This window comes from Cheilinus undulatus, linkage group 21, assembly GCF_018320785.1.
Source record: "Cheilinus undulatus linkage group 21, ASM1832078v1, whole genome shotgun sequence".
Classification (NCBI taxonomy): domain Eukaryota; kingdom Metazoa; phylum Chordata; class Actinopteri; order Labriformes; family Labridae; genus Cheilinus; species Cheilinus undulatus.
Window position 1 is genome coordinate 2,172,438 of NC_054885.1, and position 138,814 is coordinate 2,311,251.

The following is a 138,814-nucleotide window of genomic DNA, read 5'->3' on the forward strand; positions in this document are numbered from 1 at the left end:
CCCTTTACCTACGGAGCCAGCGCCGGTGAAGTGTTTTATATGTCTGGAGTATTATTACCATAACTCTGTCAAAGTTCATGCGATTTGAAAAATTCCAAAGTTGTTGGAAAGCTGAGAATTGTGGGCATGTGCACATATATGGTTCATTACAGTACATGCAACCATATAACGTGGGCATTCATAACAATACACCAGAAGTTTGGAGAGACAGCTACATGGATTCTCAACACTGTAACTCCTCAAAAGTTTGCTCAATTTAAAAAATTCCAACAATGACAGAGAGCTGAGAATCTGTACTTTCAGGCAATATATGATGTGTGGTATATATATCATGGTAATGTCGAACAGCACCGCGAAGCGGCAGCTTTGGCAGAAGACGAGTGAGAAAGGAGAGTGAAGAAAGAGAGTAAAAGGAGAGCGAGTGAGAGTGGTGTTTTGTTTTCAAAAAATAGTGTTAGATAGTGGCATTGCGTGTCCGTGTTTAATTACACACATTTATAATGTCGGGAAGACCATCAAGAACGGTAAAACAGCCGCTACGGTTCATAGAGGAGGACAGCGATTTGGAGGAAGCATCTTCTGAACTGAGGTATGTGAAGAGCATATACAGTTTTCTTTTGCACACCCAGAGTCCTGGACTCCAAAAATGACTGCTGATTGTTCTAAACATGTATAGGTTCACATTTCAAATGTCAAATCAAAACTTCATGAGCAATAACAACATTTCTTCTCATAAAAGCCATGAAAAAAAATCTGATTTTGTGTTTTTCTTCTTTTAAACTGCTGACAATTCCATATAATGTGCAATAATCATTAACCAGATGTTGAAAAGTCAAGTCCAAGTACTCCTGGGAAAAGGGACCAAAGCTCTCAGACTGAGGGCATTTCCTGACTATTTTACCGCCATAATAACAAAATATGTCCAAATCAACATTTTAAGCCTCAGTAGGTAAAGGGTTAACCCTTTATAGCAATTTTTAAATCATTTTACTATTTTAACAAAGGGGATTTGCATTTTTAAGAAGGCTATTTACTCCATGATTACATGAATGATTAAAAAAGACTGTTTCTTTGATTAGAGTGGTTATTTTTCAGATAAATATGAAATATGGATATCACTGCTTAACTTTACAATGGACCATGGTTTTGCTGACCTCCATAGGCCCCTCCCATTTGTCCTCCTTTATGGGCGGCCTTGTCTGCACATGACTATTCCAAATGGTGCATGGCTGTGTTCAACCAGCTTCAGGTACAGAGGGGGTCCCTGGTCTCTGGCACCTTTATTTTGGGGGTAGCGAAAAAGCTGAAAAAGTGGAGAACCTCTGCTCTAACAGAACGTTTGCTCCTTTTACCCCCAGCCTGGAGCGTCTTTTGGCTAAAACAGTCAGGAAAACATTAAAAAGAGAGCCAGATTTACCTGTATTTAGCAGATATGTGTGTCCACATTAGTAGAATATTTCACAGGGAAGATAATCACTTTAAAGTTAAAAATATGAGGCTTTTTTGAGGGCTTCAAACTGAGATGCAGCTAACTTTAGCTCAGCTTGTTTTCGTACAGATTTCTGCAAGCTAAAATCCTATTTTAATTAGCTAAAACCAGAATTATTAACCAAAGATTTGATCATCCTTGCACCGAGATCTTCATGCAGCCTTAGTCCTAGCAGATGTTTTTCTGTTCGCCTTCATGCAGCATGTTTCTGTCCTACCTGTCCAGCTGGATGTGCATGGCCTTCTTGGTGAAACTGCCCAGTTGGTCCTCCTTCTCTCCAAGACCACAACGCAGCGCTGCTTCTCCTGGAGGAACAGAGACCACGACCGTGATGTACACTCAGTTTTGAGGTGATATTTTTAAGATGTAGCAGAAACACTGACAATGATTATTGTCATTTAATGCTGTAGGTGTTTTTAAAGATCTGACCTTCTCTCAGCAGCTCGTCGGCCTGGCCCACGCCCTGCTCGATGAGACTCTGGCAGTCGTCCAGCGGTTTGACGCTGTCCGCTTCGATGGCGTCCACCTCCGCCAGCAGGGAGTTCAGCCGCTCTGTCAGCAGCCTCGTTGTCGCCGCCTGCAGCTCCGTGAAGTGCCTCCGGAGGGCCTCGCGGGCCTGACCTGAGCTTCCCCGGACCTAAAGAGAGTATAAAGGCATGATTTTAGAAACCAGACTCAGTGAGAGTTTAAGCAAAGCATCATTCTAAGTTTCTGATGCGTTTCAGTTTTTAACAGCAGGTAAAATAAACCAGTTAAACTTTGAGCCTGGTTCTCTCATTAATGCAGACTGATATTTCCTCATGTGAATACAGTTTTAGTTTTTCAACGTGCTCCATAAATAAAAGACTCTGCTCTCAGTTTCATGTTGTACATTCCTTCTAATGCATACCACCAGACAGCCGTCAAAGACTGGACTGTTTAGCTGCTTCTCCCTCAGGCAAAATATTATTCAGTTTGTAGAGAAGCTGCACAGAATCGTCTTTCTTCTTCGTTTATGTGCATTCTTCCATCTGCTGCTCGTGCTGTTTTTACTGAACATGTTAGTTCTAGGGATGCCCAATATTATTATCACAATATCAGCATCGGCATTATAGACACTGGCAGAAATAAATATCAACAATGATTAATATCTACCAGTGTGTAAATATATCAGCCTTTGCTGACTGTAAATACCAGCCTATATTTGATGTGAATATCAACCTATAACTGCTGTGAGATTCGGTCCATTCAAACTGTCAACATCAGCCAAAATTGGCTGTAAATACTGGGCTGTACCAAAGCTTAACAATGGCCTATAGTGGCTGTAAATATAGTCTTTATCAAATGTATATAACTGCTTAAATCAGTTGTACATACTGGCCCATATCAGCTATAAATATTGCCTATACCAATGTAAATTCTGGCCTATTTCTGCTATAGCTATCAGCCTGTATCTACTGTAAATACCGGCCCAAATCTGCTGTAAATATTGGTATATAATTAGGGATGCACCGAAAATTCGGCCACTGAAAATTTTCGGCCGAAAATGGCCCGAAAGTGCATTTTCGGTTTTCGGCCGAAAGACTTTTATCACCGAAACAACAAGGCCGATACACAACGTTGTGATGACGCAAGCAAAAACCGCGGCCAGCACGCGCTTGGATCAGTGGTTCTCAGATAAGGTTACGTATACGTGAAGACACTCCAGGGGGTAGATTTTAAACTACATGCTGACTATTTAAGACAAATAGCGCCTTTCTTTGCACGTCAGGAGCTACACGAGTATATTACATTCTAGAAACACATTCGTGCTGCGAACGTCTGCGGTGTGTTTTCTCTGTCCTCTGATAAACAGTGATATTTATTGAAGCAGAAGACAAAAATGGGTTTGTCCCTCTCTGTCCTTCACTCCGTGCGTAATGTGGCACTTTTACGCACAGCCAGGACGTCAGTGCCGTTTTGTTTCACGGTTTCATTCACTGTGCCAGCCAAGTTTGGACGAGGAGGGACTGACTTTTCATTCATTCCAAGTCAAATATGATCAATAAGAGTAATAAGGGCACAGCTGAGGCTCGCGGTGAGAGGAGTTAACTCTCTCCACAGCACACAGACTGGCTCACCTGTTTTTGTTCCAGACTGGTCAGAGGAACCATTTAGCTGGTTGATCTGGAGCTTTTATAAGTCGTATGTCTGAGGTCAGAGGAGACTGTGTTGGTAAATATTTCACTAAAGTCCTGTTAGTTTAGAAACAGCTCCAGCTGTGTGAGTTTCACTCCAACGAGTGCACATGGTGGTGGTGGTGCCAATTTTTAAGGCAGACAGAGGAACAAAAACGTCCTCCTCTCCAACACCACCTGATGTTTGATATTGCCTCATATCCCTCTGTATCAGTTCTTGTGTTTTTGCCTCGGTTTTTAGCCTGGCAGAGAGGGAGACGGACAGCAGGCAGCCCCACATGTCCACATGAGCGCAAATGCGCTACTTAAATATCCGCAGCAGTGTCGCGCTGCGAAATGATGTTGCAGGTGTGGAAGCTTGCTTTGACTCGCTACAGGTTCTAAATGTAAATATTTTGTGTAAATAAATTGCATGAAAAAATTGAACATAGAGTGTAAGGACCTTAAGTTTATAAACTGGAGTTAATATTTTGTAGGCTCTTAAATAAAAAAAATAAAACAAAAACCCGAGTCTCCCCCATGGCAGAATGGTTTGATCCACACTGGCGCATACCTGTCAATCACTGTATTCACAATAACTCCCTTCATAAAACTGTTTATAATCTATTTTTTGTGAAGAAATGCTGATCTATAACTAAGTTTCTGATTTCATTTTGAGAAGAGAGAAGTCTTTTTATAATTTATTATTTACCGGTCTTTACTTCTTTCTAGCTGCAGAGACCGCTGCAGCCTAGCAGAGTTTTGCGTACTTCTGGGTTTAAAGCCTTTCCAGGCTTTTCTAACACAAATACGTGCCCCTGGCCTGTCCACAATCCCCTCAAATACCAGAAAAATCCATTCCCTCTCCCCCTCTCTTTCTCCACCTTTCAGAAAATGTGTGCTGAAACAAGCTGTTCTCAGATTTAGCTCCTGGTGACCTCACCAGGAGCGTGAGCACGTTCTGCCCTCCTGTACTGATCCTCCCAGCTACCAGGTGATATGCTGGATAGCTCAGTGGGTTATCCTGGTCTATGGTCTAGGAGGTTGATGGTTCAAATCCCATTAAAGTTCTAACCTTTGGATAAAAGTGTCTGTTGTACCAGGAGTACTGCATCCATTTCCTGAAAGGGGCGGAGTCAGACAGCTAATTACCATTTAAAGCCACAGACACAGAAACGGCTCGTTCTGAGAAGGGCTGAAATAGAGGGGGTTTTAAACGTACAAAAATCCTATACTGGAGTGTTTTTTCAGCAGCAAACTTCACAGGCATGTTTTGGGGACCTCTGAGACCAATTTAAGCTTGTCTTAAAAGGGTATAATTTGTCTCCTGTAATGTCTTTCTTTTTGCCCAAAAGCTTTGCGCTGTTTAGGGGGTACTTGGCTGAAAAAAGGTTGAGAGCCACTGATTTAATGTAGACATGAGTGCAGTCAAGTTAAACATTTTATTTTATATTTTATTTTATTTCATATTGTGTATTGTTGGAATGAAGTGCTCAATAAATATTTACATAATTCTGTAATTGATTTATTCTTTGAAGCATTAATATTAATTTTTGCAATTGCAATTGATTTTAGTGAGGTTAGTACATAGTCATAGCCATAAATGCAATGGTACTAATAATTGGCATCATAATTTCTTTCGGTGTTTCGGTTTTCAGTTTTTCGGCCTTGGTTTCCTTATTTTCGGTTTTCGGTTTCGGCCAAGAATTTTCATTCTGGTGCATCCCTATATATAATGGTGACAAATATCAGCCTCTATCTTCTGTAAATATCAACCTTTGTTGGCTGAAATTTATTGGTGTATACCTGCTGTTAACACTGGCCGATATTGGTTGTTAACATCAACCTATTTTAGCTGCAAATATTGGTCTATATCTACTGAAAAACTGGTCTATGTTGGCTGTAAATATCAGCCTTAATTGGCTGTTAGTATCAGCTTATATCTGTTCTAAATATCAGCATATATTGTCCGTAAGTATCAATGTATTTTGGCTGTAAATAGGTGTCTATTTGGCTGTAAAAATTGCAATTATCAGTCTTTACTGGATGTAGGTATAGGTCTATATATCAGACGAATATTGTCCTATTTCTGCTATAAATATCGACCTTTATTAGCATTTAATATAACCCCTACATGAGCTGTAAATGTAGGTTTACATTACTGGCAAATATTGTCCTAATTCTGCAGTTAATATCAGCTGTATGTATGAAAACGTCTGTGGAGTTTGAGGCAGTATCATTAGACCTACATCAGCTGAAGACTCTTCCTTTTTTCGCCCTCATTTTTTAATTTTAAAGTATTTTAAGGTCTGAACTACATCAACGAGTCAGTCTCGGCTTAAAATAATTTATGAATATATCTGCATATCAGATATCAGCAAAAATCCAATATTGTGCATCCTGGTTAGTTCAGTTTCTGCACTGACAGAAGTCTTTCTCATTCTTTTATTATCATCTTTTTTAACCTAACATAATTTGTTTGCCCTTTTTAATCTTCTAAATTTTTATTAATGCTTTATTGTAATGTGAGCTCTTGTTAAATCCCCTACTTTAAATGACTGTACTACTACCACTGCTTCAACACAGACTGGCAGTAGAGTAAGGACGCTGCTTGTTGTTCATCAGTGGTAGAGGTCATGTTTCAGTTCCTCTTTTATACACAAACTCACTCTGGAGCATTTCACAACGAGTCCACGGAAGGACAGATAGAGAGATATCAGGAAACGGAAGGCTGATTGACAACTGCTGCTCTGATAAAACAAAGACAGAATGACTGTGGATAAAAACTCTGCTGGCTCTGGTGAATGTGTGGAGCAGAAACAGGACGCTTTCCACCGTGTCGCATCACTTCCTGACGACTATCAGTGCGACACAGACGATCGATATTTCTGTGTTTGTAAGATAATAGTCGGACTAAAAATATGCACAGGCATCACTCAACGATTGTCAAACAGGGGAGGAGCTGATGTAAAATCAGGCCAATGTTTGGATAATGACTCTTCCAAAGATGAGATGCTGCAGTGATAATATTGTCTGAGTTTTCAAACACGCACACAGCACTATCTCCTCTCTCCTGCGTGTGTTTCTGTGTACGTGTGTGTGCATTTCCTGTATTCCTTCAGTCTGGTGCTGAGCGAGCCCGGCTGTGGGAAAGAAGGGGGTTATGGGAAAGAAACCAAACCACAAGCTTGATGCAGAGAGATAACGTGATGGAACATCTGGGAGAAGGCAGACACACAAACTCAGAATGACTTTTGGTTTGTTTTAAACAAACTTAATTTAAAAGGGTTTAGGTAAATATAAATCACAGTGGGAAAAGGAGTCAGCCGAAGATCTGGAGATTTAAATAAATGAGAACTACAGCCTGCTGGTTACATAGCTATGTAGCTATGCATAGCTATATGCAAGGTATAGGTCAACACAAAGGAGGAGTAACAGTGCAGAGAGAAAAGGTGCACCTCTCTTCTCTCCAGGGAGCAAATCTGAAAGCTCAGCTGCTGTGACTCACTAATGCTAAAGCACACCCCTACCACCGTAGCGTACGCCATCAGCAGGATGTCCATCCCGTAAATGGATTTTATACGCTGCAAAAGCATTAACAAGCACAGGGATGAGATGCTGCTGGTAGCAGGAATACACGCACTTAAGTTCTGCCTTCCTTACTGGACGTCTGCCTCGAGAGTCATGCCGGTGTGTCTGTGACAGCAGCAGTGTTGCCCGTAGCCTGAACATGTTTTCATGCAGGGTCTTCACAGTAGGAAATAGGGCTGAACGATTTGCAAAAATAATCAAAGTGCAATATGTTCCCCCAATATTGCGATTGCAATTTAATATTCAAATATTCTTAGGTCAATCTTAAGTATTTTTCCACAAATTCAAGCAGTAAATAATTCCATAAATGAGGACATGTGCATTGAAAACTAATAAATTATTTCAGAAGCAATTAATCCATGGCAGCATGAATCTGAATATGGGGCTGCAACAAGTTTTAAGCTATAAACGAGGAGGCTGGGGTGGAGGAGGTGAAGCTTTAGTCTATAAATGAGGAGGCTGGGATGGAGGAGTTGACGCCTGGGTCTATAAAGGAGGAGGCTGGGATGGAGGAGGTGACGCCTGGGTCTATAAAGGAGTAGGCTGGGATGGAGGAGGTGATGCCTGGGTCTATAAAGGAGGAGGCTGGGATGGAGGAGGTGACACTTTAGTCTATAAAGAAGGAGGCTGGGGTGGAGGAGGTGAAGCTTTAGTCTCTAAAGGAGGAGACTGGGGTGGAGGAGGTGAAGCTTTAGTCTATAAAGGAGGAGGCTGGGGTGGAGGAGGTGAAGCTTTAGTCTATAAAGGAGGAGGCTGGGGTGGAGGAGGTGAAGCTTTAGTCTATAAAGGAGGAGGCTAGGGTGGAGGAGGTGAAGCTTTAGTCTATAAAGAAGGAGGCTGGGGTGGAGGAGGTGAAGCTTTAGTCTCTAAAGGAGGAGGCTTGGGTTGAGGAGGTGAAGCTTTAGTCTATAAAGGAGGAGGCTGGGGTGGAGGAGGTGAAGCTTTAGTCTATAAAGGATGAGGCTGAGGTGGAGGAGATGGAGCTGGCTATAAGCTGATCTCAGCTGGGGTATGACTCTTGTTAAGCAACACTAGGCTTCATCAGTTTTAGATGGAATGGGCTAACTATTTTTACTCGTATTGCAGATGTGATGTCATTTCTGTTGTTTAAGGACATTCTCGTTTTGTCATTCATTTTAGTGAAAAAAACATACATAAAACAAAAAAAATGAGGATTTTTGTAAACCATTATAAAAAATGACATTTGAATGTTTGCATGATGTGCATTAAATCACTGCTGCAAAAAATGATTTATATAAACAGTGTTTCGACACATTTTAAGTTAAGTAAATATTGCAACTTCTTCAACTTTCCTGCATGTCTCTCTCCCGCTCCCTCATCCCTGTTCTAGATTATATCTACTGTCCTTTTGTTTTGTATTAAACAAAACAGGACGTGCTTTAAAGTGACTAACACTGCACATCCTGCAATGTGACTGTTGCACAAACGCACACTGCAATCCAGCAATCAGAAAAAGATACACGGGGCAGCCTTAGCCCTCAGTCCTAAAAGTTAAATATTACATACAGCCATGTCCATATGTTTTAGGCATGTAGGATTCATCACTGGGCCTGATGTGGAAAGACGGGGAAGGGCAGCCAAGGTCAAGCTCAACAGCATCTTTTTGTCTGGGCCTTTTTACCCCTGGTAACGCACCCAGAGACTCCCGGCAGATTTCGGGCCCTTGGGACCTCCACAGCAAAACCAGGGGCAACACTACTACCCACCTGGACAGTTCCCCATACGTGCTGCGTGCTTACTAGCCACATCCACCTCTTACTCTGCCCTAAGGATGTGAAATTTGTCATTTCTTTACCAGATCATTTTCCCATGCTCCTGGTAATATGCAAGGATATCCAGAGCGCAGATGGGGTTGTGTTGATCCTCTTGATAGTGCCCTAAGGCGGGCTTACTTGCCACATTTACAGTCTCAATTATGAGCGTAAAAGTTCTCCACAGTACTGAATCCTAACAAAATCTTCAGAGCAGGCTGGTTTGTGGCTCCTTTCCTGCTTGTCAGTCCTTACTCTCTTTCTCCACAGTTTCTCACTCTATCCATGGTCTTATTTCAATAAAGGCACAAAAAAGGTCAAAAATAAATCCTTGAAGACACTTTGAAATGATACCTTCACTTTGCCCTATCATATTATCCTCTGCTTTGCTGCTCTGAGCATGTTTGTTGGATGGTGTTCTCTATCCAGCCAAACTAATCAGCTATATTTATTCACCCAAAAGAGAGTCTAAAGTAAATGCTGATTTTGGTCTGCCCCCTCCTGTCTCTTCCTTCATTTTGAACTCTTTCTGTCTGTTGATATTAGCCACAGGAAATAGCAGCATTGTTTACTGTGAGCAGCTGGAAGGGTAAAACTCGACAGCAGGAGGAAGGAAGAGATAGCAGACAGAGAGGGAATATCAACTCCTGGGATTCTGTTGGGTCAGGGGGCAATGCACTTCATACTGCCCAGGTTGGTTATATAAAGATCGTGTGTGAGTGTGTGAAAAGAAGAGAAGGAAAGGTCAGGGAGGAACCTGAGCAGCCAAATCCATCCTTTAAGGTGGATTATGCTCCTATATGTGTGTTAAAGGTGTGGATGGAAGGTGGTACCTGTTTGCGCGCCTGGTTGAGGCCATGAAGGCGCTGCTGGAGTTCACTGCGGTAGTTCTGGGCTGCCTCGATGCTTTCCTTCGCCTCCTGCAGCAACAAGTCCACCTCCACAGACATCCTCCTGCCTCCTGATGCACACAAGAGCAGAGACGTTTCACATAAATCACATAAAAGACACGCACAAGATCTGCAGCAAAATGAAACAGAAAACACAATCTTTACAATTCTTTTTCTCTGATTTTCAGTCATAAATCTTCATTTACTCACAGTGGTTTTAATTGGATGAAAACATAATGAGGTTTGACTATAAGCCCTTCTTGGGTTAGTAGTTCCAACTCAGTATTGGCCGAAATCAGCTGTGAATAATGGCTTGTACAGACTTTAAAAAGGCCTATATCTGCAGTAAATATGGGCCTATGTCAATTAAGTATTGGCCGAAACCAGCTATTAATATGGGTCTATATCGAATGCAAATATTGACCATTATCAACTAAATATGGGCCAAAATCAGCTTTAAATACCAGCCAATGATGACTGTAAATACTGGCCTATATCTGCTTTAAATAAAGGCCTTTATTGGCTGTAAATGTGTCTATATCAGATGCAAATATGAACCTACATCAACCAAATATGGGCCAAAATCAGCTTTAAATACCAGCCAATGATGACTGTAAATACTGGCCTATATCTGCTTTAAATAAAGGCCTTTATTGGCTGTAAATGTGTCTATATCAGATGCAAATATGAACCTACATCAACCAAATATGGGCCAAAATCAGCTTTAAATACCAGCCAATAATGACTGTAAATACTGGCCTATATCTGCTTTGAACAAAGGCCTTTATTGGCTGTAAATATGTGTCTATATCAGATGCAAATATGAACCTACATCAACCAAATATGGGCCAAAATCAGCTTTAAATACCAGCCAATAATGACTGTAAATACTGGCCTATATCTGCTTTGAATAAAGGCCTTTATTGGCTGTAAATATGTGTCTATATCAGATGCAAATATGAACCTACATCAACCAAATATGGGCCAAAATCAGCTTTAAATACCAGCCTGCATCGACTATAAATATTGGCCTTTATCGGCTTAAAATATTGGCCTGTTTGCACAATCAGAAGCCCTGGTAACCCAGTACTGGGCATTTTTAATGATAGAAACTGCAGCCACACTCTTGCACAGTGTCTAAATAAACGCAACCATGGAAAAGTGGTGGAACTGTTATGGAGTAAGAGTAATCCTCATCAAGTTTCTGTTCTGATACCAGCCATAAAATAATGGAGATTTTATTGGTTATTTCTGATATACAACGCAGTATATTCCTTTCATTGACAATCCACACGACACCTTTACCCAGGAATACATGGCCTTAGTGAACCTGAACAGGCCTGGGACACGCCCTCAGGTAAACTAGGTCAATGACTCCCAGGTGACCCCCTGAGCATTAGCATGCTAATGCCCACAGAGGTTATATTTCTATCCCTGGACTCTCTCAGAACTGAAGAAGCCATTTAAGGTGAAGAAACATAAAAACATCCTGATTCACACACCAAGGACAGAATATGGCATTTCAAAATAACACTATCAAAAATGGTTGTGTAAGAAAATGCATCTCAGTAAGGATGCCCTGCAAAATTTATGAAAGAACCAATGCATTATGGGAAATCACAAAGCATATAACCACAGCTAACACCTTTTGAAACCAACAGATACAAATGCATGCAGAGTGTTTGCTCCTGCAGAGGATGTGGCGACAACAAAACCACTTCCTATAAGCCGACATCTAGACAGCAGGGCCGTTAAAGTACTGAATGACTATCACGTTAGACTCGACAGATACAGACCTTAAAATACAGAACGGCTCTTAACTGAAATAAGAGCATGTTTAAAGCATTGCTGACTCAGAATACCCTCAGTGAAGGCCTTTTTCTAACAGCAGGTTATCAGTTTAGTAACATCCTGCAGAGGTCAACCACGCTGCTGCTGCTGCACTGATGCATCAGGTTATTTTGAGTTTCATAAAAGTAAAAATAACTGATAGAGAAGAACAAAATAGCACCAACATGCAGAGTTTATCTGCCACGTGAGACATGTTTAGGAACATCTGCATCAATATAAATCAAAGACAGGACTAACCCAAGTTAGAAAGACTAAATAAATTTCACTGACTTTAACTGAAAAAGCTAGCATCTCTACTCCATATCTCTTAGTTTTTAACAGTATGAAATAATTACAAGTTTCAGGACTTGTTAATACTTAAAGTCAATAAAAATGAGGCTGTAACACCACACTTTAGACTGTATTAACATCATTAAACTCCAGGGGTGCTGGGTGGGTCACAGAAACTTGGAAGGAAAGGAGGTAAATGACATTACAGCTAAATATTATTAAGGCAGAAATAATGAAAGTTTGCTAAGATAATAAGATTATTCACTGTCAATAAAGACAGAAAAAATAATCTAATAAGAAGTGTGTTTATTATTTAGAACCGTCATTGTTGCGTGCAAGGACTTAATGACTTTTTGCAAAGATTATCAACTAAAACACTCACAACTATGTTTAATTTCTCCATGCGGCTCCTTGGGGCAACTTGGCCTGTCGTTGGTAAAAGTAGGGGGTGTGGTGAGGAATAAAGGGTTTGGAACCACTGCACTAAGCGGTACCCCAGTTTCAAAACACTCTGTTAGAGCAGTGGTTCTCAACCTTGGGGTCGGGACCCCATTGGGGGACACTGAGAGGGGGTCTCCAGATGCCTTAAAAAAAAACTAAGAATATTTTTTAAAATTACACTGTTGCCACTTTACACCAATTTGATCAATTTTTACCCCTTTTTCAACACTATTGAACATCAATGTTGCAAATTTTAACACATTTTTGCCACTTAAAACCCATTAATGTAAATCTTATACCCTTTCCACCACTTTTTTCTGCCTGTTTTTGTTACTTCTAAACCAATTCTTGTCACTTTCTGCCTATTGTTGCCTCATTATTGTCACTATTATCCACTTTTTACACCCCTTTTTGCCCATTTTAACCACAGTTAACCTATTTTTGCCAGTTTACATCAATTTTTCATACCAGTCCACCTACTTTCCCTCAGTTTTTTGCACTTTAAAGCCATTTCAGCCACATGTTAATCCACATTTACCACTTTTTGTACCCATTCTTGCCAATTTAATCCATTTTTGGCCTCTTTTATCTAATTTTTGCCATTTTTGACCCATTTATGTTATTTAAAAATTCAATCTCTACAATTTTTCCACCATTTTTTTTGTTATTTTTTACTAATTTAAGCAACATCTTTTACCCATTTTAAATATGTTTTAAACAAAAGTTATTTTATTTTTAGCTTTAACTTCTTTGTTCTTCTTTTAAAGAAGAAATGTCGACAAGTTCTGATAAAACTGGCGCTTTAGCAGCATCCACACTGAGCTCTTCCAGCATAACTGCACCAGCCTTTTGTTGCTGCTTGCTTACGTCACGACTCCACCGTGCCTGAAAGTACTGCCCCTCATCGCTGATTGGTCCTGTCACTTTCGAACCGGGCCCAAACGGTTCAGATGGGAGCTTTACAAGATGGATTCACCAGTGAGAAACAAGGAAATGGGCGTATTCATCTGCTTTGCAAGGTTAAGAGCATGCAGGATTTGCAGGAAAGGCTCGATTCAGATTGGGTGCTGTGTGAAAGCTGCACCATGGTTTTGCTATCTGCTGTCATATTAAAGTGAAAGCATAAGGCTCCAAAAGAAATCTTTTTAACATGGGAAAGAATGTGGTTTACATTGGTTTACAAATGTTCAGATCAGGATGAAAGAGTAACATTTCTCCTAACTAAACCTATTTTTTCACTATTGATCTGTATCATGTTAGAAAAGCCTTCCCTTGAGATGACATAGCTTAAATCTTCAGCTGGGGAAGTCTTCAAACAATTACAGTACAAGGTTACAGGATTCAGTGATGATCTGGACTAAAGGTTTGCAGGTGAATCAAACTCCTTTACTTCATATCAGTCGATCAAAGCTTCGCCCTGAGCTCCCTCAGAGCTGAAAGTTCAGAAATGGCACAACCTGGTCGCTCTCTGTGGTCGGCCACGCTTCCTTTACAGCGTCTAAAGAGGAAGTCAGCGACAAGCCTTATGCTCCTGACACTTACAGTCTGCACAGTAAAATCATCATGGGGCCAACGAGGCATCTGATATCATTTCCCTGCTACTATCTAAGCCTTAGAAATTAAACCAGACTGATCAGCTGGAGGTCACAGGGCTCGTGGTCTGTGTCCTGTTTAATGTGTTTATTTTTGAGGGGTTGCATGTGCATGTGCAGGCTTCTGCAAAGATTCAGGATAGGTGAAACCTGTGCCATGGTACAGCATCGATATGCAGAAGTATAAGTTAGGTTAAACTGGTGACCACAGGTACTGAAAGCATGCGCTGGAGTAAAAACAACAACTGAATAAGATTGTAGAGTGTAATGTGGAAAAACTGCACTTAACTTTCCTCCACTGTAAACCCAATCCATAGTTGAACTTTAAATGTATTTATGCAGTCATTAATGTAAATGAAAAGCAGAGTTATGCAGGCATGCATTCACTCTGACATAAACAACATGCAGACATGTCTCCTCCTCCTTTCTTTCTGCTAACAAACAGCAGACACTGACACCCACCCTCACCACACATCCTCCTTTCTATCCTCTAAAGAAGAGCGCTGGCCCTCTCTTCATCGCTCTAACCCTGAGCCTTATAATCCCTCTTTCTCCCTCCAAAATAAAAACGCTACTAAAGGCTCAAAGTGGATGGCGGGCACTCCGCCAGACAAGCTGGTTTTTCATAGCAGGGTGAATCTCTGACGAGGAGTGTGGGCTAGGAGCTAAATAGCTGTTTTTATCTTTATTTGTATGTTTTTATGCTAAAATGTGTAGCCAAGCGTGGATTTATTTAGCAGCAGGGTTTTTGAAAGTATTTAGGTCAACTCGCATGGAGGGATGTCCCACTGTCCTGCTTTCTTTCACAAGTCCGTGACAATGTTAGAAAATATGCTCCTCATGAAAAATGCACAGGCGGGTCTGCAGGATTTAACATGTTTACAATCTCTGAACAACAGCTGATTATAGAGAGCTCAACAAAAGTCAGATCTCCAAGCTGGGTGGTGGTATACCATAGCTATCTGGATATCCTTTAATATTTATTTCATTTTAACCATCAACTTTTTTTTTTTTTTTTTTTTTTAACGATTGAGTTCAGTGTGAAAAAAATCAGAGATTACGTTTTTCAGCTCTTAAAACAGTCGATATTTACTGCTAATAAAGGCTGATATTTACAGCCGATGTAGGCCAATATATACAGTACTGTAAAATCTGTATATTTATCAGGGTTGAACCATTCATGAAAATAATCAAATTGCGATTTTTTTCTCCCAATTGCAATTGCAATTTAATATGCGATTTTTAGGTCCTTCATCTTAAATATTTTTCAATAAATACAAGCAAAAAAAAATATATTATAACCTACATCATGTTATATAGAATATGCTAGTGTAAATAAATTTAAAACAAATAACTAATTGCAATTTTTTTGGCTGATATTGCAAATTTGATATCAATTGCTATATTGAAGGATGATCATTTCTAATGTCATCTCGTTTTAAATACGTAAAACAGGAATTTTTAATCATAAAAAAATAGAATTTTTGCATGATGTGTATCAAATATCTGCTGCAAAAAAGTACGAAACTGGTATTTTGACACATTTCAAGTTAAAGAAATATTGCAACTTTTGCAGTTTGTAAATTGCAGCAGACCATATTGCGATTTAATCTAATTTGCGATTAACTGCCCAGCCCTAATATACAAATGTATTAGACCACCTGTCATATCTGTCTCAGAGACCATCCAGCATCATGAAGTGCTTTAATGCGGACTCTTTCATTTTCAGTCAGATCTCCACGTTTTACTATTTTGAACAGGAATGAGGAATTTCAAACTGAATTCACCCAAATTTGAGCCGGCTCACTGGGCTTCTCTGAGAAGTCAGAAATGAATCAAGCATAACATTCAACCACTAAAACTCATTTTTCTGTTCAGGAATGACAGTAAATAACTATAATTTGACATATTAATCATGAAATAATAATGTGCTTTAAAAAAAAAGCAAAAAATTCATGGATAACAATAATAATTATATTTTAGCATTAAAAATATCGTTTGGGTTAAAGAGCTTCTACATATTGGTGTATTAACCATTGCAGAAACATAAAAAATGATTCTGGTAATTATCAATGCTGTTAATTTAGAGCAGTTGTGGCATAAACCTTACTTTGGTTAGGATTAGGGTGGTCTAAAACATTTGTTAAGCTCTGTATATTGACTGTAAATTTTGTCCATATATACTAGTAAATTAGTGGAGTTTTAGGCTGAACCAACAGACCTATGTCAGGTGAGGTCTTTTTCTTTTTTATCCTCATTCTCCAAACTTTAAAGTGTTTTTTAAAGGCTAAAGTTTGTTTCCTTGGTCATCCTTAAACCTTAAAGTGTACAAAAGGACTACATTTTTTTTTTTTCCGAAAAGCATATTTAAATATCGGTATTGGTATCATATCAGTTAAAATGAGTCTGTAAATATCGGCAAAAATCCAATATTGTGTATCCCTATAACTCCATGAACTTTCCTGAAAAACTTTCAAGCAACTTCCCCAAAATGTCTCATAAAATTCACAAAAAATTCCCCCAAAATTCCATGGAAAATTGTGGAAAACAAATTCCCCACAATGTACAAATAAATTCCTTAAATCCCCATGAAATCACAGAAAATTTTCAAATGACACCGCCACCCTCCCTGTCAAACTTTCCAAAATATAAAGACATATTCCCAAAAAATTCAAGAAAATTCACGAAAATTTCAGAGCAAATTGTCCAGACATTCCAAGCAAGTTACTGAAAATTTTATGGAAATTCTGGAAAATTATCTCTAAAATTTTTGTGTTATAATGTCCTTGTATGTGCACTCAGGGTCTCAGGAGGATTTAAGATAAGATAAGGACATTTCTGTACTATTTAAAACCACTCATCAATAAAATAATGGAGATTTGATCATTTTTGAAACTCAACATGATATGTTGCCTTTTTTTAGGCATTTATTCAGTATGTTGGAGTTTTTCCACCATTGCTGACAGCTAAACAGGGTTAAACTCTTACATTCTTGCAGGTGTCATCTTTCCACAACTGTCCCCATCAGGAGGAGTTTGACGAAGCTGCAGACATCTCCTTCAGGCATGCAGCACATGTTCTGACTAACTTCAGAGTTATGAGAGGCACTCAAGTGCAAATGCAGATTGTCATTATTATTAGAGCAGACAAGAAGAGACAGCAGGAGACATAAAGACATGTCTCAACTCGCTCAAGACAACTTCCGTATTTTTGTGTTATTTTCATCATCTTGAACCGCCGCCCACCATCACTGGGGCTGATCCTTGAATATGTCAAATAAACAGTTAATTCATTCATGATGTGGGATTCATCATATTACAGAGAAAGGGTGTCCAAAAATGGAGAATGAGTGTATATAATCCTGATAATCCACGTTAATTTGGGAAATGTTGAAATATAGCCAGATCCTGTTCGCAAATCTCCTATTTTTAGATTTGTCTCACTCCCAGTCAATCAAGATATAACATATCTGTAAAATTCAATGTTTTCCTCCGTGTTTAACATGTTAGTGAAAATTCGGCTTTGACTCTTTTTAAACAGAAACATTTGTATCCACGAAATTTTAACTTTTTTCGCCGGTTCCCACATCCCTACAGCCAGACTCCGTTGGCATAACATGTATTTCTCAATTTGCGTCCAATTCATCGAATCCACGCATCGCATTTTGCTACAAATAAAAGTTTTCCTACATGATTAATAAGTTTATGATAATTCGGCTTTGAAATCAATCAAATTAACGCATTTACTTCGGGGAAAAGTCTACTTTAATAGCTGATCCCCGTATCCCTAACAGCCTTCTCCGGCTGATGACAATAACAGACGAACTGGCTAAAAGTCGCCAGAATCAGCTGAAGACAACACTGAAGTAAGGCAGCTTGGAAGTTGGTGGATTACTCTACAATACTGATGAGTTTTTATTGTTTAAGGCACCATCTGCCAGTGATATAAGACGATTTAACCCCATTTTAACCCTCTGTAGTTACCTTCATTACCATTAACACCGGGGGAAAGTTGGGGCTAGCCTGTGGTCAAAAGACAATGAGACTCGGTTCATGCTTGAAAGCGCAAACACAACACCCTATTTACAAACTGAGACAGAAAACAACAGTTAAAACACCTACTTTAAATGTCTAATTTCATCTCTTTAAAAACAGTTTCCCGCCGTACCTGTTTCAGTCTCTTCTTGTGGCCATTTCTTCCCGAAAGTCGTGAATCAGCTCACCGCCACACCACCAACAGATATGCCGAAGTTTTGCTCAAGTCCAAAAATGACACTTCCGAGACTTTGAGGGCAACAGCCAATCAGAGACGAGAGAAGTTTGAGCGACGAATAGATTAGCCAATTGGATCAAGACATTCAGTGTTCTACCCTCCCTATTCAACTGGCTCCTCGGATCAAAGCAAAACTGCTGAAATAAATTGATTTTCGTCCAAATACAACAAAATTAATGTTGAATTATAGTTTCATACCGCTAAAATAATAATAGAAACTGAACTTAGTAAATATGTCACATGAATTGTTATTATAATTAATAACCCATTTAATTTGCCGCCCCCCCGTTTGTGAAACTTCGCCAATTACCATAAAAACATTATGCAAATTGCCTGATATCCCTGAATTTCGTCTGCAGTTACCTTAATCTTTATCAATCAGTTACTTCGATTTGAAATTCACAAAGAAATCTGTCCTTTTAGATTAAAGAAAGACATTGAGGCAGAGGTTTGTCGCGATCTTATATGGAGATTTGTCGCCCTCTATTGGCTGAAGTGGATACCGCATGTTTGAAAAGTTTGAAAATTGCTAAAGAAACCCCAAAATACGATTTATAGGGGGACATATCGTTTTGACAATAACAGAGGTGCTTTTCCTCCTTTTTAAATCATCTTAGGTAATGTTTCGACCCACAATGCATTCATGCCTGTAGTGATTTATTCTTATTTATAACATTTTCTGTTGATGCAAGTTTTATTGAAAATAAATGATCTTACAATTCTAAATTAACCTGCTTCCATCAAAGTTGTCCTCTGGTGGCCTTGTGAATCCAGATCATGGACGAAAAGCTTAGATAGGAGTTTTCTTTTGTAACTCAGTGTACTAAAGGGAAACTTCCTGAACCATTGCTGCAAAATTGCACGCCTTCTTTGGCGTTATATTGCCAGGGCAAGCCTCAAAGGAGGCTGTAAGTTTAGAATTATTCTGCAACTTCAACAAAACCAGTAAAAATGTTCACTTTGTGTGTTTATTCAGGGCAGTGGTTCTCAACCTTTTCAGAGTGACCCCCAAAATAAAGGTGCCAGAGACCGGGGACCCCCACTGGACCTGAAGGTGGTTGAACTGCCAGGAACATTCAAGAACAGTCGTGTGCAGACAAGGCCGTCCATAAGGAGTTATAAAGGGGGAGGTCTCTGGGACCCAGTCAAACTGGGGGCCCATGGAGGTCAGGAAAACCATGGTCCACTGTGACATTAAGCTGTGAAAACCATATTTTATATTTGACCTGAATAATAACCACTCTTATCAACAAACAAATATCTTTATTTTTTTCATTTAGTCTTCTTTTGATGAAAAACTTTTGTTAAAAACATCATTTAAATGGGTTAAAATTGCTAAAATTGGTTAATAATGGCTAAAAATGGTAACAAGGTGGTGAAATTGGATTTTAAAAGAATATAAATGGACAAAATTTGAAGAAAGTGAAAAAAAGACCAAAAAAAAAAAAAAGAAAATCCAATCCAATTCCCTAAATCTGTGGTTCTCAACCTTGGGGTCGGGACCCCCCTTGGGGGTCGTGAGACACTGAGAGGGGGTCGCCAGATGCCTTAAAAAAATAAGAATTTTTTAAATTATCCTGTTGCCACTTTACACCAATTTTACCAAATGTTAACCCTTTTTCATCACTTTTTAACACCAAATTTGCCAATTTTAGCACATTTTTGCCACTTAAAAGCCTTTTTTGTCCATTTTTAACCCTTTCCATCACTATTTCTGCCTGTTTTTGTCACTTCTAAACCAAATTTTTGCCACTTTCTGCCTGTTGTTGCCTCTGTTCACCCATTATTGCCTCTATCAACCGATTTTTCCATCCTTTTGCCCATTTTAACCACAGTTAACCCATTTTAGCCCATTTGTATCAATTTTTCATCCCGTTCCACCTAATTTCCACCATTTTTGCACTCTATAGCCATTTCAGCCACTTTTAAATAGCCTTTTATCACTTTTTTTGCTCGTTTTTTGCCACTTTACCCATTTTTTTTCACTTTTATCAAATTTTGTCCATTTATATTCTTTCAAAATCCAATTTCACCACCTTGTTACCATTTTTAGCCATTATTAACCAATTTTAGCTATTTTTAACCCATTTGAATGATGTTTTTAACAAAAGTTTTTCATCTAAAGAAGGCTAAATGAATAAATAAAGATATTTGTTTGTTGATAAGAGTGGTTATTATTCAGGTCAAATATAAAATATGGTTTTCACAGCTTAATGTCACAGTGGACCATGGTTTTGCTGACCTCCATGGGCCCTAGTTCAGCTGGGTCCCAGAAACCTCCCCCTTTATAACTCCTTATGGACGGCCTTGTCTGCACACGACTGTTCTTGAATGTTCCTGGCTGTTCAACCACCTTCAGGTCCAGTGGGGGTCCCCGGTCTCTGGCACCTTTATTTGGGGGTCGCGGGCTGAAAAGGTTGAGAACCACTGACTTACAGGACATTTTAAGGTGTGACACCTGTGTCATGTTCCTTATGGGTCAAAAACTGGTTCTGCTGTAAGAAAAGAGGTTTACATCTTTAAAAAGTCTATATTGTACCACAGCATTAATAATTAAAGTTATTTTTTTTAAACTGTGAGTGTGATTACTATTAAGGGTAAAATAAATTACAGTTATCACAGCTTTGCTTTCTAATGGATCATGACTTTGCTGACCTGCACAGGCCCCCATTTGGCACAGCCCCAGAAAGCTCCGCCCCCTTTCCCCCTATAAGCAGCCTTGCAGTTTTTACTAAAGTCTCAGCCATTCTTCCTTGGTACATAGTAAATCCTTCCTTTCACCTTAAAGGGAATTAGAGGACAAAAATCTGCAGAAGAGAGAATTTCTGAAACTGCCCCAGCATCTCTGAATGCTGGAAACCTGTTGGCTCCTCCCTGTGATGAACATCATCATTCTGACCGGAGGAAACGTTGATTCTTGTATATAACCATGTTACAGATTCTCTTTTTGGTAAACAATCACTCTGGATTAAGATCTAACATTTTACACCATCAGGCCAGTCTGGATGGCACAGCTAGGCGCGCAGTGGCTGATCTCACGGTGCGTGGACCGGCTGAACTCTCCTCGTGCCACAGCTCTGCACACCAAACTACAACTGTTGATATCCGTGACGCAGTGAGACGTACGTGGCTCTACGTCTGGTGCAGCCTGCACGCACAATCCCTCAGATTATCGCCTGACCCGCAGGATTTGTTCTAGAGGCACCTGATTCACCGGCAGCGACGAGCCGAGTCAGAGCAGGAGGAATGATCTAGAATCATTTCCATTTTCTCCCGGAGTGATTTCACGACTTACTTACTGTTTGGATGCACTTTACGCACGCAGCTCTCCAAGACGGACACTTCAGAGGAGCCCTGTACGGGGGACCAAAGCGGTGCCATGGCAGCTTTTACGCACAGCGCAGAGACGTCGATGCGGCTGTTTGAGGAAGTTTCCGGTGGAGTTAACATTTCTCATTGATCACTGTAGCTCTGATCATGTGTGAGCTGCTGCTGCTGGTGTTAGAAACGTCTAATCCCTGCCTGTTTAACGCTGACAGATGGATTGCTTGCTGCCGACCAGCCCTGGGCCTAGTCCTGCTCATTTAACCGCTATGCTCACGTCTTGATTACTGAACTGAGGCCATTTAGGGCAGCCAAGCATCACAGCATAGACCCCATCCTCCTGTGGTGCCAACATGAGGAGAGCTGTGCTGAAGGAAGCAGCCAAACGCTTCCCCTGGTTGGCCAACGTGACTCTGTACGGCTGCCTGTTCGCCGGCGGTGACCTTGTGCATCAGCTCATGGCTCAGAAGGAGCGCATGGACTGGAGGCACACTCGTAACGTCGCCATTGTGGCAATCAGTTTCCATGGCAACTTTAATTACTTCTGGCTGAGGGCTCTGGAGAGGCGTTTCCCCGGGAAGTCTGCAGGGATGGTTTTTAGAAAACTTCTGCTGGACCAGAGCTTCGCCTCGCCTTTGGCCACCAGTGTCTTCTACACAGGTAAGTGGATCCACATCCATCACGAAGACCCAGACCATCCAGGGTCTGCTTGATGAAATTCTGTACGGAGGTCAAAAACCATCCAGAGAAAATAATCTGATGCAAAGACATCTGATTGGCTGAAGCAGTTCTAACATTTATGTCAGCAAACCCTCAGGCTGAAATCTGGAGTATTTAGTCTTGTTCACACTTTCAGGACATGGGTACGGTGGCCCAGAAGGGTCTGCTGCAAAAACATTTCAATAAATGTAAAAACTTTTAATAGAAACACAAATACAATTTCTGGTTTCAGAAAAAAAATTTGCGTGTTGTATTTTTTTATGTTTCATTAAATATTTTCGCAGTTGCCCTTCGGGGCTGCTGTATGTATGGCAATAACAAAATCCCCAGAAAAAAAACAGTTTTAATAATCTCTTAAACATTTCATAAAAGCAAAAAAAAAAAAAAAACAACAACAACTTTTTAGTGTTTCACAAAATATTTTTGTGTTGTAAGACATGTTTTTTCTTTGCACAAAATGTTTTTGCGTTTAATGGCATGCTTTTGTGCTCATGAAAAAAAAGAAGTTTTTGCATCTCAAAAATGTTTCAAAAAAAGTGTGTGGAGTTGGATTTTTTTTTTTTTTACAATTGTTTAACATTTCACTAAAAAATACTTTGTGTTTTATAGAATGCTTTCTGGTTGTGCAAGAAGTTTTGTACTTCAGGAAATGTTCTTTCACAGTATGTTCTTGCATTGCCTGAAACCTTCTCATGTTTCCCACATGTTTTTTTTTTGTTTGTTTGTTTTCAGAAATTATTTTGTGTTTTATTAATTTTATGTACGTTTTTTCTCGTTGCAGAACTTTTTTTGTTAAACCAAAAAAATTCACATCACAGTATTTTTATTATTATTATTATTATTTTTTTTTTTTTATATTTTTTACATTTTAGAATTCTGCGAAATATTTTATCTGAATTTTTCTTCTGTTTCACTAAAAGTCGACTCATTTTGTGGCATGTTTTTTTGCTCTGAAATTTTTTTTTGCAGTTGACCTTCAGGGCCACCGTACATATGGTTACCAGATAGGGCTGGGCAATTAATCCCAAATAAAATTAATTTGTTAATTTAATAATTTTTTTTACAGCAGAGATGTTATGCATTAAATGTCATGCAGTCATCCACAGGCAGTTTTTTTATAATATTCTACAATAATCCTACTTTTTTGTACATTTTTCTTATTAAATATAAGAATGACATAAAAATTATAACTCCCTTCAATACATCAGTTTCTGTCCAGTTTGCAATACGAGTCAAAATCATCATAATTGGGTATTTTTTAAAATTATTCAGCTCCAGTTTTATCCAATATTGTGTTGGTTATGTTATAGAATGATTTATTGCTTGTGTTTGTTGGTAAAAAAAACACAATATAAGGAACTTAAACTTAACTTAACTTAATATAAGGAACTACATGAAAATGTCCGGCTCAAAGTTAAGATTTCTCATGAAGGTTGTTTGTTAATCAGTCACACCGTCGTTAGTTTTACTTCCTGTGTGAAGCCTGTATGAAGTATGAAGTCTGCATTAATTCCTCTGTCCTGCAGGGATGAGCTTCCTGGAGGGGAAGGAGGACGTGTTAGAGGACTGGAGGGAGAAGTTCTTCAACACCTGGAAGGTGAGTAGGGACGGAAGGAAGGAAGGAAGAGGGACTTGGAAGCAATGGAAAGTCACCTTCACTCACGGCGCTCACAAACAGATTAACCCAGTTTGTCGGGGCAGGGCACCGAGCCCAGGGTGATGTGGGGTAATTCAATCGAGTCACTTTCAGGACATGCAAGAGCTGACAGCGTGCCAAATGTAAATCTCTGTGGCATGCTAACATTTGAAAATAGTTATTTTCCATTATGCATGACTCCAAATGAAGCTGATGACACAAACCTTTATTTCAACCGTGATTCAGTCATCATAGTGCTCCTAAAACTTTCTACGGTGGCTGACAAGTGCAAATGAAAGCTGACAGCCAAAATATGTAACATGCAATCGTCCAGAACAAACATCACAACCTTAATATGCTGCAAATGGAACTAATAGGCTACAGAAAGGTGCAGAGTGCCCCCTACAGGCAGGACAGAGGACATCTGAATTAGATTTGCAGCGTTACTCTCACTAAGTTCAGCTTTTTGCAGCATGTTTATTTTTTTCAGCCCATGTCAGTTACATTCGCACATGCTTTTTAATTTGCAGCGTTTCTGAATTTACAGTTGCCAAAATATATTAATGCTAAAAATGTTTAAAGATTAGACATAAATGTTTAAAGCGTTGTTTAAATTTTTTTTTTTTTTTTTTCAATTTCAATCCTTTTTGTGGGTGGGGTTCCACCGAATGAATAATTTCTTCTTGGGGAGGCTCACTCTCACACACTTTGAAAACTACTGATCTAAAATAAGGGTTAAGGTTGTCAGAAGTGCTGCAAAAATGACCAAATAAAGTGGTGAAAAGGGTTACAGAGCAGCAAAAATGGGTGAAAAGTGGCGAAATGGGTTGTGGAGTGGCACAAAGGGACGAGAATTGGCAGAAAAAGGTGTGACAAGGGGTTAAAATGTGGCAAAAAATGGTAAAAGAGGCAAACAAGGGGCAAAAGGTACCAAAAATTAGTTACTAATGACAAAAATATTGCAAAAAAGTATGAAAAGGTTAAAAAGTGTAAAAAAAAAAATAGAAGAAAAGAGGCAAAAATTGATGAGTGGCACAAAGGGGATTAAACTTGCAGGAAAAGTGGTTCAAAAGGGGCTAAAATCTTGCAAAAGTTGGCAAAAAGTTTTTTAAGAAGGGTTAAAAGTGTCAAAAATGGATTAGTATTGGTGCTAAATGACAACTGAGGAGGGCCCGCTCTCTTGGATCTTCAGGGGTCCAGATCTGTTGTCAGGCCCGTGTCATTGTGCTGTTTTATAGATAACAGGGATCTCACTGGTAATGCCTAAAAATGTCCTGCATTTGGAAAGAAAATACAAATATTATAACAGCAATATTTCAATCAGACCTAAAGATTTATTTAGTTTTTGTGTATTTGAAAGTCCAGCCTCTGTGCAGATGTACTTGATGACCGCTGTTTTAGGGGCTTTTATGATTGAATATTGTCGTTTTTTTATATAATGCTATTTCATAGTATAATTATCCTTCCTCATATAATATGGGAGGGTTCCTGCATGTCTTTGTGTCTCATCACATCCTTTTCTCTCTTTCAGACTGGACTCATGTACTGGCCGTTCATGCAGGTAAACACAAGAACTCTTTACTGTTGAATGCACATTTATATCTGGCTTTAATTTTGGTTTGTAGATCAAAAAAGCAAGAAATCAGTGAGATGTTTCAGGCCTTATGTTTGTATCAAAGCAGTATTTGGTAGGAGTTCAGTCTGGTGCACTCTGACGCCCACCAAAGGTCTCTGAGTGAAACTGCACTGTCATAATAATAATAATAATAATAACTTTATTTGTATAGCACCTTTAAAAACAGAGGTTTGAGGTCATAATCACACACAGTGATGTTTCCTTCTGATCCAGCTTGGCGTTGGATTTACAGCCTACTTATGGAACTCTTATTAACATGCAAAAGTCCGCCCTGTTACCACCGCTCTTAGCCAAACATCAGACAACACTGAGACAGGCTAACTGGCTTCTTCATAGCAGACTGTAGGTGTTTGAGCTAAGCCTGAGATACACAGTGCTGAAAGCAGGTGACCAGAGCACTCTGTGGAAATGGGACTGATGCCATTCTCCCTGTTTAAAGTCGCTCTACCTTTAGACCAACTTTCAAAAGACTGTTTGAAAGTGGGGAAACTTATATATTGCTGCCTTAAATGCTTTATTCTTTTTTATTTTTGCATCAAGTAAGCCAAATGTAAGAACATGAAGTGAACCTCTGGACTCAAACCAAATAAAAGAGAACTATTTCAGTAGAAATCTGTTCTTAATTGGACTAAAGTGTTTGTTAATTCGATGTTCTGTTTGTTTCCACAGTTTCTGAACTTTGTCCTGATGCCGCTCTACATGCGGACGGCCTTCATGGGCTGCTGCGCCTTCCTCTGGGCCACCTTCCTCTGCTTCTCTCGGCAGGATGGCGACGGCACTGCCGGCGTGGCTCTGGCCTTCGTCATGGACCCTCGTAAGACCCTGGAGGAGATGCGTGCCGCCCGCTTAGCCCGTAAAAGGCAGAGGCAGAGCCTAAAGGAAAAATAGAAGCAGAAGAAGGAGGATTTCTCTGCTGATTTTCAGGCCTTGAGCAGCTGCTGCAGTAAAACCGGGTATACACTTAAACTTGAATTCACCTCAGAGAGTCAAAGGGTTAAAGAGAATCATACTGGTTTAAAAGATGAAATACATGCACACAAAAACAGCTGACTGTACTGGGGACTGAAGGCTGCAGGAGGAAGTATGTGTGAAAATGTTTTCTTTCATAACAAAGTCATTAAAAAGGCACAAAGATGTCAAACTTCTTAAAAGTGATTCAACTCTCACAGCACTGTGGAGTCAAATAGATCCTAAATTAGAGGAAGGTGGTAGTAAAACAGACACATAGCTTAGCATAGGATGCAAGTTTAGCATGATTGCATAATGTTATGATGCATTGTGCATCATGTTTGCAGTGATGGGAACGAATCTTACCTCCAGACTGTGAAGGGGTCCACTGAAATCAGACTGAACCTGTGGACTTCTGATTCATCTCAAAGTTCTCCCTTCACGCTGATGAGATCCTGAGATCAGATTTGAGGGCTCCGTATTTCTGATTTCTACCTGATGTGCCTTCTCTCTGAGATGAGACCGTCCTAACCCGGCGATGACGGCCACAAATAATCACCACAAAGAGATCTGAGTGTGTTTTAAATGTGTGTATAGTTTTAAATGGGTTCTCTGCTTTTATAAGGGGATGCACCAGGCTGATAACACAACGTTCACGTCTTATAACCTCCTGAGACCCCAGCCTTTGTTTGGAGACCATTTTAATTTTCTCCCAGAATCACATAAGTTAGAATATCAGTCTTGTCATTGAACAGGAATTTCTTGGAAATTTCCTTTTCCAAAACCCTGAAAAATTCCATAATTAAAAAAAAATTCTTTGAAAATACTAAGACATATTTTTAAAGTACCCAAATATTTCTTTAGATAGTACTCACATCTTTCAGTGAAAATTCCTCATAATGCCTGAAAATTCCAATTCACAGTTTCCCCAAAAATTCCATGCAAATTCCTCAAAATTTTAAGCAAATTCCCCAAATGTTAAACTAAATTCCCCTTTCAATTTCTTTGCAAATTCTAGACATTTTCAAGAAACATTCTCCAAAATTCCATGAAACTGATGGAAATTACCCAACCCCCCCTAAAGTTTTCTAAGAAAAATGCTTAAAAATTCAACGGACAATCCCGAACCCCAAATTCCCAATCCCACTTCCCCAAAAAATTGGTAATAATTTCCCCATATTCCTATGAAGATGCATTAAAAAATTTTAAATAAATTTAAAGCCATGAAACCCTCCAAAATATCCAAGCATGTATTTTAATTTACATAAAATACTTTGATAACTTCCAAGAAAATTCCCTAAAATATCCAAACAGCAAATCCCAGCAATTCAAGCAAATACCTGAAACTTGATCTGACATTTTGAACAATTATGACATCAGTTCTAATACCAAAAAAAGATTCATGATGTAGGAAAGCCAAAATGTAATGTCCTCATATGTGGATGCTGGGTCTCAGGAGGTTAAAGTTGAAATCTAAAAGCTCATTGATTTTTTAAATGGTCATAGATGTCACTCAGTTTGTGTTTGCAAAGTGATGTCCAAGGTAAATTATTCCCATGAATTTGGTACCAGAGAGAATAAACGATGGATCCTTAATGTCAGCAAATCCCATGAAAGGGCTGAAGTCAAAAGGTGTAAAAAAGAAAGGAGGGGGGGGTTAAAAGGATGAAAAATAATCTTTTTATTCCATCAAATACCAGCGGAAACATCTGGAAGCACCAGCTCAAAGTAAAAGTTACTCCAGCAGACAATAATCCATTTATTTGGGATTAAATCAACAGTGGATTAATCGATGCGTGCACATGCGTGTGCATGGTAGTCCACTGATGTTTTTGTGTCATTTATTCTTTCTGTGAAACTTTTCAGAGCTGCATGGTCAGGATTTACCTTTAAAAAGTCTCAGTGGTAATAATCCTCCCAAAATAAACTTTACAAAGGACATGTCACCCAGTGCACCTCAAACATATCCAAAAAACGAGATTAAGTCAGCACCGGCCGATGATGCTCACTCCTTTCCTGGTCCATCATTTCTTGAGGAACGCTCCAACAGAGAAGCCGACTCTGAAACAGGTGGCTGGCTGCTCCGTTTGAAGGCCCGTTATCTTTTCTATCTGGAATTTTCGCCCAACTTCTGGAGGGCGTCCAGTCCTCTTGGGTCCTGCATTTGCAATCTTTAACGTTGTCCCAGCGCTGTGTGGTAGTCTGCTGGTGTCCAAGACCAGGACGGTGGTTGCAGATTTCCCCCCAAAACTTCAGAGGTTTGACTTTGAATGTTCAAATTTCAAAGAAACACTCGACTTCTACCTCAGATCGATGTGCACCATTCATTAAAAAAGCCAGAGGCCATGGTCCTCTGCTGGAAAAGGGTAGGAAGTTACCCCCGGATGGGGAGAGTGTCTCTGCCACAAGTGAAGGAGTTCAGGTACCTCGGGTTCTTGTTCATGAGTGAGGATAGAAGGCACCGCAAGATCAACAGCCTCCGCACCATCACGGTGAAGAGGGAGCTGAGCTGGAAGAAAAAACTCTCAATTCACCGGTTGCTCTTCGTCCCAACCCTCACCAGTTGTCATGAACTCTGGGTAATGACCAAACAAACTGAGACAGAATCTCTCGTCAGCGGGCTCCTTCCTGCTTGAAACAGTTAAAAATGTGCTGCACATACAAATGTTTGCTCTTTATTCCCTCTGTTACATCCACTAACAATGATTTCAGATGTAAAGGTCTTAATGAGAGTCATGATATGATGACCGCTTCTTTTCAGGGGATTTGTTGATCATGAGGAAAAATCAGAGTTGTGCTTTCATTGATCCTCTTCACCTTGAATCACCTTTAAAAATTCTACAAATACCAGAAATCCTGACCTTAGAACATTTATCAGTGCATCCCTCTCGTGTTGTCTCCTAGTTTGACCCGTGAAGCTTCAGTATTTCCAATCCTGTCCTCGTACTTGAATAAAAACATAGGATGCCATCAGCCCAGAAACCTTATCACATCACTAACCCGTTAGTTTCTAGATTTAATATGTGTAATATTAAAGGAGAGACAGTCTGATTTCATCAACATTTAAAAACATCACACACTGTTATACCAGGAATAAAGGGCTGAGGCTGCAGCCTGACTCATTTCAAACATGTTTGGACGCTGGTATAGGTGTGTTTTCATGAATAAAATTCTGTTTTTCCATGTTTAAAATGAGAATAAAATCCTGAAGAGTGTTCAGCTCTGTTCTGGGCTTTGTGTGAAAGTCTGTAGTGTGATGTTTTGTTGGCTGGTTCATGATTAAAGTGAGAGGATTTGTCATCCTGGTGCATTTATGTGTATTAGAAATTCCCCTCTCCCTGCGCTGCTGCTGCATGTTTTTTGCATGATAAACATTTTTCTCCTTTTTAATCCAGTCTGCTAACCAGATCCAACCATAATGCAATCATATTTCTCCAAAACACCGTAATATCCCTTTAACTGAACTTCCTCTGAGGTCCAGAGCCACTTTTACTGAAGTCTCCCAGAAACCCGTCGGTCTGACGACGCGGCGGCAGAGAGGATTGGAGGTTATAGCGGCGTTATGTCCCAGTGATGGTGCGTGTGGATTAACCAGGATCAGATAGGGCCGGTTAATCCTCTGAAAGGACGGACCTCTGACCTCAGCTGCAGGAAGTGGAATTCCCCAATCAGAGGCGAGGATGCTGTCAGGTGTCGTATGAGACATATGGTTGGTATGAATCCCTCAATAACATTTAAGGAGATGAGAACATCACAGTATCTCTGCATACTCAGGTCTGATAAATGATGATGATAAAACAATCCTGAGTCCCTCTATAGTCCTTCCAGCTTTATTTTCAGACATCATTTATCTCGAAGGCAGTGATCATCAACTGGCGGCCTGGGGGCCATATCAGGCCCCCCAAAGCTTCCTGTCCGGCCCCTGAAAGATCCTTAAATTCAGAAAAGGAGGAAAAGAAGATGTTGTGGTTTGAAGAGTATCCTTTGGCTTTAAATGTCTGCAGCTGTTAAATCCATCCCACAAACAGTTAATATTGAAATAGTTTGAGAACGACTCAACATTAGATCTGTTTTTACTGAAATGTACCTTTTAGTCATACTTATTATATATTTTTAAAAAAGGGGAAAGGTTGGCAACAGTGTTACAAAAATAATGGGTGATAAATGGTAAAATGGGTTGTGGGACAAAAACTGGTGAAAAAAGTGATGAAAACAGGAAAAAAGTAATAAAAAATGGGTTAGAAGTGTCAAAAATAGTGCAAAAAAAAATAATGAAAAGGGGTCAAAAAGTGGCAAAAATGGATACAAGAAGGTAAAACATACGGGCAAAGGGGTTAAGGGGGTTTAAAATCTTGCAAAATTGGGGAAAGAAGAAAAAAGTGGCAAAAAGTATTAAAAATGTTTTAAAGTGGCAAAAATAGTGCAAATAATTAATGACAAGGGTATAAACAATGGAGAAAGTGACAAAAATGGATAAAAGAGCAGCAGAAAGGGGATAAAACATGCAGAAAAAAGTGGTTTAAAATGAGCTAAAGAATGAAAAAATGAGCTAAAGAGGCAAAATGTATCAAAAATGTCCAAAAGTGGCAAAAACAGCATAAATAACCCGTCAATGATACAAAATGGTTGAAAAGTGGCGAACACTGATTTAAAAGTCACATTAATTGTTGAAAAAATGTAATGAAAATGGGTTAAAAAGTGGCAAAAATGGATAAGAGTGGGTAAAACGTGCAGGAAAAGTGGTTTAAGAGGGGTTAAAATCTTGCAAGAATTGGTAAAAGAGGAAAAAAGGGCAAAAGGTATAAAAAATGGGTTAAAAGTTTCATAAATGGTGGATAGATAGGGATAGATCTCACTGGTAATGACTAAAAATGTACGTTTTGAAAGAAAATCCAAACACTACAACAATAATATTTCAATCAGACCAAAATATTTCTTTAATATTTGTGTATTTGAAAGTCCGCCCCCCCGTGTCTCTGTGGAGAAGGAATCTGGCCCTCGTGCAGATGTTGTTGATGACCCCTGATCTAAGGAGTTTCCTTCAATTCCATATGAATCTGTAGTCAGTGCTTTTACTGTGTGTTTGTGTGTTACTGTGTGTTTGTGTGTTACTGTGTGTTTGTGTGTTACTGTGTGTTTGTGTGTTACTGTGTGTTTGTGTGTTACTGTATGTTTGTGTGTTACTGTGTGTTTGTGTGTTACTGTGTGTTTGTGTGTTACTGTGTGTTTGTGTGTTACTGTATGTTTGTGTGTTACTGTATTTGTGTGTTACTGTATGTTTGTGTGTTACTGTATTTGTGTGTTAGTGTATGTCACCGTGTCTGTATGTGTGTTCACTGTATGTTGTTACTGTGTGTGTACTGTATTTGTGTGTGTACTGTTGTGTGTATGTGTGTCACGTGTATGTTGTGTGTTACTGTATGTTTGTGTCACCGTGTTGTGTGTCACTGTTTGTGTGTGTACTGTGTGTGTTACTGTGTGTATTACTGCATTTGTGTTACTGTATTTGTGTGTTACTGCATTTGTGTGTTACCGTATGTGTGTGTTACTGTATTTGTGTGTATGTGCTTACTGTATTTGTGTGTTACTGTATGTTTGTGTGTTACTGTATGTTTGTGTGTTACTGTATGTTTGTGTGTTACTGTATGTTTGTGTTACCGCATATGTGTGTCACCGTGTGTATGTTTGTGTGTTACTGTATGTTTGTGTGTTACTGTATTTGTGTGTTACTGTATGTTTGTGTGTTACTGTATTTGTGTGTTACTGTATGTTTGTGTGTTACTGTATGTTTGTGTGTTACTGTATTTGTGTGTTACTGTATGTTTGTGTGTTACTGTATTTGTGTGTTACTGTATGTTTGTGTGTTACTGTATTTGTGTGTTACTGTATGTTTGTGTGTTACTGTATGTTTGTGTGTTACTGTATTTGTGTGTTACTGTATGTTTGTGTGTTACTGTATGTTTGTGTGTTACTGTATGTTTGTGTGTTGCTATATGTTTGTGTGTTACTGTATGTTTGTGTGTTACTGTATGTTTGTGTGTTACTGTATTTGTGTGTTACTGTATGTTTGTGTGTTGCTGTATGTTTGTGTGTTACTGTATGTTTGTGTGTTACTGTATGTTTGTGTGTTACTGTATTTGTGTGTTACTGTATGTTTGTGTGTTACTGTATTTGTGTGTTACTGTATGTTTGTGTGTTACTGTATTTGTGTGTTACTGTATGTTTGTGTGTTACTGTATGTTTGTGTATTACTGCATTTGTGTCACCGTATGTCTGTGTTTGTGTGTTACTGTATGTTTGTGTGTTACTGTATGTTTGTGTGTTACTGTATGTTTGTGTGTTACTGTGTGTTTGTGTGTTACTGTATGTTTGTGTGTTACTGTATGTTTGTGTGTTACTGTATGTTTGTGTGTTACTGTATGTTTGTGTGTTACTGTATGTTTGTGTGTTACTGTATGTTTGTGTGTTACTGTATGTTTGTGTGTTACTGTATGTTTGTGTGTTACTGTATGTTTGTGTGTTACTGTATTTGTGTGTTTACTGTATTTGTGTGTTTACTGTATTTGTGTGTTTACTGTATTTGTGTGTTTACTGTATTTGTGTGTTTACTGTATTTGTGTGTTACTGTATGTTTGAAAAAATGTGATGGAAAGGGTTAAAAATGGACAAAAATGGGTTTTAAGTGGTAAAAATGTGCTTAAATTTGGCTAAACTGGTGTTAAAGAGTGAGAAGACAAGGATTCACGCTTGGTCGAAGTAGCACCAGTGTAATTTAAAAAATATTCTTAGTTTTTTTAAGGCATCTGGTAGGGCTGGGCAATTAATCGAAATTTAGATTAAGTAGCAATACGGCCAACTGCAATTTTCACAGTGCAGAAAGTGCACTATTTCTTCAATCTGAAATGTGTGACAAAATAGCAGCAGAGATGTTATACTCTTTTTTCTAAATAGCCTACAATAAAAATGATATTTTTCTTGTTTTTGTAGATGTTTTTCTTCATCAAAATGATATAAACTTAAATACTATCATTTCCTTTAACACAAAAATTCATAACAAGTTTGCAATTTGAGTGAAAATAATAAGAGTTAAATATTTTTAAAATTGTTCAGCCCTTGTTGTATCTATTTAACACTTTTCTGGTTAAAGTATAGAATGATTTTGGTTGGTTGAAAATGCAGAATATGAGGAACTAAAAAAAGAAAGTGCATATCAAATCACAATCGCAATATTGGAAAAAAATTATCGCAATTAGATTATTTTCTCAGATCGTTCGGCCCTAGCATCTGGTGACCTCCTCTCAGTGTCTCGCAACCTAAAAGGGGGTCCCGACCCTAAGGTTGAGAACCACTGCCTTAATAATAGGGCTTGAATAGACCACAGTCAGGGTTTTGACCATTAGGCAGAGAGGAGTGTCCAAGGAGCCTCAGAATAAAGTCACTGATGATCAAACGTGGTGTGTCTAGATTTATTTTCAATGACTGACATGTGTGCGTTAAATGTAAATAAGGTGACAGGAGCATAAAAAAACATCAAAATAGGGTCTGGGAATGTAAAAACGCCCTTGTGGAGGACCCCCTGGCCCCAGGCAAGGTCCAAGCCCTTCAAAAAGCCCCAAAATGTCTTCACACCAACCTCCTGTAGTCAGCTAGGTCCTTATAGTCGTACTGAAACCATGAAAGGGGAGGTTCAGCTCAGGTACGGGAGGATATGCTGGTTGATCCTGTTCCTCTCTGGCCTCCTGATGGACATCATCCAGGGTTTCTCAGGCCCATGCCCCATCTCAGCCCCCCCCAGCGTCTGGTCCAGTTCAGCAGATCCTAGGCACCAAGGATGTGGTGAACTGGATCCGAGTAAGTGGGCCAGGTGTCCCATATTAGGCAGCCGACCCTTCCTATCCCTGCTCTCCTGAGCGCTTCAGCATTAGACACAGTCCTTCCAACGATACCCAACAAGAGAAGTCACAAAGGAGTCCAGTCGGCCCCAGAAGGGTCTAGTAAGACCCGGGGGACCGAGGTGGAAAGACTCTGACTCTTGTCTGTAAACTAAGATACTGTGAGTGCCCCACCACCTCACCCAGCAAACCCACCACCCCATGAGTCTGCGGTCGATCTCAGCAGATCGATGATTAAGCTGCCAAGGTAGGTTGGCAGTCAGAGACACAGATCTGATGAAATCACCCGAGGCTTCTCTGAATACCTGGATCTGGATCTTTGTTTTGGTCCAGGAGACGTGCTCAGCCTCTTCACTCAGCAAGCTGAGAGAGAGGACATCTACAGTCTCTGCAGGGATCGCAGCGTCCTCAGCAAAGTCCAGCTCAGTGATCTACTCCAGTGGTTCTCAACGTTGGGGTCAGGACCCCCATGAGGGTCACGAAACACTGAGAGGGGGTCGCAAGATGACCTAAAAAACTAAGAACATTTTTTAAATTACTCTGTTGCCATTTTACACCAATTTTACAAAGTTTCGACCCGTTTTTATCACATTTTCCCACCAATTTTAACACATTTTTGCCACTTAAAACCCATTTTTCCCATTTCAAACCCTTTCAACAATGTTTCTGCCTGTTTTTGCCACGTCTAAACCAAGTCTTACCACTGTACACCTATTGTTGCCTCTACTAACCACGTTTTACCACATTTAACACCCATTTCAACCACATTTCACTATTTGATGTGCTCATTTTTACCAGTTAAACCCATTTCTGCCAACGTTTGCCCATTTTTCTACCTTAGTTATCATGTTTTGCCAGTTTATATATCAATTTTTCATCCCATTTCAACAAATTTTTCACCCATTTTTGCCAATTTAAAGTCAATTCAGCCACTTTTTTATTCCCCTTACCACTATCTATGCCTGTTTCTGCCACTTCAACCAATTTTTGCCACTTTTTGCTTATTTTTTTGCCAATTTTATTAAATTTTTGCCACTATAACCAATTTCTGCGACTGTTAAAATCCAATTTCACCACCTTGTCCACCATTTTTGACATTATTAACCTATTCTAGCCATTTTTAACCCATTTTATTTCTGTTTTTAACAAAAGTGATTCAAACCCATTCTTAAGAAGGCTATCTACCACACAAATGAATAAAACTGTACTTGCTTCTTTGGTAGGAGTGGTAATTTTTCAGGTTAAAGCCCTCCCCTATACCCCCCTTAAGGGCGGCCTTGTCATGACTGTTCTAGATCGTGCATGTCTGTTCAACCACCTTCAGGTACAGTGGGGGTCTCCAGTCTCTTGCACCTTTATTTTTGGGGTCCTGGGCTGAAAAGGTTGAGAACCGCTGCTCTACTCCACAGTTTACTGCCCTTGTTATCTGCTCCATTATCCAGTCCACACAACCTTAACCCAGAACCAGCTGCAGGACTCAGAGATGGAGTCTGGAGTCTCTCCTCTGAGAGCTGATGAAGGACTGTGACTATTCTGGGGTTTAGAGGTACCACTTGGTTAGTCACATGGTTCTCTGGCTTTGAAGAGAAATATTTTACCTTCTTGTTCTGACTGATTTTAGCTAAACAGTGGAAAAGGCATCATGATGGTGTTTGTCTGGGGCAGGGGTGTCAAACTCAATCACAGCAGGGGCCAGATTCTGGATTTAGGTCTAAGCCGAGGGCCTAACAGAGTCACCATTTAACCATAACTGTCAAACTCATTTTCACCAGTAATAAGATATTAAAAAAAAGCAAAATCATTTGGAAATTCAAAAATGAAAATGATAAGTTTAAAGGCTCAAATCTGAGATAAAAATCCCAATTTATTAGTTCAAAAGATCAGAACACAATATATATTATTATTTAACGATATTAAAAATAGAATAATAATGTTTAAAGAGCAAATATACAAGGAGAAAGTTAAAATCATAGGATTGAAAGGTCAAAATATGACTTAAAATTTTAAATTGTGAGTCTGATAATTCAAAATATGGGATTAAAAAAGAAACATTAGTAGTTGAAAATGTCAAAATATGAGCTAGAATTCAAAATGATGACCTAAAAAGTAAAAAAAATAACGTAATTTAAAATTTTGGAGTGTTAAAGGTCAAATATGATTTCAAAAAGTAAAAATTATTAACTTGAAATGTCAAAATATGGGGAAAAAAATAAACTCATATGTTTAAAAGTCAAAATATGGGCTTAAAAAGCCAAAGTAAGGAGTTGAAAAGGTCCAAATATGACTTAAAGTTTGAAATCGGGAAGCTAAAAGATAAAAACGTGGCATATAAAATCCAAATTATGAGTTAAAAAGGTCAAAGTATGAAATGAAAAGTCAAAATCATAAGTTTGAGTTGTAATCTTGGGATGCAAAATTGAAAATATGAAATAAAACACAATTATTTTTCCCCCCACATTCTTGACTTTTAATAAAATATCTCTTACTCTTTACTTTTTCAGATTTTTACAGCTTAACAAGGATATTTCAAATAATCAAGTTGAAGTTTAAATTTTTATGCTGGAGGAAATCTGCAGACCTCATACTGGTGGGCCAGTAATAATACAAATATGACAAGATCTTGTGGGCCGGATATAATCATTCCACGGGCCGGATTTGGGCCCCGGGCCTTGAGTTTGACACCTGTGGTCCGGGGCCTCTGAATGACTCAAACTGTCCTGTCTGTACAGTCGGGAGCTTTGTTGTGACTGACAGATTGCGATCATGGACACAAGTGGTCTAAACGGGATTCCTCTGCAGGGTGTCTGGGCTCAGCCTTCGTCAGGGTCAGGAGGTCAGACATCCGGAGGGAGCCATGGCATCACAAACATTTGGGGTTACTTTGGGCGATCGGGATGCCTCCTGGTCGCCTCCCTGCGGAGGTCTTCCAGGCAAGTCCAGGTAGAAAGAGACTTGTGTGCTCCATATCACTGAGGGGGTTAAATTAATCCCGTCTGGGAATGAGAGCCTCAAAATCCCAGGAAGGGGCTGGAAAAGGCTTCTGGGGAGAGGGGCTTGTGGGGCAACCTGGTAAATCTTCTGACTCCATGACCTATGACCCAGCCGCAGATTAGTGGAAGAAAATGGATGGATGCTTGGCCAAGTTTAGTATTTCCTTTCATTAATATTTATCTTTGACTTGTTTTATATCTTGTAAATATTTTAATCATAATTTCAATCACAGAACTGCACTGTAACTTCTACAGTTTTCCTGTTGCTGTCTTACTGTACTTCTGCTGACATTTGAACTGCTTTTTCTTATTTTTTTCTGTTCTTTTTTATTTTATCGACTTTTCATGAAATTCTTAAATGTCTTTTTATAATGTCTTTCTTTTCATATTGTTTATATATTATTTAATTGATTAGATATTAAAAACTGCCATTTTTAACATCAAATGTGTTGGCTCTCTATTTTCAAAGCCCAATCCATGAATTCTTCTACCACGTCTAGACTTTAGACTCAATTAAATGTGTTGTTTTAATTTATAGATAAACTTTGAGTCACGGATATAAAGCCAAATGTTGAATTGTTTAATTTAAGTGTAAAAAGTTAATGGATAAAAGCAGCAGCGACCTCTGGTAATCCTTCAAAACGTCTCGTCCAGGCAGATTCCCCCTTTTCAGGATCCTATCTCTGCTGTGATTGGACAATGACGCTAGTCCCACCCAAAACAATTTGATTGACGGACAAGTGACAAATAGCAAAAGGCGATGACGCTGTCATCTAACTTGCGATTGGTCCATTGTCCGGGACAATATGAATGGCAACATGTATTGTTCGACTTCTTCCCAAGACAGTCGCAACTTTGTGGGTCTCTACTCCGGGCTTCTTCCCTCATTCCTTACTTCTTTGTTTCAGTTTTTATTTAACTGATAGACCGTAGTCGGTGGTGGTTCTGCCACGTAATCTGGATTTAACGATAACTTGGACAGCGCTTCGTCGAAGGAAGCTAACTGTTGATCGTAAGTTAGCGGCGATATGTGTATCTCAGCTGGGATTTAAATGGTTAACGCTAAACTCCGTTAGCTCCACTGGCTAACTTATTTGCATTTTCAGGCTTTCTCTTCGTTTTCTGTTGCTCTCGTTTTCTGATTTTACTTGTTTTGAGTTTGTCTTAGTCTCTTGAAACGTTTCAAAGCAGGTGTTACTTGTAATAGACCACATTAAGCTCGTAATTAACCGTTATCTATTGGGTGACGTTTGCATTAGGTTCCCTTTTTTACGTGGTGTTATGGTTTAATAAGTGACCGTGTTGAATGGTGACTTTGGGTCGTAATCGTCGTAATTACAACCGATAGTTAAGGCAGATAATAACCTAAATAAATCAGCTTTGTTTATTTTTCATTGAAGACGTAACCGGTGATCATTTCTGACTTAAACGTTAAAAAATGAAGCGGTATAGAGTCTATGACAGTCGCCTGTTAACACGGTCACTTTTGAAATCGTAACACCAGACTCCGGCGAAATTCCAAAATAAGCTGCTTGTTTATTTAAGGAGTGGCTTTACTGTATTTTAATTTAATGCTTCTAACTTCGCACATCTTTAATTTTCACTAATATAACTTGGTTTATTTTTGCTAACACTTAGTTCTTAAATTTACAATATTTAATGCCATCTTTTCTTCTTAAGAGGGTTCACCTCCGCATTAGTGAGGACTAACGACCTTTATTTCCCAGAACAGTTTAAACACTCATTCTTAATCATAAATGTCGTTTGATGTAACAAAAATATGACTGGACTAAGATAAAGATAGTAATCAAGCATTTTTATAATGCTCATCATTACAGAAGCCCTTGGAAAACTTGCATGAATTCGTCTTATTTTACTCCATTCCTGAAAACATTTACATTTGGTTGGTTTTTAGAGATTTTGGGAATTTATAACACTGTTAAATGGATTAAATCACAGGTGTCAAACTCAAGTCCCGGGGGCCAAATCTGGCCTGTGAAGCAGTTTAATCCGGCCGCAAGATGATTTCATATTTCAATGTTGAATGCTACATCTTATAAAAACAATGTTGTCTAGTTTTAATTTTATAGTGCTCAGGGTGAGTATTGAGGGGAAATAAGAGTTTTATGAACATGTTATTCCCTAATAATGGTCATCATTTACACCCTGGTTGTTGGTGATGCCCATTTTAAGAAACTTTGATTATCTGAAACCTTTTCTTACATTATTTCTCCATCAATGCAGAATTAGCTTTAAAATCCAAATGCATCTTACTAATAATGCCTCAAGATTAAAATGCAGAAACTGTCCTATTTTTCATTGAAAGTCCTACTAACAAAAACTCTATTTTTTGACTGACCAGTGTTGGGGTGCCACGGGACAAAGCAGTGCTTCATCTGGGCAATACTGGGCTCGAGATGGGGGATCCAGAGCCTCCAGAGTTCGGGTCCATTGAGGAAGAGCTGGAGTACTGGAGGGAGCAGGCTGCCAGACACCAGCAGAGGTGTGTTTTACTCTTAAAATTCCATCTTACTGATCAGAAATGTTCTTTGCTCTGCAGCTTTTCTCCTTATAGGATGTTATATTAATTATGTTAATGGTGTGAGGTTTATTCAGAGTGTTAAGATGCAACCTCCATTATGGAAAGCTTGATTTTATGGGTGAATTCCAAAGATTTAGAAAAACTTAAGATGTTCAGCTTTAGTTTCAATCAAAACCTTATAAGTGAGAACACCGGCACAGCTACATCAGCTACATCATGTATTTTTTTAAGTAATAATAACTGAAATTGCCCAACATTTTGCACCCCTGGCTTGTATATTTGTCACCCTGGTATTTAAATAATTATTTATTTTCATATTTATACAACCATTCTGTCTCTTCCCCACAAACACACTGAATTTTATTCATTTTTTTAAATTCACTTTTATTTTTATTATTTTTTAGTCTTACTGTTTTATCTAATTAATTGGATTTATTTCATTATACATTGATTATTTGTGAAATAATTTAATATCTAAATTGATATTATGTGTAAATATTTAATGCATTGTTATTTTTTAACTGCTTTGGCAGTGACTGATCGGTTCATGCCAATTAATCAAATTAAAAATTTGAAATTGATATTGTTTGGATTTTACCAGAGTCATATTAAAACTTTAAAATAATGGATCATGACTACCACAGTGTACATTCAATCAGTCCATAGCGTGTATTTACTCTCAGCATTAAGGTAAAACATTTCTTCCTGAGTCTACTAGCAGCACTGTTGTTTTCTCAAAGGATGATTCAGGAATTTCTGCAACTTTCAGCTTGCCTTATTATTGGACAGTCACTTGTGGAGGCATGCTGTAGTGTTTATAAAATGCCTCACTGACCTTCTTGTAGTTCTCTGCACTGAGCTTCTGACTGAAGAATGCTCCTTTAGCCCTGAAATAAGTTGGAAAAATTGTTCCTCACAACCTTTTGGGTTCAAAGACTGGCTGTCATAAAGCAACTAAACAAGGCAGTGGAATAATCTGATGACGCAGAGGCCAAAAGCTTTGATATTTGATGTGGCAAAATGAGAGAATAAAAATTTGATCTGTGAGGAAATTATATTTGTATGAGAAAAATGTTGAGATGTCAGACTTGACTTGAATTAAAAGCTGATGCAAAGAGCCGAGTCTTAAATACTGAGCGTTAAAAATCATGGGTTCATGATATTTATGCTCTTAATTTGGTAGAAAACCTCCCCATCTCAGGAAACAGGACCATCCCAGCGCTACACTGATTCAGCATGATCAGAAAATCTGAAGGCTCCTTCTTTATTGCTGTTGTGTAACCCTGCGTTTTGGTTGGATGCGGTAAAACCTTGTGCCAATAAAAAGACTACTTTCTGTACTTTTGGAGATGAGTAATAATCGAGGAAATAAACGATGGTGTTTTGCTGCTCTCCAGTTCAGCTGATCATCTGTAGACACTCCTGCAGGATAAATAAAGAGAACCTCCATGTGTTTTCCTTTCAAACATGTTTTGTGATGTTTGGACTTTTGTGTTTAATTCCAAAGATCCAGAGCTTCCTCTGGTTCGGTGGGAAATGCTCAGGTTTTGTTGTTTGTCCAAACAGGTCTGGTTTAAGAAAATCAGGCATACTTCTCTTTTTGTTTTTCTTCAAACGTGTGTGTGATTACAGGAAATTAACACCAATGAATGGGATAATATTTAGAATAGTCCTAAGTGATTGCATCCAAAGGCGACAAACATAGGGGTCACATTCTGTGTTTCTGTGTGTGCAGTGCGGAGGAAGCCCAGGAGGAGCTGCAGGAGTTTCAGCAGATGAGTCGGGATTACGAGGTGGAGCTGGAGACGGAGCTGAAACAGTGTGAAGCAAGAAACCGCGAGCTTATCGCCGCGAACAACCGCCTCCGCATGGAGCTGGAAAACTACAAGGTACAGATGCCATTATCTGTTAGCGGATACAAGCAGTCATGTTAAATTTCCTGCATAGGGTTGGTCGATACGGAACGGAAATCATCTCTTGATATATTTTATCTGAGTGGCGACACACACAGGGTTGAATGTCAAATATCCCACTGGCCCTTTTATTAATATCAGCTGTACAAAGTCAGCATACGTACTAGAGCTTTATATTAATAATTTCCCTGAGATATGAGTGTGAACGCACATGGTTCATATTATTGCTGGTAGCTTTGCAGGCATATGACACCACTTTTTAAGCACTTTCCTCCCTCATTAAATCATAATCATGCTTTTAAAGAAAACAGGAGTATACTGTTGAGTAAATAAACCTTTTGATTGCTGGATTAACTGAAAACACTCCTCAGGCCTTGTTTATACAACAACGTTTTGCCTCGTTTTCCATTTTTGTTTCCCAGAAGTTCCACGTTTACACGGCAACGTTTTGAAAACAATCTCCATCTACACGAGAATGCAGGAAACAGAAAAACGCCTTAATAAGGGGATTTACTGCACAATAAAACTGTCTCTACAACAAGGACACTGTTTTTTACGTGTTTTTAAGAATATGTAACAATTTTATCACACATGTGCATGAGAGTAATTCATCACTAAATCCTCCTCCTCATCACCATCGTAGCGCGGCAGTGAAATTTTACGGCACATACAAACACAAAAATGCATTGCAAGACCAGTCTTATTATAACGAAATCCTGTTAAGACTGTTTGATTTTCCAGGGACAAATTTTTCTCCTAAAGCCTTTGTTTTCTTGTGGATTGTTTCTGAAAGTGCAGCACTTCCTGCTTTTAGCACAGCAAAAGAATGATAGCCTTTTCAGAACAATATTTTTACTTCCCCTTTTTCAATTTTATCTGCTTCTTGGAAGTGATTAACTATCTTTTTTAACCTTAACACGGAGGCTTTAATCCTGTCTCCTCCGTCAGGTGCGCACTGATATGTAGCCGGTGGAGGAGGAGACAGGGGAGTCTACGGGCTGAAGTCAGTTATTAAAAACTTAAAGAAAAAAAGATAAAGTCTAAATCATTTCAAAGAAGCAGATATACAGGAAAATAGAAATATTCTGAAAAAAGGCTCCAGCTGAGCTCATGTGCAGCGCCAAGCTTTATGAGAAAAACCACGAGAAGTTAAAGGCTGTAGGAGCTGAATTTGTCCGTGAGGGATTAATTATTCTCAGCATATATCTATGTTATAACAAGACTGATCTAGAAAAGCATTTTTTGTGTTAATATGAGCTGTGAAGTTTCTCTGCCTCACTACGATGGTGACGGTGATTGTCATGATGATCGATAAAAAAGGTAAAAGTAATCATTTCCAAAATGAATAGCGTGACTTTATCTAAAGAAACTGGCACTGATAGCCCTCTAACCGAGAATAATGTGTCCCCTTTTCTAAATCCAGCTGTCTGTGACATGACAAGCAGTAAACTACAACGGATGGCTCAGCTTGAGCTGCCAGGCTGGGTGCAGAGCGCTGCGACACTCGTGCTTGACCGCTGATTGCACCCGTAGTGTGCATGTGCGTTTTCAGAAAGTGTCGTTTTCCCTGTTTACAAGGAGACGGGGACGTTTTGAAAAACTTCCACTCTGGAGCCCTTTCCCAGAAAGTTTCGTTTTCAGGCACCAAAACGCTACAAAACGTTTGCGTTTTCACTCGGAAACGTTGTTGTATAAACGGGGCCTCAGTTTAAGACAACAAGAGACGGGCGGAGCAGAGCAGTGAGTCTGAGAGTCTAGTAGGGCCGGACAAAATCACAAATAAGATGAAATTGCAATATGGCCCGCTATAATTTACAAATCACAGAAGTTGCAATATTTCTTTAACTTGAAATGCATCAAAATGCCACTTTTGCAGCGGCAGAGATTTTGTGCACAATAAGCAAATGTTAAAGTTTCATTTTTTTGGATGGTTTACATAAATCCTCCTTTTCTTTTGTTTTTCTTAATTAAAACAAGTGACATTAAAATGATAATCCCCTACAACAAAGCAATTGATAACAAATTTGCAATATGAGCAAAAGTAATTGCAATTATATATTTTTAAATTGTTCTGTCCAATATTGTTGAAGCTTAGCGTTAGTTCGCAGAAGTCATACCCCCAGCCACGATCACCTGATAGCCAGCTGATACCAGTCGTACTCTGTACGACAAGTTTATATTGGTCTCAGAAGTCCCCAAAAAATGCCTGAGAAGTTTGTTGCTAAAAAGAAACACTCCAGTGTTGGATTTCTGCATGTCTAAAAACCCCTCTGTTTCAGCCCTGCTCAGAACGAGCTGTTTCTGTCACTGTGGCTTTAAATGTTAATGACCTGTCTGACTCCGCCCCTCTTAGGATATGGGTGTGGCTCTCCTGCTCCCTGAGAAGAGGATAAGGAGAGGAGGGCATAACTTTCGTCTAAGGGGGAGGGCAAACCCAACCTGTGGGCTTGGCTAACTCCCCACATGACATCATGAGGGGAAAATCTGAGAACAGCTTGTTTCAGCACACATTTACTGAAAGGTAGAGAAAGAGAGGGGAGAGGGAATGGATTTTTCTGATTCTTGGGGGGATTGTGGACAGCCAGGGGCACATATTTTTATCACAAAAGCCTGAAAAAGTGCATTTTGCATAATATGTGACCTTTAAATACGACATACTTTCCACTAATCCCTGCTTACATTAATGCTTATGCGCCACGCTGCTGCTGGCAAAGCTTCACCTCCTCCACCCCAGCCTCCTCCTTTATGGCTTTAAGGCTTGTTGCACCCTCACATTCAGATTCATCCTACTGTAGATAAATTACCTCTGAAACAATTTTATTGTTTTCAATATTGCATTCAACATTGCATTTTTTTGAGCAGAGCCTTCACCACCAAGTAAAACTGTCGATCCGTTTTGTAATAAAATGGTATTATTGTATGATGAGTGTTCTTGCCTGTTGTAAGTTATGATATAGAATGATTTATTGCTTGAATTTGTTGAAAAATACATAAGATAAGGATCAGCACAGGCTGAGAGCTTGGCTACCTTACAGTAGATAGTTGATACACAAACTCCATACTGCAAAACAGAAGACACAAAAAGAGCTGAACAGCTGCACAGAAACTGCATGTTCTGGAGTTTGCTGGAGGAAGAGAAAATCGTTATGCAGGAGGGCCGTTTAAACCTTTTTGCCCCTTGGGAAACTCCAAAAAAACAGGATGCAGCTCATATACCAGGGCCAGTTATATCCCCGATTTTAAGATAAACATCAACATAAACTATAGTGATGGAAACAATACTGTCTTATCCTATCTTTGCTTTAAAAATATGTTGATATGTCTTTTAAATGTTTTATTTTCTAGCCTCATTCCTGCATCCTCATCCTCACAAACAACATGAAACCGTTGCATGCCAATAGATGACCCCTGAGGCTCCAAAGAATCTGCAGAAAACAGATTTAGATGGGGTGGAAACTTTTCCCGAGGTCCTTAGAGACTACAAATATGTTATTTAATTGTAGTGTGAGGCAGCTCTGTCTCAGTGTATCTAAAAAGATGTAATAGTTATGTAATATGTCCTCCTGACCTTCCCCTAAGGCTCTAAGAAGCATCAATAGAAAAGTCAGTCAGTATGTTTCCATGCATGCTACAGTTATAGCTCAGTTAGGATGTTTAACAGGACAGTGGGCTTTGTCCTGGTTTACAATAAGAGGGGAAAACCGATTTGACTAAAGTATGCTATACGAGGTGTTGATGTGCCCTTTTTCAGCTGGTTACAGTAAGTTTTAGCTGTGAGAGACTTTGAGAAATTATAAATAGCAAGTATGAGTCAGACTTAAATTGACTTTCACTTGAGCTGGTCTATCACAATAGTTTCACTTTCTTTAACTCATGTGAAGGACCGAATGTCTTCCAACAGTTTAATAGTCAAACAGTGAAGCATAGAGCTGCCATGGCAGACTAACAGGTAGTCTGATAACATTGAAATGACTAAGTGACCACTCAAGGGTTTTTGACTGGGGATTTCCATAATTATCAGCTGAAGTTTTATGGTTCATGGTACCAGTAATGACTCCATCTCATCCAAGCACACACACACACACTCGCTCTCACACTCACAGAGGATTGATTCAAGGCAGAGCGAGGCAGCTGATGACTGTCTGTGTCTGGAGGGGATGGCAGTACTAACCATAAGACCTCAACCATCTGTGTGGCTGCTCACTTGTCTTTTTCTGCCTTTTGGAAAAATACACAAGTATCAGCAATAACTGATTAATACATTGGTGCAAAACGGAGCTTTGCCTCTCCTATCAGGACTAAAAGAGGATTTATAAATGAGATACACACACACAGGCACACAATTCTAAGTATTGCACATGGTTTCCACCTTTTCAGCTGTAAGGGTGAATTGCTCTCTCTAGGTGGAGAGTGGGTTTCTGCCCCAAGTAAAAGGGTTTCATTATCACAGGGAAACATTCATGAGTAATGTAGAATGACCTGTTGGAAAGATGGATTGGTGGCTGTATATCAACTGTAAAAGTTGGCCTATTCTGAATGTAAATGTCAGCCTGTATCGACTGTAATGTCGGCCTATATTGGCTGTGAACATCGGCCCATATCAACTGCTAATGTTGGCCTATAACAACTGTAACAGTTGGCCTATATCAACTGTAAATATTGGTCTATATCGGCTGTAAACATCGACTGTATATATCATGCCTACATTGCCTGTAAATGTTGGCCTGTATTGACTGTAACGCTGTATGTCTGTAGCTGACTTTTTTGCGCTGAAGTGCTCAGGACCTCAGTTTCAGAGCATCTCACCAGAGCTTATTGTTGCTACATTGCATAAAAATGAATCTTGCTTCCTCTTCAGAATCTGGTTCATTTCTTTAAAATAGGTGTATATGCTTCATATTTTTATATTTCAGAGAAATATCCCACTGTGAAGACATGAAAACAATGTGAAGGAATCCTGTCCTGTTAGTGAAGTTAAAAAACCTCCCCCGCTCTCAGAGCAGGAGAATGTCTACTTGTTGGACAGCATGTATGACCAGTATGTCGAGACTCTGAGGAATTTAGCCGAAGCATGCTATAGCCTGACACAATGTCCTGTTGTCCGCTCCTCAGGGAGTCACTTGATGGCGCCTGGAGGCAAAACTGAGATGAATCTTTAACATTTTAGAGCATTTATATGAATAAATGCCCACCATGCAGCATGTGATTTACAGAAGAAATCAAGCAGTGGGCCAAACTGGGTCTGCTTATGTTAGTGAACTTTGAAGTGATTTAACGGTTTGTCATGGCTCCCTGTTTTTATTTCTTTGATTTTAATGTTATTCAGTAATCTGGACCTTTAAGGATGATTCTTCTTTGGGTTTTACCGAAGGAGTAAATGTCCAGTCTGGTTGGATAAACACAGGAAAAACTACTTACATGCGCACTAACAAAGATTTTATAACAAAGTTGTAATAGTTTTTCCAGTGACCTCTATTTAATGCTTAATAGTACCTAAAAGTTTAAAGTTTTCCTCTCCCTGCAGGAGAAGTACGAGACGCAGCACTCAGAGGCCTACAGGCAAATCTCAACGTTAGAAGGAGACCTCGCTGAGACCACGGCCATCAGAGACCAGCTCCATAAATACATCAGAGAGCTGGAGCAGGCTAACGACGACCTGGAGAGGACCAAGAGGTCAGAATCTCACTGTGAAAATATGGGATTACACAACTAAACCAGAACTGTTCACCTCAGGAGGGGGTTTCACAATCCCAGGGGACAGTTTAAAGGGACCACAATGCATAGTATTTCTATTCTAAATATATTTTGTGTTTTGTTAAAGTCAGAGCAGAGAGAGGAGAATGAAATCAAAGTGTTAGCTGTCTATGTGCTCATTACCATGAGCTGTAGTATGTTGATTATCCTGAAAAGCCTCACCAGCAGCCTTTCCTTCCCCATGTTTATGTTTCAGGGCAACCATCATGTCCCTGGAGGACTTTGAGCAGAGGATGAACCAGGTCATAGAGAGGAACGCCTTCCTGGAGAGTGAGCTGGATGAGAAAGAGAACCTCCTGGAGTCGGTCCAGAGGCTGAAGGATGAGGCCAGAGGTAATGTTGGCAATCATAGCTGGGTTTAGGACTTCAGTCTTGTTCTGTGATGTGACTCAAAGTGTGATAACTCTTTTCTGAAATAACTTAGGATAGAAATATCTAAATCCGAATTTCATCCGATCTTTCTACAGTTAATTCACCATTCCTTAGTTAAAGACCACTAAGGAAACCGTGAACACAATATCTTGTTTTTTTTTTTTGTCAAGCATTTCTTTAAGTAGTAAAGAACCAGAGCTGGGAACAAGTCTGGAAATCTAGTAATCTTTAACTGTTATATGTTAAGATGTTAATTCTAAATGTGGATGCTGATTTGAAAAACAACTACAGTTGAAATGTTTATTTTTAGGCCGATTTTTACACAACATATATTCTGATATGTACTGTTTGTATAGTCTGGTATTTACAGCTTATATAGTCTTATATTTACAGCTGATATAAGCTAATATTGACATCTGATAAGGACTGATATTTACAGCTGATACAGGCTTATAGGCTTAAATTTACATCTGATATGGGCTTGTATTTACAGCTGATATAGACTGATATTTACAGCTGATATAGACTGATATTTACAGCTGATATAGGCTTGTATTTACAGCTGATTAAGGCTTATGTTTACAGCTGATATAGTCCTTTATTTACAGCTGATATAGGCTTTTATTTACAGCTGATTTAGGCTTATGTTTACAGCTGATATAGGCCTTTATTTACAGCTGATATAGGCTTGTATTTAAAGCTGATTTAGGCTTATGTTTACAGCTGATATAGGCCTTTATTTACAGCTGATATAGGCTTATATTTACAGTTGATATATGCTTGTAGTTACAGCTGATATAGGCTTTTATTTACAGCTGATTTAGGCTTATGTTTACAGCTGATATAGGCCTTTATTTACAGCTGATATAGGCTTTTATTTACAGCTGATTTAGGCTTATGTTTACAGCTGATATAGGCCTTTATTTACAGCTGATATAGGCTTTTGTTTACAGCTGATATAGTCCTTTATTTACAGCTGATATAGGCTTTTATTTACAGCTGATTTAGGCTTATGTTTACAGCTGCTAAAGGCCTTTATTTACAGCTGATATAGACTGATATTTACAGCTGATATAGGCTTGTATTTACAGCTGATATAGGCCTGTATTTACAGCTGATATAGGCCTTTATTTACAGCTGATATAGGCCTTTATTTACAGCTGATTTAGGCTTATATTTACAGCTGATTTTGCCTTGTATTTACAGCTGATGTATTGATTGTTGCTGAAGTTTTTATATCCTCCAATACCTATTTCATGATGAGTAATTGTACGTCCTGAGGGTTATGCTTGTAGTCTTCTTTACTAGATCTTTTTTTTTTTGTTTAAAATTTCATGGTTTATTTTCCTCATATTTTAAAGTAATGAAGACATTTTTTTCCTGGCTGTGTGTTCCAGACCTGCGTCAGGAGCTGGCGGTGCAGCAGAAGCAGCAGGTCCAGGACAGGAAGCCGTCTCTCGGTGGCGGTACACCCAAAGAGCCTTCCCCCTCCTCCACCTCATCCTCTGCCGGGTTTCCCACACCTCCGCTCACCCCTCCAGACAAAAGAAATGAGGACAAAACCACGCCCTCTAACCAGCCCGCCCCACCTGCAGCTGCCATCGCCACGCCATCTAGACCTGCAGCCTTAGCAGTGCCTTTCTCCACCCCGCCGCCATCCATCAGCAGAGGTCGGAACATCTGTGATGGCTTTCTTTGCTATTGAATGTCAGCATTTATGTCCTAAACTTTAGTTCTACACTATTCTTCTTACTGTATTTAAAATATTTCAAACCTTTATTGGTCTTACTTTACATGGGAATCAAATGGAGGGGTTCTAGCTGCCAACAAGCTAAACTGTTCTGTGAAGTTTTTTCTGCCTTCCAACAAATTTAATGAAGAATTCTCATCAGGATTTGCAGATAAATGTGATTATTGTTTTGCATGTATCAAGGAACTACTGAAACTATTCCAGTTCTTTGCACATGAAAATTTTCTGATATTTTTCTTGTTTTACAGCATAGTAATTCTGATTTCTGCACACTAACAGATGTATTTTTCTGTGCAGGTGAAGGCCTCTTAGGGACTCCTCTGACCACATCGGCGAGGATCTCGGCTCTCAACATTGTTGGAGAACTGCTGAGAAAAGTCGGGGTAAATACCAACAAACTTTCACTCTTTAGAGAAACAGAATCATCTGGTGTTTCATGAATTTCCCCTGTGGGTTTCTGTCAGCTGCTGATTCACATCATGTGAGATTAGAGGAGGCCTTCCTCTGCTGTTACCTTCTAAAGAACAGGAACTGTGACCTTTTGGGACCCGAAAGGGTTATTTTGGGAGTAGAGTCAAAAACAAAAACAAAACAGAGGTTTTTTTCTTCATTGATGAACTTTGACTTCTCCTCTGTGTTTTCACAACATCCACAATGCAGAAAAATGTTATTTACTCTAGTTGGGAAGCAGAAACTGAATTATTTTAGGGTAGGAAATGTTTGAATTTCACTTCATTTTCATCAGTTTGCATGGCTTATTTCAGCTCTCAATGAGGACGTCTGTATGATACTCTTGTTTAAGTTTAATTTTGGGCCTTTTTTCCTCTGGGGGTTAAAATTTCATTCTGACGTCTTGATAATGGTGTATTACTTGAAATCTACAGCTGATATAGGCTTGTATTTACAGCTGATATAGGCTTGTATTTACAGCTGATATAGGCTTGTATTTACAGCTGATAAAGGCTTGTATTTACAGCTGATATTAGCTTGTATTTACAGCTGATAAAGGCTTGTATTTACAGCTGATATAGGCTTGTATTTACAGCTGATATAGGCTTGTATTTACAGCTGATATAGGCTTGTATTTACAGCTGATATTAGCTTGTATTTACAGCTGATATAGGCTTGTATTTACAGCTGATATAGGCTTGTATTTACAGCTGATATAGGCTTGTATTTACAGCTGATATAGGCTTGTATTTACAGCTGATATAGACTGATATTTATAGCTGATAAAGGCTTGTATTTACAGCTGATGTAGGCTTATATTTACAGCTGATAAAGACTGATAATTACAGCTGATATAGACTGATATTTACAGCTGATACAGGCTTGTATTTAAAGCTGATATAGGCTGATCTTCACAGCTGATAAATGCTTGTATTTACAGCTGATATAGGCTTGTATTTACAGCTGATAAAGGCTTGTATTTACAGCTGATAAAGGCTTGTATTTACAGCTGATATAGCCTTGTATTTACAGCTGATATAAGCTTGTATTTACAGCTGATATAGGCCTTTATTTACAGCTGATATAGGCTTGTATTTACAGCTGATAAAGGCTTGTATTTACAGCTGATATAGGCTTATATTTACAGCTGATAAAGACTGATATTTACAGCTGATATAGGCCTTTATTTACAGCTGATATAGGCTTGTATTTACAGCTGATTTAGGCTCATATTTTAAGCATTACTTGAAATGATTAAAGAGAACTCTACTCTTTCTGTAGAACCTTGAATCAAAGCTGGCGTCGTGTCGGGAATACGTCCATGAGCAGACGGCGAACCGCAGAGGACACGCTGGTGGCCAGGGGGCGCCAACGGGACAGAACGTATCATCAGACACGCATCCGACCAACGGCCTCTACAACAAAGGGTGAGATACCGCTTAATAAAGCACAACCTCAGTATGTACTGAAAACGGTCTTCTTCTTAGACATTTCTCCATCAGAGATCCTCCCCTGATTCTTCTCAGTTACCCAGAATGCAGCATGAAAGCAGACAGGACCAGAGCGACTGTCCTGCACTGTTCTGAGCGATGCAGTGTTATTTTGGCTGTTACTGACTTTATTTTGATGGACTTTTTTCCTTGCTTTCATCCATACTTCGAGAACCTTTGCAGTTTTCTATTTAAAACAGATCTAACAGCCTTTCTGATCATTTTTATTAAAGGCTGGTAAAGAGGATAGACTTCAGCGCGGGATCCAAAGTGCTGCTGTGAGAGCAGAAAACCGTCCTCATCCTCCATCCTGAATCCTGAGGCTCGCTGTCCCTCCAGTGTGGATTGTCTGTGAAGGTACTCTGTGTGTTTGCACATCAGACGGACAGCTCTGACCGCTGCAGCGATCAAACTGACTCAAACGTTCCTGCAGAGACTTTCAGGATGTCCGATTGAAGCTCACAGTTTTTGTTTGTTCGCTGGACTTCCTCAGCACTCGCACTTCGCTTAAACTAACCTGCTGGACTCGCTGTGTGTTTCCAGCTCGTCTCAGAGTTTTTGTTTTTCTAAAGGAGGGTTTGAGAAGGAATATAAAGCACATTATAAAGACTCACATCCAGGGGAAAGACTTCACTGTCTTGTTTGCATGGTTTGCTGTGAGAACCAGAGTAACTACTGTCACTTGTTGCACATTTTTCCAGGGTTGAAGGATGGAAAAGACTCTCTCTGAAACATATCAAGTCAATTCAAGGCTCTGCCAAAGCTTCCTCTTCTTATCATCGCCCATAAGGCTCTCTTAAATCATCAGTATGAATTTTTCTGCTCTGCTTTTCGCTCTGATGCACTTCTGATTCAGTTTTAACTTTTGCTCTTGTGCTTTAATTTTAAAAAACTAGAAACAGCCAGGAACAGGATTCAAAACGTCTGAAACAACTTTTTTACTCTTACAGAGGTCTCTTGATCCTTTTGCCTCATAACACTTTTGGTTGTTTGCTTTGACACCAAATTTTCCACAGTCAAGTTTGCAAAACATGTGAATAATCCAGTAAAACTCTGCTAAGATTAAGAGTTACCTCTCTATTTTAGAATGTGATAAAAGCAGATTTAAGCGCATGAGTTTGTAATGGATTTTTAGATTACAGAGGAATTAGGCATGTAAAAATGGAATAAAGGGCCAGTCAGATCTCAAATAAACCTGAAATTTTAAAAAGAGTTAACCAAAATGGATCGAGAAATTAGGTGGCTTTAGGCTGTTCCTCTCACACAACAGGATGCCTGATCATAAATATTGAACATGTTAGGCACCTTAGCACAAAGTCACCTGCTAATGATGACCTTAAAGGGATATTCTGCTATTTCTAAGGTTGGGTTGTAGGGCGATAGTCCCATCAGCCTCCAGAGGTTTCAGTAGCTTTGTCCAGTCATACAGAGAAGCTTGGAGAAGCTAGACCAGTGTTTCCCTGGAGCCGCCGCTCCCCCATGTACCTAAGAATAGCTGAGCACCCCCAGGACCCACACAAAAAGAAACGTAAACCCTGCTGTCGAATATCAGCGTCAGTTGTTTCACTGATAAAACCCAAAAGTAAAGACCAATGTGTGAAGCACTTGATATCTGTTTTATTATGATTTTGGTCAATGTAATGAAAACTGTTAAATATGTCTAATTTTGCTCTGGTTAAAATGGGCAAAAGGATTGAAAAAATCAGTTGATAGAGGCAATAATGGGTGAACAGAGACAACAACAGGCAGAAAGTGGCAAGAATTGGTTTTGAATTGGCAAAAAAAAAACAGGCAGAAAAAGGTGATGGAAAGGGTTTCAAAGAAAAATGTTAAATATGTTTGATTTTGCCAACCTCAGAGCAGACAAAGCCTCATGCTTTGTCTGCAAAAAACAGGCAGAAAAAGGTGATGGAAAGGGTTTCAAATTGCCAAAAAATGGGTTTTAAGTGGAAAAAATGTGCTGAAATAGGTGTTAAAAAATGATGAAAAATGGTTAACATTTGGTAAAATTGGTGTAAAGTGGCAACAGTGTAATTTAAAAAATATTCTTAGTTTTTTTAAGGCATCTGGCGACTCCCTGTCAATGTCTCGCGACCCCCAAGGGGGTCCTGACCCCAAGGCTGAGAAACTCTGCCTTATACAACCCAACTTAAAAAACAGTGAAATATCCCTTTAGTATAAGCAGAGCTAATGCTTGCTAATGTAAACAACACGCGGTTGGTGATGCTTCCCAGTCTGCTCGCTATCATTGGCTGTGGTGGGTACTCTGTAGGAGGAGGCCTGATCTGGGATTGTAAATGTCAAACATGATTTTTAGTGTGTGCTGAGTTTTGGGCCAAAAACGTCTGAAAAACATGGATTTTTTTATCCCCAGATAACGTAAAAACAAGCAGAGTGCCCAGAAATATGCCAACCTAATGTCTGCAGCAATTCTGACCAGCTCTGCTAATCAAACTAAAGGAAAAGCACAAATTTCCTCTTGTCTTCATGTCTGCACAGTGAAATGTGAAGAGAGTGGTTTATATGTGGGTATCAGCGCTGCGTTTTTCCATAATAATGTTTGAAAAATACCCAGAGGAACCTTTGAATCCCTGAAAAGAGCACAGAGAATTTGTATTTCTGAGTTGTTTTTATAAAAAATGCTTTTTGCTCTTCTGTCTCTGCAGGAGTGAAACAGGAAATGTCTTCTGTTAATGAGGAGATAAACTTCAGTGAAGGCTTCTTGTGTTTTATGTTAAAAAGAGAATGAACTAGATGGATTTAGTGTTAAATAAGAATACTGTATATTTACTGTAGGGTCGCTAATGTAGGACGAGGCTGTAGCTCCATACTAGCTGCTCAGGGCGAGTGTGAAACGGACGCTGGCGAGGACCGACATGCTCACATTCAGTGGTTTTTTTTTTGCTCTTTGTTTACCGTCAGTGCTGCTTATGTCGCTGGAGAAGAAATAAAACTTGAAATTAAATCAGTTTGTTTTTTTATTGGTTCAGGAGGAAAAGAGGCGACTCGTGTGAGGATTTAAAATCAGTTTATTTAAAGGCACTTCATCATTTCTAAGCAGGATCATCACAGCAGGCTCACTTTCTCATTACAGATTAAATATTCTAGCGTGTCGTTAAATCACACAGCTTAATCTGAAGAATGAATATACAACAAGTTTTACATTCACTTTTCAAATCAACAGATTCTCTCTGAAATAAGCTTTCTATGGAAAAGTGCAGGAAAGGTACGGAGAAGTTCCTCTTGAAGGTGAAAATGATTTTTGAACAGTTTTTACTCCTCTTTCTATCATTTTCCTGAACATATTTCACTGCAAGATACAAAAAACTTCAGCATTTTCTATTTCATACCCAAGAATAAAAAGTAAAGCTGATATTTCTGAATTTTCACCTTTTAAGATGAATAAAAACTTCTAATGGGGAAACAGATTTCTGGTGCGTTCAGTTTACCTCAGTAGTCCGATAAAGTGACGTCCAATCAGAGTTCAGAGTTTAACTGCATTTCCAACCTCAATATCGACTGAAATGCTCCACAAATATTAGAAATCATCAGAAACGAACAGCAAAGATGAGCGCTGTTTCAAGCTCTCTGGGATTTAAGGAAGAGTCAGAAATCTTAGTTTTTGTGCAGCTGATGGGTCATTTTTGCATCATAAACGTGTTTAAGCCTACAAAGGTCTTCACTAAGGTTTTAAAGTCGTCTCTCTGACTCGGCTGTTCTGACATAAAACAGAAAGATCTAGAAAAGAAGAGAAATGTAATCTAACTGCACGATAAATAGATGGAAATTTAATAAATTAACATAAATTATTAGCCATGATTGACACTCATTCACCCCGACGGGCTGTGAACTCACAGTTAAAACAGCAGATATCGCCATGGCGACAACATATGATGATCGGTCAGAATCAGGAACGAGATTCCAGCCGCACAGTCCGACATGGCTGTCACTAAAAACACAGTGTAGTCTGATTGATTCTAAGGTATTTTTACAGATTTGAAGCTGCACTCTAAACAGATCAGCAGAACCTGAATAAACATGAAATCCTCACCATTTTCCTTTAACATTTTAGTTTAATTTTTCTGCTAACTTCACTAAACTGAAGTCCTGATTGTAGCTGAAATTCTCATTCTATTCTGCCTGGCAACAAACGAGTCATTGATTTCTATAGAAAGATAACCTGCAGATAAACTTTAGATAAATTTAATATATATTAAAATTAAACATCAGAAAACAGTGAATAAAGCCTTTTATCCTTTTAAAACTGCCTAAAAGTTTACTTTAGTATCTTTTTTAGTCAGACTTTATGAGCTAAAACCAGCAGATACTTAGATTTTCTCTAAAATTACTCTTGATAAATGAATTTAAACGGTTAAATACACCACTGAAGGAATATTTAAGCACAAAATGACATGTTTGTGTTACCTCTGAAGGGAAAATGTGGATTTGTTTTTATTCCCCCACCAAATGCAGAAAAGGAAAGCTAAAAAATTCTTTTAAATGACAAATGTACGCTGGGGTATGAGGGTCGGTCAAAAAAAAAAAAAGATCTTTTAATTTTAGAGATTCTATTAAGAATCCTGTCAACAAGACAAAAACTAAATTTTCATTTAAAAATGTAAATATTGGAGAAAAATTCAAAATTTTTGTAGTTGGAAAACCAAACTCAGGATGAAAAAAAAACCCTTGACAATTTAAAAGTCATATCTTTTTTTTAAAAGAAACTTTCAGAAAGCTGTAAATTTAGGAGGACATTTTAATTTTTTTTAAGTTTGCAAAGTTGTGAATCCACATGAAAATGTGGACATTTTTTTAAAGTCATATTTATATGAAAAATTATAAAATTTCAGTTAACAGTTTTAAATTTACAAGAAAAACTGTAATGTTTTTGAATTTACGAAGCTATAGATTTATGAGAAAAACTGTCAAATTTAAGAGTTTACAAAGTTGTAAATTTATAAGAGAACTTTCATGTTTTTTAGTTAACCAAGTCAAAGATTTATGAGAAAAATTGTAAAATTTAAGAGTTTTCAGAGCTGTAAATTTATGAGAAAAGGTGTAAAATTTTAGTGTACAGAATTGCAAATTTAGGAGAAATTCTTAAAATTCATCAGTTAATTAAGTCAAAGATTTCTCAGAAAAACTTTTGAATTTAGGAGTTTACAATGTTATAATTTATGAGAAAAAAAATGTAAATTTTTAGAGTGTACAAAGTTGTAAATTTACGAGAACTATTTTACCATTTCTGAGTTAATTAAGATCAAAGATTTACGAGAAAAACTGTCAAATTTTAGTGTACAGAGTTGTAAATTTAGGAGAAAATTCTTAAAATCCTTTACTTGATTACATTAAAGATTTGTGAGAAAACTTAAATCTTAGTGTTTACAAAATTGTTAATTTACAAGAAAACCTCAAAATTTGGGTTGATCAAACTGTGTATTAACAGGAAACCAAAGTCATGGTTAATGAGAAGAAACTACAAATAATGGAGCTAAAAATGTTTTTGTTCAGTTTTAAAAGTTGTTTTTAATGAGATTTACTAAGATTTTACTGCGAAAATTTACCTTTTGTGTCAAAAATTAATAACAGATGAAGCTGCTGTCATAATTTACAATTTATTAAATTTAAAAAAATCTTTCTTTCGTGTGGATTTAGAAATTTAAAAGTACAACAATTTAGGTTTTTTTGTAAAAATGTAACTTTACCTCAAAAATTTTTTTTTTTTCTCAGAAATTAAAAGATCAATTTTATTTTTTAATTTTTTTAGGTGGCCCTAATAACACCTTTGTACAAGTGAAATAATTTTCCTCTACATTTACAAAAAAAATTACAGATTTTTGGCGACTTATCTGGAAGAAAGTAGATTTTTGAGCAGCTAAAACAAGCGGATATGTCGATAATTTCTTAAAAATCTGACTCTTTAAATGTAAACAATGTTAAGAAATGCTTAAATAATCAGCTATATTAATGAAAATAATCCGAATCACCTGTGATTTTTGCTACTTTTTGTTACTTAAAAACATTAAATTTAGTTTATTTTTGTTAATATTTTTTGTTTTCTCTCTTAATATCTGTTTTAACCCTCAACCCTCTCAAATATTTACTTTAAGGCACAAAATTCTGACAAATTAAACCAAAGTCATGTTTTCTTGTGTTAAATATCCCTCAGTTTTCATCTAAAAAAGAAAGTTTTAAACTTAAATTAAAAGTGTTAAATTATTTAAAGAAAAGGCTCCGCCCACTTTAAATGGGCGTGGTCTAATCTCTATCCTACTCGTCAGGGGGGTACTCGTCCACACGGTTCTCCAGCGGCGGGCTGCAGCCTCGGGGAGACGGCGAGCGCGGCTCCTCCTCCTGCAGTTCCACCGAGTTCTCCTTGATGGCGCTCCTCCTGCTCACGCTCCCCCCCAGCCCTAGACTCCTCATGCTGGCTCCGCCCATGCCGCTGCTCCGAGGACTGGGGCTGCTGAAGGAAGAATCCCCTCCACTGCCGCCGCCGCCACGCCTGGGAACACCGGACACAGGAGGAGGAAGAGGAAGAGAGGAGGAAGAGGAGGGTCAGAAGGAGGAGAGAGGAGGAAGAGCGAGCAGAGCGAGGATTGGTTGGTAAAGCCCTGAAACGATGCAGCCACGGAAAACTGAGAGCTTAAAGATAGCCATGAAGAAAAGGTCACAAAGCCAGGATTTCCCAGAATGCTTTGAGGAAAGTTTGCAGATCAGTGGTGTCTGAGGAGAAGGTGTGAAGCAGGAAGTGAAAGGAGGAAGAGGAAATTTACAATCACAAATCATCTAAAGTTTCACAGTTTTACAAGAAGAATCATTTCCTCTATTGCTGATTTACGTCTGGATTTTATAACCCCAGTTCCAAAAAAGCTAGGACGCTTCGTTACATCCTGTGTTCTGTTTTAAAGTATATTTTACACAACGTCCCAACTTTTTTGGCGTTAGGGTTGTAGTTTCTCTTTCTCTTTTTCCATCTAAGGTCCAGACTGAAACATCTTTTCAGTGAAAACATCTGCCTGCTTGAAAGTTTTGTAAAGTCTGACGATGATTTCCCGTCAGGGTGGTGCTGTTGGATGCTGAGGATAGACCAGTGGTTCTCAACATTAGGGTTGGGACCCCCATGGGGGTCACGAGACACTGAGAGGGGGTCCCAAGATGCCCTAAACAAACTTAGAATATTTTTAAAATCACTCTGTTGCCACTTTACACCAATTTTATTAAATTTTAACCTGTTTATATCATTTTTTCCCACCAATTTTAACTCATTTTTGCCACTTAAAACCCTTTATTTCCCATTTCAAACCCTTTTAACACTGTTTTCTGCCTGTTTTTGCCACTTCTAAAGCAAGTCTTACCACTTTACACCTATTGCTGCCTCTGTTGACCCAATATTGCCTCTATTAACCACTTTTTTTTTTTTTACCACACTTGACACCCATTTCAACCACATTTCACTATTTGATATGCTCATTTTTACCAGTTAAACCCATTTCTGCCAATGTTTGCCCATTTTTCTCTTAGTTAACACGTTTTGCCTGTTTATATCAATTTTTCATCCCATTTCAACAAATTTTCCTCCCATTTTTGCCAATTTAAAGTCAATTCAGCCACTTTTTTATTCCGCTTGCCACTATCTTGCCTGCTTCTGCCACTTAAACCAATTTTTGGCCACTTTTGGCTTATTTTTTGCCAATTTTATCACATTTTTGCCACTTTAACCAATTTCTGCAACTTTTAAAATCCAATTTCACCACCTTTTCCACCATTTTTTGCCCTTATTAACCTATTCTAGCCATTTTTTAAACCCATTTTATTTCTGTTTTTTTACTAAAAGTGATTCAAACCCATTTTTAAGAAGGCTATCTACCACACAAATGAATAAAAAAATTACTTGCTTCTTTGGTAAGAGTGGTTATTTTTCAGGTTAAAGCCCTCCCCTATATCCCTCTTAAGGGCGGCCTTGTCATGACTATCCTAGATTGTGCATGGCTGTGTTCAACCACCTTCAGGTACAGTGGGGGTCCCCAGTCTCTTGCACCTTTATTTTTGGGGTCCTGGGCTGAAAAGGTTGAGAACCACTGGGACAGACAACCTCTGATCTACTTCCTGTTCTCTTTTACGTCCCCAGGTTCGGTCTCTTTACCTCAGTTTGCTCTTCAGCGAAGTAATCTCTCTGCTCATGGCGTCGTTGGCCTCGCTCGCCTCCTCCAGCTCCCTCTGTATTTTCCTGCGAGCGGCCGCCATGCGCTGAGACTCCTCCTCCGCCTCCTCCAGCTGATGCTTGAGCTGCTTCAGCCTCACATTGCCCTTCTCCGCCTGCACAGACAGATCATCTCAGAGGTAAATATGCGACCAGAGCAGCACAGATTAACTTTTATTAAACTCTTCAGGAAATGACCTGGTCTTTGTACTGCTGCGCCTGCTTCCTCTCGTCCTCCACCTGGATGCTTAAATCCTTCAGCTTCTTCTCTTTCTGGCGGAGGTTCTTGGCGTTAGCCTGGCGCTCTCTAAAAACAAAAATCACCATCAGAGCCACCGTTTTCATCTTCTTGTTCATTCTAACCTCATCAACCATCTCTGGTTACCTGCTCTCGATCTCCAGCTGCTCCTCCACCTCCCTCAGCTTGGCCTCCAGTGCGGCGATGGAGGATTTGAGTTTGGAGCGGCCCTGGCCCTCCATCTCCTGCAGTTTGGCCTTCAGCTCTCGGTTCTGTCTCTCCAGCTGCTGTCGGGACGTCTCCTTGCTCTGAGAGGTGGACCTCTCTGCAGTCAGCTCTGCACCCAGCTGCTCCACCTGCACAGAGGATCATGAACATTAGGGTTAAAGCAAAGCAGACTGCTCTCTTGCATACCTCCAGTAGTTCCAGTCCCTCTAGTATGTCACCAGCCTCGTTAAAGCCCTCACTAATGAATTAAAGACCCTCTCTCTGAACGCACCAGCTGCTGGCTCTTCCTCAGACGGTCATTCAGGCTCTCCACATTGTTCTGCTCCTCATCCAGCTCCTCCTCCAGCTGGCTGATCTTCGCTTCCAGACGGCGTTTTTCATCAGAAAACATCGACCTGAACAGAAAGAGGAAGAGGACGGAGCGATGAGATGAAGAAAAGTAATGACTGTCCTTTAATGCCTAAACCTCTGAAAGGTCTGAAACCTGCCTGACACCATGAATCATCTGTTAAATATTTCACATCACCCGTCCACCCACCTCCTTTAGATCCATTCTTTACCACCTAAGATTGAAAAACTAGTGATGCCTGACACTCACTTCCCAGAGCTGTTACTGGCCAGTTCTTCAGACAGCTCGTCTCTCTCCGTCTCGGCCTGCTTACGAGCTCGCTCAGCTGCTGACAGCATCTGCACAAAAAGGAGAGAGTTAAATACTCAGTAATAGTGGTCCAAAACACAAATTCAGTCATCAAATCTCAACTTTAGCTTCTCTGTTATTTCATCTTCCATGAAAAAGAGCCATTTGGTTCTTGCTTTCCAGTTATGACCAACAAAAGTAGCAGAAAGGGGTTAAAAGAGGCAATGGTGGACGAAAAGAGGCAAAAATAGGCTCAAAATGTATTGAAAGGGGATTACAAGCGGGATACATTGGTTTAAGGTGGCAAAAACGGACATACTATGTGGTATAAAGGGGTTATGAGTGGGTTAACAGTTGCAAAAGATGGGTTAAAAGAAGCGGCAATTGACAAAAATATGTAAAAATTGGCTTAAACAGTGGTGAAAAAGGATTACAACCGGCAAAAACTGGTTTAAAGCAGCAAAAATGGACTAACAAGTAGAGAAAAATATTTAACAGTGGCAAAAATCAGCATACAATATGGTATAAGGGGTTATGATTGATATAAATGGGTTTCGGGGGCAAAAAGGTAATAGAGGCAATGATAGACAAAAAAATGGCAAAATTGCTTTTATAAAGTGGTGAAAAGAGATGACAACAAGCAAAAATGGGTTAAAGGTGGTGACAATGGATGCAACAGGTAGTAAAAACATTTGAAAATGGCAAAAATGGGCATACTAGTGGTAAAAAGAGTTATGGTTGCTAAAAATGGGTTAAAATGGTCAAGAATGGGTTAAAAAAGGCAATGCTGGACAAAAAGTAGCAAAAAGGCCTTAAAAAAGTGGTGTAACGGGATTAAAACCGGAACAAATGGGTTTAAGGTGGCAAAAATGGCAGACTGTTAGGTAAACAGGGGCTATGAATGTTAAAACTAGTTAAAAGAGGCAACGATGGGCAAAAAGAGGCAAAAAATAGATTTTAAAGGAGTGAAAAGGGGTTATGAGTGGCACAAAGGGGGTTTAAGGTGGCAAAAATGGACGTAACAGTAATAAAAAAACAATTTAAAGTGGGAAAATCAGGCATAGTGTGTAAAAAAGGGATTAAGAGTGTAAAAAAATTGGTTAAAATGCATAAAAAGTGGTAATTAAAATGGCAAATATGTATGGAAAAGTAGTTCAAGGGAGTTAAAATTAAACACAAATAAAAAATCCTAACATCCAAACAAGAAAACAGCAAAAAACTCTATTCAGCTCTAAATGAGGGAACTGTTAGCCAGCATGCTAGCACCAATGATACTGATCCAGCACAACCCCACAGATACCATCAAAAACCACAACTGGGAAGGGTCCATTCTCTGGGTTTATCAGGGTCCATTCTCTGGGTTTATCAGGGGCCATTCTCTGGGTTTATCAGGGGCCATTCTCTGGGTTTATCAGGGGCCATTCTCTGGGTTTATCAGGGGCCATTCTCTGGGTTTATCAGGGGCAGTTCTCTGGGTTTATCAGGGTCCATTCTCTGGGTTCTTCAGGGGCAGTTCTCTGGGTTTATCAGGGGCCATTCTCTGGTTTATCAGGGGCCATTCTCTGGGTTTATCAGGGGCCATTCTCTGGGTTTATCAGGGGCCCAGACGTTTCTGTGAGCAGCCCTGCCCATACGTAAAGTTTTCAGTGGCTTCCAACTGAATAAATGAGGATTGAAATGTTCTTCCTGACATTCCTGCTCGTGTTTTGGTTTTATGGCGCTGCAGCTTGTTATGCCCCCCCATCCTTCTCACGTTGGTCTACTGGCTCTAATGTTACTGGTTTGCTTCAAATGAAGCTTAAGAACATAATTTCAGTAAAATACTGAGGTCAATCTGAAGACACCATTTTAAATACGTTTTGTGGTTTCAGGAAAGGTCACACTGCAAACTAGACAACAGGAAGCTTTTATTGTGAAGTTGATGATCTCTCACCTCATGCAGCTGGACGATGTCTGCCTCCATGGCCTTGGATTTACGCTCCGCCTCCCTGGCTGCATTCTGGACGTCCTTGTGAGCCGCACGCGAGTCCTCCAGATCCCTCTGGACATCCTTCACCTGGCCCTGTAAGGAAAGCAGACGTGGGATTCAGCACTGTTTTTAATCCTTCTAAAATTTGACTTCTCGAGGGTCATATTTTTATCCTTACCTGGATCTTGCGGAGCTGCTTGATGGCCTCGTCCCGCCCCCTGATGGTGGCCTCCAGCTGGTCCTCCATGTCCTTCAGCTCCCCCTCTAACTTCTTCTTGCTGCCTGACGCCTGACCTCGCTGCTTCCTCTCCTCCTCCAGCTCTGACTCCAGCTCTCGAACCTGACAGAGGGAAACCAGGGAGAACATTTTAAGGCCCAAGCACCATGCTGTGTGAGAACCTATTTGCTGAAATAATACATTTTCAGTGGTTGGACATTTGAGGGCCTACACATGCTCAAAAATGAAGAAGATTTAGTAGGTACATCAGACCTGGGTCTCCAACACATCCATTCCTGAATGCCCCCTCACAGTTTTCAAAGTTAAAGTGTCCTTCTTTCCCTTTGTCAAAGGTTTATGAAATTTTGTGTGCAGATGCGGCTTTGGGAGATGTAGAAAAATGTAGTGAAACCATGTCTCTAACTCCAAAAGGAAATCCACCATTTTGAATAAAAGAGCCAAAATCAGGATGTTTCGGCACGGTTCCAAGGGTCATACTTGATCAAACTCCTCTTCGAGATTTTATTCTATTGACTTGTACTTTGGTTCACAGGTAGACGAAACCTTGATGATGAAAAGTCCTGTGGGACTTTTTCATTGGTTAAAAGGCGTCGCCATGGCAAGGCAACAAATTTGCATATTTTTTCCATAAACAGGAATTTGTAACTCAGCTGTGCATAGTCAAATCAGACTCGAACTTCCTGTGTCTACGGAGGGTCCATGCCTGGTAAAATTTATGGTTGTATTTTGCACAGCTCATAGTGCCTCCTAGTGGTGACAGAATGTAAGATATCCACATCAAGTTTATGCCAGGAAGGCCTAAAGATGTGATTCATGTTTGTGCAAAAATCTGTGACTTTTCATTGGAGGGCGTGGCCTCAGCAGCAAAAAGTTGCCATTTTGTCCCGCCAAAAAGTTTTAATTAGTCATAACTCTGATATAAATCTGAGACAAACTACATGTGCTTGAGTCTGAGCCGGAACACATCCATATTTAAAGTTTTGATAAACTGCACAGCGCCACCCTCTGGCAACAAGAAGTTCCTGCAGCTGAATTTCACATTACAATTCCTAAATGGGTAGGCAGATCCCAAGATGTCTAACTTAGCCAAGTCTGAAGGTCAAAAGTCTGTGCAAAAGGGCGTGGTCATGACGACTTTTTGTTCACCATGAAACAAGAAGTAGAATGATCTTAGACTTGTAACATTGTAGAGTCATGAAACTTGGCATAAAAATTGCCAGTGGCATGCTGAGATGATGGATATGAATGTTGTTGGTGAGTGTGGCCTATTTGCTCAATGGCACCCCCTACAATATTTTAAAATTTCAGCCCCCACAGCATGTTTAACCTAGGATTTTGAGCATTTGTGGGGATTTGCATCATTGAAACAGGAAGTGACATTTTTGGGTAAAATAAAGGGACATATTTTAACAACCTCCTCCTAAGGCATTCATCCAAACAACTTTTAAAAGGTCAAAGGGCGTGGCCATGGTGGCTTCTCAAAGTAAGATGTCACACCATGTCATGAAAGCAGCTGCTCCGCCCAAGTTTAAGTTTGTTAGTTATTTAGTGGTATTTTATAGTGTTTTAAACACTTTAGTTTGGATTAACATGATACTTGTGGTCTTCGTTTATTTAAAAAATACATATGTGGCAGCATTCAACCTTCTCTGCATGGTAAAATTACTTTTTTGTTAGTGGAGTTTGGTGCCTGTGGAGGAAGTGATCAAACGCCTGTTTCCAGGTTAAATAAACCAACTAACTCTAGATAAATATGCCTTTAAAATGATTCTTTCTGTAAAGTTGTCAGACGCTCACTCTACCTGTTTGAGGAGCTGCTTCCTCTTCTCCTCGCCCATCTCGTCGCGGGCGTGCAGCTCCCTCTCGTGCTGAGCTCTCAGCGCCTGAGTGTTGACCTCCAGACGCAGCTTGGCATCCTCAGCGACCTGCAGCTCGTCCTCCAGCTCGTCCATCTGAGTCCTCATCTCCTCCACGATGGCCTCCAGGCCACGCTTGGCCTTCTCCAGGTCGTGGACCTGACGGAGGAAGGACAGAAGGTCAGATCAGAATCGGCCTGAGCTGTAGAAATGATCTATTAACAGTACGATATTTCTGCTTACGCTCTTTCCAACGTCGTCCTTGGAGCTGATGAGATCCTCCATCTCAGCTTTGAGGGCCTTCATGTTCTTCTCAGTGTCCTCCAGAGCATATTGGCTTTCTTCTAGAGCTCTGGCTAGAGCTAACACCCGCGTCTCCTTCTCCCTCACCTCTGCCTCTGCTCGATCACGCTCCTCTGCACACTTACTGGACACTGCACGCTCCTCTGCCAACATCTGACCGACACAGCATACCAAAGGAGATTAGACTCAGAATAAAAACAGACTATAGAAGGATCAGCTGTGTCATCCAGACCTGGTCAAACTTCTTCTGCTTCTTCTCCAGGTTGGAGACGAGCTGCCGCTGGCTGTCCAGGTCCATGAGGACGTCCTCCAGCTCCTGCTGCATGCGGCCCCGGCTCTTCTCCAGCTTGTCGTAGGCCGAGGCCTTCTCTTCATACTCGCTGTTTGCTGCCTCCAAGTCTCTCTGCAGACGCTTCTTCCCCTCCTCCAACATCTCCACTGAACCGGACATCTCATCCAGCTTCTTCTTCAAGTCAGATACCTAAAAACCAGGGAAAAGGAGAGATTTAAGAGGAGGGTTCTATGTATTTTTGATCCATCTGTCTCAAAGCTTGGATATATTTTCTATCTAAGGTTAAATACCTGCATGTTGAGGCTGGAGACCTGCCTCTCCACCCCACGTTTGGACTCCGTCTCCTCCTCCAACTGCTCTATCAGGCTGTTCCTGTCATCCTCCATCTGACGAAGACGTCCCGACAGATTCAGCTTCTGGCGAGTTTCCTCCACTAGCAGCTCCTGTAGGGAGAGGACAGGAGACAAACTTTGATCCAGGCTAAAATATCATTTAAGTTTGTAACATTTGGTGCCGATTTTAATCGTCATCTGCTCGGCACAGTTACCAGAAAGTTAAATCCAGTTAAACATAATGCAGGTGTAGAGCCCTGACCTCAGCACCTTTGGGATGAACTGGAACAGAGACTGAGAGCCAGGCCTTCATGTGCCTGACCTCTTCAGAATGAATGGGCCACAGAAACACTCTAAAATCTTGTGGAAAGCCTTCTAAGAAGAGTGGAGGCTGTTATAGCTGCTAAAGGGGGGTGCCCCATACTAAAGTGCATGTATTTATAAATAATATCCTTACAGTCACACTCAGATAGCTGTATCTTCTTCCTGTTTTTAATCATCATTTTCCTTCGTTATCTTTGGAACAAACCAGACGGTCCAAACGGCCTCCCTCCTTACTCATTGTCTCCTCAATTCTCTGCAAGCCGCCTGTTTCTTTTCTGCCTTCTTTGGGATTTAAGTTCTCTCACCTGCCATGCTGTTGTTTTGCAGAGCGATCAGCTGATCACCTGTGTAAATATCAGAGCCTTGGCTCACTGCAGCAAGGATAGAGATCCGGCATGATAAAAACACCCCAAAAATGAAAAAGAGCACCTAGAGCCACATGTTGATACGCAACACTTTCAACTACTTTTATAAAAGAAAACAACAAAGATAATGAAGAAAGGCACATGACGATTACATGGAGCAACTCAGACAGTCTGCACCAAAGGTAAAGGTGGTTTCTAATTCTCACAGCTCAGCTCATCTCTTCACGTTTGGTGTCAGCGTTTATTCTCAGTTTTTTAAAACACTTCAAATGCATTCAAGGTTCACAGAGGAGGATCAAAACAGAACCGAGTTATTTCCATCCATCACTGCCAATCTTGAAATGCTGTTCTCTTTTGCATTTGTGAGCATGCTAACAAGCTCCAGTAAGACAGTGATTACGGCACATTAGACCTGCTTACTTCAACATCTTTGCATGTCAGTGGTGGGGTTTTCATCACATGTATTAGAAAATTTAGTTAAGCTTTAAGAAATTCAGCAAAAAGAAAAAAAAAAACCAAATGAATGCATGCAAGATAGTAGAGAAAGACAAAAGAAAAAAAAAACAAAAGGAGGCTTTTTATGATGGAATGGAGAGTTTGGAGCTTTTCTAAACCTCTGCATTCTTAAGGAGTTTTGCAAATGGGTGAGGAAGAGGGATTGCTTTTTTTATACTTGGAGGCAAGGCGCCCATAAGGGGGAATAAAGCGGTGCTTTCTGGGGCCCAGCCAAACTAGGGTACCATGGAGGTCAGCAAAATCATGGTCTGTTGAAAAGTAAAGCTGTGATAACATCATTTTAACCTGAATAATAACCACTATCATTAAAGAGGGGATATTATGCCTTTTTTCAAAGCTTTACACCATCTCTCTGATACCCACGTAGTAGCTTCACATGGTTTACAGCTCAAAAAACTCCTCATGTTTCTCACACTGGCGTCCTGAAAAACTCTTGTTTTAACCTCCGTCTGAAATGCTTCGTTTTCGCTGCTGTCTCTTTAACACCACCCCTCTCCACGGACCTGCTTTCTGGAGGCTGGCCGGCGGCAGGGCTCAATGTTTTGTGCCCGCTCCCTCCAATGTGGCTATGTTGCTATGCTAGTACTTGTAAACTTTGAATGAATCGGTCTGACTGAGTAAAATACGGTGAATTTTGATATATGTCCGTACGTGTTAGACCCAGAGTCTGATCCTGATAGTTTGGAGAGAGAAGGGGAAGAAAAACAGCAGCAATGAAGGATAGAGAAGGACGTATCTGTTTGGCAAGTGTTTAATTACTGTGTTACTAAATGGTCAGGAGATCCTATTGCGATGACCTCATCAGTTCGCTCCATCGAAATCTCGTCTCGGGAAGATCTCGGAGAGATTCCCAACGAACCGTTTTCATCAGTTTACACTCTAATTCCAAAATTACTACTGCATATGTTTATCTTGCGGTTTGAAAATTTGCATACATGGAGCATGGACACCCAACATTGTGACTTTATATTTATGTTTTAAAAATCGAAAAAGTATAATCCCCCCTCTTTAAAGGAACAATATGTTTTTATTATTATTTATGCTGCAAAATTTAGCCTTTTTCAAAATAAGACAAATTACCTTTTTATTAATGATGTTAACAATGTGGATGGGCACATAATCTAAATGATAGGGATGCCAGAAATTACAGTAGAAAAAACTGAGACAGCTTTTTTGGAAAAGAACAGAATAATTGTGAAAAGAGAAAAAATGCATTAAAATGGTTGAAAAAGGTATAAATGGGTCAAAAGTGGCAGAAAAGTGTTGAAAAGCAGTTGCAGAAAGGAAAAAGTGCCAAAATGATATGGAAAAAATAGTCAGAAAGTTGCAAAAAAACAATGCAAAAATGGTGTAAAAGGTGTCAAATTGGGAAAAAGCAGCAATAAAGTGGCATCAATGGGCAAAAGGTGGCAAAAATGGGAAAAATTGCAAAAGACAGTTAAAGCAAGCAAAAGTTGCAAGAGGATGTTGCAGAAAAGTTGGGCAAAAAAGTAGTAAAAAGGTGGCGGGAATGGGAGAAAAAGAGGAAAAAACGGGATAAAACTGGGGAAAAGTTTAAAAAAAGTGGCAAAAAATTGTATCAAAGTATTGCAAATAAATAATTTGATTATAAGAACTGAATATAGTTAACAGCTCTAATACGAAGTATCTGTTAGCCAGGATGCTAGCACCAATGCTACCGATCCAACACACATGCATCAACATCATCAATAAATCACACTGGAGAGGGACCATTCACTCCGTTTTTTCAGAGGCAGAGCCAACTCTGTGGGCCAGCCTGCTTGGAGATGGTTTTTAAAATTTATGTTTTCACTGACAACGCAAAAAATGAGAAAGCATATAAAAACTGTTGGATGCAAACCCCACTATCATAACAGCATGCTTTTAAACAGGTAAAGACCTGTTCTTTACATTTACGTAACATTACAAAAATCAGACAAGTGCTCTCCCCTTCAGACTTGGAACTTCTCATACACACTTTCATTTTCTCCTGCCTTGACTATTGTAATTCTCTATACTCATGTCTTCCATAAACCGCCTAATATCAGTTCAAAATGCTGCAGCCAGACTTCTAACTAGATCCAGCCACCGGTCCCACATAACACCCATTCTTGCATCTCTCCATTGGCTTCCAGTAAAATTCAGAATCAACTACAAAATCCTGTTACTCACATATAAAGCACTGCATGGCCTTTCTCCTAGTTACATTTCTGACCTCCTTGTCCCATACATCCCCCTTCGCCCGCTCAGATCATCGAACCTCGGCCTTCTTTACATCCCTTCTTCCAATTTCAAAACTAAAGGTGATTGAGCCTCCTCTGTGCTAGCTCCCACCCTGTGGAATAAACTCCCACACTCTGTCAGATCAGCAGAGTCGCTGGAATGTTTCAAGAAGCATTTAAAAACTCACTTGTTTAGACAGGCTTTCTTGTGATCTGTAATTTGAAGCTTCTTCTAATTGTTGTGTTTAATTACTTTGTGTTGTTTGATTATGTACGATATGATGTGATTTATTTTTCTCCTTGTTGGATTATCAGTTTTATTTATTTATTTTCCTTTTGTGAAGCACTTTGTAACTGAATGTTTTAAAAGTGCTATATAAAAAAAGTTTTACTTACTTACTTACTTATTAGCACGTAGCCCTTAGCACTGCAGAGCTCACCTCAACAAGCTTGCACAGCTTTAGACTGTTTCACTGGCTTTACAACAATTCAATGTTCAAGGTATTTCCCTCTCACAGACAACTTTGACATGTCAGAAGAAATTCAGGAAGAAAATCAAACAAAGGCAACAACATGAACCCGTTTAACCGAGGTACAGTAGAAGCTCAACAAAACCGTGCGTGTAAATCTAATGGAATGAAAATTTCTCCTCACCTGTGCATCCTGGAGCTGTGAGCTCAGAGTAGAGACGTCTTTACTCAGCTTGATGTTCTTTCCCTCTGCCTCATTCAGAACATTGGTCATGCTATCCAGCTCCATCTGGAAGAGGTCAAGAGAAAGATAGAGAACAGAGAAGCATTTAAGACCCAAATATGTCATTTTGGCAAAATATCAAACTTAGAAAGGATATATGCTCGTTCAAACATGTTCTTAGTCCCTGTTGGAGGATTCAGTGCTTTAATTTCTAACTAATCCTGTTTTCAAGGCTCACGGTCATCTTGGAGACTTTCTCCCCCAGCTCCGTCTTCTGTCGCTCGCTCTCTTGGAAACGAGAGTGCAGGTCGTTGAGCTGACCCTCCAGCTTCTTCTTCTTGTGCTCTACGTCCTGTTTGGCGCTGGCGAGGGATCTCAGGTCTGCGCTGAGATCTGAAGACTCTTTCTCCAGAGCCTGCTTTGCTTTCTCCAGACCAGCTCTCACCTGGACAGAGTGACACACTGATATAGTAAAACTTTCATTCCTCAAATTAAAGAGGTCCAGTCACCATTAGGCGTGTTTTACCCTCTTGGCCTGCTCCAGCTGCTCGTTGAGCTCCTCCACAGCTTGGCTGTGTTTCTGTCTCAGGTCCTGGACTTGGGCTTCGTGGCTCCGCCCCTCCTCCTCCATGGCTTTCTTCAGCATGGCTACCTCCTGCTCACGCTTTGCCCTGCCATGAAATTAAACTCACAACATCAGATTGCAACACACAATAACAACAAAACAAATAAACAAACAAAACAATAAAACAGCATAAAAGCTTTAATACTGATGTGATATCCCCCTCTATGCAGATGATACTGTGGTTTACTTTTCTATACCTCAGATTGTTTCAGCTTTACCAATCTTTCACAGGTTTTATTTTAGTTTTTTGGTGCATTTGATTTACAGACCGTAGCTCCTGCTGCGCAGCAGTGGTGTCGAGGCTGTCCTCCAGCTCGGTGCGTAGAGCGTTCAGCTCCTCTCCCAGGTCCCGACGAGCCGCCTCCACCTTCCCCCTGGCCGCCCTCTCTGCCTCCAAATCCTCCTGCAGCTCTGAGAGTAACACCTCCAACTCCCTGACCCGCTTCACTGCTGCACAACGCTGATTACTCTCCTCTTCCAAGCTGTAGACATAGACAAGACTTTATCGTATAGTTTTGGTTGTTGTCTGATAAGAAATTACTTTTAGAAACAAAAAAGCTTTAGCTACACCTGTGTATGTTGTTTTTCCTGTTAGCACGGTGCATCTAGGCAGCGGTACACTACATTCTGGTATCTTTTGGTCAAGTAAACCCTGATCTAGCTTGTGTTTCTACAGTCAACTATTCCCTTACTTGGTAGATGTGAAGATAAGGCAGATAGCAATAGCTACGTCAGCTACATCAGCTACATAGTTGCATTCCATCAAAGCTCGGATGTTCAGCACAACAAGAATACACATGGAAAGTGACGATTGTTGTGTTTCTCTTGTTTGGGTCTTTAAGTCACCCCATGAATATGTGAACCAGGTAGTCCAGCTTCCTCTTACCAGCCCTGTGTGGCCTGTAGCTCCTCCTCCTTGGTAGTCAGCTTGGATTGGAATTCGGCTAGTTGAGTCTGCAGGATAGTGTGCTGCTCCTGGAGGTCAGAAAGCTCCGCCTCCACCTTCCTCTTGGCCTTCTCCATATCCTGACGGCCTTTCTCCTCCTTCTTCATACGCACTACATACACACAAAGAAAAAAGCTGCTGTACTGAGACGTTACAGGAAAATGGAATCATTAGGTGGATATGCTATGACGGGCTTTTGTTCAATAAATTTACACTGAGAAACTGGGGCTGGGTGTTCACGGCACTGGACCATCTGGGCCCAGAAATACTGGGATAAGATTTCTGGGCCATATCCTCCTAAGACCCTGTGTGCACATATGAGGACACTGTATTTTTTTGGCTTTCCTACAACACAGTTATAAATTCTGCCATTGGATTTTTATAAACAATAGAACCGAATTTCAATAAAAGTTTTAGTCATTTGATTGGGATGTCTTGAGAGTTTGGGGAATTTGATTGGAAATTTAGGAGGGGAATTCCCTTCAAAATTTTTCATGAAATTTCATGAAATTTTAGAGGTTTTGTTTGGATGTCTGGACTATTTTTTGGGGGAAATTTTCCATGGATTTAGGATGGATTTTTTATTTTTATTTTTATTTTTTTTGGAGAATTTGATTATAGATGTTAAGTAATATTCACTTTGAAATTTAGGGGAATTTGCCTGAAGTATTCTTAGGGATTATATGGAATTTTCGTTGAAAATTTCATGTTAATCCTAAGGCTTTTTCTAGAACAATTACCTAAAACGTGTGGGGAATATTTGAGAACATTTTGGGGTATTTTTTAAGGAATCTTTGGAGTTTTACAGGGAGCTTATGTTTTTTTAAGTTCTGGGAATTTGATTGGAAACTTGTGTAGGGAATTTCCCTCAAAATTTTCCTGAATTTTCATGGAATTTTAGGGACTTTGAATGTTTTGGGGTTTTTTTTCCTTGGAAAGTGTCAATGGAATTTAGGTGCAATTTATGTGTAAATTTTAGGGAATTTGATCCAAGAATTTCAGTGAAATTTGCATTGAAATTCAGGGTAATTTGCTTAAAAGTTTGCAGGAATTTTCAGGAAATTTTTGTAATTTTACATGAATTTCTGGTAATTTCTTGAAAAAATAAAGTCATATGATATTTTGATCAAAATTACATCCTGTTTAAAGACAGTACTTGTTTTTTTTTTTCTTATCAGGTCTTGCTGATCCTAAATAAGTGAGAAAAACTTCTCATGCATTGCAAATGAAAGCTCAGGTCTCAGGAGGATAGCACCCAGTCCTAGAACAGGTGAGACAAACCGACCCTGATCATCTAAGAAAAAACGTTTCATAACTGACCTTCAAGATCAGAGATCATGGACTCGTGTTTTGCCTTCAGTTTGGTCAGATTCTTTGATTTCTCCTCCTCCTCTGCCAGGTTAGAGCTCAGATCGGCCATCCTCTCCTCCAGCAGCTGTCGCTCCTTTAAAAACAGACACCAGAATATAAAATAAACTCTACAGTAAACGCTGACAACCAGACCAGTTGAACAAACCTCTTTGTACCTTCTGCAGTTTGTTATTCTGGTCCTCCATCACCAGAACGTCCTCCTCCAGCTTCTTCACCTTTCCTTCCACCGCCACTTTCTCCAGCTGCAGCTTCTGCTTCGCATCCTCTTCCTCAGCGATGTGAGACTCCATGAGCTGCAGGAGAGGACGGAGAAGAGAGAAAATTATGGAAATATCTAAAGGGACAGACAATCGAAAATTAGAAGACATCAGCAGGGAAATTTACTCACAGGTGAGGTTTAAGAGAAGCTTGTAACAAAGTGAAAAAGAAGGATGTTAAAGGCACAATTATGCAAATCTTTTATTTATATTTCTTGCCCTCAGCTAACTCTCTCAACAAAACAAATTACAATAAATGCTCATATATTCTAACTATTAAATGAAGCTAGTTCATGTAGGAAGTTATGCAACCAGCGGTGATCAGCCTCCCACCTCTCACAGCCAACCACAGCTCTTTCTCTCAACATAGTGGTGTATTTAAATACTTCTCACAAATCCCTGCTTGCATTAATGCTGATGCACCACACTGCTGCTGCTGCCAAGCTTTACCTCCTCCACCCCAGCCTCTTCCATTATAGCATAAAACTGTTGCACCCTCGTATTCAGATTCAGGCTACTATGGATTAATTGCTTATGATCTAATTTAGTGTATTGAATATGCAATGTCATAAATGTACCTATCAATATGGGGGTTCTAGCTAAGGTGGACTAATCCAGGGAGCATCTTTAGAGCCTTCTCCACCAAGTAAAACTGTACGTCCATTTTGCAATATGGATGAAATAAAATTAGTGTCTACCTGTAGCTGCTGCTCCATGTCCTTCCTCTCCTGCTGCAGGACGTTGCTCCGCTCCTCCTCCTCCTCCAGCCGAGCCTCCATCTCATGAAGCACCTCCTCCAGCTCCACCTTCTTAGCCTCCAGTCTCACCCTCATCTCCTCGGCCTCGGCGTACAGCTCCGTCTCTGCCTGAAGCTTGGCCTCCAGCTGGCCTCGCTCCTCCATCAGCTGCACACAGACATCAGTATTTCTCTGAAAAAGTACTTTTTATTTCAATAAATACATATATTAAAAATGCTTTCTTCACCTGCGTGTGTTTCTGGGTGATGTCCTTCAGCTCAGCTTCTTTCTTCGCTGCGACCTCCTTCGCCGCCTTTAGCTCCTCCTCCTTCTGGCCCATTTCTTCTTCCTGCCTGGTTACCTGCAGCAGAGGCTTCACCTGGACCATAGAAACACAAACTTCACTCAGTGATGATTTCCTTTTATACATAACTACACTACCTAGAAGGTAAGGACGTACGACACGCTCAACTCATGATAACGTATTACGATACCGGGTTCACACGAGGATTTAACCACGGCTTTTTATTTTTTGACAGAAACTTTAAAGACATGAGATTTTGGAAAATTCATCTATTAACCAACAGCCATTGACAGTATAATTAATCCCAGGCAACAGCATCAGCTGGTCTGATTCAAGCTGCAACTGCTCAGCTCACACGGCTGTAACAGAATCTAAAACGTGCTCCATATTTTATATTTAACCTGAAAAAATAACTACTCAAGTCTCATTTTTTAATTATTTGTGTAGTATATAGCCTTCTTAAAAATCTAGAACTATTTTGTGGGAAAAAAATAAATAAAATGGGTAAAAATCTGAAAAATTGGTTAATAATGGCAAAAAATGGTGGAAAAGGTGGTGAAATTGGGTCTCAAAAGTATTAGAAATGGGTTAGGAGTGGCAAAAAATATATAAAAATGGCAAAAAAATAACCGAAAAGGTTATTTAAAGGGGTAAATAAGGGACCTTTAAAGGCAGTGTCGGTGAAATAAAATGTGGTCCAAAAAGAGACAACACCACAGGACAGCTCTGACCCAGTCCACAATTTAAATTCTGAGTGATCAATACATCTTTGTCGGAGCAGCTTCTCCCTTTTCATAACCAGATTAATAAAAACATTATGAGTGAACTGACTTATTTTTTGATTTTAGCATTTAATAAGATGAACAGAAGCTTCTTTCAATGCTTCGGTGCAGAACACACAAATGCAAAGTGTAAAATCATTAGTAAAAAAGCTTTATAATTCAAGTATTTGATGACTGATAACTGTGTCTTTGTGTGTCACCTTAGTGAAGAGCCTCCACCACTGCCAGTTCTTGAGTTTGAGGTAACAGGCAGCGTTCCTCTGGATGACCTTCATGGCGCTCAGCTGCTGCTGGCGTTTACTGAAAGCCCTGAAAAATAAAAAAACACACAGAGACAGATGTAAGCTTAAGCAGGACCACTGAGACACCGTTAAGAAGTTTATTCTACATCTCTAAAATGCATGAAAGCAGTAAAATTCTCCAAAAAGACATAAAGAACAGTGTGAGAGTTTGTCGTACTTTCGGGCCAGGAAGCCTCGAGCTTGAGCCTGAAAAGCGATGATGACGACGGTGAGTTTGAGGTCTCTCTCCTCCTCCAGCTGAGCCAACACCCCCGTCCTGAAGAACATCTTACTCTGACCGATACGGTACAGGTTAGGATCCAGATCCAGGTGTTTGACCTGGAGGAGAGAAGACGAGGAGAGGAGACGAGGAGAGGAAGGTAAGCGGAAAGGAAAATCTCATCTAGAGTTATTATGGACAAATAAATTAAGATTTTAAAGTATTAATATTCCTGCAGCTCACCATCAAACAGCACGCTTGCTTCCCGTCCATGAAGCCCTTCGGGATGGCGTTAGCAGCCAGAATCTCATATCTATGACAAGAAATATGGCAGAAAAACACTAAATATTGATTTTTCTTTAAAGGATCCTCCACAGTAACAACTATTCTGGGGTCCATGCTAAAAAATATGCACAAGACAAGACATTTAAGGTCACAAAATGAGGAAATAAAATCAGAAAAACATAAGTACAGCTTTTTACACTCAGACAGCAGTTCCTTATTTTAGTTTAAATCTGAAATTTAGGCGTAAAAATAAAAAAATAATGAAGACAGAAAGCCAACAGTGTTGGGGGCTCTTGGAAAATAGGGAAGGAAAATTTTGCATACACCAAAACCAGGCACTCTAAGAACAATAAATCAAGAGGGAAATAGTAATAGTAATAGTAAAATGGCCAAAATCAGCATTTCCTTCCTTATATTTACATTATTAATGCTTGCAGATTTGAGTTTCCTCCCTTTTTATTGTGAACAAAAATACCAAATTTACAACGAGTGATCTGAGCATGACTCCTGGTGAAAATTAGTCCTAATTATGAGTATAAACACCTTTATTCAAATTCAAGCCATTAGATTAACTTCAGATAAATCAGTATGTCAATGCGGGTATGCAGAGAGAACCCACACATGGGGAGAACACGCAAACTCTGCAAAGAAAGTTGTGGACACTCATTTCTGCCAAAAATGTGAGAGTTAGAAAATTATAAAAAACAAAAAGAATCCCAGGCCATAACTATGACTTTAAAAAACTTCATAATTATGAGATAAAAGTCGAAACTATGGGATGACTATTATCTCAAAATTTTGACTTTTTAGCTCATAATTATTTATGTTTTATTTGTAAAATTTGACTTTCTATACCATAATTTAAACTTTTTATCTTTTAATCATGACTTTTGATCTCATTATTTTGACTTTTTTAGTTCATATTTTTGACTTTTATGTCATAATTTAGAATTTCTATTTCTAATTTTGACTTTTTATGTCACAATTTAGAATTTTTATTTATAAATTTGACTTTTTATATCATAATTTAGAATTTTTATTTCTAATTTTAACTTTTTATGTCATAATTTTTAATCTTTATTTATTATTATGACTTCAATCTCATTATTTTGACTGTTTATTTTATAATTTGTATTTTGTATTTATTATTTTGACTTTTCATTTCATAATTTTGAAGTTTTATTTAAAATTTGGAAGTTTTATTTATAATTATAAATTTTAATGTCTTAATTTTGAATTTTTCTTTCACTATTTTGACTTTTATCTCATACTTTCAATTTTTTTATCTCAAGATTTCAATTTTTATTTAATTATTTTGACCTTTTATCTCCTAATTTTGACTTTTTAATCTCAAAATTTTAACTTTTTATCTCATAGTTGTTTTATGTTTCATAATTAAGGTTTTTTTTTAACCTACTTGACTTTTTCTCCACATTATTTCCACTTATCATTTCATAATTTTGACTTAATCTCATAGTTTCAACATTTATCTTATATTTTTGACTTTTTATCTCATGATTTCAATTTTAATTTTACAATGGTGAATATTTTTCTCATAATTTTGATTTTATCTCATAATTTGACTTTTCAGCTTATAATAATAACTCTTTATTTCATAATAATGACTTTTTATTTCATAATTTGGACTTATTACTTTGGATTCTTTTTTAAGAGTTTCCTTACTTTCACATTTTTCTTTTTTAAGTGGTCGAAATTTGCTTTCATAGCAGTCAGTTGTTAGTCGTATTAAATCTGCATGTTGTTTATGCTGCCCTCCAGTGGTCAAAGTGCATTTAATTTGACCTCTGATACCAGTACAGGATCTTTTCTAGCTCTTTCACAAAGGTAATGCAGGAACAGATGACGCATGTGCTCTCAGCAGCTTCCTCACCTCTGCCTGAACTCCTGGAAGACGATCCTGTTGGGAAATCCCTGCCTGCAGATCCTGATTCCTTCCAGCACTCCGTTACAGCGGAGCTGCTCCAGAACCAGGTTGGCGTCCATTTTTCCTGACTAGACCCAAAGAGAGAGCAAGAATCGCTGAATGCATGCAGAGACTAAAACCTCTCAAATAAAACCATCTGTCAGCGATGCATTTAGTGAAGAAATCCACCTTAAATGTAGTGTTAGAGAAAGAAAACTAGCTCTACCCTCTTCTCGTGGTTGGGGATGATGCAGCGGACAAAGTTGGGCTGCGTGTTGTGCAGCGTGGTCATCAGTTTGCCCAGAGACTCTTTATAGAGCTGGCCCACGGTACGAAACATGCCCTTCTTTGATTTGGTGGACGCCGGCGAACTCTCCGACATCTTTGTCATGGTCTCTAAACCCACCACCCGGTCCACTGGGATGGAAGAGAGAGATTTCAAACACATTTAGGGATCATAACATCATAACATCATAAATGAGGAGACAGTAGAGGACTGACGTTCTTTCCAGAGGTCCTGGATGAAAGCGCTGGCGGAGTTGTTGAGCAGAGCAGTCACGTTATCGTTCAGAGGATCCATGTTTTTAGTCAGCCAGTTAGCAGCGTTATAATCCACCTGGAAATACAGATCAGAGTGATTCTGTTATATTTAAATCAAAGCTTTTCTGAATGTACAGAAATCCAGTTAAACTCACCTTCCCGGCGTAGTGCAGCACACTGAACATGAGCTTGTCTTTGTGTTGTTTGGGTTTGGAGAACTTCACGTGGCCGGTATGAGTGTTTAGGAGCTTGTCCACGAAGGAAACATCGGTGGCTTTAGGGAACCAGCACTCCTCATCCAGGAGAGCGAGGATACCAGGAGGGTTATTCTGCAGGACAGAGAAGCACAAAGAGGCTGCGTTCAATAAAATACAGAGACATCTGATTCAAGAGAGTTGGCGGCAAATGTTGATCACCTTAATGCAGTCCTAACTTTGCTTTTAATGCATGATCAACAGATCACTGACCAATCTTATCAGTTCATTTATAATCGGGGTGGAGTTGTGTTTGTGGCTGCAGCCCAGACTCACCGGCCTCTCGATGAGCTCGATGCACGGCTGCAGGTCCAGGCCGAAGTCGATGAAGTTCCACTCGATGCCCTCCCTCTTGTACTCCTCCTGCTCCAGGATGAACATGGTGTGGTTGAAGAGCTGCTGCAGACGCTCGTTGGTGTAGTTGATGCAGAGCTGCTCGAAGGAGTTATCCTGAAGCAGAAAGACACTGCAGTGATGAGAAACTACGTCAATATCACAAAGTAATAATGATGCTTCCTGTAAAGATTCACCTCAAAGATCTCAAAGCCGGCGATGTCCAGGATTCCGAGGAAGGAGGACGACTGCCTCTTACTCTTGTCCAGCGTCTTGTTCACTCTGGCGAGGATCCAACGGAACAGGCGTTCGTACATGGCCTTAGCCAGAGCTTCGATGGCAAAATCAGCCTGGTAGAGGAAGAGATGAATGAAAGAAGAAGAAAGCAGAGATCTGAGCATGGGTTAGCATTTTCCACACCTACACCACCAGGTAAGTTGGGATTTCTCCTGCTCAAAACTTTCAAATGAAGTTTCTCTGCTCTCTCCCTCTGTAAAAGTTCTTCTTCCATGTACTCAGGTCCATATAAATATCCTCTTTTATCCACAGTAAATGGCACATCATCATCACTCCAGTCCAAATCACTTATATTATCTCTGTTTTAGCTTGGTGTGGTGTTCCTGTAGAAGCCCACAGACCCACACAGCTGATCAAAGGATATCAGTGCATGGTGGAAGGAGACAAAAGCCTAAATTAGTGCCTGACACAGAGGGTGAATCGCTTTGTACGTTTTCGACACAGCTTACAGGCGAGCCAACATATTTTCTTGGCCCGTTTTCATGTAAAACTGGTTAAACTGCGTGGATCAATTGTTCCCATCTACAGCCGCTATGCCGCGGATCTCTCTGAGCTCCACAGGAGCAACTCTCACAGAAATCACTGGAGGCTAACGTCCCTACTATAGCCAAGCACCTCATACCACCCAACTTAAAAAATCCTGAAATATCCCTTTAACACAGTGATACTCAACGCGTGGCTCTGGAGCCACATGTGGCTCTTTTGAGATGATTTGTGGCTCTTCTATCTTCATTTGAAATATTTTTCACCCAGAAAACCTTGAAAAAGGGAAACTTTGACCTCAGAACTTATTCATTGCGAGCTACACTCTTGTGCAGCTATAGCTTTAATTGTCAACCTTTATTTTTTGTTTGTATATTTCTATTGCCATTATTTGCAATCCCCCCCCCCCCTTATTTTTCCTTTCTTTACCACTTTTAATAAATTTTTCTGCTTTTAAAGCCCATTTTCCCACTTCCTATTTGCTCCATTGTCCTATTTTGGTCCTTTTGCAACCATTTTTATCCTCTTTTATCCTGCCTTTTGCCATTGAATGCCACTTCTTTTCCCCATTTTTTCCACTCTTGCTGCTTTTTGCCCATTTGAGTCACTTTTTACTCAATTTTGCAACATTTTCAATGCTTTTTTTTACTGCCTGTAATTGATTTCTCTCCCCATTTTTTACCCAGTTTTTGCAATTTTATGCCAAGTTTGCCCCTTTACACCTATGTTTTGCCACTTTTTGAACATTTTCCACTTTAACTTATTTTAATTGCTGCATCTTGCCATTAAATGTTTTTTTTTTCCTATTTTTACCCATTTTCCCAAACTTTTTGCTGCTTTTTGCCCATTTTAAACACTTTTCAAACATTTTTTTGCCACCTTATTTGCTGCTTTATGACCATTTTTGCCACTTGTAACACATTTTTGAAACTTCTCACCCCTTTTCTCTCAATTTTTGTGACTTTTCACCAGTATTTTGCAATTCTCACCCTAGTTTGCCCCTTTTCATCCATTTTATTCCACTTCTTTGTCGCTTTTTGCACATTTCTCCCACTTCAACTTATTTTTGATTGCCATTTTAACCCATTTTTGCCGCTTTTTACTACTTAGATCATGCTCTTTCAAAGATATTTTTCAACACTTTGGCTTTTTGGTTGAGCAGGGTCGAGTAATGCCGCTTTAACATTTCAAATGTGCAATTTAAGACTATCTACCTTTGTATTCCTCTGTTTGCAGTCTCTTTATTCGGCTCTCTTGTGTTTGATTCCTTCCTGTTTTGACCCCAAACCTCTGGATTTGTCTGCTGAGTCTTTTACCCCTTTTTTAGCGACCTTGGACTATCAAAGACCTTCCTATTTGAACACAGAGGTGTCCATGTGTTCATCTTTGTGCCAATGCCAAGTGACCAGTGAGGTTGGACGGATGCAAATAAACTACAGTAAGCCTGAGAGCTACAGAAATGATGCATGGGCTGTTTTTTGAGTAGAGGGTGATGGGCACTGGTTTAGATTCATTGGGGGTGCAGGCACCCACATACAGAGGCTACAGTCCAGGCTTTGGTACTAGTCACGGGATTGAATCCCAGTCCTTGGGCTGTTTAGTGCATGCCTTCCTCTACTTCCTCTCCCCATATTTCCCTGCTCTCTTCACGTGTCTCATCCAATAAAGGAAAATACCCCTCCCCCAAAAAACTGAGCTCTGATTGCAGGTCATCACTGGAGACATATTGTCAATGCAAAGTGTGAACACACTTAATAAAGTGCTTCCTGCTTTGTATCTGATTATACACATTAAAGCCTGATAATAAAGGAAATGTAAAAAGGTTTGATGCTTCCTTGTTTGTTACCTGCTGCTTGGTCTGCGCCTTCTGCACCACCTCTCTGCCCACTTTGATCCGCGGCGTGAGGATGGCCCGGGTGAAGTCTGTGACATTGATGCCCTGCAGGTGGCACACCTTCTGAGCAGCTGGGGTTGATGGGTAATGAGACAGGGAAAAGAAGAGGTCAGATAGGTTTGTATGAGGTTTTTAAGTGCTTGTGCTGGTGCTCTATGAAAGGGTTACCGGTGTTGTCAGGCATGGTCGCCTGCTCACTGTTCCTCTCCTTTTCAAACTTGATGTTTCCGAGCTGAAGCACCGTGGACACCACCTTCAACATCCCTGCAGAGAGGATGAGGGATATTTTCAAAACCAGACCTAAAACAGGAAATCAAGAGTCTGGAAGCTAAAGAGTACCTATTCGCTCCTCCTCGGTGAAGCCCATGATCTCCATGGCCTCCAGAGTCTCACCAAACATCTCACCATCATCCTGACCGGGAATCTCCACGTGACCGGCGATGAGGAAACGATAGCAGCTGAAGTCCTCCAGCAGAAGCTCCTCTGAAAACACACGATGAAGGGGAATATGAAAAGAAGAAGGCAAAAACATGATGCAACAGACATTGATGTAGGTGAGAGAGTCTCTTGCGCTTCAACTCAATGTAGTTTCTCACCCCTCATCTTGCCCTCGGCTCCGGCCACCATGTAATAAAAGATGTGGAAAGCTCTCTCAGTGTTGGCCTGACGAATACACCGAGACTTCTCCAGCAGGTCTGATCAGGTCAGTAGAGGGTTAAGAAGATAAACACGTCTGTTTTCAGCTCAAATTAAACCAAAAACAGCTCATCTATCACTAATTCAAGTTCTAACAGTCACATGTAGAGTCAAAGATGGATACAGGTGTCGATATTTGCTCCAACGATGAAGCCGGTCACATCAAAGTTGAGCTTGATGAACTTTCCCTGTGGAGACAGCAGCAGCTTTAAACGCTGAAATAAATAAAAGTCTGAAAGTTTAAAATGTTGAATCAAAACTCACAAATCTAGAGGAGTTGTCGTTCTTGATGGTTTTGGCATTTCCAAACGCCTCCAGGATGGGATTAGCCTGCAGCAGCTGCTTCTCTAGCTCTCCCTACAGACCATAATAAGGTCAGACAGTACATCTGTGTGTCTATTATTTAATAACAGCCAATTGCCACCACCAATGCATGCATTTTTTGCACGCTTTATTATGTCTCTGCAACTTTTATTTTTTGTCAATGTCTCCATTGTCCTTATTTGCATTTTTTGCCACTTTTAATCATTTTTTGCCACTTTTATCCCATTTTTGCCATTTTTTCACTGCTTCTTGCCACTTTTATGCTGCTTTCAACAATTTGCATTTTTCCCCTTTAGCCTATTTAAACTGCATCTTGCCATTAAATGTCACTTTTTCTCATTTTTGCCCATTTCCCCACCTTTTTGCTGCTTTTTGCCCATTTTAAACACTTTTTACTTTTTTTTTTCCACCCAGTTTTTGCCACTTCTTGCCCATTTAAGCTGCCTTTTGCCATTGAATGCCACTTCTTTTCCCCATTTTTTCCACTCTTGCTGATTTTTGCCCATTTGAGTCACTTTTCACTCATTTTTGCAACATTTTTATTGCTTTTTTTTTTTTTTTTTACAATTTTTGCTGCCTCTCCCCATTCTTGCCATTTTTTACCCAGTTTTTGCAATTTTATGCCTAGTTTGCCCATTTGAGTCAATGTTTTGCCCTTTTTTGAACATTTTTCCCACTTTAACTTATTTTAATTGCTGCATCTTGCCATTAAAAGTTTTTTTTGCCCATTTTTGCCCATTTTTCCCAAACTTTTTGCTACTTTTTGCCCATTTTAAACACTTTTCACTCATTTTTCCCACCTTATTTGCTGCTTTGTGACCATTTTTGCCACCTCTAACACATTATTTGTCACTTCTCACTAATATCTGACACTTTTCTCTCAATTTTTGTGACTTTTCACCAGTTTTTTTTGCAATTTTATCCCTAGTTTGTCCCTTTCACCTATTTTATTCCACTTTTTGCACATTTTTCCCACTTTCACTTATTTTGATTGCCATTTTAACCCATTTTTGCCACTTTTTGCTACTTAGATCGTGGCTCTTTCAAAGGTATTTTTCAACAATTTGGCTCTTTGGGGGAGCAGGATGGAGTAACACTGCTTTAACATTTCAAATGTGCCATTTTAGGCTTTTTCTACCCCAGTCACCCATTTTTAGCCACATTTTTGCCCCTTTTTTTTTTTTTTTTTTTTTTTTTACCAGCTTTTACTTATTTTTATTGACACTTCAACCAATTTTCTCACCACTTTGATTGTGGCTCTTGCAGAGGTATTTTTCAACACTTAGGCTCTTTGGTTGAGCAGGGTTGAGTAACACTGAGTTAGACTAATCCACTTGGTAAGATCTGATTTTTGCAGCATCAGAGACCTAATCACTGATCTTCAAGAGTCTTACTTCAAGAATTCAATAAACACTGAGTTGAACCAGGAAGTTTAAGAGGAGTTTTAGCTTTTTCAAAATATGAGGCTTTTACTCACGTAGGCCAGAGATCCTTGCTGCTGGGACTGAGGCGCCTGCAGATGAAGGCAGGAACATAAACTCATGAGAAACTCAGTGAATCAAACTGTTATACATCACCCCCTAAAATAGTCTGCCAGCATTATGGCTAAAAAAAAAGCAGCAGAGCGGCGGAATAGGAGGTCAAGCATCAATAAACCTCTGCTAAACAACCACAAAGACTTCTTCTCTGGATTATGAGTAGCAGAGCGGACAGATGCTTTGACTTTTAATCAGTTATGAGGGATTTATGAGGAAGGATTTACATTCCCACCATAGACGTTCAGCGTGCATATGCATAAGAATCAGTTTGTTCTTCTGTATGCAACCCTTTTATGTCACTATTGCAGTTAAAATAGACAGCAAAGAAATCAGTTAAAACAACGGCATGATCCAACATGTCAGATCTTGAACTATCAAAGGTCCACTCATAATCCTAACTTTAATCTGTTGAACTTTTTTATATGTAAACTAGCTATAAAAAGCCTTTAAAAAATCAGGTCTGAGGAGTTTTAAACTCACAGGATTGGCTTCTTTCTTTCCCTTGTGTGAGGAGGCGACGACAGCCAGGTACTGAATCACCTTCTTGGTGTTTTCTGTCTTTCCTGCTCCAGACTCACCACTAGGGGGCAGAAAAGAGGCAATGAAAGAGAGGGTGGGCCTCAGCATCGTCAACAATATCCTATCCAATCAGATTCATATCAAATCAGCTTTATTTATATACACAGTAGATCCAAATCGCTTTACACTGTAGACGTTAAAAGATGGAGAGGAAAGAGAAGAAAAGGAGTTAAATCAAGAGAAATAAAAACTAGTAAATGGGTTAATGACTTCAAAAGCACTGGCCATGATAATAATAAAACAATGACAATAATTATACCAGTAATAATAATAATAAACACATTTATTCACAGTCAAAATGAGTAAAAATGAGTTTTCAATGTGCAAAAAATAGTTTTGAATATGAAGATGAGGGTTGAATGTAGAATGTAGATACAAAAAAACATGTATTTGGATTAAGAAAAGGCATTTATTTAAGAATCAGAGTGGCCTAACTTTTCTCAAGCTGTTTGATGGTTCTGTTTTTGATTTAACCCTTTAAACTAGGGTTGTCAAACTAAAGGCCTCAGGGCCAAATCCGGCCCGTGGAACAGTTACACTCAGCCTGCATAACAAATTCTTATTATAACTGGCCCTAAAAAATAAGGTCTGCAGATTCCTTCCAGTATAAAAATATAAACTCAAATTTGTTGATATTAACGGTCTGTCTCAGAGGGTTAATGACTCCTGCATCTTCCTTTCCCACCAGCTTCTGGATTAACCAGAGCTATTTTTAGTTTAACTTCTGCTGAGGCACTACAAGTTGGTAAATACTGCTAATCTGTTTTTATGTTAGATAATTCTGTTTCCTGTTTTCTATAGCATCAGTCTGCTTGAGTTGTTCCTTGTTAACTTTGCAAAGCTGACAGATTGTCCAGATTTCACGTCAGTCATCAGGCAGATCTTGCACAAGCTGCAGGCTGATGCACTTGTTCCAGACCAGTCAGCATCATTTAAGGTAAAAGAGGTGATAGCGACAGGTGTGGTTCAGCTGAAACAACTGCAAGTCTGTAAACAAAGGCTGCTGTTAGAGAGATTAGCGTGGAGCTAGTAGTGGTTTCATCAGAGCTGGACAACATTTCTGTATTAAAAGAGTAAAAAAAAACCCACACTGGATGAATGTGAATGGAATGAATGAATGTGACAGACTGAAAGGCCATCCAATCACTCTACTAGTTTTATTTTGAAAGGTTCTGTCCTTCCCAGACACCGTCTACGGGGTGTTGCCACAGCATTAACACCTGGTTTATGGGTAAGATGAGTGCTAAGCTACAGGAAGTAAAAATAAGACAGTATGATGTGATGGAAAGAGGCTATGATTTGAATGTTTTGACTCACGTGCAGAGGATGGACTGATCCTCACGGTCTGTGGAGAGACAGAGAGAGAGGGAAATGTCGAGTGAGCTGAACTGGTTAGTTGAAGCCGAACAGACCAAACATGAACTCTCATATGGTGCAGCTTCACTCGGACACAAGAGCGAAAACCGTTCTGAAATCTGGTTCGGAGGGAGATTAGCCTCCATCGGTCATATCGTCTAAAAATAGCAGATGGATGCAGGGCTCCATGGCTGTAATCTCGGCTCCTTGCTCCATGTATGGAGATTCAGGAGCTGAATGGAAAGTATGGAGTTGGTCTGAGGTCAGTAGTGGACCATCCGGAGCGTGCCGGAGAGAGACGGCACGCTCTGAGGCTTAAAGAAGGGTTTTCTCTGACACCATTACACTTTAATTTAGAGAGAGGGTGTGTGCTCACGTTTAAGGGAGGATTAAAGATACAGCATGTTGTCATCATTTATTAAAAAGGAGTGCTCTGTTTTAGTTGAATACTTTAATCACCTCAGATATTTCCAAAGTTTTCAAAGCCAGAGAAATCCCTTGTTTTTGGATCATGATTATTCTCTGACCTTATCCGTCACCCAAGCTCCTTTTGTACCACTCAGGTCTGTCTCCTGCAGAGACATCCTGCTCATGTCCGCCCTTCTCTGTTGCTTATTGCAGATAAAAAATATGCATAGGGTGCATTCACTAAACAGTTAGCTACCATTTTACTTTGATGGATAGACTTCCCACAGGGCAGGAGAAAAGCAGTTAAAAGTGGTGAAAGCTGATTAATACTGCAAGCTCGTAAATGCTTCATGAGTAACATCATGCAACATAGACAGGGAGAGAGTAATTTTTAACAGCTTTTCTCCTTATTTATGAACCCAAACGTTGGATTTCTGTTTAGCCAATTCACCTTATGGAGTACTAACAGGAAGTAAAAAGCAGAGGTGGAGCTGAGCAGTGCATGCTAGTCATCTTTTGTTGTTGCTTTGATTGAGGGTCCCCTGGTGGTGGGAACACGTACTACATACATGTTTGTTTAAAACTCCCTAAGCCTCTACACACCGTGCTAAGAGGTGGAATATTGTTCTAATAAAGTAAAGTATTTGATAGCTCTACTACCTATAGATGTGGTGCAAGAACCACTGTTTTTATTACAATAGTTCCTATTCCTCAACATTATTCATCACATTTAAATCACATTTAAAAACCTTTTGCATTTCAAACATTTTTAAGTCCATTGTTTAACGCATCTTTCTTAGTGTGTAAATAAGTAAATCAGATAAAATCAACAACGGCAACAGTTAAAAAAATATAATCATAAAGAAATATGCAGGAGTGCATGTACAAAATGACTCAATGACATCCAATGATGCCCAGTTAATATGACAGCATTTACACTTCAATGAGCTCTTTGTCATTCTTTCACTTTGGATTTTATAAACAGTAAACCACTATTTTGGTTTCACGGACGAATTTCACATAAAGAAGGAGAAAAGCGGTTGAAAGTGGCTCTCATGGTTAACACTGACCAATGACACCAGAATGCTTTACCAATACAGCAGCTTGTTCTACTTGCCGTGGAGCTATCATTAGCGCGGATGGAGCTGAGTGGTGCGTCTTGGAAATGTCTAGTGGGGCCACAATGCCACAGGGTCGAATGGAATAGGGTAGAGTTGTCTGTTAAGTCGGGCATACACTGTGCAATTTTTGACCAATTCAGCCGTGAATTTTGAGTCCCACGACTCACTTTGAAGTTGGGCTGACTTTCAGTTCGGATTAGGCGTTGTTTGTCCTGCTGTGTACAGAGGGGTACGATGGACTATATATAGCTGGACTATGGCCCAGCAAGCAGTCCCTGACTGGTCGGAAGGATTTCTGACATGTTTGATATTTTGGCCATCCGACTCCAGACACTTGAGAAAGAAAAGCGAGCGGGACTTTGGGGGATTTGTGCTTGGTCAGACTGAGTCCTAAATTACCATGACAACAGCTGGAATGACTTTCTGATCTACTGCCGCTATGATGAAGGAAATACACGAGCAGGAGATATTCTTACTCGCGGACCTGCAGCTGACAAGGATGGTGATGCTGTTTGTGTGTGTGTGTGAGAGAGAGAGAGAGTATAGGACAGGAAACACTTCACCCTCAGAGTGTGAGACTCAGGTCGTGCACAACAGTCGGACCGAACAGTGTGAGCACATAAATGGTCGTGCGTCATAGGTGATTCAGTCGCACAGTATGAGCTGACATTCTTCCACGACTGTCGTATGGTCGCCATGAAATCGCACAGTGTACACCCGGCTTTACGGGGACGAGCTTGAGCAACAGAACATGCAGCTGATGTCAGAGAACAACCATGATCCATCACAAATAACTAGAACAAAATGTGAATGAGATACAGCAACAGAACAGGAGCTTCCTGTAGCAGTTCATGCTTCCTTATATAATAGTCTTTGCGGTTACATCCAGCGTTGCCATGGAAATGATAAACATGTCATGGCAGTTAAAGTCATCCGTCATGAGAAGATACAGACTTCTATTAAAATGACGGATTTATCTGGTTTTAAAAACAGTTTTCTACGCATTCTACCTTTAACTATGGTGCACTCAAAGTAAAATACCATGTGATTAATAAATCTAAAAAAATTAAATGTTCTTTTAATGGGACTTTAATCTCATCTGGATTGACATTACAGTCGGTAAGTAAGTAGGGCTGTCAAAAGATTAAAACCTCTAATCGCAATTAACCCCATAATTTCTGTGGTTAATTGTGATTAATCCCATAATTTCTGTAGTTAATTGTGATTAATCAAACCCTTTTAATTGCATTTCATAATTCTACTTCTTTGCATTTCAAACTCATGTAATTTTTGATTTGTCTTCCATCTTAAACTCGGGGTGATTGACTTCCTGTGTAGACATGGACCTACTTTTATTTGAAGATTGAAGATTTTCACATTTGAACATGAACTAAACAACTGTTATGGATTGAAAATGAAATAAGAGAACATTAAAAAGGTTCAGATGACACTGACCAGTCCAGTAAGATATAATCATACATTAAGGAGCAGTGATGGACTTATTTAACATCACTGTGGCAGCAGCCTTAACCAAAGTGTACAGGAAGGGACATTAAAGCATGCGATTGATTGTGATTTTAAAAAAGTGGTGCACTACTTGTGCACCTTGATTAATCACCATTAACTCGTTTAATCTTGACAGCCCTAACAGTAAGGCATCTGAACTTTGAATATGTAAATGTATCATTTATAATTTAGGAAGTTATGAAAGCAAAATTTCCTCTGAGATGCAGTATCAAAGATACATGATGTGGCATAAACTAGAAATACTGGACTTAAGAAAATGAACCTAAATTTGAACTAAATTAAAGAATCTTTTGATTCCAATCATTTTAAGTGGTACACTCCAGTTCCCTGATATATTACCATCATTACTGAGACTCTACCACATGCTGACCTTGCATCATGTTCCTGTAGGCGTTGTCTGTGATGGAGTAGATGTGCGGCGGCACCTCGTGGCGTTTCTTCCCTTTATACATCTCGATGATCTTTTCAGAGTAGATCGGCAGCATCTTGTAGGGATTCACCACCACGCAGAACAGACCGGAATATGTCTGAAAAATACAAGCAATTATACAGATTATATCAGCATAATCAACCGTCAATCCAAATCAACCAAAGTGAATTTAAGACCGGAAGCATTTTATAAATGGATTGATTTGAATGAGTGGAGTTGAAGGAAATCAGGATTACCAATCACCTCTCCGACCTGTCATTAACAAAAAGTAGTCCTGATTTGTTAAAAGTTGAAGTTTAAGTTATACATTTGTATTTTGTGATGGTATCTAGGGAAGTGCTGTTACTTTTACCGAGGTTATCCTGACACAAACTTTTTATGCTTTCATAAAACCCTGAAAAAACATTCACCTCATCTAGACAGCATTAGTGGATGATGTTTTTGTAGGAAAGGGGATTTTTCTGATGGACTGGATGATCCCTGCTGGACTGTTATGCACATTAAGTCCAAATAAGTCATTTTTCTCTTTAATTCTGCAGGAATTTTGGTCTTATTACTGCAAATGTCAGGTTCTTTGTAATAAAGTCTTAGTATTTTTTTAATGGTTTATAATACTCTTCACAAATTTACTACCATTCAAGACCATTACGGACAAAAATGTCCACTGCCAAAACATTCATTAAAAAACTGCACATATCAATATTTTCCTGAATGTTTTTAGGGCTTAAATCTATAAATCATCACCAGTCTTGATTAGGGCTGGGCAATAATTCATGATTCAGATTAAATCACAATATGGCCTTTCTTTAACTTGAAGTGTGTCGAAATATCAGTTTGATAAATAGTCATTTTTTGCAGCAGCAGAGATTTTATGCACATTATGCAAACATTCAAGCGTCACTGCTGCTGTGAAAAGTCCCCTCCTCCACCCCAGCTGCCTCCTTCATAGCTTAAAGCTTGTTGCACCCTCATATTTGGATCTATCCTACTATGTTTTAATTGTTTCTGAAATAATTTAATTGTTTTCAACAACCATTGTCAAAAATGTTTGTATCCATATGGGGGCTTCTAGCCATGTCCTCCCTGGAAAGTCGAAGCATGCTGCTTGACTAACCCAGGGAGCATCTTTAGAGCACAGCCTTCTCCACCAACTAAAACTGCATATTTATTTTGAAATAAAATGGTTAAATGTATGATGACTGAGTGATTTATTGCTTGAATTTGTCAAAAAACACATAAGGTGAGGAACTTAATAATAATAATCGAATATTAAATAGCAGCTGTAATATTGGGTGGAAAAATATTGCAGTATTTCTGCAAATCATTCAGCCCTTGTTCTCAACAAAATTTTAATTATTTCTTTTTTAAATTAAACTGTGATATTGCAGACTGGATGATTGTATTCTGTTATGGCTGTGAGGCTAAAAATGTGTGGTTAAGTCTGATTATGCACGAAAACTATTAATGCAATGTGTAGTTGATGATCTCTGACATTTCCAGGACTGTAATGGAAAAAAATCACCTACCCCTCATCATAAATATTACTCTGAATTAACTCACTTTTGTCTGTTTTTTACTTAAACAGTGACACCATGTTATGAAACTGGCAAATAAAAGGCTAAAATATTTTGAATGTTTTTGGAAGTGGACATTTTTTACCTTAAAAGTAGAAAACTGAAGTGAAACCAGAGGGTTAAACTGTCTTTATGTACTAAATGTCATCACAGACATCCCTAACAAAGTTTATCTTATTTAAAATTTAAATAAATGTTATTTTTCTACATGGGGCTGTCTCTGAGAAGGTCCACGCTCGTATTCATGTATAGTGCTGCTCAGATGTCGTCTGCTCTTATAAGGAGTGGAGGGACTGAAGGTCTTAACCTCCGTGATCCTCATGGCAGTCAGTATTAGATGCACCAGCTGGGGTTTTAATTTTACATCTCGTTCCTTATTAGACTTTGTCAGAGCGACTGAAAAAATAAAAACATAAGCTGTTGATCCTTTCATCTCATCCTGAGTCGATGAAGAGCCCTGAGTTTTTGAACAAAGTCCTTAAACACGGACTTCTTCACCTCGCCTTCATAAGGAGATGCAGGGAGCTGCGTCTCACCCGCTGACCTTTATAGGACATAAAATACTCCTGCTTTAATCCAGGATAATATTTAGATTCAGTGTACTGCTCCTTTAAATTGAAGCTTCGTTACAGGATTTATCCATAGGCAAAATGAGACCTGTTATACCTCAGCGTGGGCGATCACCAATGCCGCTGTTATGGTTTCAGGTCCGTCTCAAAAGCACTCTGAGGGATTTCCTCCAAACTTCGCTCTAATGTCCACTCTGACTCAAGGATGATCTGCTTGGATTTTGGAGGTCAAAGGTCACTGTGACCGCAAGTCTAGGGAGCAATAGTTTACAAATGCATTGTGGGATTTTTATCAAATTTGGCACACCTGGACTTGAGGGTGAACTGATGAGATTTTGGAGGTCAAAGGTCACTTTGAACTCATATATAGAGCTCAACAGTGTGGTTCTGGGAGTAAAATCTATTTTTATTTCCTCCATAGTGGAATTGATTATTCCCCATAAAGCCATTACCATCCATGGCAGACTTACTTCCAACTACCTGAGTGAGAACTGATGCTACATGCTCCTGTAGAAGAGAATAATCTTTGTGACATCCTTCTTTTTCTCAGTAAAATATGGTTGATGTGCAATCTCAGGCAAAGAAAACTGCAGTTCCCACAATCCTAGAGTGCCACACTTTATAAACCTAAACTAAAACATATTCACCGATGAGGTTGGACCTTCAGAAGTAGGAACGCTCTTCATTTATGTCCCACACATTTAATTTTAACGACCCATCCAGCAAATTCTATTTTGCTCTTTCATGTTTAGTTCAGCTGAAAATAGGCGTTTTTTCAGACAGTAAAACTCAACGTCTGCTGACTTCCGGTAGTGAGGATAGGTATGAAGTTATTAAGTTTAGATATCCCACCAAAATAGAATCTGCCCTAAAGAGCCTCTGCTGGCTGACCTAGGTAACAATGACTCCTAGCCAATCAGACGCAGTGTAAGGCTGGTTTCTTAGGTTTTCAATCCTGAAAAATGGTGCAGTTTGCACTTTAAATGGAACAATAGATAGATATCCTTCAAAATAAAAGCACATTATAGACATCTAGCTTTTTTTTTTTTCTTTTTTTTTTTTACAGGCATGCATCTGCAACCACTGAAAATGACTTTGCAATAGTGCTGCACAAACTGGTAATAATAAAGGACTTAGGTCATACAGGACAATACTGGGATTGAAATAATGATATAACTGATAAATGGTATCATGGGCCTACTTTATAGGCTATAAAGGAAAATGCAGAGAATAATGATGGTTCTGAATAGGGCTGGGCAATTAATCGCAAATTAGATTAAATCGCAAAATGGCCTGCTGCAATTTTCAAATCGCAGAATGTGCAATATTTCTTTGACCTGAAATTTGTGTCAAAATACCAGTTTAATACTTTTTTTTTTTGCAACACAGACGTTATGCATTATATATCATGCAATCATTCTAGTGGCATATTTTGAGAATAGTGTACAAAAGAACATATTTTCTTCATTTTTGTATGTTTTGCTTATCAAATATGAGAATTATATAAAATTAGCATTCCCTTTAATACAACAATTCATATCCAGTTTGTAAAATAAGTCAGAATAATCACAATTAGATATTTTTTTTCAAAATTGTTCAGCGCTGGTTTTTATCTAATATCGTGTTGGCTATAGTATGGAATGAATTATTGATTATTTTGTTGGAAAATACATGAAATGAGGAACTTCAGAAATAATCGCATTTCAAATTGCAATTGCAATATTGGGTAAAAAAAAATTGCAATTAGATTATTTTCCCAAATTGTTCAGCCCTAGTTCTGAAGCCTGTATTTTCCAGAAAATATGTTTTTTATCTTTTTGAAAATAAAAGTACTCCTACAAAGTGAAATAGTGACGCTATTGTGACCATAAAGGCTTTTTTGCAGGCGTTTTTATTAGGGCTGTTAAAAGATTAACATTTTTAATCGCGATTAACCTCAGAATTTCTTCTTCTTCTTTTTTTAAGATTTATTTTTGGGCTTTAAGTGCCTTTATTTGACAGAGGAGGACTGTGAATAGAGTTAGAAATGGGACAAGAGAGGGGAGAGACATGCGGCAAAGGGCCACAGGCCGGATTCAAACCCGGGCCGCCTGTGTACGTGGGTCACACCTCAGACCGCTAAGCCATCTCTGCGCCCAACCTCAGACTTTCTGTAGTTAATCTCACACAGTCCGTTTTTTTATTTTTCAACCCTCTTAAGCTAAGGGTAACTGGCTTCCTGTTTCAGACCTGCTTTCACTGGTAGATTGAAGATCTTAGCATGAATTTGATTGTGGAAAAAGGAACTTGTTATAGATTGATAAAGAAATAATAGAACATTAAAAATATTCAGATAACTTCTGACTTGTCCTCTGAGCTTTCTGTGAGTTTTAAAAGGTAAATGAGACTTTAAGGAGCAGTGGTGGACTAATTTATCATCACTGTGGCTGCAGAGAGAGGCTGAAAGAATGAAAGCATGAGATTAATCTTTACTAAAAACAATTAGTGCACCAATGGTGGACTTTGATTAATTGTGATTAACTTGATTCATCTTGACAGCCCTCATATTTATAAACCGACCACAACTTAACACAGAAATGCAAACTGCTACCAGATTGATCATGCAGCACTACACGCGACCCACATTTGGGCCCCGACCCACCAGTTGAGAACCAAGGCTCTAAGGAGACCTCGTACCACACCAGTGGATAAAGAAAAATGTTATTATGAACAATATAAACACAAACGTACAGTTTACATGTTTAAAAAGATTTCACTAGCTATGATTATAGGGAACCGCAATGGATTGTGGGAGGTGTAGTTCTATCACATTTAGAAAAAGTAAGTAGCCAGTTTAGTACCTTTGCCTTTTTCTTTATTTTTGCTTTTTTTTAATGCCATCATATTTTCTAATAGTCAAGGGCATTAGGAAAACAAGATGATTTGGGTCCAGGATCAAATATTTCGTAAAATGTCAGAAAAGGATCTGACTGTTGAAGTGGGATACATTTTTTTAACCTAAAATTGCTTTTTTGGTTTTGTAAAGTATGTGGACTCATACTCGCATATCTTTGTAATTAATGTTTTATTTAAAGCACCACTTAGACTCTAAAACCCTCAACTAACTCTGAAATCTTCAGTTAATTATAAAGCATGCACCGACACCATTAAATAAGAACGTTTTCTGCTGAACACTCCCTCAGAAACCAGCCTAACCCTTCTTCTTCACTGCTCTTTCACAGTCTGACTGTTATTAATCTCATGGAGGCGTATAACCACGGGGCAGTAAGTCTCATTTTAATTTATGTTGTCTTGTCTAGTTTTCTCCCTTTTTAGAATCACTGTTTCGCCTAATATCTAAGAAATAGTAGCTTCATCCTCGAGGATTTTTGTTGAACTGTAGGCCATTTTTATTAGGAGTATTATCTAAGGACATTATTCGAATGTTTCCTCTCTGAGTTCTTTTTTTAATCTTTAAAGATTTTTTTATGCTTTAAAAAGAAAAACAGGACCCTAGAGAGAAAGTCAAGTACTGCACTGAGAATAAAGTCTGGACAGCCTTGAAAAAGTCTGTTATTCCTTTAATTCTTTTATTTTCTGCTACTTAAGTTTTGTCTGTTTTATTTTGACCTTAACTTCACTGTCCACAGCTCTCTCAAAGGTCAGGAGTTCACTGTTCAGGATTCTTTAAGGTGTCTGCTCTGACCTTCCTGTTTATAGTGACACTTGTGATTCTTTTTATCTACATTTATTTTATGTTTTTAAGTTTAATATTGCCTTATTTCTGCTCAATCAATGTAATTCTATCAATAAGGGGCAATACCATATGTAGGTTTATTTCAGAATGATGAGGTGAGCTAGATACAGTTACAGTTTACACCAACTACAAGGAATCTCAGTTTCCGATCTGACAGCAATTTGAATGTTAAGCAGCATACCACAAAACTTTGACTTGCTTTTATTTCAACACGGCTGGATTATTGCTGCAGCCTTTAACATGCTTAACCAAAAAACCCTGGACAGGTTGCAGATGGTGCAGAACTAAGAAGCACCAGCACATTAAACCTGCTTTAGAGTCTTTACATTGGCAGCCAGAGCATTTCAGGATCAACTTTAGATTTTACTGATCACTTTTAAAGCACTCAGCGGTCACTGCCTGTCATGTCACGAACTTTTTAAAGGTCACATATTATGAAAAACACACTTTTTCAGGCTGTTTTAACAAAAATGTGTGCCCCTGGCCCATCCACAGTCCCCTCAAGAATCAGAAAAATCCATTCCCCCCTCTCTTTCTCCAGCTCTCAGAAAGTTTGTGCTGAAACAAGCCGTTCTCAGATTTCCACTCATGATGTCATGTGGGGAGTTAGCCCCGCCCCCAGGTTTGGTTGGCCCTCCCCCTTGGAGAAAAAGTGGGCTCTTCTCTCCTGATCCTCCTCTCAGTTGCCTGTTGAGAGGAAAATCAGGAGAGCCACATCTATTTCCTGAAAGGGGCGGAGTCAGGGGCGGAGTTAGACAGCTCATTAACATTTAAAGCCACAGACACAGAAACAGCTCGTTCTAAGCAGGGCTGAAACAGAGACAAAAATCCAATACTGGGGTGTTTTTTCTGCAGCAAACTTGACAGGCATGTTTTGGGGACCTCTGAGACCGATATAAAGGGGTAAAATATGTGACCTTTAATTACCTATCCTCACTCACGCACATTGAGATCCTAAGGCAGGGGCCTTTTATTCGTGCCAGAAGCTTGGTTGTAAACTAGTCAGGACACCAAAGCTCTGGAGCAACCTAACTGAGGAAACCAGATCAGATTTTCTGAGTGAAATGTGTTTATTTGTTCATCCTCAAACTTTAAATGATGTGTTTAAAGGACTTACCAATATCAGTATTGATACTGGCTTAAATATATTTGTAAATATTGGCATCAGATAATAAATAATAAGATAAGGCAGTGGTTTTCAAAGTGTGAGGCGAGCCTCCCCTGGGGGGCGCCACAGAGCTTCAGGGGAGGCGCCGAACCACAAACCTGAAAAACGGTGATTTGCTTTGTGAACCTCTGCTGTGCATGGAGCTAAATGGATAAACTTATAGTTACTTATAGAGCAGTGTTACTCAACCAAAGGGCCAAATGATTGAAAATACCTTTGCAAGAGCCACAATCTAAGAGGTGAAAAGAGGCAAAAACAGCTTGAAGGAGCAATAAAAATAGGTTAAAGGTGGCAAAAATAGTCAAAAAGCAGCAAAAAAGGGCTGAAAATGGGGAGAAAAAGTGGAAAAATGGTCAGAAAGTAGCAAAAATTTGTGAGAAGTGACAAAAAAATTAGTGGAAAGTGACTTAAATGGGCAAAAAAGCAGTCAAGAGTGGCAAAAATGGGCAAAAAAAGAGGAAACAAGTGGTACGTAATGGCAAAGGGTAGTTTAAATGGGAAAAAAGTGGCAAAACTTGGGAAAAAGTGGCAAAAAGACATCGCAAAAAAATTGAAAAAAGGTATATTTAATTATGAAAGGTAGCTTAAATGGGCAAAAAGGTTTAAAAGGGCAAAAATGAGATAAAAGTGGAAAAAATGGGGAAAAAGAAGCAAAAAGAAGTTGTAAAATAGCCCAATAAATATGAAAAAGGGGTATTTTTTAATGGCATTAACTGAATAAGAGGGAAAGGCAGCTGTCTGAGGACATTTGCAAACCAAAATATCCAAAATATATTAACGTTAAAAATGTTTAAAGATTAGACATAAATGTTTGAAATGTTGTTGTTTTATTTATTTATTTATTTTAATTTGAATCCTTTTTGTGGGTGGGGGTCCACTGAATGGATCAGTTCTTCTTAGGGGAGGCCCACTCTCACACACTGTGAAAACCACTGAGATAAGGTATATGAAATCAGAAACAACATAATCAGTTAACTATGATATGATAAAATCAGCACTTTCTAATTGAAAATGGATCCAGTAGATGTGATTTGATCAGACGTGATGAGACCAGAGCCTCAGACACAAACAACCCAAACGTCTGTGTGTGACTCACGTAGATCAGACTGGAGAAGTATCTCTCCTTCAGGTTGTGAAGCACTGAAGCTTCGTTAAGGAAGGTGAGAGCCGCCATGTCCTCCACCTTACTGAACTTTGGCGGGTTCATCTTCTGGATGTCATCCTTGTTCACCGTCACCTTTTGACCGTTGGAGAGCTCCACCAGCACCTAGGTTAAAAACACCCAGGTTATTATAACAGCCATGTTGTCGCTCTTTTTAAAAACCTTGAAGTTTAACAAGATAAAAAAAACACTGGGGCATCTGCTGCTACATCAGTTGGCTGTTTTGTATGCAACAGTGTGCTACTTAAATAGTTAATTAACCTAAATGTATTACAAAAAAGCTAAAACTATACAGCCATAAAAACATGAATCCTAAATATTTCTGCACTGATGGCATTATCAGAATCAGAAATATGTGCAGAAGGAAGCTGGCTTTAGCACCTCTGCTGCTGCTCCTGCAAACTGAAGCTCAGTTTAACTCTCCAGAAAGATGCCAAAGATCAGAACAGAATCTTATACTGACTAGAGGCAGAAACTCGGGGTTACTGACCATTCAGTGGCATCGATGTTAGTGTTTAGCATCCTTTCTCTCATCTTTTATCCTCTACCCTAGAGTTCCCAGACTTTCCTCTCTTTAGCATTAGCCACTGCTAAGCACAGCCTCATCCTATCTCTAAGGCTGAGCCCGGACTATAATTCCCTTATTTGCATAGATAAATATACTGTTTTTGGAGAGTGCAATGCAAAAGCTGTTTCTGGTTTTAAAAATGGCACATCTCTGGATCCTTAACATGATGTTTTCAGACACTAAAATATTAATCTAAACCTGTTTACTGCTAAAAAAGATCCCTTCCAAGCTAGCTAAGGCAGCTCCAGCTTCTTCTCTGGCTAACAGCTGAAGTATTTTATTGTGATATTCCCTAAAACTACAAAGACTACAACTACAACTGGCTTCATTTTTCCAACCATGGTCGCTGCTTCATGAAAATTTGGAAGAAAGCAAAAGGAAATTAGGCTTGGTTGGCTAAAAATGCACTTTAGCTGCTAATAAACATCTGCAGATAAAAAAAAGCATAAAAAGTCATCAGACCAACAAACATGCAGCAGCATCATCTGATCTCATCACCAGTACTTTACCTCATCCCCCTTCTCCTCCTTCAGGCTGGCCGCCTCGAAGCCCTCCCTCTCTGACGGTATCCACACCATCTTCTTGGCCGCCCAGTCCGCCTGCGCCAGCCCGCTGTTACGGAAGTCATTCTCCAGGAAGAGGTACTTGTTGTCTTCTTCAGCCATGTCTGAAATCTCACCGTCGGCGATTGGTTCGATCTGAGGAGCTTCGTCTGTGTCCGATTCGATCTCCGGGTGCTCAGAGGAAGTGGAGCTCCGGTCTTGGTTGTCAGCGGTGACTGGGTTGGATTCTGGGGGGTTGATGGGAGTCGGGTCGACCTCTGGCCTGCAGAAAGTCAAACAATCAACATAAACCATAAACCTGCAGACTGAAATTCATGATTAAAGTTTGAGTCCTCTTTTAATGATTCTGCAACATGGGAGGAAACATTCACACCATAATCTTTATTTCAGGGCTGTAAAACGATCAGGTCTTTAAATGCTTTTACTAGCTGAGTCTAGATAAACTTATCGATGGTGTTTATGATGTTTAAGATTAATTATTTAAATGCTGCTTCACTGGTGTGGTTTTTAACCATGTCTTAGAGCTAAGACTCTGCTTTAGAGTTCTTAGTTTATCAAATAGACTGTTAACACTGTTATTAAGAAACATGCAGGAGCGCATGTACAAAATGACTCACTGACGTCCTGATCCCTGGTTAATGTGACAGCCTTTACACTTTTTAGAAGGCTGTGTTTGACTGTTTCTCTGTGTAAGAAACACGAGTAAGGTTCACAGAAAATGCTTCTTCGTTATGCTTTTACACTGAACTCTACAGTTCCAAGCTAAGTACTTTGCATCCATCGGATAATAATCTGCTTTGGTTCTGGAAGCAAATAAGGATCTTCTGGTAGAAGGAAAGCAACGGCATTAGTTTATCCATGGAAGGAAGAACATGCCACGGATTAAAGAATGAAGTAAAACATGATCAGTAAGGTAAACGTTTGATGCAACGTGATGTCTATATGAAGAAGAGCACATGGGCTGCAGCAGCTGAAAACCACACACTCCTGTCAGATAACAACAGACAACCGAGGCTATATTTTACACAGGTTCACCAAGATTGCACAATAAAAGATTGGAGGTGTGTCGCCTAGTCTCAAGAGTCTTTTGCTGCAACATTCGAATAGTTTGGACAGATAAAGTTTGGGATCCTGACCCCCACTAACCACGGTGCATTCAGTCAATCATCTTTCCTCCTCACTCTGATGCTCAGTTTAACCTTCAGCTCATCATCTTGACCATGTCTACATGCAGTGATGATCAGTTGATAACAGTTGTTCATTAATGAGCAGCTGAACAACCTAATGGAGCGGCGGCAGGTAGACGGGATAGGCAAGCACCTGACAAGTGAGTGTTTGATTTTACAGGGAATTCAGAGCACAAGATGAGAACATGAGGATGCATTTAAAAGCCAAAATATTCAATTATCACAAACAAAACAGCACAGTATTTTAAACTGGACATTGGGCTTTTATTCTGATTCTGCCCTGTAAATGCCCCTCTCTCCCTGTGCCCTGTGATCAGTTCGATTTTGTAAGTAGACATGTTTAAATCTCCACTTTACTGCATGTGCATCACTTGTTTACATCCTGTTTATCACCTTTACATTATTAATTCTTGTGCTGCATAAACAGTTTAAATCCCAACTTCATTTTCCCCGCATTACAGCAAATATTACATTTCATGGTTTCTCTTTCAGGCCTTTCTTTTAAATATTTTTATCCTCAGAAAGCTCAAGGACAAACATTTTCAAGCCAATGACAGCTTTACTGCAGCTGTTCTGCACAAGACATACAAAGATATTTAACCTGGCATATTTTGGACATGCAACAGAGAACATACAACATTAAGACAAACCATCAGACACAGTCTGGATTACGTAACTGCAGATATTCAACAGAAGACAGCCCAGCATCAATAAAACAAACACATTCACTCATCCATCCGCCCTCCTTCTTCCTCCTCCTGTGACTCAAACTGCCCCCTTTGCATCCAGGTGTCAGCAGTCATCATTTACATTTGGTTTCAGAGATCTACCTGAGCGATTAGCGCTGATAACGGCCTCGCCACACTTTGCAACGAGCTACTTACTCTCTTATCCTCGTCTCTGCCTCTTCCTGTGGGTCACAAGGCTTCTTTGACCTCCCATTGAGCCGCACGCAATAAAACATGAAAAGCAGCACACAGATAACCCCTATAATCAAACAAGTGAGCTGCCATGCTGGAATGCCCATGTTTGGCTAACCCTTTTGCTCCTGGTAAGCCTGGTAGCCCAAAGAGGGATGCTAGGGACTTAGCAGGCATACTACCTTATAAGGTTCAGCTCATGTGTCCAGCCAAGCTTACCGTTTACACCAAAATTGTGACATGTCACTAGGAGCATCCATGTGTGGCCTTTGGCACACAGGCAAAACAGAGCAGGCATGTGGGCAGGAATTAAAATCCTGCTGCTCTAATGAGGATGGCTGTCATATTTACTGTGAAGAGTAATCTTCACATCAGTCTAAAAAAATCCACTAAAATGATGAAAATACCATCCTGGAGCCTTTAAAGCCTTCCTTCTATTCAGGGGAATGCTGCAGGATATTAGCTTTTAGTTCAGGTTAAAATGTAAAACATCATATTTTCATTAAAAATACTTGAGCTGGAGATATTTTTGAGTCCAAAAAGTGACAAAAAATGACTTTAAGCCATCAAAAAGCATCTCAAAAGTTCTTCCATTCAGTCATTTTGCACCTTTATGTAATAAAAATAGCCTTTTTGCCTAATGAAACTAATCATTTCTGCAGAAATTCTTGCCTTAGACTCACAAAAACCTTGACCTGCCCTCTACAGAAAAGCTGGAGTCTTATCTTAGGTGCTAAAGAGAAATTCAGCTGATATACTCACTGTGCAGCGCCTCAGCCCTCAGTGCAGGATGGAGGCTCAACTCCAGGGATGTGAGACGATCATGTCAGACGGATGAAGTGATGAGGAAGATGAGGTTGGGGGTCCTTCCTCCTCTCCACACTATTTAAACACCCCTGCGACACCTGGGGGTGGAGCGGCTCGTGCAGATCCGCCTCATTGCCAAAGTTGGCAGCAGCCATGGGTGCCTTTGTTTCAGCCAATCAGAGAGAGAGGAGGATTAATTGCTCTGCTTCAAGTTAAAGACATGAATTTGACATGGTGGTTCAGTGGATTAGTGTTTAATTTGTGTCATTATTTTGTTGTTATTCGGATCAAGCAGTGGAGCCAACAAGCCAACCGTTTAATATGCCTACTTGTGTTTTCTTTTTTTTTAGTATCTTTGTACAACACAAAAAAGTTGGGCCGCTGTGTATGATATCAATAAAAACAGAAGTTATGATTGTCAAATCTCATAAACCATATTTGATCCACAATAGAGCTTAAACAACATATCAGACATTTTACCATTTCATGAAAAATATCAGCTCATTTTGAATTTGATGGAAGCAATACATCAAAAAAAAAAGTGCCAAAAACACTCAACAAAATACCAAAAAATACTCAAAAAGTACCAAAAAATACTCAAAAAAGTACCAAATAAACCTCAGAAAAGTACCAAAAAGCACTCAAAAAAGTACAAAAAACATTCAAAAATATACTAAAAACCCACTCAAAAAAGTACCAAAAAACACTCAAAAAAGTAGGGACGGTGCTACCATGGTGTAGCATCCTCTCTTCTTTTAACAACAGTCTGTAAATTTTAGGGATCCAGACTCTTCTCCTGTGAAGCCATGCTGTTGTGATGGATGTGGTATGTGGTTTAGCATTGTCCTGACAGAGACGTTGTCTGGATGGGAGCATATGTTGCTCTAAAAGCTCTCTCTACTTTTCAGCATTGATAGTTCCTTTCCAGATGTTAGAGCTGCCCACGCCAGAGGCACTAATGCAACCCCATACCATCAGAGATGCAGGCTTTAGAGCTGAGCCAGGAGAACAAGATGGATGCTCCCTCTCCTCTTTAGTCTGCGCCTGTGGTTTCTCTGACCACAGAACAGTTTTCCATGTTTCCTCTGACCACAGAACAGTTTTCCATGTTTCCTCTGACCACAGAACAGTTTTCCATGTTTCCTCAGTCCATGTTAAATGAGCTTTGGTCCAGAGAAGACGGCCGTGTTTCTGGATCCTGTTCACATATGGCTTCTTCTCTCCATGATCCAGCTTTAACTGTCATTGGTGGATGGCACGGCCAACTGTGTTGACAGACGATGATTTCTGGAATGTTCCTGAGCCCATGCAGGGATTTTAGTACAGAATCATGCCTGTTTTTGATACAGTGGCTCCTGAGGGCCCCTGAGGGCCCCAAGATAACAACCCTCTACTATTGAACTTTCTTTTGATGATAATATGGACTGTATTTGGTGGTAAGAATTTTACGTTGAGGAACACTTTTCTGAAACAATTTTTAGGCACATAACCATTTTCACTTCTGAGAGACTCTGCCTCTCTAAAATGCTCCTTTTATACCCAGTCATGTTACTGAGCTGTTGAAAATGAACCTAATTTGTCCCAAAATGCTCTTCAAGCTGTTTTTTCCAAGTAGTACCTCTTACTTTTCCAGCCTTTTGTTGCCCCGCCCCTACTTTCTGGAGATGTGTTGCTGCTATCAAACTCAAAATGAGCTCATGTTTTTCTTGAAATATTAAAATGTCTCAGTTTCAACATCTGATATGTTGTTTATATTCTATTTTAAATAAAAATGGGTTTATGAGATTGCAATCATTGGTTTCTGTTTTTATTTATATTTTACAGTGACCCAACTTTTTTGGAACTAGGGTTGTAAGGGTTGCTCCCTTTTTTGTTGTTATTTTAACATTTCACTACAAAAAAAGACAAACTGTGACTTTAAATCCAGCTACATTCATTTTAAATAGATTTACTCACTTGTGGATGGATGCTAACATGCTAATGTGCTAATAGCTGCTTCTAAAACTATCATTTAAAGTGTTTCAGGTTATAATTTGCTGTTATTTGACCCTTAAAGAGATTTTAGAAGTCACATTTTCTCATTGAACAGAGGTATATCCTCCCCTAGCTTACCTTAGCCGCCGGTAACTTCTTTGTTGAGCTAGTGTTGGTGAAATGTTTAGGCGGGAAGTTTATTGGTCGCACTGGCTTGCCGTAGCAGTCCCGTTTCCATGGTGACCACACCAGACTGACGCGCTTCTCCCGGTTCTCTCGTTGTTCTCTGCGTAAACAGAGTTAATTCCTCATTTAAACTCTTTATTTCCTCTCTAAAGTCATAAATGGAGGGCCAGGAGGACTCTAGTAAGTTCTTCACCGTCTTTGAAGGCTCTTCTCCGGAGGATATCTCCCACGCCAAACATTTCTGGAGCTCCCAGTCCCTCCAGCCTCCTCTGGAGTCCCGCCTGGTCTCCGCTGATATCCGGCAGAGGCTGCCCGTGTCCCGGCCGAGGGTTAGCAGCACCGCCGGGCCCAGACTACCGTCCTCGGAGCCCCCGCTGAGCGTCCAGGCTCTCCGGCAACGGCAGGAGGAGAGGAGGAGGTATGAAGCCATGGCGGACCAGAGGAAGGAGATCCTGGCTCTGCTGAGGAGGCAGAGGGAGCTGAGGATCCAGAAGGAGCTGGTCTCTGAGGGGTTTAAGCCGAAGACCAAAAAGGACCGAGAAAAACCGGATCAGCTGGAAAACTCTGACTGTGACCTGGACAAGGAGCTGGTGAAACAGCTGAAATAGAGACCTCTAAATATTGATGTTTATTTAAATAGACTTCATGGCTTTAAAGCTGTTCAATGAAAGAATCCTGGCCAAAATAAGACCAATAATAGTCTATTACTGCTGAAACTAAGAAAATAAATGACTTTGGGATGTTTACAGACAGTTTTTCAAAATAAAATTCTATCTTTTTAAAGTTTCAAACTGCTCTTTATTTGATAGATATCACTGTGGATTTAATAAATCAGCCAGATTTGGCAATTTTGGACCTATGTATATGTGCAGGCATTTTACTTGGATTGTGCTATTTGTTATTTTGATTTATTTATTTATTGTAATTTAAGAAAATCTCACAATCGATTTGCAAATGTCCCACGCCACTTTAAAGCCATCACGGCTGTGCTGTGACATTTCTGGTATAAAATATTAATGTTAGGGATGCATGGATGCGTCAGTATTGGGCAGTATCAGCCCTGATGATAAACACCCATCTGCAAATGCTGTGGCTTGAACAGGCAGCAGTAGTAAGGGCCCACCAATGTTGGTTTTTCAGTGTTAATACCAATGACTATTCGCTCATGAGACTGGTTATCAATATTTGGGACCAATATGCATTTATTTAGATTTACAAAATGGGCTTAATGTGCCAAAAAGAAAATTGTATGATCAATAAGAATGAAGGAAAATTATGACAGAGTTGTACGAAGAGAAAGAAAAAGAATTTTTTTATTTTTACACTACCAGAATAAAGTCAAAATATTAGGAGAATAAAGTCGTAATATAACTAGAAAAAAATTCGTAATGTTATGAGAGTAAAGTCGTAATATAACAAGAAAAAAAGTCGTAAATAATGAGAATAAAGTTGTAATATTACGAGAAAAAATTCGTAATATAACAAGAATAAAGTCGTAATATTACAAGAATGAAATATTACAAGAAAGAAAGTCTGCCAGGACACCGTAGTATTACGACTTTTATTCATAATATTACAACTTTTTTTCTGGTAATATTACGGCTTTTTCTCATAATATTATGACTTTATTCTCGTAATATATATATATAAAAATTCATTCTTTAATTTTTTCTCTTCGTGTGGCCCTAATACTCTGTCGTAGAAAATTAACAATTTAGTCCTAGCTCTCTCAGTATAAAAATGTCAGAGAAACACAGTAGAAACAGGAAAACATGAGGTGATGCCATAATCTCACTGTGGAGGCGCCCAGGATTAAGCGTTGATTGGCTAGGACTCATGTGACACCTAGCCAATCAGATTGTGTTGTGTACAGGACATTTGGTGAGAGTGAAAATAACCCTAACCCACCTTTCAGAAAATGTGTGCTGAAACAAGATGTTTTTCCTCTCATGATGTCATGTGGGGAGTTAGCCCCGCCCCCAGGTTTGGTTGGCCCTCCCCACTTGGAAGAAAGTTCCGCCCTCCTCTCCTGATCCCCCTCTCAGCTGAGGATCATCCATTTCCTGAGAGGGGCGGAGTCAGACAGCTCATTAACATTTAAAGCCACAGACACAGAAACAGCTGGTTCTGAGCAGGGCTCATGAAAGCTGGTGTGGAGAAAATACTGCCTCTTTTTATTGTTCAAGATAATAAAATAAAGGAGAAACTCCAGCTCTCATCCTGTAGGTAAAAGAGCCGTTCATAAATGACGCACCACTCTTAAATCCTTTAAAGCTTTAACCGTTGATATCTGCCTCGTTTACACCCCTGATACGATGTTTATCATAACCCTTCCAGTGAAGCAGCTCTTCCTCCGTGTTAATGAAGGATCCAACTGTGTGTGTATTTCATGGCGTTGAGCATCAGCTGCCAGTACACAGCAGCTGACTTCAAACAGCCTTACATAAGGTGAAGTGAAGCCTGTGTGGATATTCAAATTCCAAATATCCAGTGGAGAAGGCCCAACCATAATAGGATAAGAAGAGGCCTGCTGGATGTTGACTTTAGCTAATTTGGTTAAAGTTTTCAAAGCACAAAGTGCAGAGAGAGGCAGGAGGAACCTTAAGCAGCTTTATAGAGAGCCTCCATTTTGAATCTGCTTCAAACTTCAACAGAGCAGCTTTTATCAGCTTGGTTTAACTGTACCGGTGAGTGTCTGGATGAGAGTAGCTCTGTTTAAGGACTGTGGCCACAAAACAGAGAATATTCTGAGGTTAATAAGAGTTTAAGACTGATGTGTCTAAGCGATGGCCTGTGGGCCAACAGTGGTCAAACTGTGGCTTATTCTACAGATAAAAAAACAACACAGCTCCGACTTTATTCTTGATTTCAACACTAGGTGGTGCTGCTGTGTTTATGCTGTAAACAAACTTTTTGACCAGGAGGATTCTGTCTCATATGAGAGACAGTAAGACAGATGATAAACATTAACATAGTGATAAGCATATTATAATAATGGTGGCTCAGTGGTTTACATTGCTGACTGTGGTGTGGGGGTTCAAATCCCAGTCAGAGCACCAGTGTACCTGGGTAAGGTCCTGTGCTACACCTGTCCTGGATATAAGGTGCTGCTAAATGACATGCCTGATGAATTAAGACTATTACAGCAGCAAACACGTGTCTGCTTCATCTCACAGCAATTTAAACAGGATGTCCCTGTAATTACATCAGAAGTTTACAATAAAATCATCTTGAATGTGCAGGGTTAGAGCTGTTGAGGTGAAGTGTAAGAATCTGTAGAGACTTTTTGTCACCTACTGGGAATGTTTCAAAATAAATAAATATAACTACATTAATAAGTTGGTTCAGGGCAATCTGAGCAGGATTTAACTTTAATTTTCAGAAGAGGTAAGCACTAAAATCATCTCCAAGTATAAGGGTCAAAAGTAGGACAGTGTCATGACCTTTTTAAATCAAATAATAAAGCCTCAATTTCAAGACAAAGGCAAAGGACACCACACATGGCTGTCATCAAAGGTCACATATTATGCTAATATAACTTTTTCAGGCTTGCCCACAATCCCCCAAGGATCAGAACCTCCCCTCTCCACCTTCAGAAAATGTGTGCATTCTCAGATTTCCCCCTCATGATGTCATGTGGGGAGTTAGCCCCGCCCCCAGGTTCAGTTGGCCCTCCCCGCTTGAAAGAAAGTGCCGCCCTCCTCTCCTGATCATCCTCTCAACAGAGGATCGGGAGAGCCACATCCATTTCCTGCGAGGGGTGGAGTCAGGGGCGGAGTCAGACACCTCGTTAACATTTAAAGCTACAGACACAGAAACAGCTGGTTCTGAGCAGGGTGGAAACAGAGGAGGTTTTAGACATGCAAAAAGCCGACAATGGAGTGTTTAACAGCAACAAACTTCACAGGCATGTTTTGGGGACCTCTGAGACCGATATCTCTGAGACTGTTGGCACTGACATGTGAATGTGGTTGTTTAAATGCTGGATGAATGTTTTGGATGTGTTTGTTTCTGTCCCCTAATTGTTTAGATATAAGGCAGGGTAAACTGTAAACTGAATTGCCCTTCAGGATTAATAAAGTCGTTTGAATCTGAATAAATTTGTCTTAAAGGGGTAAAACATAATAATAATAATAATAATAACCTTTATTTATAAAGCACTTTTCAAACAGACGTTACAAAGTGCTTTACAGAACAGATGCACGACATATCAAATTAAAATCAACGAATTCCATAGGGACAGTTTTGTTCATGCACCAGGTAAGTACATAAACCCAGTTAGATACAGAGTGTAAGACAAGCTGATACTTTAACAACAGCCCTCTGGTAAAAATATGTTTTTAAAAGTGACTTAAAGGAAAGCACAGAGTTAGCCGATCTGATTTCCTCAGGTAGATCGTTCCAGAGCTTTGGTGCCCGGACTGAAAAAGCTCCGTCCCTCTTAGTTTTCAGCCGAGCTTCTGGCACAAATAAAAGACCTTTACCCGAGGATCTCAGAGTTCCTGCAGGGGAACAAGGAGTTAAAAGGTTAGCGATGTAACAGCGACAGAGTCCGCTGAGCACTTTAAAAGTGATTAAAAATCTTAAAATCGATCCTAATTGATCCTAAAGCATACTGGCAGCCAATGTAAAGATGCTGAAACGGTGTAATGTGCTCATGTTTCTTAGTTCTGGTTAAAATCCTGGCAGCAGAGTTCTGCACCATCTGTAGCTGTTTAGGGATTTTTGGTTAAGAACAGTAAAAAGGCTGTTGCAATAATCCAGATGGGATGAAATAAGAGAAAGTAAAATTGTCTCTGGGTCTTTAAAAGTTAAAAATGATAGAATCTTTAAAATATTTCTGAGGTGATAAAAGAATGACTGTACAAGTTTGGAGGTATGCTGCTCAAAATTCAAACATTGTCTAACCAGATGGCTGGATTCCTTGCAGTTGGCGTAACGTAGTCCACTAATGGCCCAGCAGATGGCAGAATTCACCATCTGACCTCAGTTTCTGAGGCGTTCAACTGCAGGAAATTCTCAGACATCTACTTTTTAACGTCGGTAATACAGTCATTTAACCCTTTAAGCGCTAAAGTCGCAAAATTGCAACAAGCAACAATGCTGAATTGAACAGGCTCTAGCTGCAAGTATGGTGCCTAATGTTGTAATGTTGCATTTGTGGGCGTGTTTGTGTTCAAAGTTTTGGAGAGAGAGAGTTTGATAGACACACCGCTAGTCGAGGAGACGAGGAAGTGGTAGTAGTGGTTGTAGTCGGTGCGTAAAAGAGAGAAAGAGAGTGAATTGTAGCCAGAGTACGCACAACACAGGGAGGAACAGAGGAATATTCACCACTGGGACGATGACATTCAGTCCTCTGGTGAGACAGAGACTGCCAGTGTGTCAGAGCCACAGTGACTCCGTGCGCCATGAGAGTCCACAAGCAGCACCTACCGAAGCCATTGCTTTTCCTCATGGTTACCATGGTGGGGACATGGTGGGGGTTGCAGGGGTGGTCAAAACACGAATATTGACAAAGGTAGCGGGAATAAAAAAAACGCCGCGGAGGTAGGGGCAGACATGGTAGAAGCAGTGGTGGTGGAGGCCGCCTGGTGACGTCAGAATATGCAAATTAGATGAGTGAATTTACTCCCACCATAAACTTTGGGTCATACTGAAGATTTTTCTCATTTCCAGTATGCCTTTATCTCTAACCACTTTCAAGCTACAGCCTTTTGAAATCTTGAAAAAACTCTGGTGCCTGAAGAGTTAAAGCAGGGGTTCCCAAACTTTTAAGCCTATGACCCCCAAAATAACTGCGTCAGAGATCAGGGACCCCCACCTTCCTTTGAGGGGGCTAAAGTGCACGATATTGCATAAATCATCATGTACAAAATTTGCATTTTAGGTAGTTTTTATAACTTTTACTGACATTTAAGCACAAATATCACTTGATAACTATGTTTTTATTTTAAATGAACTTATTTCAGCAATCTTTTTATGATAAATGATAAAAATCATGATTTTAAATCATATAAAACTTTTGTTATTTTTTTGGAAAGCATCCTGGGACCCCTCATGACTGTCTCGCGACCCCCCTGGGTTTCCTGACCCCCACTTTGGGAACCACTGGTTTAAAGCACTCAACATTCCAGCTGGGTGTCGTCGGCATAAAATACATGACCTTTAAGACACTTTTGTGTCTACAATGAGGAGAAACCAAGCTTAAAGATTTGCCACTTTGTTTGAATGTGGAGCAGCCGAATGGTTTCTCTCTTGTGTGGACTCTCAAACGCTTCACCATCTCTCCTCTGTTGGTAAACTTTTTACAAACTGAACAGCTGAATGGTTTTTCTTCTTAATGACATGACATACTTATGTCGTCATAAATAGCCTTTACAGGAGTAACAGCTGAGTGGTTTCTCCCCTTCGTGGACACAAAAGCATCATAGCTTCCCCCTTTAATCTCTTCCCACACACTGACTGACTGAAAAGTTTTTCTGCTGTGTGGATATTCAAGTGTTTCCTCAGATTTGTAAGTTGATGCAAGAGTATGTAATGATGATGATCCACCACAGGATGTCAGTAAAAGCTCATTGTCAACTCCACTCAGTCAGAACCCTCAGTGTTTGCTTGAATGTGAGGAAAATGCTTTAAAATATCACAATCAAAAACAAGTTTAACTGGATCTGAGGTGTTTACTTTTGAGTTAAGTTCAGGGTTACCTGTGTGCCCTTGACTTGACTCCTGCCTGTTTTTTTCTTTACCCATAATTCACCATGAAATCATGGTCTCTGAGGCTGTGTGAGTGTGTGATATCTCAGCGCAGCAGTGTGTGTTTTCAGGGCTGAAAACTGATCACTTTAATATCTGTATGCCAGCTGTTGCTCGCTCACTTTGCAGCTCTTCATCACGGCTCGTCTGAGAGGCTGGGCGCTCAGGGAGTATTACGGTCAGTGGGAACTGATGTTGGTGATATTTAACTGACATTTCATACCAAGCCTCAGGAGAATTTACTGCCTGGTACAGAGCTGATCAGATGAAGGTTCACTTCAACAACATGTACAACGTGACACTGAAGGTCTGGACGTTGGTCACACACATTAACGAAACAACTTTTTGTAAGCCAAAAACCAATCCTGTCCTCAATAGCACAGCTAAAAACACTCCTTAACCCTTTAGGATTGTTTTAATAACAGTCACACTCAAGCTGCTGAGCACAAACAAGGCAGTCTTCACACGGTAGCTGAAAAAAAAACTATACATTTATATCTTATTCTGCTTTCATTATGCAAATTTTTTCACCTAAAGCTGATTTTAACTTTGAATGCCGTTGTTTTTCATGATGCCACTGTTTTTCAACGAAAAACACCAGAAAAATAATTTATTCTAAATATGTTACATGCAAACATTTTTTGTGTTCAACTATTACAGCCTGGGGCACAGGCTTAATGCCTTAATTTTTTAATGTAATGTCAAATACCGACTATCAAGCTGCTAATCGCAAAAAATGCACTTTTCATTAGCTACAGAAAAAATATACTTTTAATGTTTTCATCTTCAACTGATTTCCACCTTTTGAATGCCAGTTTTTTGTCATGATGTCACCATGTTTTTCGATGAAAAAAACCCAGGAAAAAAAATTACATATTTATAATAATAATAATAATAATAATAATTATTATTATTATTATTATTATTATTATTATCATCATCATCATCATCATTATATAATTAATGTAATTATTCTAAATAAACTACATGCAAAGCAGTCTTTTGTGTTGCCAATGATACGCAGAAGCTTTAAAAATTATACATCCATATTATATTCTACCTTCATTGAGCATTTTTTTTCTGCTACAACTGACCTGATTATTGATATTCATTAATTTTGAAAGATTTTAACCCTTTAAATGCCAGTTTTTATCATGATGCCATCATGTTTTTCAATGGAAAAAAAAAACAAAACAAAAAAAACAGAAAAAATGAATCATTTTCAAAATGCTACATGCAAAGTACATTTTTGTGTTCAAATATTGCAGCCTGAGATATGACAGTGGTTAGAAGTAATATGGATTTTTATGCATTATCTTTTTTTTATCCAATGTCAAATCCCGACTCTCAAGCTACTAAGCACAAAAAATGCACTTTTCATACGTTATCTATGGAAAAAAAATGATACATTAATGTTTTATTCTATGTTCATTATGTTAATTTTTTTTCACTTAGAACTGATTTCAACCCTTTGGATACAATTCTATTGTCATGGTGCAACCATGTTTTTCAGTGAAAAAAACCCCAGAAAAAATTATATTTTTTATATTATTATTATTATAAAATTAATATAATGATTCTAAATAAACTACATGCTGGGATATGTCAGAGATTAGCAGAAACACTGATTTTTATGCATTTTTTTTTGATGAAAGTCAAATACTCACTCTCAGGCTGCTAAGCGCAAAAAATACACTTTTTATATGGCAGCTCTAAAAATTACACATCCATATTATATTCTACTTTCATTGAGCATTTTTTCTGCTACAACTGACCTGATTATTGATATTCATTAATTTTGAAAGATTTTAACCCTGTGAATGCCAGTTTTTGCCATCATGCCAATCATTTTTCAATGGAAAAAAATGATTTTCCATATGGTACATGTAGTAAAGTATTTTTTTAATGTTGAATTATTACAGCCTGATATTTGTTAATGATTAACAGCAACACTGATTTTTTATGCATACATTTTTTTTGCAAGTTTAGCATGTTTTTGCTCCATATGCTAAATATGGTCAGAATGACGCCATCTGCTGGATAGTAGTAAAAATGCTCAATTCCAATTCAAGCGCTCAGATTGACACCCAGATATAATAAAACACATGAATCATTCTTTAATGGAAGCGAGACCAAAGATGTCAGTTTGAATGGGTTTCAATGGGGCATTTTTGGCTCTTAACAGCTTGAGCGTAACTTTTGCTTGTAAACAGTGTTTTTTAGATTAACTGTAGGAGCTGAGCTGGAAATGTCAAGGTCAAATAGAAATACTCCCTCATGCCAAAGTTCATACCATATGCACGAACACAGCCATAATAATCAGTAAATGAAGAACGGGAAGTGCAGAAACGTGCAAAACCTGCCCTAAGGGTGAAAGAAACTCAAAGGCCAACAGACTGGTGTCAGTGCACATGGATGATTCAGATTCTACTGGGCTGCCTTTCTCAAAGTGGAACTTTTTCTGCTGAAACCAGAGTGAACACAGCGATTTAACACAGCTGATGCCAACGGCCTTTCTGTGCTCAGGATGCTGAGCTTTAAAAACACTGAACTACACTGGCTTTGTGTTTAAAACGAGTGCTGCCAGTGCAGTCAACAGCAGCTTTGTACACATGTCTTTAAAGTGAAAATCAACGTGCTCCTTCTACCTCTATGGAGCAGAGAGGCAGCAGTTTGTTAATCAGAGCGGTTCGTGACATTAACGGAGAACAAACTCTCCTCTGAGAGCCCGATAATCAATGAACACACCGATAGGACATGACTGCTAGCCTGTTTGTCTCTGTGAGAGCCTCGTCCTTCCTCCTCTGCAATAATCAGAGAGTCAGACCTTGACAGAGTAGATTTTTGGATAGTGATGACATTTATTCAGTCCTTGTGCTCCACAGATAAGAGAATCTTAATTCATTATGTAAACCAGGCTCCTCACATGAACAGCTCCGTGTTTATTCTGACGGCCTGATTGTCATTTCTAAACAAACTCAGCTGATTGTGTCGAGGCTCTCAGACGGCTGTCTGAATGCGTGATTGGTGTGTTTGTCTGAGAGACTGCTGGAGTTAATGGATTCATACAGCTATGACAATGTTTACACAATTTAAGACAGAAAATAGCAGAAAAATTCTGCTTTTATTATGTCGACTGCTCTCCTGAGAAATGAAGAGCAACGGCAGTCCTAGATACAGAAACACCATCTATTCTGACCACAATGTCCTAATGATGGTGAGGAATAAGAATCATGATCTGCATGTCTTTGTTGTTCTCTGCATGAATGATGAGTAGAGATGCAGGTGAAGAATCCCCACTGACTGCAGAAATACTGGACCACACCTGCGTGACATCGGCCTTCTGGTTACTGAAATTGATGACAGCAACACATCTCAAAAAAGTAGGGACGGGGCAAAAGTAATTGGAACTATGGAGCCTTGTGCAACTAATCTTACTACCATCATAAATGGCCGCGTTTCTGTCTGTCTGTCTTGATTTGCACGCCACACTGTTGCTCCAGTTGTCTTTGATTCTTCTCAGAAGACTTTTTGGATGCACAGGATTGAAACTGGCACCATAAAAAAATCATAGATATGTACAGCTTTTCAATAAAATTCTAAGATGCTGAGCTGAGTCATCATTCAGGGACTCCCTCTGTGCAACACTTTCATTTTTCTCTCCTCTCTATTCTTCTTTCCCATCCACAGGTGGCTTTTGTTGCACCACCCTTTCCCTCTGGCCATTCTATTATGCCATCAGGTTGCCTTCACACACAAGGTATTGCATCTTAACTTGATCATCTTGACTTGAATTTTCAGTTCCAGCAGACGGTGAAGAGCAACACTTTCAGCTAAGAGCGTCCTTTATCTATGCTGTGTTGTTCAACTCATTGTCAGAGCAGAGAAAGAATCAACTGTTTGATTACAGTTTTTTCCAATTGCTAAAACACAATTTTGCACACTAGGCTGGTTTTTATCAAAATACTTAACACAATTCACAAAACCACAAACCCAAACTGCAAAACACCTCATATGTCCTGCAAAACGAAGCAACCAAAACTACATATAGCTTTATCAAATCAAACTTTTGCACCAAATGGCACACACTTCATTCATATCACCAGATTTTTGTCTAACCAACTACACACTGTAGCACGCTCATCTTTAGTGTGCTTTGCCACAATACTAAAATAGTTCAAATTGTAGAAAATTCTTCAGATTGTTCACTTGCACAAAAATATTTGCAGATAAACACACACCCTGTTGAAACATTTATTTTTCTGTTTCAACATATGCACAGCAGATATATTTACACTGGAGTGAACAAAAATATGCTCACAAAAAAACAGTAAACTGAAAAGAAAATTGCAGAAAAAATATATAGAAAATAAAGAGTTAAGAAAAATAATTATGCAGCATCTTGCTGCACAGCTGGGTCTGGCCACAACGCCTCGTCCACATCACAGGCAATATCTTTCCTTGCCAGACATCGAGGGCCTTATCCATCCCTGAATCGCACCCACATCAGTTTCATCACATGCCTCTTCCATAGTCTGCAAAAGCCAACTAAGGCTGCTCTGATTTCATCTGAAAGTTGTTGTCTTCTTTGGCCATGACCTCCTCTACCAGCTCTAACCCTACCTCTCACTCTTCCTCACCCTCTCATTCTCACCCTCCCTCTTCCTCTTCCTCTCTCTGCAACGTCTTCCATTGTTGTTGTAAAAGACCCGAGGTCTTTTTATAGTGCTTACTTCCTGACTGAAGTGCTAACAATGTTTGGCCAGGTGGCACATATGTTGGCCAATTAGCTCATGTTGTGTTATTTTGAATGGCGGTGTTTGGAAATGGCAAACATGTGACTTTATGTCAGATTGTTGTGTCTTATGCAGAGAACCGTGTTCAGTGCATTTAAAAAGTGCCATTTTGAATAGCAAAATATGTGTAAAGCAGAAAATGTGATTAGAGTTTTTGAGACTTGAGAGGTTTTGCTCTCTGTGTGTCAGTTTAAATAATTGTGCTATATGTGTCATTTTAGTGTTAGCGGCTGGAAAAAAAAAACTGTACGTTGCAAAGTGCACAGATCTGCAATTGTGTTGGCCAATTTGTAATTTGCTCTCTTCAGTTGTGATTGATGTGTATCTTTAAGACTTGAAGCAAATGCATTTATTTATTGATTGTTTATTTGTTCAGGGAAAAGTGTACAGCAAGCCCTCCTTAGAAACGGCTTCAGTCTGAGTTTAAAATGATCCCAGTGTGAGCTCTGCTAATCCTTCTTAGTTATTTTTACCAAAGTCCACAATTACAAATTGGCTTTTGCAGATCCGTGCACACATTTGTGGATCTACTTGCATATTTGTAAATAGTTCTGCAACAATAATAGCTCTGTGTAAACAGAGAGGCAGAGTCTCTCTGAAGTAAAGAAGGGCAGAGGCTCATCAGTCTGGGGAAAAATGTGGAGCAATTTCAGAAAAATGTTCCTCAACATAAAAGCAGAAGCACTTTCAGAAAAATCATTGACTGTCCACGCAGTTGGCTGTTCCATCTATCAGTGAAAACGCTGCTTAATTAACTCCTGCCCCCTAGTGGTGAGGAGTACATCATCAAAATATAAAGTTTTCATTTTTGTGAATCACTGCTGTCGATTCTTGACCTTTCCTCCTCTGGTGTGGTTAAATAATACAACAGTTCAGGCATGAAAGAGCCGCTCCCTGATGTAACTCTGCTGCAACGGTCCAGAGAAACAAGCAGCAGGCCTTTCAGTGAGACTTCAGCCAGGGCGCCACTGAGGATCGACTATTAATGTCTGAATATCTGTGAGGCTGCAGACTTTATAGGACTGTCCAAATGTCTCAGAGATATAAATGTTAGAACTATAGGTTTTCTGTCTGACAATGGTTGGTAAAATAAAACATTTAAGGTTAAAGTCAAACAGACGGGCAGAGATGAGTCAGAGCTGTCCGGGGGGGATCAGGGGTGAGAACGGGGCTCTGAGTAGATTCAGAATTAAATCTTTAAAAACTTCAACAAGACCAGCAGAAATCTAAACTGTGAGAAGTTTTACTGACTGTTACATCAGCGAGGTTCTGCACCAGAACCAGAAAAGTTATCGCTGCATACAAGGTCAAGATCCTCATTCTGAGCTGATGAGCATGGGTGATACCAGCAGGGAGGATGATACTGGTCTCCATCATTCACTGGTTTGACTTCTCTCTCTCTGGCCCAATCATTCCTTTAGCAGTGCTCTGATACGGCTGGTTTTGGTCCTCCTGGTCAGCAGGGGGCGCCATCTTCATATCAAACCAGACAGACTGATCAGACCTGAGAACAGGTGACTCTTCTGAGAGACTAGCCTGCAAGGAGATTGATTTTGGGGAGAAACAGGGGGCCCATGGAGGTCAGGAAAATCATGGTTTGCTGTAAAGTTCAGCTGTGATGACCAGATTTTATTTTAACCTGAATGAAAACCACTCTGATCGGAGCAATGATGATTTATTTTTATTTAATCTGTAGAGCAATACAACCTTTTTTCAGAATGTAAAACCTCTCTCTTAAATCAGAATCTCCTTTTTTAGACAAACTGAGCTGAACCAATCAGAGAATAATGTAGATAGAGACAAAAATACAGAAGAAGAAACCAAGATTACTCTGAGGGAAAAATTATTAAAAAACTGAGAAAGGTGGCAAAAATGGGTTAAATAAAAGTGTTAGAAAATGGGTTAAATTTTGCAATACTTGGTTAAAGGGATAAACTAGGACAGGAAAAAGGGCTAGAAAGGGGTTAAAAGTGTCCACAATGGGTCAGAGTGGCAACAATGGATGCAAATTGGTGCAAAGGGTTTTAAATGGGAGTTTAAAGAGGCAAATAGAGAAAAAAGATTTAAAAATAGGCAGAAAAAAGTGGTGAAAATGAATAAAAAGTGGTAAAAATGGGGCCAAAAACGGGTTAGAAGCAGCCACCGTGGATGTCAATTGGTAAAAGATGGTTAAAAGTGGAAAAAGGGGGGTCAGAGGCAAAAAGGTCGGTCAAAGAAAAAATGGTGAAAGGGAGTTAAAGTCAGAAATAGGTTAAAAGACATTAAATGGGTTAAAGGTTTCATATATAGACAGAAAAAAGGGGTAAAAGGAAGTAAAAAAAATATAATGAGTTCAAAGAGGTTAAAACAGGTTAAATGTTGGAAAAAAAAATTGGTTTAAAGAGGCAAAACAGGGTCGAAAGCGTTACCATATGTCAACAGAGATGGTGATTAGTTTAAAGTGGCAAAAAAGCACAAAAAATTAAAAAGGGGCAAAAACAGCCACAAAGTGGCAAAATTTTCTGGGGATAAAAAGAGCTAAAATGGGTTGAAAGTGGAAAAAATTGTGTAAAAAAATGGCAAGAAATTGACCAGAACTGGCAAAAGGATCTAAAAGAGAAAAAATGGACAGAAAAAGGGAAAACAAGGGATTTTTAAGAGACATAACTGGTGTTCAAAATATAAAAGTGGTTAAAGGGAGTCGAAAAGTCAGAACAGAACAAAAGGAAGGAAAAAAAAAAAGAAAAATGGGTTAAGAGATTAAAGAGGGGGATTATACTTTTCCGATTTTTAAAACATAAAGTCACAATGTTGGAGGTCCACGTATGTACACGTAAACGTATGCAGCAGTAATCTTGGAGTTAGAGTGTAAACTGATGAAGAGATCCCAACGAAAACATTGAGTCCTGCCGCCGGCCAGCCTCCGGAAAAATCAGCCAATCAGAGGAGAGCAGGTCAGTGGAGTGGGGGGAGTTAAAGAGACAGCAGCGAAAACGAAGCGTTTCAGACGGAGGTTAAAATAAGGGTTTTTCAGGACGCCAGTGTGAGAAACAGGAGGAGTTTTTGAGCTGTAAACCATGTGAAGCTCCTACGTGGGTATCAGAGAGATGGTGGAAAGCTTTGAAAAAAGGAATAATACCCCTACTTTAAAATGGGTCAAATGTTTCAAAAATTGGTTTAAAGAGGCAAAATAGGGCAGGCAAGAAGTGTCCAAATGGGTTAACAGAGACGACAAATGGTTCACAGTGGGTAAAGAAAACAAAACTTTTTACAATTTAGAATCAAAGCTGTCTGGAAAAGTAGCAGAAAGGGGTCAAGTGTCCAAAATGGGTTCAAAGTCTCAAATAAAAACAGAATCAGTGGTAAAAGGAGCTAAAGGTGATGAAAAGCGGTTGAAAATGGGCACCAGAATTGATTCCCAGTCTCGGCCCAGTTTGGTGAGTGTCGTCCTCCCACTCTCTCTAACCAGGTTTCCTGTCTCTCTTAGCCAGCTTTTCAAAATAAAACAGAAAAGTCCAGAAAATAACCTTGAAGAGGTTGTAGAAGAGAATAAAATCTTCAGACACTTCTCAGGATAACGTTAGAAAGGACGTCAGCATCATTACAGCCGACTGTCATGACTGGGACGGGCCCATGACTGAGTTTTTCAGGGCCCAGCATTCTCAGGACACGCCTGCTGAGCCAGACTACAGAATACGGTCAGTGTTTTTAAACCCTGAGGATATTTACGGATCTGTCTCCGGCGTCTTTGACGACCTGTTGTTGCTACGGGAACAAAGATGAGCTAAACAAACTGTCGATGACGATAAACTGGAGCGGGACACAAATCACAGCTTTCCACAGGCCAGTCCCTGAGGCGGAGTTTAAACCTGGGTGATATACGGCCGTCTCCTCTCCTATAAAGCCTGATATCCAGAGGGATGGTTTACAGTTGATCAGGACCACAGAGACTCTTGTAAAAAGTCCCACTTTTAATGACAGGCTCGCTGACCGCTGTCTGACTTTGACAGCGTCCTGTGGGATTCACGAGAACGGTCTCAGCGTTTAACGACGTCTGCTGTTGTTCTCTGCTGGATGTGTGACGGAGGAGCTTCACTGTAGTCTCAGAGGGCAGGGATGGCACAGAGACACTCAGACGAGGGCTGAGACGGCACAGAGACTTACAGACCAGGTCTGAGACGGCACAGAGACTTACAGACGAGGTCTGAGACGGCACAGAGACTTACAGACGAGGTCTGAGATGGCACAGAGACTTACAGACGAGGTCTGAGACGGCACAGAGACATTCAGAGGTTTGAGACGGCACAGAGACTTACAGACAAGGTCTGAGACGGCACAGAGACTTACAGACGAGGTCTGAGACGGCACAGAGACTTACAGACGAGGTCTGAGATGGCACAGAGACATTCAGAGGTTTGAGACGGCACAGAGACATTCAGAGGTTTGAGACGGCACAGAGACTTACAGACGAGGTCTGAGACATCACAGAGACTTACAGACGAGGTCTGAGATGGCACAGAGACATTCAGAGGTTTGAGACGGCACAGAGACTTACAGACGAGGTCTGAGACGGCACAGAGACTTACAGACGAGGTCTGAGACGGCACAGAGACTTACAGACGAGGTCTGAGACGGCACAGAGACTTACAGACGAGGTCTGAGACGGCACAGAGACTTACAGACGAGGTCTGAGACGGCACAGAGACTTACAGACGAGGTCTGAGATGGCACAGAGACATTCAGAGGTTTGAGACGGCACAGAGACATTCAGAGGTTTGAGACGGCACAGAGACTTACAGACGAGGTCTGAGATGGCACAGAGACATTCAGAGGTTTGAGACATCACAGAGACATTCAGAGGTTTGAGACATCACAGAGACATTCAGAGGTTTGAGACATCACAGAGACATTCAGAGGTTTGAGACGTCTCAGAGACTTACAGACGAGGTCTGAGACGGCACAGAGACATTCAGAGGTTTGAGACGGCACAGAGACATTCAGAGGTTTGAGACGGCACAGAGACATTCAGAGGTTTGAGACGGCACAGAGACATTCAGAGGTTTGAGACGGCACAGAGACATTCAGAGGTTTGAGACATCACAGAGACATTCAGAGGTTTGAGACGTCACAGAGACTTACAGACGAGGTCTGAGACATCACAGAGACTTACAGACGAGGTCTGAGACGGCACAGAGACATTCAGAGGTTTGAGACGGCACAGAGACTTACAGACGAGGTCTGAGACGGCACAGAGACATTCAGAGGTTTGAGACGGCACAGAGACTTACAGACGAGGTCTGAGACGGCACAGAGACTTACAGACGAGGTCTGAGATGGCACAGAGACTTACAGACGAGGTCTGAGATGGCACAGAGACATTCAGAGGTTTGAGACGGCACAGAGACATTCAGAGGTTTGAGACGGCACAGAGACTTACAGACGAGGTCTGAGACATCACAGAGACTTACAGACGAGGTCTGAGATGGCACAGAGACATTCAGAGGTTTGAGACGGCACAGAGACTTACAGACGAGGTCTGAGACGGCACAGAGACTTACAGACGAGGTCTGAGACGGCACAGAGACTTACAGACGAGGTCTGAGACGGCACAGAGACTTACAGACGAGGTCTGAGACGGCACAGAGACTTACAGACGAGGTCTGAGATGGCACAGAGACATTCAGAGGTTTGAGACGGCACAGAGACATTCAGAGGTTTGAGACGGCACAGAGACTTACAGACGAGGTCTGAGATGGCACAGAGACATTCAGAGGTTTGAGACGGCACAGAGACATTCAGAGGTTTGAGACGGCACAGAGACTTACAGACGAGGTCTGAGACGGCACAGAGACATTCAGAGGTTTGAGACGGCACAGAGACATTCAGAGGTTTGAGACATCACAGAGACATTCAGAGGTTTGAGACGTCACAGAGACTTACAGACGAGGTCTGAGACATCACAGAGACTTACAGACGAGGTCTGAGACGGCACAGAGACATTCAGAGGTTTGAGACGGCACAGAGACTTACAGACGAGGTCTGAGACGGCACAGAGACATTCAGAGGTTTGAGACGGCACAGAGACATTCAGAGGTTTGAGATGGCACAGAGACATTCAAAGGTCTGAGACGGCACAGAGACTTACAGACGAGGTCTGAGACGGCACAGAGACTTACAGACGAGGGCTGAGACGGCACAGAGACATTCAGAGGTTTGAGACATCACAGAGACATTCAGAGGTTTGAGACGGCACAGAGACATTCAGAGGTTTGAGACGGCACAGAGACATTCAGAGGTTTGAGACGGCACAGAGACATTCAGAGGTTTGAGACGGCACAGAGACTTACAGACGAGGTCTGAGATGGCACAGAGACATTCAGAGGTTTGAGACATCACAGAGACATTCAGAGGTTTGAGACATCACAGAGACATTCAGAGGTTTGAGACATCACAGAGACATTCAGAGGTTTGAGACATCACAGAGACATTCAGAGGTTTCAGACGTCACAGAGACATTCAGAGGTTTGAGACGGCACAGAGACATTCAGAGGTTTGAGACATCACAGAGACATTCAGAGGTTTGAGACGTCACAGAGACTTACAGACGAGGTCTGAGACATCACAGAGACTTACAGACGAGGTCTGAGACGGCACAGAGACATTCAGAGGTTTGAGACGTCACAGAGACTTACAGACGAGGTCTGAGACGGCACAGAGACATTCAGAGGTTTGAGACGGCACAGAGACATTCAGAGGTTTGAGACATCACAGAGACATTCAGAGGTTTGAGATGGCACAGAGACATTCAAAGGTCTGAGACGGCAAAGAGACTTACAGACGAGGGCTGAGACGGCACAGAGACTTACAGACGAGCTGGGACAAATGACGAGCTGCAGCAGAGACTGCCAGTGCTCCTGCCCTTCCCAACCAATCTTTGGTGAGGAAAGAAAAACAAAAAGCCTCCTTTCTAACACAAAAAACACTCCAATCCAAAAAAACAGGAGGGGAAAATGATTTCTTCAGCAATTTTGCAGAAGCTTAACTGATTTTCGCCATTTTTTGCCTACTTCAGCCTGGTTGAACCCACTTTTGGTACTTAAAACAAATTTTTGCAAATTCTAATGCATTTCTGCTACTTTAAAAAACAACTGTTGCCCCACTTTTTCCACTTTTAACCTCCTTTTCACAACTTTGTATGCTATTTTTTGCCCCTTTCTGCCTAATGTTCTCCAATGTTCTCTTGCTTACCCATCTTTGACACTTTAAACTCATTTCTGCTGATTTTAAAACTTTTTCTGCTAATTTTAACCCATTTTAATGCTGTTTTAAGAAAAGGGGTTTACATTTTTGAGAAACCTGTATACTACAGCATAAATAAAAATGTATTTCTCACATTGAAAAGAGCAGTTATTACTCAGGTTAATATATATATGGTCCTCAGACGTTAACGTTACGATGGACCATGACTTTGCTGACCTCTATGGACCCCAGACAGCGTTCCCCCTCGTCCCCCCTTATGTGCAGCCCTGCCTTTGCGTCTGTTGTCTGTTGCTGACCCGTCCCTAAATTCTGGAGCTACAGTCTCAGTCAGAGCAGTGGTGGTGTTGCCCATGTTTATACTTCTGAGAGTTTCTGGGACGGCTGAACTAAAACTTAATGTCTCTTTCAGCTTCAGCCGAGCATCAGCTCCTCTGACCTCATGTATAAAACGAAGAGCTCTGCATTGATCAAACACAGACGTCCCGGGACCAGAGAGAAGGATGACAAGTTTATGAGAATAAAAGCTATTGATCGCTGGGAGCTCCATTTAGAAATGAGCTGTATTGTTATAAATGCCTCCAGTTCTCTGATGGAAATAAATGTCTGTTTGTTTGTTCATCTTCCTAATGTCAGATTGTCTGTAAAGCACTGATTTATCCAACATCAGCTCAATGATCAAACTTTTTAAGCCTAGTCTCGTCATCATGAAAGAGGAGTGTTATAAAGTGAGCCTGTTTGTACTCAGTGAAAAATGCAGGTCCACCCTGAGATGAAGCATTACCATCATCAAGCCCCATTAGGCCCAGGAGCAGCTCAGAAATATACTCATGAGTCTCCAAGGACTCCGGCTCTGCCCCAGCTCATTTAGTGCCAAACTGGAGGTGCAGGGCATTATTTGGAGGCTAGAAGAGCATCATGCATCAACAAAGATTTAACTAGCAGGTGATTTATCATCATTTAAAGATGCAATGATCAATTATGTAATATCAGCGATGGAATAAAACACTAACGTACAAGTTTACTTCTGGTTTGAATGATTACAGTTTCAGCCATTACAGCTTCTCTACAGGCACTTTAATATTTGGGTTGTTCTAAATGTTCTCATATCATTCAGTCATGGAGGCGAAACTGATATACAGGAAGACATTTTTATATTTCAGACCACATAGACCTGTGTGTGCTGTTTGTATAGACATGTACTGAGTCTAGATATCAGCCTTGATAAGCTGTGAATACTGTCCTGACTAAACCACTGCTGCCATGCAGCTGAATAGAGAACTAAAGGAGGCAGAAGACTAACCTTTGACTGGTGCTTTTGAGAAACAAAGGGCTGGGTAATGGCCTTCAGCACTACCTGGTGATTCCTCGTGTATATTCAGACAGATTTAACAGACTTTAGGAGTTTCTTTATGACTTTAACCACACATGAAAACCCACAGAGATGCTCCTTATCTCTGATGGTGAGATAAAAGTCAGCACAGAGCACTGGAGCTAAGGAGAAGTCATCTTCCCACACCTGGTCAGAATCAAGGCTAATCAGCAACACACCTGACTGCACTGAGATGATTCCCTCACCTGTCTCAGTAAGCAGAGTGAGTGCCCTCACAGCCTATGGTTGGCTGTAGATATTGTCCTATATTAGCTGTAACTATTGGCCTATATTAACAGTTAATATTAGCCTATATTGGCAGTAAATATTGATCTTCATTAGCTGTAAATATTGGCCTATATTGGATGTAAATATTGCCAAATATTTGCCTTTCTTAGCTGTTAATATTGGCCTTTATTGACAGAAAATATTGGCCTTTATTAGATGTAAATGTTGGCCTATACTGCCAGTAAATATTGGCCTATATTGGAAGTAAATATTGGCCTTTATTGGGTGCTAATATTGTCTTGTATTGACAGTAAATATCAGCCCTTATTGGTTGTAAATATTGTCCTATATTGACGGTAAATATTGTTCAAATTGACAGTAAATATCAGCCCTTACTGGTTGTAAGTATCGGCCTATATTGGTGATAATGTTGTCCTATAGTGCCAGTAAAAATGGTCCTGTACTGACAGTAAATATCAGCTCTTATTGGCTGTAAATATTGTTGAAATTGACAGTAAATGTCAGTCAAATGAATCGGCTGTTTATAGAGACTGTATGTTCAGGTAATTTTGATAAGACCAACAGAGCTTTATCATCTTACTCCTTTTTCTTTGTTCATCATTATCATTCCTTAGATTTTAAATTGTGTTATAATTGACTGAAATTTTAGATCTGAACTTCTCTGATACATTCGGATCCTCTTCGGCTTAAATGAATTTGTTAGTACTGACATATAGGATACCAGGAAACACCCAATACTGAGCATCCCCAGTTGAGATAAGTGATTTAAATTGTCCTTGTGTTGTTTAAGGGTCCAAAGTGACAAAAACTTCCAGTTTAAAAACATACCTCTGTTTTTCTATGGTCATCAGCTGATTTTAACATTCGTCGTTTTATAGAGATAGAGAATGAAACGTCTGATGCAGTAGCTCCACATAGAGGTCAACGTTAGCTGCTTCTGCTTTTAACTCTTTTTGCCCTCCAGGCCTCCATAAAGGTCATGTGACTGAAAGCTAGGATACAGCATCAAAACCAGTGATGACTACCTGACTGCATAGCCAAATTGTTTCAAGTGCCCCCCTGCGGCTGGCTGCAGTATAAGTGACAGGGAATTAACATCTTAACATCTCCAAGTGCTAATTCTAAAGGTCTTCAACTTTTTTTACTTCTAAAGGATGGGTCATTCTTATTAAATAGTGATCTGGTGTTTCTGTCTGTGGTGAGAAAGGGTTAAAAACAGCCCATTTAGAGGAACTGCTGCACCAGAGTCTGTGGCTAAAATGAATATAATAGAGATGAATCCTCAGCTGTCGTTCTGTTTGTCCTCCACATAAAAACCTCCTGATGTGTGGCCTTGAGTGTTAAACTCCTGTGTCAGTTCTCAGCTCTGCGTGTTGTCATGGAGAGACCACAGCCTCCCTCCGTATAAACCCTCCATCTCCATTTACCACATGTGTCGATACATTGAAACAGAGGCTGTAACTGCTCAGCTAATCGTCCCACTCTGCATCTCTGCCGGCCGTTACGGCTCAGAGAGTCCATCCATCAGCTCCATCTGTGGACGTATTATGGATCAGAGTGGATCCGGTCGACGCGGCTGAAAGGGGAGGGAGGGAGAGGAATCCATAACTGCAGGTCACCATTGAGCTCCGCTCATCTCTGGGAAGAAGTAAAGTTATAATTCAGCTCATGGAATAGGATTCCTGTCCTCCTCGTATGGCGTAATCTGTCCCTTAGATGAAAAATGTTAGGGAATAACCCCCTAAATCTAGTTTTCCAGAAGGAAGAATACAGGTATCTGTTGGCTTTTTTCATCAGTAAGGGCCCAAATGTCAACATTTGACGACAAACTATTCAATTCCACTTTTTGTTTTACAAATATGCATAATGACTGCCCCCTACAGGCTGAAACCCACTACTGCAACTAAATGTTTTTATTGGCTGATCTGGTTCCAGCTTTCATTACCATAGTAACGGCTGCTCAGCAGTTACCGCCAATCTTTTCCTTGCTGTTAACTTCCCTTCCAACAGCAGAAACCGCAGCTTATTCTGGGGCTGAGGGATTTGGGAAAATAACCTGTGACCTTTTTCTTCAATATTGCAGTTGTGATTTGATTTTCTATATTATAACCAAAACAATATTAGATAAAACTAAGGCTGAACTATTTTGAAAAACATCTTTAGCTGTGATGATTTTGACTCGTATCCCAAATTTGATAAGAATTATTGTACTGAAGGGATACTTATCTTTGTCATCTTCATATTTCATTAGAAAAATGCACAGAAATGAAGAAAGTAGGCTTTTATGTAGACTATTCTTTAAAAATATCACTTGAATCATTTCATGATATGTAATTCACAACATCTGTGCTGCAAAAAAAGTTTTAAACCGGTATTTTGACACAAATTTTCAGGAGTACCTGGCTGCAGCCAAGGACCTCCACTTCACACCGGAAACTGGAAAATTGCTGCCATATCTCGTCTTATAATTCCGGGAGTCACTTGAACTGAACGTCTTCTTCGTTGTTTTCTCCGTGTGTCGCCGCCATGTTAATAGAGGCAGGTCAATAAGGGAATACAGGTAGACGAAAAACACTTGAGTTTTCCGGTTAACAAGCACAGCGACTACATTACGTTTATTCTAATTAATCCAATTTTCGATCCAAATTCAGGTATCACTGAGCGCAGACATAATATGCGATCTGAGATCGACTGGCTGGACGTCCCCACCATGTTGCCAGAGGCAAGCTGCATGTCATTCAATACAGTAGACAAGGACTGTGCAAGTTTTCTGAAAAAAGTAGCACAAACAACGAGATTGCATGTATTTTAATAAATCATTTATTATAAATGATCCATGTTAAAGTAAGAACTGACAGTGAAGCGTAAAAGCAGAACCCACTTTCTTGTCTTTTCTCAGTTAAATGAAAAGATGTACTGATTTAAAATAAAGTATTTTTATATATAATACAGTTTTATATACGTATAGATATTTTTTATTTCGAATACAGTGCTTACAAATGTATTAGACCACCCTAACCCTAACCAAAGTAAGGTTTATGCCACAGCTGCCCTAAATTAACAGCATTGGTAATTACCAAAATCATTTTTTATGTTTCTGCAATGGTTAATACACCAATATGTAGAAGCTCTTTAACCCAAATGATATTTTTAATGCTAAAATAGAATAATTACTGTTACCCTTGAATATTCAAATTTAGAGAGTTACAAAAAAACTGAAAAAATAGTAAAGCACATTAATATTTCTTGATTAATATGTCAAATTATAGTTATTTACTGTCATTCCTGAAGAGAAAAATGAGTTTTAGTGGTTGAATGTTATGCTTGATTCATTTCTGACTTCTCAGAGAAGCCCAGTAAGCCGGCTCAAATTTGGGTGAATTCAGTTTGAAATTCCTCATTCCCGTTCAAAATGGTAAAACATGGAGAGCTGACTGAAAATGAAAGAGTCTGCATTAAAGCACTTCATGATGCTGGATGGTCTCTGAGACAGATATGAAAGGTGGTCTAACACATTTGTTAAGCACTGTATATATATGTTAATCTTATCTTTGAGCTTTTCATTCTGAAATCTTGCACAATCCTTGTCTGCTGTATTGTATGAGGTAGCGGACTTGCCTCTGGCAACATGGCAGCGATGTCCAGGCAGCCAATCTCCCGTCGCAGAGGCTGTAGCAAAGGAAAGTGACCGAAGGGAAAAGTGTTGAAGAAAAGGAGCACAACCAAATCTAGCCTGTGGCTCTTTCCACCCTCTCATCACTGTTTCCGGATCAATCCACTGCACTCTCTCTCCAATAAAGGCTAAAACACCCATAAAAAAATCTTTAAAAACCTTCAAAAACAAATGCTGAAAAATAATCCTGTCAGACAAAAGACAACAAACAGGATGCCCGATATATAACACATAAATATTTGTGATTAAATACATTTAAAGAGTTTTTTCAGTCATCTCCAGCGTGTTTACGCCCGTGAAAAGAAGATTCTCAACTCGCCACAATCCACCCGTTTACAGACAGGCAACACGGAGATTTGTGTTTGGATTATGTCGACCCCAAAACCTCCCCTGAAGTACGACTGAGCCAATTTAATCCCTGCTGTTTACAATCTGCCACGTGTTACGTAACACGCTGAATATTCCCAGGAGCAGACGAGGACTGAGAGCATCCAGGAGGGAGCGGGGGCCGTGGCATCAACAGGACGGGGGAGTTATGTCTAATTTTATTAAGAATATCTGACCCTAAAATCCCTGCTTGCATTTAGGGAAAGACATTTCTTTCTTTTCTTTCTTTTCTTTAAATGCATGAACTAAAAAATGACCCACATTAGCAGCAGCCAAACAGTAATTGCTCCTTTAATGAAGTTTTAAAACAAAATCTTCTTTTATTCCGGCACGTTCTTCTTTTAATGGATGAAAATGGTGTTTGTTCATTTCCACAGAGCCGATTAACACAAACAAAACTGCAATAAAACCAATCTGTGCGCTGCATTTAAATGACTCTAAGTAGTGAGAATGCTCCGAATGTTTCAGCTTTTTTGGGCTCATTTTTCCTCCACAGAAACTTTATGACCCCAAACTTTACTGGTTAGAAATCTTTGTTTCCACTTTTCTGAAATGAGCCAAGTTTTAACGAGACTAACAACTTTAATGAGATTTTTAAAATACATAAGGTTTTTTAAAGGCTTCCCATTCAACATTCTGAATATAAATACAGCAAAAATCAAGCATACCTTATATAAATATGTTACTGACTAAAGACTTTTACCAAACAGAGGGAAAATGCTTCTAGGTTGGATGTGAACTGCCTCCCACCCTCATAGATCTTTAGCTTGAGGAACCAAAGCTTCTCAGTAGGGTTGAAGTCAGGGGACGATGGGGGCCACGCCATGAGTTTCTCTCCTTTTATGCCCATGGCAGCCAATAGCTGGGTTTCCATGACAGTTTTTCACAAAACAAAAGCGGTATTTCTTACATTTTGATAAAGTACAATTGCGCTTTGAATGAGTTTCCATTGCAGGGAGTTTTGGGCATAGGCCTCGTAATTCTCGTAAAATCTCATCTTGCGTGGATCTGCTGCAGGGAAGCTTGAACCTGTGGCGTATTGGTACGGTTTTGGTTACATCTACGGCCTTGATAATTTTGAACAAAAGACGAAGGCAACGGATGATAGTTCAGAGGTAAAGTCCGTATGTATGGTAAAAGCCACGTATAAGGGTAGAAGTATGATGTTAAGAAAAGTGCAGAAAATGCAGAAAAAGTGTTTCCATTACACTTTTGCGATATATTTCTTTATTGAAATGCCTGAAAACCTCCTCATGAAAGCGTAAAAACTTTTCAGCGATATTTTAGGTTTTTTTTTCGAAATTCAGGTGTTTCCATTACCAGTTTTTTATTGTGCTGTTTAGATTTTGCTCATTTCCAAGTGTAATAGAAACCCAGTCAATGACACAGAGGGATTCTTTGCAGCATGAGATGGTTCATTGTCATGCATGGAGATCATTTAGCTACAGGAGCATCACCAACCATCCACTACTCCTCCGTCCGGACCATCCAGGGTTGCAGAGCACTCATCCGTTCTGCTTGTGAGCATTGTGAGCAGTTTTTATTTATTTTTTTCTTGTAATTAGAGTCATTATTGAATCAATAGTGACAAAATGAATGGTCAACACACTGAAATGTGTATCAAATAGAGTAAAATAAATACTGGGGGGCCTGTGCTCCTCTCTTATATTTGTCCAAATGATATAGTCCAGTGCTGCAAAATAATGCAAGTAAATTCAGTTTAACCAGATTAAAAAATTGCTCATGAATGGGAAATTATGCTTGAAAAATACTTTAAAATCCAGTTAAGGGGGGGACTGTGTTATATTCTTTCTGGGGACCCAAAATCCCTAGCTACGCCCTTGCCCATAGTATCTTTGTTTAAATTGTTGTAAAAGTTGTTGATTTGTATGATGGCGTATTGCATTCACTTGAAAATTAAAAAAAATTCTTCTGTTTTTATGAGATAACTATCTCATAAAAACAGGATGTTTTAAATTTATTTTTGATTTTCCTGTTTTTATGAGATAACAGGAAAGTCAAAAATAAATAAATTCCTGTTTTTATAAAGTAGTTGTGTCATAAAAACAGGAGGATTTTTTTATTTTCAAGTGAATGCAATACACCACAGTAGATTTGAGTATATTATTGTAAATTTTGTGAACTATGACTGTCTTGTTAGTTTATTATGTTGTACACCCTCCACCTAGGCGAGTGTGTAACAAATATAGTCTTATTGTTGATACAGTGATTGGATTTACAATTACAAGTCTGTGCCGTATTTTGAAACTGACCGGATGCTTCACATGTTCTTCAAGCACCGTAGAACTGCAAAGATTGACTAGAAAGGGAAGCAGTTTGCTCCACAGCAGGCAGAGTCTGTGGAAACTGGAGGTGTTAAAGAGTTGATGCATCCTCTGCAGCATTTCTAACCTAAAGCTGCAGGTAGAGAAAGGTGAAGAGGCTAAATTGCACAAACACCTTTGCAGAATTTCAGCGTTGTATGAGTCACGGAGGATGGATCGTTTTATTTGTGCATTCAAGGCCGAGCTCACACAATAATTTCAGCTAAGATTGGTACTCCCAAGTCATTTTTTGTCTTCTTTGTTGGCATAACAACAGAGGGTTGGGTCCCTGAAAATTAAGATTTTTGAAAAATGGTGCAAACTTTTGAAAACTGCACCATTTCTGTGGCCTGTAACTTCTAATATAGTTTGTCTGAAAACTTAACATTGATGCTGATTAAAGTTGCAGCCATTATTCATAACTGAGTGGGTAGGGAACAACAATGATGCCGTCTCTTAGCCCTCACCCGTTCATTTAAATGTTTGTGTGTTACCTGGTTATTCTGCATGCTCTGACCTGCAGATGTCTGCAGTTCTGCTCTGTTAAGAAGCGGCACCCTGTCCACATGGAGACGAAAACGATGCATTGCCATTTCATTTTGAAAAAATTTTCCATAAAGACGGGATCATTTCGCAGTGGTGGTAAAGGAGCATCAGATTTTGCTGTAAAAGCCATAACAAGCTCTGTAGCTTCTGCAGCCTGAACACAACCGTGTAGTCTGTTATTATTGTTTTGGTCGGCCCTGCGCTGGCGCCTTAAAGGAGCTACGCTGTGTGTGACGAAATCGTTTCAAGAAAGATGCGGGTAGCCGTCCACACTGAGACGAAACGGTAGTCGTTTATGGATTTATGCACTCTGGGACCTGTTTTCAAAAAGTATCATTTACAATCACCCAATCATCCATGTGGATGAAACGCCGATACGACAAAAAAACTTTTGCGTGTACTCCTTAATTTGTCTTCGTACGGACGGAGCCTTAACCTCTGGGCCTATCCCTGAAGCCCAAGACTGTGCAGATGGATCTCATGCTGCTTTGCCCAGCAGAGGCTGATTTTTAATGCTGGCATAAGCTCATATAAGTGGTGTTTCTCCTCCTGTGTCGTTTTCCTTTACTGTGGCTTTCTGCGATTGCATTTCAAAAGTAAAGACGCTGCAGGCTTCCCTCACTTTTGACCGATGGGTGTCACCTTCTGCGTTTCCTTCCAGAAACGTCCAGCTCTCTCTCACTATGAGGATTTATTCCCCGGGTCCGCTTCGGTTCCCCCTGAGACTCCCACGGTTCATTCATGCAGCTAATTTTCAGAGAGGTCAGAGGTGAACGGCTCCCTGCAGCAGCTGGAGGCTCAGCAGCTTTCCCCCAAGGACGCGGTCCATGCAGTACATTACATCTGTGACCTCTGACCTCTTCACGATGGGGCTGTCACTCAGGACAGTGAATCACAGAGTGAGGTATGAGTGACCTGCAGCTACGCCCGCTAACAAAACTCCACAGGATCGAGGTTAAACGTTTTAAAAATGAAGTTTGGTATGAGAGTGAAGCCTTAAAGGTGGAAAATCTAATTTATTTTAAAGAGCACAATGTCAGCCCTTTAGAATCTGTCAGACTACTGAAAGGACCGCTCTTTTCCTGCTTGTTTCTCTGATGGCCGGTTAAACAGACATTTTAATATAAAGGAGCTCTCCATAAGGTGTAGCAGCAGCTTCCTGCTTTTCTCTCTGAGTTCTCCAGACAGGTGACACCACCTTTACAGAGCTTTTCTTTAACATTGAGACCAGTGCTGAACACAGGTTTGGGTGTAGAAATCGTCTTATGACAAGGTCCATGTGTGGTTTATGAAGCACGCCTATCTGGCCAACAACGGTGAACGACTGGGGCAGTATTGATGAATACAGCGGCTGAAAAAAAATCATCATTTAAATAACACGCCACTCTATAATTAGCCGGTCTCGCCACCAGAGTTTACATGGAGCTACGTAATACAGGAAAATCCCTGTCTCCAAGTCAGAGAAGCAAAGAAAAATTTTATATTTGTTGATTTTCAGCCTAAAAAGTGGTATGTGAAGCGGTGCTGGTCGATAAGGCTCACAAGAAACGTCAGAGCTTTGGTTTGATACTCAGTGAAGTTAGACGTCATATCTGACCTGATTTGAGGTACTAAAGTTAGAGGCAAGAAGGAAGGAGGGGGTCTGGCTTTATTTGTTAACCAGAGATGGGGTAACTCTTCACACATAACTGTCAAGGAGAAGTTGTGTTATATAATTTCAAGGACAGAAAGATATAGAAGATCTTTCATACCGTCATCAATAAGACTATATAATTCTACCATAAACAGATGAGACTCCAGACAAATGAATTTCCCTTTGGGGATAAATAAAGTTATTGTATTGTATTATATTGATCTAACACGGCCAGTAGAAAACTTCAGTACGCTCAGACCTTGTTCTGCCACGCTCAGATTATACTGACCTGTGTGTAGAGATGACCACACACCCAAATTTCAGGTGTATGCACGCTTGATGGGCTCTATGCACTCTTCTGCAGTTGGCATTGGACGGCTCCAAACTTCCTAGAACGGCGCATGATGGCAGATTCATGTAGTTTACTCGCTGTTTGCTGAGTTACCTAAGCTGACTGTCAACGACGACTTAAATTTAGCTGAATCTGTACATCACAGCACACAGCAATGATGCCCAGAAGTGCTATTAACCCGTTTTTAAACATAATTTTAGCACGTTTGGATGCAATTTTGATAAAGAGTAAAAACAACAATCCAAACAAAGAAACCAACTGATGAATAAACGCAGCATAGGACGGTTTAGCACGTATCGTTTGAAGGGAGTTGTAACCACCAGAAATACGTCACACCCTGCTGTGCAAAGAGCCCAGCAGAGGCCAGTGTGTCCTCACTTCTGCTGCTTTGTGGAGTGAAGTCTGTCTTATGTGTGGGGCAGCAGAGTCACGAATGTCGGTGCGTCAGACGTAAAGTAAAATCCTCAGACACAACCCTCTGCAGGGGTCCAGTGCAAATTTTTACCTGGCCGTGCACATTGTTGAAATTTCTAACCGCGCCCAAACGGTTCAGACGGGAGCTTTGCAAGATGGATTTGCCAGTGAGAAACACGGAAATGGGCATATCCATCTGCTTTGCACTGTTACTGGAAGTCAAAACATGCTACAGATATAAGACTACCCCCTCGCCTTTGGGAGAATATCAGTTTGCAATGAGGAAAGCAGCACTATTTATAAACACACTACTAAGACTGGGCGGTATCTGTCTTTTCAAGAGGCTATATGTAACTTATAGAAAAAAATCAGTGTAGCGACACCGCTGGCCATTAGACAAACTACAACAGTATTGTGTTGCTTCTCCATGAATGAGCCTCCAGTTTACCAGCCGATCCACATGCAGACCAAGGTGATTTACTGGAACCATCTATACAGAGGAGGTAAGTGAAGTAACAAAATAAAACACTAAATGAGCAACGTGACGTTAGTGTTGTTTGGATAGCATCTTTGTAAACAAGCTAACGAGCAAGCACAGAGCAAAGCTCCCTCCGTTTCTCAAATGCTCCACTGATTTTTACCCTCAATACCCCCCGCGTCGGTCAAGCTGTCATTTAGCTTGACGAGCTTCAGCAGATGAAACTATCTTGTTTTTTTAATGTTTACGCTGAGTTTGTGTGGAAATTTGGGTTGCACTAGCCGGTCATTTGCTTGTGGAAGCAGCCTTCTCCATTGCCGTTTCTTTCCATTCAACACACTGTAGCCAGGCATAAACAGGGCGGGAGGCTGTGCGTACTATGGGAAGTGAAAGGTAAGAAATTTCTCAAAATAAAACAGTTTACAGCATGTCTAGGTTTTTACCACTATAATAATAAAGATTTAAGGTTTTTCACTCTGTTCCCAGATTGTTGTGGAGTTAAAATGTGTGGTAAAACCATGGTGAAGCAGCAGATGATTGAAGAATGACTCAGTTTAACCAACACAGCTGATAAATGATCAGACGTAGTTTTAATAAGACTCTTAACACTAAGTTTCACATTCAGCGTCATAAATAGAGCACATGACCACCTTCAAAGTGCTATGTGTAGTATTCTCAAAGTTTCCTGTCCACAGAGCAAATCAGGATCCTTCACAAGACCAGATCCCAGCCCTTGACCCTAAAGTCTGGTTCATCAGTGTGAGCACAAGGGCACAGTCCTCGGGCATGTGGAGATGTGAACGCATCCGAGCTCGAGTACGGCTAGAAAGTCGATATCCAGTCTCTTCAAAAACCGTCGTATCTCTGCAGCACGGCTCTTCATCTCTGAGCTGCCTGGTAGAAGTAGGAAGAGGGTCGCTGTTGGCATCTCTGAAGTACCAAGAACATCCAGAGTGGACTAAAAATGATTCTGTCAGATTAAACGTGTCTTAGGTCAGGGGTTGTCTGCAGTCTCGTGATCCTGATGACCTGCTGGAGTTAGATGGAGGGCAGGAAGTGAACAGCGGTTAGGAATCAATGATGAAGTGAAGTTTGTCTGTTAAAGCTCTAGGTGGCGCTGCACGCTGCAGGTATCAGAACATTTCTATATCCAGATCACTAATGACTTAGTCCTGCAGACCTTCTACTACAGGTCTAGACAGATGAGGGGGAGACCAGAGTCTAGAGGACTCTAGGACTGAGACCAGAGTCTGGAGGAGACTAAAGCTGTTTTTGAATTGGCCTACTGCATACTCCTGCCAAACGCAGTATGCAGTATGTATTGCGCACTGCGTTCGACGATAGTATGCAGTATGACTGGCAGTCGGACGTTATTGTGTAGTATGCTTGGCCCGGTTTAGCTGGTTTCTGGTATACAGAAGTACGTCATACCCTGGTCAATTGCAAACAATGCTACAGTGTTTTCCATCCATTTACGTACAAAAAAAAAATCTGGGAAGTGTTTTTATTTGATCTTTCGGTATTTTTATAGCCGTTGTTTTTAGCTTAGCACGTATAGTGCAGTGAAAGGACACACCTGACAGCATCTTTCCAGCCGTTACGAGCTGTAACGGCAAAACTAAAAAAACAGCAGTGACCCTATTACAACTCATTTCGCTATAGTACGTGTTAAAAATGTAAAGATAAAAAGTAATGGCACTTCCATTTGTAACCGTCAGCCGCTCTGGTGAAAGTTTCACCGCTCTCCGCCATTACGAACTCTGACCCGGCACTTTGCATTGTGGGTAACAGTAGGCAAAGCAGACTGGTCTGATGCATACTGTGAGATTTTCCCGAATCAGTACATCATCCAGGTATTTTTGGCATACTGCTACTTTCGCATTTGTTTGCAAACTGCATACCACATTTTGGGCAAATCAGCACGCACTGCTAGTATAGTAGGAGAATTCAAAAACGCCATTAGTCCTGCAGACCTCCTACCATGGGTCTAGACAGATGAGGGGGACACCAGGGTCTAGAGGAGACTAGGACTGAGGACTGAGAGTCTAGTTGAGCCTCTTTAACAGCTTTTCTCCCTTGTTTTGTGGTTAACATTAAAGAAATAAAGCTGGTAGAGTAAAAGACTGAGTAATGACTTGTCATTTATGAACATGCTGGTTCAAAGAGCCGGCACTCCACCAGCAGACCTGAAAAAATCTTTCTTTTTTTAATTTGTCATCACTCCTCACACTTTAAAGGGATATTTCAGTGTTTTTGAAGTAAGGTCATAGGAGGTAGCAGTAGAAGCGGCATTAGCCCCCAGTTATTTTAGCAAGCATTGCTCCTTCAAGAAAGGCTGTACAGCATAACAGATGGGTGCAGTTTCTCTGCAGCTTTTAGTGAGTTTTTTGATAAGAATGGACCACAGAACAATGTTTGCTCAAACATACACACCATTAAAAACTTTTGAAGCATTTTATATTTTTTACCCAAAATGCCTCTGTGTTTTTGTCACTATTTTGCAATGCATTTTGCATGCTTTGGCCAGTGCTCTTGTATCGCCTTCATTGCAGTTTCAGAATGCAAGATTTATTGATCTTTCAGGACCGCCCTATGCAGACTACTGACTAGACTCATGTCTAGTCCTGGCTGACAGCCACACTACAAAAACTCTGATAGAAAAACAAAATAAGAAACAATTATGGGCTAGTTCTGATGTATTGAGAAGACGACGAATGGACCGGCTCTCCTTTAAATAGAACTTGAGAAATTAATGTGATAAAATGTTAAGGAAATTATTTATACATAAACCCCAGAAAGGAGAAAAAGTGGGGTCATGTTTAATGTCCCTCTGCTAAATGATGACAGAAGGGTAAGAAGTAGAGGCTCTGCTGTTTGTTGGTGTCAGGATTCACATCGTTGACATCATGTCAGAGTGTCAGACTAGACAAAGATGCTAGAAAAATTCAGACATGCTGGTGTTGTTGAATCGTGGCTGCAGGGCGTCTTGCATGCAACGTTGATTATGTCACACTACAACAGTGTTTGTCGTTCCTGACGCTCATTATCGGGTCAAAATCTGACTGAATTCATGTAGTCTGAGCCAGCTTTAAATTTGTTCATCCTCAATCTTTAAATGGTGTGTTTAAAGGACTTCAGTTAAGGTCAGCTAAAGGAAATGTGTAAATATTGGTGTATATTTGCAAGAATCCAGTATTGTTCTTATTTAATCCACATTCAAACTGGTACCAATGAAGAGCCATTTGGGAGCCAAAAGACCATCTCTTATCACTGAACTGAGCCAAATGATCCAGATCTCTAAAATGAGATGGATTTCTGATCACGATGAGCGAGTCTGACGGACGTTGACTGGATTACTGCAAAACCAATGGATTGTCCAGATTCCATGTCCGTCATCGGGCTGATCCATTTGGGGTCATGGGGTTAGAGCCTATGCCAGCTGTCACTGAGAGGCAGGGTACATCCTGGACTGGTCACAACAACCAAGCACGCTAACGGCCACTTTAGAGTCACCAATTAACCTAACGCGCAGATCTTTGGTGGTTGGAGGAACCTGAAAGGCCGGAGCATGCACGAGGAGAACATGAAAACTCTGCACAGAAAGGTCCTGACTGGGAAGTGAACCTGCAACCTTCTGCTGTAAGGCAGCAGCGCCAACCCCTGAGCAGCTGTGCATCCTGACCCAATGAAATGATTGTGCCGGGTCTGAGAACAGATCTGAGCTATCAGTGTCATTCTAGGAGGATTTTTTGCCTCAGCAGCCAGTTTAAACTATTTTTTTCCCATAAAACCAAAATTTCCACCTATTTTTGCCATTTTTTCTGCCCATTTTGCCACTGTAACCCATTTTTGCTATTTTTTCATATTTTTTTGCCACTTCTGTCAATTTTTTTTCACTTTTAACCCATTTCTGCTACTCCCATTTTAATGATGTTTTATACATTCTTAATAAGGCTATTTACTACAGTACAGAAGAATAAAAACTATGTTTATATGATAAGAGTTGTAAATATTCAGGTTAAATATAAAATATGGATTTACAGCTCAACTTTAAAATTGATGATTATTTTGCTGACCTCCATGGTACCCAAGTTCGGCTGGGCCCCAGAAAGCTCTCCCATTAATCCCCCTTATGGGCGGCCAAATGAAATGATTGTGCCAGGCCTGAAAACAGATCTGAGCAATCAGTGTCATTCTAGTAAGATGAGGTGGCGGCTACAGTCGGGGTTTAGTTGTACTGGAGGGCTGCTGGTGGTGGAGCAGTTGGCTCAGATGAAGCCCCAGTCCTTTCAGATTTGGACCACGTTTTCTCCAGTGATGTTACCGAGCATTTATACTTCTCTGGCTAAACCTGCATTTAATAGTAGACTAGTCTAAAGTGGAAAAACTGTTCAGAAATCTGTCAAATCCATCACAGAGAGAGTAGAGTGTGGCTAAAGTTAGCAGTTAGCTCCACCAGCCTTCGTAGCTTTGATAGTTGTTGCAGGTTGTTGTTTTGGCTTCTATCTGGATGTTTTTGGTTTACTGATCATTCATTTT

The 138,814-nt window shown here is 39.8% G+C and overlaps 5 protein-coding genes across 6 annotated transcripts in view; 3 read left to right on the plus strand and 2 right to left on the minus strand.

Annotated features, from left to right (window-relative positions):
• The window catches only part of crlf3 (cytokine receptor-like factor 3), a 23,786-nt gene extending 5,482 nt beyond the window's left edge, over positions 1-18,304 (minus strand). The window contains exons 1-4 of the mRNA XM_041778183.1: positions 18,199-18,304; positions 9,821-9,948; positions 1,919-2,126; positions 1,707-1,794 (exon numbers count right to left, since the gene is read on the minus strand). Coding sequence (XP_041634117.1) covers positions 1,707-1,794; positions 1,919-2,126; positions 9,821-9,937 — 413 coding nt within the window. The 5' untranslated portion in view covers positions 9,938-9,948; positions 18,199-18,304. The remainder of the gene's footprint in view (positions 1-1,706; positions 1,795-1,918; positions 2,127-9,820; positions 9,949-18,198) is intronic.
• Positions 18,305-21,980: 3,676 nt separating this feature from the next.
• Positions 21,981-26,507, plus strand: mpv17l (MPV17 mitochondrial membrane protein like). Its single transcript, XM_041817444.1, has 4 exons — positions 21,981-22,287; positions 23,874-23,944; positions 25,515-25,544; positions 26,289-26,507. Exons 1-4 carry the CDS (start codon positions 21,981-21,983, stop codon positions 26,505-26,507), a joined length of 627 nt encoding a protein of 208 aa, XP_041673378.1.
• Positions 26,508-38,280: 11,773 nt separating this feature from the next.
• Positions 38,281-59,985, plus strand: LOC121529124 (nuclear distribution protein nudE homolog 1-like). 2 transcript variants are annotated; one of them, XM_041816833.1, is made up of 9 exons: positions 38,281-38,461; positions 39,812-39,952; positions 41,727-41,880; positions 47,429-47,577; positions 47,855-47,991; positions 49,428-49,700; positions 50,078-50,163; positions 51,512-51,657; positions 59,852-59,985. In XM_041816833.1, the coding sequence occupies exons 2-9, from the start codon at positions 39,867-39,869 to the stop codon at positions 59,889-59,891; spliced, it is 1,071 nt and encodes a 356-aa protein (XP_041672767.1). In that variant the 5' UTR covers positions 38,281-38,461; positions 39,812-39,866; the 3' UTR covers positions 59,892-59,985. The 2 variants fall into 2 exon arrangements, with proteins under 2 accessions (XP_041672767.1, XP_041672766.1); XM_041816832.1 differs by lacking the exon at positions 59,852-59,985 and adding an exon at positions 51,954-53,512.
• LOC121529123 (myosin-11-like) lies at positions 56,777-99,090 on the minus strand. The gene is made up of 42 exons (XM_041816831.1): positions 98,935-99,090; positions 97,792-97,962; positions 89,589-89,745; positions 86,124-86,151; positions 84,708-84,807; positions 84,167-84,202; positions 82,630-82,722; positions 82,490-82,553; positions 82,266-82,364; positions 82,009-82,152; positions 81,838-81,933; positions 81,622-81,740; positions 79,193-79,345; positions 78,939-79,112; positions 78,564-78,737; positions 78,370-78,484; positions 78,095-78,285; positions 77,836-77,957; positions 75,903-75,972; positions 75,618-75,778; positions 75,359-75,467; positions 74,320-74,451; positions 74,034-74,240; positions 73,234-73,371; positions 73,028-73,151; positions 71,648-71,819; positions 71,031-71,243; positions 70,663-70,807; positions 70,375-70,581; positions 70,098-70,202; positions 65,975-66,127; positions 65,625-65,873; positions 65,333-65,545; positions 65,036-65,248; positions 63,174-63,335; positions 62,960-63,088; positions 60,988-61,076; positions 60,661-60,784; positions 60,309-60,517; positions 60,122-60,230; positions 59,867-60,039; positions 56,777-58,225 (listed from the first exon to the last, which is right to left on the minus strand). The coding sequence occupies exons 1-42, from the start codon at positions 99,088-99,090 to the stop codon at positions 57,991-57,993; spliced, it is 6,033 nt and encodes a 2,010-aa protein (XP_041672765.1). The 3' UTR covers positions 56,777-57,990.
• A 5,042-nt stretch (positions 99,091-104,132) lies between these two features.
• Positions 104,133-104,792, plus strand: hoatz (HOATZ cilia and flagella associated protein). The gene has a single exon (XM_041778413.1). It carries the CDS (start codon positions 104,221-104,223, stop codon positions 104,668-104,670), a length of 450 nt encoding a protein of 149 aa, XP_041634347.1. The 5' UTR covers positions 104,133-104,220; the 3' UTR covers positions 104,671-104,792.
• The last annotated feature ends 34,022 nt before the right edge of the window (positions 104,793-138,814 follow it).

Bases quoted from the DNA above. Each gene is read 5' to 3' on its own strand.
- hoatz (XM_041778413.1), top strand. From the start codon at position 104,221: ATGGAGGGCCAGGAGGACTCTAGTAAGTTCTTCACCGTCTTTGAAGGC.
- mpv17l (XM_041817444.1), top strand. From the start codon at position 21,981: ATGAGGAGAGCTGTGCTGAAGGAAGCAGCCAAACGCTTCCCCTGGTTG. The intron at 22,288-23,873 runs GTAAGTGGATCC...TCTGTCCTGCAG, and splicing joins CACCAGTGTCTTCTACACAG to GGATGAGCTTCCTGGAGGGG. The intron at 23,945-25,514 runs GTGAGTAGGGAC...TCTCTCTTTCAG, and splicing joins AGTTCTTCAACACCTGGAAG to ACTGGACTCATGTACTGGCC.
- LOC121529124 (XM_041816832.1), top strand. From the start codon at position 39,867: ATGGGGGATCCAGAGCCTCCAGAGTTCGGGTCCATTGAGGAAGAGCTG. The intron at 49,701-50,077 runs GTCGGAACATCT...TTTTCTGTGCAG, and splicing joins GCCGCCATCCATCAGCAGAG to GTGAAGGCCTCTTAGGGACT. The intron at 50,164-51,511 runs GTAAATACCAAC...CTCTTTCTGTAG, and splicing joins AACTGCTGAGAAAAGTCGGG to AACCTTGAATCAAAGCTGGC.
- LOC121529123 (XM_041816831.1), bottom strand. From the start codon at position 99,090: ATGGCTGAAGAAGACAACAAGTACCTCTTCCTGGAGAATGACTTCCGT. The intron at 84,808-86,123 runs GTGAGTCAAAAC...TCTGCCCCCTAG, and splicing joins GATCAGTCCATCCTCTGCAC to TGGTGAGTCTGGAGCAGGAA. The intron at 78,286-78,369 runs GTCAGTCCTCTA...CTTCCATCCCAG, and splicing joins CCAGGACCTCTGGAAAGAAC to TGGACCGGGTGGTGGGTTTA.